Source organism: Silene latifolia, chromosome 2 (assembly GCF_048544455.1).
Source record: "Silene latifolia isolate original U9 population chromosome 2, ASM4854445v1, whole genome shotgun sequence".
In the NCBI taxonomy this organism is placed as follows: domain Eukaryota; kingdom Viridiplantae; phylum Streptophyta; class Magnoliopsida; order Caryophyllales; family Caryophyllaceae; genus Silene; species Silene latifolia.
The window spans coordinates 40111817-40255995 of NC_133527.1; the positions used below are offsets into that span (position 1 = coordinate 40111817).

The 144179-nt window shown below is 39.3% G+C and overlaps 1 long non-coding RNA gene and 2 other non-coding genes across 3 annotated transcripts; all 3 read right to left on the reverse strand.

Moving 5' to 3' along the window:
* Positions 1 to 14290: 14290 nt before the first annotated feature.
* On the reverse strand, positions 14291 to 113017 carry LOC141642635 (uncharacterized). The gene is made up of 4 exons (XR_012543371.1): positions 112863 to 113017; positions 112510 to 112570; positions 14963 to 15082; positions 14291 to 14591 (listed from the first exon to the last, which is right to left on the reverse strand). It is a non-coding gene; the product is annotated as an uncharacterized LOC141642635 (long non-coding RNA).
* Positions 80877 to 80983, reverse strand: LOC141644942 (small nucleolar RNA R71). The gene has a single exon (XR_012544541.1). It is a non-coding gene; the product is annotated as a small nucleolar RNA R71 (small nucleolar RNA).
* LOC141644981 (small nucleolar RNA R71) lies at positions 87783 to 87889 on the reverse strand. Its single transcript, XR_012544579.1, has one exon. It is a non-coding gene; the product is annotated as a small nucleolar RNA R71 (small nucleolar RNA).
* Positions 113018 to 144179: the final 31162 nt, after the last annotated feature.

The window sequence follows — 144179 nt, forward strand, 5'->3', positions numbered from 1 at the left end:
TAGTTTGCTTGCATTAAATTGGCTTAAGTGGGCATTTGTAGCTAGCTCTGAGTTATCTTTTTCCGTTCCTTTAGTTGCATTTTAGTTTACTCGGGGACGAGTAAAGGTTTGGTTTGGGGAGATTTGATACGTGCATTTTATATAGTCTTATTGGTCTATTTTATGCACGTATTTATATGCTTTTATCGTGGTTTTATGCTACGAAATGCCCCGAATATGCTACTTTGGGTTGTTTTGTCTTATTTGCAGGAATGAACCCAAAAGTAGTGAAATCAAGCCTTTTACCATCCTTTTAGCATGCATTTGGAGGAAGAGTGAATTTGGAGCGGGAATGAAGCTATCTTGAGATGCGCATTGGAGTAAGGAAGTTAGGCGAGCCAAGAGAGTGCTTCAATTTGCTAGTTCCTGCTTGTAAGAGCCATATCTCGAGTTCTACAACAGATATTCAGGTGATTCTAATTGGAGATGAAAGTTTGTCTTTTTAGCTTTCCAACGCCACCAACCACGCCCTGTTTGCCTAAGTAACGAAGAAATGGTAGCCGTTTGAAGTTTGGTGCGCGAAGCAGGAATTACGCGCTGAGAAGTGCTCGATCGAGGACTACTACATTCGATCGAGAGCCCATTTGCTCGATCGAGAGCTACTTCTACTCGATCGAGTGATTAAAGGGAAAGAAGTTCTGGATCGAGAGGAATTGTTCTCGATCGAGAGGAATGCTAAGGAATATCACTCGATCGAGAGCCTTAAGTGCTCGATCGAGTGGATTTCGCTTCGGGCTGGGTTTTTTAGGTTTAATTCCGTCATTAGGTTTAATAAACCTTATTTTCTTATAAATAAGGAGTCGGTATGTCGATGTAAACTCTCTCACACACTTTTTATTTCGTTCCTTTTCTCTCTGGTTCGGCTATTGCTACTGTTACTTTTCTTCATTTCCGGATCCATCAATTTAGTAATTCTTTCTTCCCTTCTCTCTTTAATTTAATGTTTGTTGTTTTTATTTCTTTTATTCCTGTTTCCCTTATTTCCATGTCTAGCTAAATTCCCTAGTATGTTAGGATTAGGGAAGCCGTGGTAGCATGCTTTAACTGTATTAAATAGATTAGCCCTGCGATAGGAATTGTATTAGGCAATTTAACCGTTATCCGGTCGAATGAATGCATGCAGGAGACCATAAATTTAGTTAACCCCGACCTAGATCGAAAGATTGGAAGGGAAGGCTTGCTTAATTACAATAGGGTATTGCAGTGAGGGCGAAAGTTAAGCTGTTTACGCTCTAGGGCGGTTTAAGGACCGAAAGGTGACGACCATAGCTCTTCTTATCAATAGTCTAATCGCCTTAATATTCCCGATAGTATAAGATCTGATAGCTGCCACGGTGGACCGACTCCTAGCATACTCCCTTCTCTCTTGCTGTTAATTTCTCTTAATTATTTCCCTCGCTTTAGTCTTTAGTTTAGAATATCACTTTCAAAACCCCCACACTGTGACATCCGGCAGACTGAGTTAAACAGATAGATAGCAACTTAGCCTCCCTGTGGAGATCGACCCTACTTGCCGCTGACTTCTGTTAGCAGTAATCTAGGTATTTTATTTTTGGTGTAGAAACGACCGCATCAGACTGTTTGTAGGCAGCCAGACGGATTTGTGCACTTGCTCGCAGCTCGTCAATGGTGTCCAGGCTTCTGACCATCTCTGCATTGTTCAGTTCCCCTGTCATACGTTCATACCTGTGAGTGGGAAATAGAACCTCTGATGGAATGACTGCTTCCGCGCCAAACACCAGGCTGAAGGGTGTTTGACCTGTTGCTACTTTTGGTGTCGTTCTGTCTGACCATAATACCAATGGCAATTCATCTGCCCACTTTCCTCCTAACTCCTGTAACCTCCTTCTCAGATTGTCCATGATGATTTTGTTGCTGGACTTAGCTTGCCCATTGGATTTTGGAGTCCTGGGTGCTGACTTTTTTAGGGTGATGTTCCACCTGGCACAGTATCCCTCGGTATCGTTGGAGATGAATTGTGAGCCATTGTCACATATGATTTCTGATGGGATACCAAACCTGCAAATGATGTTTCGTTTTATAAACGAAATGACTTGTTTGTCCTTTACTTCCGTGAATGCTTCTGCCTCTATCCATTTGGAGAAGTAATCTGTCATTGCTAGCATCCACGTCCTGTTTCTTGTGGGTCTTGGCAGAGGTCCTACTATGTCCATGCCCTATGCCATGAATGGTCAGGGAGAAATGATAGGTTGCAAGGGTTCTGCTGGCTGATGGATCATTGGTGCTGAGCGCTGGCAGGCGTCACATTTGCATGCATATTCTCACATTCGCCTTCATTGTAGGCCGAGTATCCCCGCCTGAGGGCTTTATTTTCCAGACTCCTGCCCCCTGCATGGTTTCCACATTCGTCACTGTGGAGAGCATGTAACACAGTCTGTGCTTCTTCCTTGTCCAGGCATCGTAAGTAAGGGCCTGCCAGTGATTTTCTGAATAGTATATCGTCAATAAGTATGAACCTGGAGGCCTTCACTCTGAAAGCCCTTACTTCCTTCTTGTCATCTGGTAGCTTGCTATGACGCAACCAATCTAGATAAGGTGTACGCCAATCTCTACCATCTGCCTGTTCGGCTGTTTGGTCAGGCGGCTGACCGGTTGGCTGAGAGTTCTCACCTTCCTCTGTAACTGCTTGGACTCCTTCCCTGTTCTGTGAATCCTCCTATTCCCCTTTATCTATTTCATCAGCCTTCTAGACGGAAGGCTCTAGCATGTGTGCTATTGGAATGCTGGATAGTTCTGTTGGTTTGAATGTTGCCCCCAGAGTTGCTAAGTCATCTGCTTCTACGTTCTGATCTCTAGGGATCTGTTTAAGCTTGCAAGTTTCGAATTTCTGTTTTAACTCCTTTGCTACTTTTAGGTATGCAATCATTTTCGAATCTCTAGCCATAAACTTATCATTCACGTGATTGACTATTAGTAGAGAGTCACTAGATCTGCGCAGGTACCTGACCCCTAACTCCAGAGCTAGCTTCATTCCTAATATCAAGGCCTCGTATTCTGTTTCATTGTTTGTTGCCTTGAATTCACATCTTACCGCTTGTGCTATCAGGTCTCCCTATGGTAACCGTAGGACTAACCCTACTCATGCCCCCCTCTGGTTGGAGGCTCCGTCAATATGCATCTGCCAGACCTCTGCCTCCTTGCTCCCCTCTAAGGTGAGGATTTCCTCATCTGCCAGACTTTGGATGGCTGGGCTGAAGTCTGACACAAAGTCGGCCAATGCTTGCGATTTGATTACTATTCTCGGGTCATACTGGATATCGTATCCACTGAGGTGTACAGACCACTTTGACATTCTGCCTGATAATTCAGGCTTCCTCATGATTGATTTCAGTGGGTAGTTGGTCACAAGATGTATAGTGTGGGACTCAAAATAGGGGCGCAATTTACGAGATGCTACTACCAAGGCTAATACTAACTTTTCAAGAGATGTGTACCTAGTCTCTGCCGGCAGCAGAGACTTACTTACGTAGTACACTGGCTTCTGCTCCTTTTCCTGCTCTCTAACCAGAACAGCGCTCACTGCCACCTCTGTGACGGCCAGGTATATGAATAGTGGTTCTCCTGGTCCCGACTTCGACAATAATGGTGGGCTACTGAGGTAGTGTTTCAGCTCTATGAAAGCTTGCTCGTGATCCGCGGTCCACTCAAACTTCTGGCTCTTTCTCAGTATGTCATAAAACAGCATGCACTTATCTGACGATCTTGAGATGAACCTGCTTAAGGCTGCTACCTTTCCAGCTAGTCTTTGAACATCCTTAGGCTTTTCAGGTGACTCCAGTTGTAAGACGGCTTTGATCTGCTCGATGCTAGCTTTTATCCCTCTTTGAGTTACAATGTAGCCTAAGAATTTGCCAGAGGATACTCCGAAGGTGCTTTTAGATGGATTTAGCTTCATTTTGTATTCCCTTAGGGTGCTGAATGTTTCTGCCAGGTGTCGCATGTCGTCCTTGGCTTTTTTCTGATTTTACCACCATGTCATCAATATATACCTCCATAGTTCTTCCTATCTTCTCTTTGACATGCGGTTAACCAGCCTTTGATATGTGGAGCCTGCGTTCTTTAGGCGAATGGCATGACGTTGTAGCAATATATTCCTCTTTCAGACATAAATGCCGTCTTCTCTTGATCTGCAGGATCCATCTTGATCTGATTGTATCCACTCCATGCGTTCAGGAATGTCAACATCTCATGTCCAGCTGTCGCATGTACCATTGCGTCAATATGAGGCAGTGGGAAGGGATCTTTAGGGCATGCCTTGTTGAGGTCGGTGAAGTCCATACATACTCTCCATTTTCCATTCTTCTTGGGCACCACCACCACGTTAGACAGCCATTCTGGATATTTTACTTCTCTTATTTTCTTTTCTGCCAGCAGACTATCTACCTCTTGGTTGATCACCTTGTTTCATTCTGCTACGAACTTTCTTCTTCTTAGCTGATACCCGTCGTTGTGAGTACCAAAAATAAGATTTATAATTTCCTATTAAGACTAACCTAGGCTAGTGGTAACAGGGTCGAACCACAAGGAGCCTTTCATGTGTCCTTCTTTCCGCTTATTACATGGTTGGTTTCCTTTTATCCCCGACCGGACCATCTGCTCTATCCGTTTGAGAAAACTAGAGAAGATGAAAGACTAAAAAAGAAAAGTGTTTAATTCATATTAAGGGAAAGAGCAGGTGGCTTTGGGGTCGACATCTTCATCAGAGTCAGAGAAAGGCAGACGTAATTTCTAGCTGTCTTATTCTAGTCTAAGATAACGAGTGTAGGGGTTGAGTTGAATTGGTCTATAGCTAAGAATAAATAAAGACAATAAACTTAAAAAGACGGATTAAACAGATAAAGAGGGGGTACTAGGATGGTCGGTTCATTATAGCTTCGGCGACAGCATACTAAGTCGGTCTGAATCAAACACATGTGAGGCGGGAAAACAAGAGGTCCTCTCGGTCCACTCTTAACAGATAGCATCTTTCGATCTCGCTATAAGTCCCTAATATCACTAATACTGACTCTCGTCCTGAAAAGTGACGAACGGTCTAAACTATACCTATCTTTCGATCTCAGCACAGTTTAGTCATTTTAATTGGTGGTCTAACAACTGTCCCTATCTTTCGATCTAATGGGTCAGTTATAAATTAAGCATCTAACTGGTCCCATGCATTCGATTCGTTAAATACAACATTAAAATCAATTAAAACGAAAGGTAACCTCACGTGGTCAGTCGATCGACCAGGTATGGCGGTCGATTGACTGACACGCGAATTCAGTCCAAAACAATACTACGCCGCCTATGCTATAATTCGCCTACATCCTAGCATAATTAATCTAGCTACTCATGGTACTGATAAAAAAAACAATAACAATACGAACTAATGAATTCATGCTTGAAGTATTCAAATAACAAATAGCGATAAACGATAATTGGCTTTGGATACTAACTAGCAATTCTATACTAACAGTGAAATAAGGATAAATCGAAATAAGGCAGAAGAATAACGAGATTTGCAGAGGAACGATAGAGAGTAAGAACGAAAACTCCAATGCTAATCAATATTCCAAACCCTAATTATAAAACTAAATATTACTATGTAGAAACTTAGGTAAAATCGGGATCAAAACTCAATACTTATTCTGATGTTCTAGGTTACGTTATATAGCCAACATACGTAACAACTTATTATCAAAACCTAAACATAATGGGCTTGCGCTTCCTCGGTCTTTTAATTCTCGTCTGGGATAGCAGATTGGTCGATCGACTGATGGTAGTGGTCGATCGACTGATCCTCAGTGTACAGTAGCTTCTGGAACCCGCATATTGGTCGATCGACTGCAGGTAGTGGTCGATCGACTGCTTGAGCTGCTACTTAACTTCTAAAAACTCGTGGATTTATCTTTTGGGCCTCGAAACGCGCACCAAGCTCGTTCCTTAAGTGGATACTTCACGTCAAATGCAATGCTGGATACTCGGGGGTGGATTTAGCTCAATTTCCGTTGAATTCTTCACATTTCTGCAGTAAAGCACAAAAAACACGAAAGTAGACGGAAATAGGGGAAATGGTAGCTTAAACTACACGAATGAGCTCTGAAATGCGTGTAAAATGAGGTGTAAAACATCATATAAAAGACACGCATCATCTGATGGACGGGTTTACACTTTGGGTCCACACTAAGCTTATGCGTTATGATGGACGGATCTATTCCTATCATGTCATCGTGTGACCATGCGAAACAATCCATGTTATCCTGCAGGAATTTGATTAGTTGCTGCCTCAAGTTTCCTGTGCATCCTGCTCCGATTAGCACAGTTCTTTCTGGGTGCAGCTTGTCCAGGTTGATTTGGTCTAGTTCTTCTGCCGGGGGCTCGATGTATTTGTCCTGGAGAGACTGCTTCTGTAATTGCTATGCGGGAGAGCTGACAGTGCACTTGAGCGCCTTCTTATAGCAGCCTCTAGCTTCCTCCTGATCTCCTCTTATTGTCTCTACTCCCCATGGTGTGGGGAACTTTATGCATTGGTGATATGTTGAAGGGACTGCTTTCATCTGGTGTAACCACGGCCTTCCCAAAATGACATTGTAGGTGGATGGTCCGTCTATAACAAGATACCTGACTTGCTTGTTGACTCCTCCCACATAGGTTGGTATAACTATCTTGAGTTGGTTGTCTCCCCACTGAAGCCTACTAGCGGAATAGTCTTCTTCTGCAGATCCATCTCACTGAATCCCATGTTTTCTATGGTCTTTAGCATGATCAGGTTGACCGAGCTGCCTGTATCTACCAGGACCTTTCTAACTGTGCAATTGGCCATTGATAGTGTGATAATAAGTGCGTCATGATGCTCTCATTCGTCGTACGTATCTTCTTCATCAAAGCTGACAGCTGGTAAGTCGCTGTGAGAAATTCTGCAAGAATTTGCTGGCCTATCTCCTTTGGTCTCGGTAGCGCATCTCTTAGCTGCTGAGTATGTCAGCCCACTTAGGTCTGAGCCGCCTGTTATCACGTGTATGATTTTGGTGCACGTAGGTGGATTTTCAGGCTTCACGGAGCCTACCTTATCCTGCTACTTGCCCAAACGTGGTAATAGGTGGCTTAGTTCTCCTTGTTCGTACAGGCGCTTAATCTCTCTTCGTAGTGTGTAACAGTCTTCAGTGATATGCCCCCACATCACGATAGAATTCACACTTCTTCTTGCTATCCTTTCGTCATGCATGCTCTTCTACCGGTGGCTTGGGCCACCTTACCCTATCTCCCATCTCCCTCAGTTCTTTCAGGATTCCTCCGATGCCCGTGGTGAATCCATATTCTGCCAGAGTAGGGAGTTGCTAATTTTCCTCGATTCTGTTGACTCCTCTTCCATATGGTCTGTATCTCTCGTCCTTCTTGCTGGTGGTTTGCTTTCTTCCTGATTTCTCCACGGCTGAGGTACTAGAAACACTTGGTGTATTAGGTAGGCTGGCTCTAGCTAGGATATCTTCTTCTAGTATGATTGCGGCAACTGCTTTTTCTTTAACTGCCTCAAAGCTATGGCTGGGGTGCATAGTCAGTTGCTTGTATAGGTCAGAGTCATGATGGAGGCCTCTTCTGAAGGCTTCTACTGCTACCGAGACGTCGCACTCTCGTACTACTACATTATCATTGTTGAACCTAGTATTGTATTCTCCAATGGTCTCTCCTGCCCCCTAGATGATTCTGTACAGGTCTCATGCATGCTTCTGCGGCTTCCTGCTGCCTGCAAATTGTTGAGTGAATGCGTTCACTAGTTCAGCAAATGTGGATATCGACCTGTTGGGCAGGCTCACAAACCATCGAAGTGCCGGTCCTATTAAGGTGGATCCAAATCCCTTGCACATGCAAGCCTCTTTGACTTGCCCTACGGCTGTTACTGTCATCATTTTCTACTTGTACTGGCTTATATGGTCAAAGGGATCTGCTGCGCCGTCAAAGAGAGGCATAATTGGATTGGTGAATCCCTTTGGCATGGCCGTGATGGATATGGTGTCCACGAATGGTGAGTCGGCATAACTGTCTAGTGTCGCTTTCTCGATTGGGGGTGGCAGCCTTGGGACCCTGCTCAGTATTTCTTTTAGCTCCAAGTACTGTTGATTTGTTATGCTTCCCGAATATGGGATCCGCACGCCAGCTGCCTGCTGGTTCAATATACTGCTTCCTGACCCGAGCTCTTGAAGGTTCTGTTGTGTTCCAACAGCTAAGGGGGTTGAAGTAACGACTGTCCCCTGCTCCTAGTTCACTTGCTGGTTCCACTCGGACCCTACCCCAGGTGTCTGATCAGCTGCGGCGAAACTGATGACAGAGATGCCACCCGTTCGTGTCTCCGTACGGCTGGCTGATGGCCAGGTGTCTGGTGTGAGGTATCCCAGCCCTTGTGGGGTTATTCTTCCATCCGTTGGTACCGTAGTTAGATCCAACCTTGTTACCAGTTCGGCTGGTATCAGTCGAAGTGGATTCCTGCTGCCTGATGCCCCCTGTGTCAGATCTACTAGTGGAGACCTTCCTTCCTCTGCCCTGCTCATCGGGGTGGCAGACTGCTGTTTCAGGAAGTCTATTTGTGCCCAGAGCTCTCTGTCCCTCTTCCTTGCTTCAGCTTCTGCTTTCTTCTGGTCTTCTCTCATGTTTTCCATGGCTTTCTGGAGGTTCTCCACGCCAGTGAGCAAGATTTGTGTGGGACTAGGTGGCGGGGTGAGGCCTGAGCTTGTTGCCCCCTTATCTGATCTGGCTTGGGTTGTGACAGCAGGAGTCTTAGGAGGTAGAGAGATTTTTGTTGTTGTTGATGTTCTCTAGGTATGTCCGGGAGCCTGTGTTGCCACTGTTGACGCTGGATTTTGAGTAGAAGTGTGTGGTGGCGACAGTTGTCTTCTCCCTGACACGGCGTCCGATGCTTGCTTATCCATTGTGTATTTAGGGTATAAACGATTGACGACCACAATGCCCCCACGGTGGGCGCCAAACTGTTTAGGTATTTTTTACCGAATTAGTTGATTCGGGTCAATGTGGTCTTACTCGTTGGTTGATTGAATGATTGTTCGTATGTTGATGTGCATATAGGGAAATAAAGTACGAAATATAAATTGACACGTAAGATTTGGTGACGCGGAAAACCCAATGTGGGAACAACCGCGAGAGGGACGGTACCCTGCCAAATATTACACTATTCTCGAATGGGAGGATGATTACAATTGTATAGTAATGCTAGTCTTGCTGACGCGAGGTATCATGTCGACGAGATCTCAGATGTATGCGTGTGGATGTGTGTATGAATGAATGTATATCCTTCTTCAATTGCTTCCTTGGCTATTTATAGGGTAAGAACCCTAGGCATGTCCTACCTTGATTATGGAAAGGGAATATAACTTCCATAATAACTCTTTCCATGTTTGGTCGTCTCCCTCAATTCTCTCTGATCTCCCTGACATCTCCCTGACTCCCCCTTTCCTAATCCCAGATGCCTCCTCTGCTGGGCTTCAGTCTTCTCCTGCGTGCGTGCCGGCCCATTCCCTTTCTCCACGCTTTATTTAATCACGGGCTCTCTTCCTCCTTATCACTCCTTTCACAATCCATTATTTTACCAAGTGGGCCTTCTCTTTATTGTGCTATTTTTAGCCCAAACACAATGTAAGAAACTTTTGTCTTAAGATGGTTTAATACCATCTTTTATACTTTTATTTGCCTGCATGTAGATTTATACCATTTTTAACTAATTTGTAATTTTAATATCATAAGATGAGTATTAATATGGTCTAAATAACTAACAAGTGTGTAGATACCCGTATCCGTCGATATTGGAATTTATAGAGAACCCGACAAACACCCGATGATGATAGGACACATGTATTCTTTAGTTGTCATTGTCATTATTTGGAGCTCGTTTTACGAGGTAGAATGGGCGTCGTCGATGAAGTATTTTATTAATTTAAATGATATTTAAATTAAAGTCTTTTAGTGAGTTCATTTTATTAATTTAAATGATTTTTAAATTAAAGCTTTTTTAAAGTGATTTCAATTTAATTTATTTTGAATTTATTTTCCCAAGTTTATTTTATTGAAAATAAAATAAATAATTGATTTGAAAAATCATTTTATGAATATATTTGATTTGAAAGGTCATTTATTTTAATGGGTTAATTGATTTGAAAAATCGATTTTTTAAAGCGAAGAAAACTCGTTTTACCATGTGTTTTTGAGCTCGATTTTAGCTCGTTTTTTGAGCCCGTTTCTTTTACGAATTGGCACGAATCTCGAGTACACTAACCCACCTAAGCTAATACCCATCCACCCTTGTTCGAACCCCCCATACCACAGCCCAAATCCTCGTCCCAAACCCCTCACAAGCAGCCCGCAACCAATGCAGCCCCCCCTGTTTTGGCAGCCAATTCGCGAGCCCAAACCCGCTCCAAACACTACCAAAACCCGTACCCATTAACCCTAACCCATACCCTAGTATCCTACCCATATTATCCTAGCTTAATCACCAAGAAAACCCCCCTCAAACCCTCACAAAAACCGATGGACAGCAGCCATACGGGATTGAGCCCGACTGCCTCCTCCTCTCTTTTAACCTATTTTAAACCCTTATAAATACCACCCCTTCACCATACATTCATCCCTCTAAGTTCTCCATACATCCAACCATCACCCACAAGCTTTAAACCTCAGAAACAAACCGTAATTGCCTCCCAAAAACCCTAAACAAAACCGACACACAAACTGAAACTGTTTGTGTGTCCTCCTCGAAAAGCAACTCGTTCCTCTATCAAACCTCCATCAAAACTCGATTTTCTTGTTCCTAATTAACCACATAACATCCATCTACACATTAGACAAAGATTTACGAGCCAAATTGCCCTTGAGAGTACACGAAATCCCTCGAAAAACAGAGTGTTATACACTCTGTTTTCGTGGTTTATTCTTGTCTGTCCAGTTCTGTTTGTGCTCGTTTTTCGTGCCCAATAACCGAAAACGAGCAGGGGTTGCTTTAAGATCCCTGTTCTACTCTCTTTCTAGTTTTCAAAACATCTTTTAAATCGAATTTTCGTCGTGAAACGAGGGAGATATCATCGTTTGAAAATCGCTGTCCAGAAAGTTTCCAAAACGCGTGTTTGCTTTGCTCTTCGTCGACGACGGCCTCTCGAGATAAAATCTACCATCGATTACGACCCAAGACGGTGTCAACGATACATGTAGGTTGAGGGTGCATCAAATCCTCTTCTTTTCCCTTTTATTTCGTTTGTTTTATGCTTTTTTTTATTGTCTTGTTTTTGTTTGTTTCTTTTCGTTTTGTTTATCGATTGTTTAATTAATTATGAAACTAGTTAGTCCGAGTATGAGTTAAAGTACCACCATGAACACCCGCGTTGACTTGAGATGGGAAAATAAACCGCTACTTCTGTCGGTCGTACACCCCCGTCTCATTTACATATCCTCGTGTTCAAGGTAGGGCATAAATAAAACAAGTTTCTAACTTCGTTCTTCGCTTTTGACCCCTTTGTTATTTCGGCCAATTCGACATACCCTAGGACCCGTTGTATTTTAGTTTAACCTCTGATTGTTAACATATGACGTATTTAGATGACATTAAATTAATTTAATAACCTAATTAGACACATTAGGGCACGTCGACATAGCTTTAAAAATCAACTAGCAACTCTGTAAATAATTGAACGCATCTTTCTTATCACTTGATTTCTCGCTAGCATAGGAGTGCGTGATTAGCACCTCCCTATTAACACTCGACGAGTAAGCATTAATCTTATGATATCTGACCTAATTGGACCCATTAGGCCGTGTAGAATAACACACCCGCGCGTTTCTTCTCAATCGATCAACTTGTTTTCTAACTCGTTTTCTAATCCGTTTCGCAATCATTCGATCTAACTAATGAACCTAACTTAGGGACTAGGTTGGCCTTGTCTTGGCCGTGAGGGTGGCCGTTTTCTTTACCTTTCTCGTTTTGTTTTTATACCGTTTGTTTTCTCGTTGTTTCATTGTTTGTAATTTATCGTTTGTTTATCGAGTTGTAATTTTCGAGTTGGTTTTCTTTTATTGAGTCAAAACCTTTTCAAAAAACCTTTGTCTTGTTTGGTTAGACGGTTGTTCCCCAATGCTTGTAGGAGCGTAGTAAACCGCATGTTGTCTAAAGCAACATGGCCCGGTTTATGCTAATGCATGCTTTGGTGCATAGCCCTATGTCTAATTCGATGAGATTAAGTGAAAGCACGTATTACGAGGAGTGACCCAAGGCCGTGTGTCATGTAGGCCGTGAGTCACCCCCCTTGTGCACGGTTTTCTAGGCCAAACGGCCGTGTTTTGTGTCGTTTATGGTTACGTATGTAGCAATTGTATTTAGATCGAGTTGTATCTTTAATTCGTTGTTGTGTCGGCATGAAATGCCTGGTTTGTAATAGGTAGATCCCAACGGCTCCCCCATTCCCCTTTAAGCCTTGTTTGTTTCGTTTGAATGTTGCTAGATCAATCAACCCACATGCTAAATTACAACTTTGACAAAGTGAGTTTAGTTGCATCTAAAACGACATAGAAATTGTTGTCACATGTTAGGGTTAAAACAACGTTTGCATATCATACATCGCAGTAGCTATGACCTTGTTTGAAATCCGACACTTGACTTAGTAGAGGCCGTTATTGACGGGCGGGGTTGGGTGTCCTTATGGGCTTCCCAACACGTACCCTCACCCCTTACTCAAGATCTATGGTTTGTGGATCCGTCAAAATACCATTGGATTACGAGAGTCATTCAAATCGAGTGATATAGGGTACAAGTCTTTATCTTTAATCACTCGTAGTCGATTGGCTTTATGCTTTTCGATGAAAGGTGTAAAGTTGACTTGAACGGTTCCAAGTTCCCAAAAAACTTGGTGGCGACTCTAATTTGTCTTAATTCGATTCGAAAGAACCTCGAGTCGATTATGCCGGGTGTGGATCCCGCGGACGCAGTTCCCGAGGGCCTTGTCCACAAAGTGGTATCAAGCATTGTTAAATACATGCATGTTGTCTTAAGACGATTTTAGTAATTTATGAGATAAATTAGTAAAATTGATATTATGTCATTAAAATTAGTTTTTATCACATAATATGGTCTTGCATGTAAATAATCTGGTCTTAGGATAATATGGGACAAAAATTTGATTTTTTTTAAATTTTTCCACTTTTTATAACTTAAAATGGCATAAAATTGAGTAAAAATGCATTAAAATTATTTAAAAGTTAATTAAATTTGGTTGCATATTAATTTTATGCATATTTATTTAGAAATAACCACATGCATGTTTTATTTATGAGAAAAACAGAAACTTTAAATTAATGTGATTAATTTAGGTAGTTTATTGATTTTTATTTGATAAAAATTGGTAAATAATGGTTATTTTGCAAATAAATATCGATTCAATTTTTGGGCTCGAAATTTTTGAATTTTTAGCTCCTGGAAATTGTTCCAAAATTTATAAAATTTTATTTTAAAGTTATTTCAATTTTTATGGTTTGATTTAGAATTAAATCGTAAATTTTTGGTTTTACCGAGTAAATTATGAAATTGTTTTAAATAAATTTTAAAATCAAAAATTTTCACATGCATGTCATTTTGGTGAAGAATGTACAAAATTTTAAAATTTATTTTTCCATAAAGTTTATAGTTAAATGGAATTTGTTTCATAATAATTGTGAATTATTATGTCCTTTTGTAATAATTTATGCTTTATATCGCATATAACTTCAAGATAATTGTTGAGAATAATTATTTTGATATTAGACCAGATTAGTGTGATGAGTAAGTCTTAAAATTGTTTTAAGAATTGATTATGAATTTTTATTGATAACAATTCCGTCAAGGCAAGCTCAATGATCATTGTTGGTAAGTAAGACTATTTGGCATGTCATTTTTTACATAATGCATTTTATTATTCATTTAGATGAATGGTTTTTATCATTACTAGTTGTTGCACCGCGCCCTATCGGGCGCGGTGCCCCAATTTGGTGCAACTCTAACCGAAACTAAGTTGGTGTAAACCAATTGCCTTGATCGATAAAAAACACATCATTCAAAACACCGAAGTAGATAAATATTCAAAATTGCATTCCTAATCTAAAAATATCGAGACAATGGTTCTTCACAACACATGATCGTTATTGAATTCTGAACAAAAGAACAAGTATACTACAAAGGATTGTATGAAACACTTAAGTACAACCAAGAGTTCAAATCCTGGAATCGAACAAATGTCATGAACTTACGACTCGGACTAAACTTTATGTTTTAGAAATTCGAGAAAATTGGATTGAACCACTATCATGCATCAGTAAGAGCACCTTCATGAATTGACTATAACACAACCTAATTGCAAAAAAATGCTAGTTGAAGACATGGTCAGCATTCGTACATCACTAATGTCCATCCAATGACAACCTTTAGGAGGTTCACACTTTGGTCCATAATCTATATTCAGTGCTAATGAAAACATGTATCATCTCTTACTTTGCTTGCAATTCCTCTACAATCAACCAGTCACCTCCTACACAGTACATTTAAAATAGGAGCAAACATATTCAGTTCACCCTAAATCAAAACCATGAACATAAACTAATAATTCAAGTAAAGCCTTATTGTAACACCTCAAGTTATTGAGAATAAGTTGTCCCACATCGGGAAATTGAGGAGTGTGTGATATCTTTATAAGAGATTTTACCCACAGTAAAAAGGCCTTGTGCTTTTGGGCTTAGGTGAGGACAAAATAACGGCCCAAAGGTACACATCCCATCTTATTGGGGTTGTGTTACGACGGTAGTGGGCCGGGTTGTTATACTTATCGCTACCGGGTCAATACGAAAGTATTATTAATGAAAAAACTATTTTTAAACTTAAAGTTCATCAAATTATAATTACCAATATGTTTCTTGCATCATCACAATTGCCACCCATGTCTTGATGATGTCGTTTCCATCCAAATATTGATGCAACCGGTTGATTAACCCTTTATCCTGGATTATCGGTCCCACCATATTTCTGTTCCAGTGAACACAAGCGAAACCAAATGAATAAAATAATAATCGCATATCAGGGAAATGTGAATGAACTCACAATGGCAGTAACAATATGCACAAATAGCTCTTAAATTTTGTAAATCAATGATACAGTTTTTTAATTTAGATCTAAAATAGTTGCGAAATTATAAAGTTCTAAACTTCAAGATAGTGTCTAGATTTAGACAACTAACTTCGACATACTAAAGTTTTGACACTTGCAAATCTGGAGTAAGTTATATTTTACAGGCAAAGACAACCAAAGCCATACATAAACCCAAGGTACGTGGGATAATACCAGAATTCCAATGCACATAAACCTCTAACTCTCATAAAAAGGGAAGAAGACATAATGGAGAAAATATACACATAGTGACCTAAATTATAGATGTAACATGTAAATTTGCATTAAAGTTGATACCGTCGTTTTGTATCAAAATTAAATTTATATTCCGAACTAAAACTATAGATAGTGATAGTAGAGGTCGAACCACAGAGAGACAAGGTTAATTCTATCTGCAATTTTTTTGGTCTATCGGAGTAACAGATAAAAGGGGGGTTTTTGAATGTTTGTTTCTAACTGCTAATCAACAAAAAAAAAAAAAGGTCTAAAACAAGATTAAAAGGGATTAGGAACTTCGGTTCACCATGGCTAAGGTCAGGTCAAAAGAAAATAAAGTTCATCTAACACAGTCTCAGGAAATATGAATAAGCCTCTCGGTCTCTATTCGTACTAAGCCTTACGGTCTCTTAGCATCCTAGAATTGTACTAATAGCTTCCGCTCATAGAAAATTCTAAACTGAAGTGAAATCTACCTTGCTAATAATCTTTCAATCTAACAGAGATGATTTTAACAACAGAAATTAAGACCGGTACAACAAATCATCCTAATGAAATTGACCTAAAACGCCATGGCTCCCCTAATTCCTAATCAAAGAAATTAGCTACGCATAATTAAAAGAATAACATTAACAAATCTAGAGAATCCAACAAAAGACAACATGCTTTAATAATAAATTGGAACAATGAAATAATTCAAACTAGAATAAGCAAGAATGAATAAAAGTTGAATAAAAACGAAAGAAAGATTAGATTGAATTAAAAGCTTACTAAAAGAATTCAATGAACAACGTAATTGATTGTAATCTCCTGCTACCGTCTCTAAAATTACCAAGAACTAGATCTAAAAACTTGAGTTGTCGAATAATGAAAAGCATAACCTAAAATGTTTGTTACGTACAACTAATAATAGTTCTCTCAAAAGATAAATTACAAGTGGGCTTTTACAAAAGACAATCATGTAAAAGAAACCGCAGCTTCGAAATAGGGTCGATCGACCAGCTGACGCGGTCGATCGACTGCCCAGTACAGTGCTGGCAACAATGTTTCCTTCTTCTGCTGAACTCCTGGGTCGATCGACTGGGGTCACTAGTCGATCGACCAGTTGCACTGTACTAACTTCTCTCTGCTCTATCAAACAACCCTTCCACTTCATGCACTCATTCCGAGACGATCAAATTCCGAGCTTCTAAATTCATAGTTTCCATAAAATGCTTCCGGGAACGGATAAAAGCTTGATTTAGCTTACTTCCGATCATTCCTACAATAATGACATAGGAAATCCAATGTAAACCGTTTCGGGAGAAATAATAGCTTAAAGCTAACAATTACGCATAGAAATACGTTCCAAAATCTCTAATAAAGTGTATAGAATATGCACGTATCAAATCTCCCCAAACCAAACCTTGCTTGTCCCCAAGCAAGCACTAAGACTCGACTAAAGACTTCTAATGGAACGGATTTCATTCTCAGAGCTATACACACTATCATGCCCAACCAATTTAATGCAACTAATAACATCCAAGCATTTTGTCAAGTGCAAACGAATTGAACATGTTAAAGAATTCACTAAACCTTTGACTTTGCAAGACTCGTATATATCGGACTCTCACGGGTCACTCATTCGCTCATTTTATGTGCAAGGTGAGATTAATGTGCAAGACAGAAGAATGATCAAAATAAGTCTCTCACCTATCTACGACCCATAGGAACATGCCTGCAATCTAACATGAGTAAAGTCTCTACAACCGTACATATGCATTCCCCCACTATAATGACCATGACACATGCCGAGATTAATATGGGATTGTGAGGTTATAGGTAAGAAGGGCTAAAATTAATTTGGATAAGAGGAGTTAATAAGCCAAGTTAGTAACCACCAAAACAAACTATAAGCAAATCCAACTTCTTATTCCAATTACAAAAAAATAAGACCAATGCTTGAATTTTCTAAGCATACAACTGACAACCTTCAACAAAATTGTAAACTCCCCGGAATAATAACAAATAGAAAATGGGAGTATAATCACCAAAACCATATACAATATACAACAAGTGACTTGTTTCTTCTTTTTTTCTCTTCTTTTTTTTTTCGAAATTCAATAACCTTTTTTTCCTTTTTCTTTCACCTTCAGCTTTCTTTTTCACTTTTATTTTCGAACCTCCCAATCATTTCACCAAAACTCTCATCAAGAGATAATAAAACCAAACTGCAATGACTCAAATTCCCTAACAACTACCACTACTAGCTCGGCGAGGGTAGGCTAAATATGGTATGTAGCTCATGGGACAAAAAGACAAATTTGGCTATGTGAGGCTTATGGGCAAAATGAGAAAAGGGAAACCTCTACCACATGTGTCAACAAACCACGAACCCGAATGCATACAGGTATTAAGTAGACTAGACTCATGCTTATGCATTTTGATGTAACATGCCTTATGAGGAGAAACTACTCTCATTCCTACATGAAACCGGTCATGGACGTCACCGGTTTATTAAGCTCTAACCTTAGAAATTTTAAGTAGTTTGCCAATTTTGAGTCAAGTCTATATGTTTAGCAAATTCCAACAAAAACTCGTACACTATGCAAGCGACATACTTGAATAAGTTAAAGAGCAAGGAAAGGGCAATGAGACAGTATGTAACGCAATTTCATCATTGAAATTCTTCCGTTCCGACTCGACCTAAATGCAAAAGTAAACGTGATTTTTTTGAATTTTTGAGATTTTTTGATTTTTTTTTTTTTTGAATTTTGTATTTATAAAATAAAGAACAAATGCAAGTAGAAATGCAATAAACCTGTAACTGAAATGCAATAAAAAACAAATGCAAATGCGATAGACATATGCATATACCCTCCCCAAACCAAAACGCGCAATGCCCTCATTGCGCTCAATGCAATAAACGTGTAACTGAAATGCAATAAAAAACAAATGCAAATGCGATGCATATACCCTCCCCGAACCAAAACGCGCAATGCCCTCATTGCGCTCAACAACTAATACAACAACAGCATCCAAAATACAGGGAGGAATATAAACATCTACAGAGGAAATGGAAACTAATGAAAAAGAAACGGAAACTCACTAAATACGACCTCCCCAAACCAGCCATAAAAAAGGGGAGGCATGTAGCTGCTACTAATCCTCCTCTAGCTCATACTTGGAACCGCTCGCCTCATCCTTTGACCCTGAAACACTTTATAGATACCTCATCTCTGCACCTCCCGCAAACCACCCGGTGATGATTGGGCCGCATGTTTGGTACGCGGAATGATTTCTGACAGTTCGTAAGTTTATCGTCAAGTGATCGCTCAAACATTTATGTCTACCTCTGAATTGTCATCTACGAGCCGATACGGTCGTTTTGACAGTAATTAGAATACATTTGGAGTCCGGGCCTAAAACCGTCTTCATTTTCTGACAGTCATTAAAATGCCGAGTCGGAATGTTCTGTAATGTTCTGGATATTTCTATTCCATATTTTATAAATATTTTAGTCTTTGGTAAACAATTTTCCGTAATATTCACACAAAATATTAAGGAAAACCAAATTATTCCGTTATTCCATAAACGAAACACGGAAATATTTCTTCCGCAAGAGGAAACCACTTGGGAATAGACGCAGCAGGTGCTGCGCCTCTTCCAAGAGACGCAGTGCCTGTTGCGCCTCTTCCCAAGTCCTTTTCTGCGTATTTTTTCGTATCTTTTCATATCTTTTCGAGATTCACTTCCAAAGTCTCTCCGAAAACCCTACTTCCTCCTCGTGATTAGTATAAATAGAGACCTTCAGTCTCACATATTTCTCACGCGAGTGTCCGCCCTTCTCTTCTCCCTTTGCATTCTAGACCACGTTCTTACTTTTTGGCGTCTACGTGCTTGAACTTTCGACCACGTAAGCTAGGATCCTTCTGAGTACCAGCCTCGTTTTGCATGACCGACCAATTTGACCAACTCCACCATAATCAACTTTAATCAATCTTAATTGTTTTCCTCTTACGAGGGCACTTTCGTTACATTCGAGTCGAGCATCACTAAACGTTAACTTAGTTCATCTCGTTTCGTCAAACATGTAAGTCTGAGCGTGTAAATCTCTCTTTTACTTATTGTTATTTATTTATTGTAATCATATTGTAATGTTTATGTCGAAAATACAATTAAAACCGATTTATAAAACCCTTTGTTTAAAACCCTTTTTACGGATTATCAGAGGACAACCGTCGAGAAAGGACGCAGCAACTGCTGCGCCTCTTCGAAGGGACGCAGTACCTGCTGCGCCTCTTCGTGAGGCTTCCGCAGTTCCTGCTTCCTTTCTTCTTCCTTCGTCTTTCGTTAATTCGTTCGTTCTTTTTCTTTTGCTTTCGTTTGTTCCTTATTTTAATGTAACAATCTTAACATAATAATTTGACATGCATATTGTTCATCGTCATTAACATATAATTCATCTTTTAAATTCCCACTTCAATCCCAAGTAATTAATATTTGCGGGTTTTCATCATTAAAGTCAAATCCGGGTTGTAGAAATTCGATTCATTCATATTGGGTTTCTGGAATTCGATCTCTGATATATTCTCACCTGTTTATTATCATATTCATCATTAGTCCATCATATTTAATCTAATTAACCTAATTAATTAGTTAGTTTGTTTAATCCATTAGTTAATCCTTATAAATGATGTATAATTCATCCTAATTCCGTTTCATCCATGTTTATCGTTTTCATGACCATTAATCATGTAAATAATCTGTTAATCACTTTCATCCGAGTAAATAATACTAATCAATCATTAAAATCACCAATGAGTATTAACAATTCGCAATTCCGGCTTCACAGCTAGAACTGAGCCAAGGAACAGACGCAGTGACTGCTGCGCCTCTTCCAGAGGGCGCAGCTCTGCTGCGCCTGTTCCTTGCTGACTTCTGTCTCTGAACTCCCGTTTTGCCTCGATCTAGTTTATTTAATTACGTAATTAATTAACTATTATTCGTATTATCGCCTTAATTCCTATTCGTTATTTCATTCATTTTGTTCTTTTCCAAATTATCCGTTTTAGATGTATCTTCGACATAAATCATTAAACCCGATGTAATTATTATAATTTTCTTTATTGTAATTTTCGTTTATTGTATTTTTTGTTGTATTTCTTTATTATCACTTGTATGCCTTCACATGTAATTGAACTTAAATCCCGACTTTGACATCAATTGTATGATTAAATTACGTGTTCACCGACTTAGTATTAATTCTCACATGCTAGGATTAATTCTATGGATGTTGCATTGCATGCATATAACCGTCAATATATCGAGTATAGACAATTTACCTAATCATTAGTAGAGGCCGCTATCGAGGCGGGCGGGATTAGGTGTTCGATCAAAAGAGCTTCCTAAAACGTACCCTCACCCCTTACTCCAGATCTCTGTGAACATCCGTGTTCATTGGCATCCACGAGAGTCATTCTAGATATAGAATGCTAAGGGTAATGAGTTCTTGGTGTTCATGTCACTACTTTGTGTCTTGACATGACACAAGGTATTCGAACGGTTTCCAATTTTTCACAATAAATTGGTGGCGACTCCACAAATGCAAACTCTTGTTCTCCCAAGTGCCCCCGTGGGCCCATTGTCCACAGTTTGGCGACTCCGCTGGGGGTAATACACTTACCTGTAGCCAAAAGGGTGAAACTTGAACAAGGTTAGGGAATAGTTTGTACAAGACAATTGTCGGTTTTCATAACTCGGTCTTCCTAGATCGTTTATTCGGCCTTCCTAGGCCCAACCCAACCCACTCGACCAATCGTCCCGTCTAAACGGTCCTAATTCCTATTTGGGCCTAAGGATGGATAGCGATTGAACTCATCTATACCATGGTGCTTACTCTTGTTTGTATCAAGGACTTTCACTACTTGAGGAAATGGGCTAGGAATCGGCCTTACTCTTGTTTGGTACGAGCCTCTACACAGACTTCGGGTTTGATAGTTCGGTATGGCAACCCACCCTTTAAACCAAAACCATTTAAAATGCACTCAGCATCCCGTTATAATGCTTGTATATTGTTTGTACCAAACGTGATCACCCTTTTCTAAACAAAACCATGACGATTTTTGTAAAATTCAAAATCCTTCTTTAACATGTAAAATGTCGAACTTGGGCCTAATATTAGCGCAAAACAAGCCGAAACTCTGTCCAATTATCGAGTCAAAATTCGGGCCTCAAAACCCATTTAAAAACCTCACCTCGAGTCCACTCCTACAACTACACTAAAGTTGACTAGGACCAACATTCTTCAAATTTTGTCATTTCCTCAAAGCTCACTGACACAAGTGGCACACTCCCACTTCACGAGTCAAAACATTTCTTTTCAAGTAAGTGTGCTAGAGTGGTCGATCGTGTTTTGATTCATCGTCGATCTCTTATTCAGTTTCCAAGATGCTTGGAACAAGCGACGTGAACTTCAATCAACTCCAGGATAGTAATGATCAAATCCTAACCGCGCTAGCTCGTCTCCAAGTTACTCAAGACCAAGTGTATGATCGCCTTGACACCATTGAGGGCCGAATATATGCCGTAGAAACGAGGATGCCTCCTCGAGAAAGTGAAATCGTTGATGACTTTGTGAATGACTTCGGGGACGAAAACCCTCCCATGGGTATGACTGCAGCTGAGAAACGACTCTAATACTTAGAGGAGCAATTGATGTATCTTAAAGGGGATGACATTTATAGGGAGAATAATCGCAAGTATAAAGCCATGAGTTCCAAGTTGCCAATCAACTTCAACATGACGGATATCCCTAAATTTAAGGGGTATGAAAACCCTTTGAACCATATCCGTGCCTTCAAGGATTACATGTCTATCAAGGGCATTAAACCCGAGATGTTTTTAAGGATATTTCCTTCATCTCTGGACACCATCCCAAAATAATGGTTCTATTCGCTAGATCACAAGAAAATCGCTACTTGGGACGATGCCACAATCGAGTTTGCTAAATAATATGCGGAAAATGCTGAAATCCAAGTCAACATGCGCACTTTAGAGGTTCTTACCCAAAATGACTAGTACTCAACTTGTTGAACGTCCAGATGAGGCTACCCTTGTGGAGAAATTCGTGGAAAACCTAAAGCCCGTCTATGCAAATAATTTGAGGTATCAAAACATCAAGAGTTTCAAATATTTGACTGTACTAGGGACAAGGATCGAAGATGACATTCGTAAAGGGCTCTTGTCCAAAACGATAGGTCGTGGATATCAAGGCTCAACGAGTCGTTCTTACGGCTCTACTAGCAAGACTGATGAAGTTAACCTCCTTGAGCCATCTAAGAAGAGTACCCCTCCAAGGAAATTCACAAATCTAGGGGACACATATTCCAACGCTCTTAAAAGATTGATAAAACTCGGGAAACTTCAACCCATAGGCCCTACGCCTGAACCAGAAACGAAATCCAAGTTCTAGGATGAGAATTCGTACTGCGAATACCATAGAGGTAAGGGACATGATACTGAGAAATGCTACAAATTGAAAAATGTACTTCAGGACATGATTGAAGACGGTCGCCTACCAATACCACCTAGAGGTAAGCCTAACAACACTAAGAATCCTCTTGGAGTTCTAGTGATTACAAATGAAGAATCTACCGTAGATTGTTCACATCTCATTTCCCCAGTCGAAGATGAAGTTCATGCAATAGAAAATGAAGGGAACTACTCCACCATTTCCCCAACCATCACTGATTTCATCGCATGGGCAAAAAGTGTGGATAGACAAGTCTTGGAACTAGAGAGTGTAGTGGCAACCTTATGTGGCCCCAACGCCACACCTAGAAAATGTGCACCACTAGTTTTCTCTCAAAACACTATAATGCAAGAAGTAGTAGCCATGGTTGATGAACTAGTCGACCAGATTATCCAATTAGAAGCTAAAATCATAAGAATGAGGGAACTTGCTACTATTAATAGAATATGGGCCGACGATGACGAAGATCTGTATCTCACTGAACACTACTTAGTCAAAATCAGTGAGGAAATAGTCCAGAATTGTGAAGATCAAGATGTAGATCACCTTACTCGTTCGGGGCGCCCATACCAAAATACTTCTCAAAACGGTAAACGGTCCAACCAATGTAGTCGCACCAAATGACAATGAAGAAGGCTCTACCGACCATCTACTAAAGCAACTACAAAAGACAAAGGCTGATCTTTCAGTCTGGCAACTAGTGTCAAGCTCATTCCCACATCGCCAAGTTTTGCTGCAAGCTTTGGCCAAACTAAATGTGGCAGATAACTCCACACCCGACGACATGGTCAACTTGGTCTTCCAAGAATCACCAAAGCTAAGTAATCCTATTACTTTCTCAGATGAGGATTTGCCACCCTTCGGTGCTAGTCATAACTTGGCTCTTTATATCACCGTCATTTGCTTAAAGAAGAATGTGCCAATGACCTTAGTAGATGATGGCTCCGCGGTCAACGTCATACCCTTGAAAACGGCATATAAATTGGGCATGAAAGAATCAGATTGGACTCCTACCAATCAAGGTGTTCGCGCATAGGATGGTACACGACGAAAGGTGGTGGGACTTGTTGACCTAACCATAACCACAGGGCCAATTGAACGAAAGGTCAATTTTCAAATAGTGGACATCGAGGCATCCTTCAACATACTTCTGGGAAGACCCTGGATTCACGCTTCCAAAGCGATAACATCCACACTGCACCAGAAAATCAAAATCCCACTAAATGGTAAGGTGGTGATGATCACTTCGTCGCCCATCAAGGCAATCATCGAAAAGAAGTCAAGCAATCAAATCCTTACAGATCCAGTACATGAACTTGGGGGCTTTCACATCATAAACGTCATAGAAAGCGAGTTGGCACCATTATACTTCAATCCCTACTCTAACCTAGTGGTCAACCACATACTCAAAACCCAGGGATACTTCCCGGGAATGCCTTTGAATCCTATCCGAAGGAGCACCATTGCCCCCTACAAGGAGGGTAATTCACAAAGAATACCCCTTGGATTAGGATACAAACCCACCAAAGAGGAAGTTCTCGAAATGCTCACTCAAATTCAAAACTGTAAGAATGTGGGAATTCAAATGCGACCCTATCTCCCTACCCTAAATGGATACTTCGTTAGGGAGGGAAGTTAAGAATTCTTTCATGGATTTCCCGAACCATGGCATTACCTCGAAAGGAAGCTAGCCGGAATCAAGATCTTTCACGATTGCTACTTCATTCCTCCAGAAACGGTTCGTACCGTCAAGACTCGTCAAGCACCTTGCCTAGACGAATAAGCTGTGAGTCTACTATTTGGAGAAGATCGATTTGTTAGAGCCGCGCAGGATAAGATCATTACTATGATACTTCAAGATGATCACTTTAACCCTACCGCGTTAATCACAAAAATCAACACCAATCAGCAGAAAGGATGAAGAAAATCGATCAAGTGGACAAACAACCAAGGAAGACTCTTCAAGCTCACTACTGGAGAAGGAGAGATGTTCAAAGGAGAACCAGAAGACGATGAATTCGAGTCAGAGTCAGAGTCGGAGTCTAGAGAAGTTCCTAGAGAGTCTCCTCCTGTCGTCATTCCCACTCCCCTCGTTTATCCTAGCCTAGTGTCGAATAGCAACAGTAGTTCGGGAAACGTCCCAACCGATGTCCCTTTAACGCCACTGACCACATATCAGGTGGCTTCTTTGTTTCAACTTTTCTCAAATCTTAATATGAATAAATAAGGTTCTGCTTACTCTTCGTGTTATCTTGAATGCAATTCTGTTTACGATAATGATGAGCATGACCCAGACCCTGACTCATTCAAGATACCTCCCTACATAGCCAAAGAAATACTACAAGAGGAGGAAGGGGGACCCGTGATAGAAGATACTGAACCCATCAACGTAGGAACTGAACTACAACCCCAAGAACTTAGGATAGGGACAACCCTGAGTCCCCACCGAAAGGGCCAATTTCATCGACCTCCTACACGAGTTCAAAGACGTTTTTGCTTGGTCCTACAAAGATATGCCAGGGATCGACAGGGAGATTGCAGAGCATAGAATCCCAATCAAACCAGGGTTCAAACCCGTGAAACAGAAGCTTCGAAGAATGAGGACAGAATGGGCTCTTAAAATCAAAGAAGAAGTCGATAAACAATTCAAAGCCGGGTTCATCAAAGTTTCTGAGTACTCAGACTGGGTGGCTAACATAGTACCCGTACCCAAAAAGGATGGGAGAATCCGTGTTTGTGTTGACTTTAGAGATTTAAACAAAGCAAGCCCTAAGGATGACTTTCCTCTACCACATATCGACATATTAGTGGATAATACAGCGGATCACGCGTTGCTATCCTTCATGGATGGATACGCGGGATATAAACAGATCAAGATGGCCTTAGAGGACATGCATAAGACCGCCTTCGTCACTCAATGGGGAACCTACTGTTACACGGTCATGCCGTTTGGGTTAATCAAAGCCGGAGCTACATACCAACGCACCGCAACTACGCTCTTACATGACATGATGCATAAAGAAGTTGAGGTATACGTAGATGACATGATTGTCAAGTCCAAGGAAAGAGAGGGACATATTGCGAACCTTCGCAAATTCTTCTCGAGGCTACGGAAGTACAACATGAGGCTCAATCCACAGAAATGCGCATTCGGAGTGACATCTGGCAAACTCCTGGGATACGCGGTTAGCCAACGAGGTATAGAAATAGACCCTTCAAAGATCAAAGCTTTAATCGAAATGCTGCAACCTCAAACAGAGAAAGAAGTTAGGGGATTCCTAGGCAAGGTAAAATACATCAGTCGATTCATATCGAAACTCACCATGATCTGCGAACCCATATTCAAGAAGTTAAAGAAAACAGATCACACCATGTGGGATGATGACTGTCAGAAGGATTTCGACCGAATCAAGGAAATACTAGCCAAACCACCAGTGCTCATGCCACCTTAACGGGATCAACCTCTTGGTTTATATCTCACGGTAACTGAAACGGCCATGGGCGCCATGCTAGCTCAAACCGTAGGAAAAGAAGAAAGAGCCATCTACTACCTTAGTAAGAAGTTCTTGGAGTACGAGTGCAAATACACACCACTCGAGAAGACATGCCTCGCTCTTGTGTGGGCAACGAAGAAGCTATACCACTACATGCTTAGCTACTTCGTCAAAATATTCTCCAAAATGGATCCTGTCAAATACCTCTCCGATAAACCCGTTCTCAATGGACGTCTAGCGAGATGGACTTTGATGCTCTCTGAGATCGATCTTAAATATGTACCTTTGAAAGTCATAAAGGGGCGCGCCGTTGCCGAATTCTTCGCAGAAAATCCTATCAATGATGCACAAACGATAGACACTTGGTCATTCCCGGATGAGGATATACTTCAAACAGATGTAGACTCCTGGGACCTCTATTTTGATGGAGCATCGAAATTGAGAGGATTTGGAATAGGGGTGTTGCTCATTTCTCCTGAAGGCGAGCATACATCAATCTCTGTCAAACTCGACTTCGAGGTGACAAATAACGCTGCAGAATACGAAGCCTGTCTCATTGGATTGCAAGCGGCAGTAAGTTTAGGCATCAAGAATCTTCGAGTACATGGGGATTCCTCTTTGATCATCAATCAAGTTACGGGATCTTGGAAAATCTGAAGCGAAAGCTTGGTGCCTTATCAAGCCAGAATAGACCAAGTAGCCCAATTCTTCGATCAAGTAACCTACTTACATCTACCTCGAGAAGAAAATCAATTTGCGGATGCTCTTGCAAAACTCGCATCTTTGATTAACATGCCGGATAGTATGGTAGAAATGCCTTTATGCATCGAACGACGATCAGAGCCAGCTTATGTGCACCAAATCACCGATGAAGAGGAAATTGCGGAGGAACCCTAGTTCCAAGCAATCCTAAACTTCAAACTCAACGACACCTATCCACCAGAAATGGACAAAAGGGGACAACGCGCTATCCGCTTACTAGCTTCCCAATACATCCTCATGAAAGAAGAGCTATACAAAAGAACACCTCTTGGTGTAATCCTACATTGTCTTGATCATCCACAGGCACGAAAAGTGATGGAAGAAGTCCATGACGGATAATGTGGCCCTCACATGAGTGGACCCATGATGGCAAAGAAAATCACACGTTTAGGATACTATTGGACCATGATGGAATCTGATTGTATCAAATATGTGAGACATTGCCATAATTGCCAAATCTTCGGGAAGGTGCAACATGTTCCTCCCTCAATGCTTTACACCATGACATCTCCCTTGCCATTTTCTGGTTGGGGAATAGACATCATCGGCAAGATCACTCCAGCCGAAATAGGAGGTCACTGTTTCATCTTAGTAGCAATTGATTATTTCACCAAGTGGGTAGAAGCGGCTTCCTACACCAGTCTTACAGCCAAGAACGTGGCAAAGTTCATACAAACCAATATCATCTGTCGGTATGGTTGCCCACATGAGATCATCATGGACAATGGATCACATTTCCAAGCTGAGACTGGACAATTGCTAGCCAAGTACAAAATCAAGCACCACCACTCCTCGCCATATAGACCACAAACCAATGGCGCGGTAGAGGTAGCAAACAAAAACGTTGTCATAATTCTCAATAAAATGATTGACTACTATAGAGATTGGCCAAGCAAGATACCCTTTGCTTTATGGGGATACCGTACATCCGTTAGGATGCCCACTAGGGCTACTCCTTTCTATTTGACCTACGGCATGGAAGCCGTACAACCAGTCGAGCTAGAAATACCATCCTTGCGTATTTTACTCGAAAGTCAAATACCCGAAGCCGAATGGAAGAGGGGCAGATACGAAGAACTCATCCTCCTGGATGAACGAAGGTTACGTGCATTACATAATGTGCAGACATATAAAGCACGTATCAAACGAGCCTTCAACAAAAGGGTTAAGCCAAGGAACATCAAAGAAGGAGATTTGGTCCTCAAATCCATTAGGGCTCTTTTACCTGTCGATCCACGAGGAAAATTCAAACCCAATTGGGCCGGGCCATTCCTAGTCAAGTCCATACTTCTAGGGGGTGCGGTTAGGATCACAGACTTGGACGGGAACGAATTTACCAACCTAACAAACCTTGACCAATTAAAACGTTATTATGCCTAGAATAGGAGCAAAAAACAAACGCGCCTCGCGTAACCTCACGTGTCGCTCTTGTGGCACGAAATAAACGGCCCCTGGCCAAGCTGAATCAAGCTAATGTCATCTTGCTCTTGCATTTTGACGATTTGTCATTCTCATATCATCAAATAAATTAAATTGCATTTTCAGAGTAAGTAAAGCACACGCTTATTTTCTAAAGTTCATTACAAGCTCTTGCTTAGAACAATTATTCTTTTACATTTACTCGAACTACGCGCAAGGGTTTGATTTCATTTTCAAAATGAATACGTAGGCAATCCTTCACGGGATACAACCCATTTAATTATTTTAAATGCAAATAGAAGGACATTTGCGAATGCACTTGAAATTCGACAAGAATAATGAAAAGAAAATCACAACGGTTTCATAACCATTTAACCTTTTTTATTTCATTCCTAATAATAATACGTTACATAATAAAATCATAATAAAAATAATAGGCTAGGATTCTAAAAACCTCACCTTCTTATTACAATAATAATAATAATAATAATAATAATAATAAATAATAATAATAAGAGACATAGGCTACTCTTCCATTTTCCTTTTGCCTTTGTCATTTTTATCATACTTCTTATCGCGCGACCTCGAGCCGGACGCTCCTGCGCCACTTTCGACCTAATCACCAATGGTCTCTCTCGTGGTCTCGCCTTGCCACTCTTGCCAACCACCATCTCGACGGCAGGAGAAGTCTTCGGTTTCTTCGAAGGATGAACAACTCGAAACCCGGCTTCTTCCTCTCCCTCGGTCAAGTGCTTCTCCTTCTCCTTTTCCACCTCGCGAACCTTGAAGTCAACTGGTTCACGCTTCCTCAGTCTCTCGCGCTCCTCCGGAGTAGCAGCCTTCATCCACCGCATATAGGAATCTGACACCCATAGAGCACTGACAGAAGAATTCAAGAACCAAATGTTCCTCTGAGCCCATTTGATGGCCCACTCTCTTCGACTCTCCGTAGTAAGCGCCACGGCAGTCTGCGGGACAGTGTCAAGCTTCGGGATCATCTGCTTCAATCCAACCTGCCTCATCAACCTCTTCGGGAAGATGCATATCATAAACTCCAAGCCGGGATTGCGAACAACTCGAATAGGATCCAGGGAAGATACTCCAGTAACAGATTTGAAGTGCCACCATGGTACGATCCATCTAATTAAGGGGCCATCTTCACTTTTCAACTTGTTTTCCCAGTAGTTGCACACTCGAGTGAAGTCCACCATGTAAAGCCTGGTCCTCATTGCAATCGAACGAGCATGGTAAGATGGAACATTAACTGGGGGCTCGATCAATCGAAGACGCTCTATAAGCCAGACCTACCAAAAGCGGGTGTTAGCAAAAAACGAAAAAAAAAACGAAAAAAAAACGAAAAAAAGAAACGAAAAAAAGAAAACGAAAAAAAAAAACGAAAAAAAAAAAAAAAAAAAAAAAAAAAAAAAAAAAAAAAAAAAAAAAAAAAAAAAACAAAAAAAAAAAAAAAAAAAAAAAAAAAAAAAAAAAAAGAAAAGTACTCTTTTACCTGCAAAAAAATGGGACTTCCCAAATACGGTAGGTCGCGGTTGGCTTTCCTGTTATCCAAGCCCAATAGGACCTCTCCTAAACACAGACAAGCCGGGCTCCTGCGCAACTCCATTTGCTCAATCAGGCTCAAAAGACGAGGGTCGCCCCTCATGTCCTCATCAACATGCCCTTGAAGGACATATACATGCAGTAGGCAAAACCCGAATGCCCTTCGCCTTGCAACATAAGAAACAGTAGGATCAGCCGTATTGATGAAGCGATCGATGAAATCCAACATTCGCACTCCTTTAGAGGTCACAAGACGGTCAACATCAACTCTGGCCAATCCAAGCAAGTCTCTAAACTTATTCTTATACCCTTGAGAAGTGGAGGGAATAGCAGGCAAATGTTCCGGATCCCAACCACCAATCGCAGCAATCTCCTCAGGAAATGGGCAAATGTCTCCTCCACGAAAGGCAAATACGTGATGATTAGGGTCCCAATAGTCAAGACAAGCATCAAGAAACGGTTTGACTACCTTGATCAATTTCAGGCTCAAAAGTGCTCCAAAATTATAAGCACCCATGTCATACTTCTCCACACTAGAGAACTCAATTGTCCACTCTTTTAGACGAATTTCAAGAGTATTCATGATGTAGGCTTATTTTGGGAGTTTTTTGTGTAATAAGACGAAGAAAGACGGAAGAATTATGTGAATAAAACCTCCTTCGACGTCTCTATTTATACTAAAAGTTGTTTCCTAAAATCCGTCAGAACGGACGCACTGGGGAACAGGCGCAGCAGGTGCTGCGCCTCATCGAAGGGACGCAGCTCTTGCTGCGCCTCTTCCTCAGCTGTTTTTTCTGTGATTTTCCGCGTTGGATCTTTCCTAAGTTCCTCAACGAATAATTTGATATTCATACGGGTTATTATTTTGTTCAATGCGTCAAGTTACCATATTTCGTGTTTCCTAAATCTGCGGGCACGCATCTCGAGACGATATCGACATTTTCGTCATTTTAGCACACTTATACATTTTTTTTAGTTTTCTTTTTTCTGGGAATCATTTCACCAACTTAATTTCATTTATTCTTTTTTACATTTTGATATGTAATTATATCATTTTTCGAACTTTACATTTCTCTTTTGCTTTTTTCCTTTTGGGGGGAATCATTTCACTCTCCATTTCAAACATATATGTTTTTATTTTTATTTTTGTTTTTTTAGGGGGTAACCCTCCCTACCGTCCGGTCATTTTCGACCAAATTTTTGCCATTTCCGACCAAATTTTTGCCATTTCCGACCAAATTTTTGCATTTTCATTTCTGCTCATACCTTTTGCATTTTCGAGTCATTGTTTTGCGCTAATTTAGGCCATATGTACAAATATATGTTCTGTGTGATTTCTGTGTAAATTTCGGCAGCATGACGGCGTAAACCGTCATCTACCAAACCTGTTCAAAGCTAACCTGCAGGTACAAACAAAGCAACTCAGCAGCAAAGGCACTCAGGCCGTCATATATACAATCAAAAAGGGATATATACACCGAACTGGGGGCATGAGCCCCGAAACAAAACCCAAATGTCCAGAAAATGTATAAATGTACAAAAATACAGCCAAAAACAAGAAGCAACACGGAAGCTACTACTGGTCGCCGTCTAGCTCAGCAACTCTCGCCTCGAGAGCAGCAACCTCGGCGTCGCGAACCTCGAGCTCCCTCAGCAAGCGAGCCGTCTCCTCTCGGGACAGGGCAAGCTCTCGCTCCAGCTCGCGCTCCCTCTGTAAATGACAAAACTGGCTCATGTCAAATCATTCCAAGCATAAAAGAAAATTAGAAAACTTAAAAATAAAGTAAACGGAAGGTTCATACCTGACGTCCTCGGCCACCAGCAAGTGCCTCAACGGCAGTAGCCCGCAGCCGGTTGGCTACCCTCCACAAAGCCACGAACCGGGATGGCGCGACCTACATTTCAAAAAAAAAATGTTTAGCAATTGAGCAAATGTGAGCAAATGTGTTCTTGTTGGAGCTTGTGTCCTCCACAAATTAGTGTGATAACATTTATAAATCTCTTATAGGTTCACAAGGGTATACTTCGTATTTTATCAGTTGATTAACGATTACCTAATAACGGTTGGCTTGCTAGAAAGTTTGACGTTATTATCATACAGATGGCGGTGATCAACTGGTCCCTAAAAGTCACAACTAAAGGATGTGTTTGAGAGATGTGGTTATGGAAATGTAATCACATTGATGCCTTATATGACTAAACAGTTAGTCAACGTGTTGATGAGTAGATTATTTAATGCCGATTAAATAATATTAGCTGAGACGAATTAACTGTCAATTCGTAAATTGAATATAATAAGTTATATTTAATTAATTAATGTATATAATGTTAGCTTGGACGAATTAATTTGTTAATTCGTAATTAAATGTAATCGGTTATATTTAATTAGCTAATTATAAATGTGCGATATTTATAATTAAAGTAAATATTATACAATATTGTCATAATAAATTATTATTGACCCGTATTAATAAATCGACTACAAGCTGTTGTATGTAGACTTATCAATACGGAATAAAATAAATGAATGACAATTTATGAATAATACACTTTATATACATTTTGCAAAAAAACCGAAAATAAGAAGAAATATCCTCTTATTGTTTCGGTGGTATTGGGCCGAAATTAGGAGAGTAAAAAATCTCCCCATTCACTTCTCTTTTTCGGTTAGAATAAGAGTAGTAGGGAGCTCATTTTTCTACCCTAATTATTCTAACCTAATTCTTGCCTCTCATCTCAACACAAAACGAAAAACCCTAAATAATTTACAGAAAATTTGGGGATCGATTCTAGCAAGAAGCAAAGGGCATATCTCATATCATCTTGGGTGCAACTGATAGGTGAAAATCATTGCGATATTGTTCTTAGGCCGATTTTGCTAGGACCGAAGGTTGTTTCTTCATTCTCTACTTTTGTTTATGCAATTTATTTTATAACTCGTAATCATCTTATAAATTCGTTATAATCCTTAATAATAAGGGAAGTATACAGATTATTTCCCACAAGTGGTATCGGAGCCAAGGCCACGAATTTTATTTTGATGATTTTCATAATTTGAATTAACCAAAATTGTTTGAATCGAAAAAAAAAACGAACGGTTGGAAAAAATTTTTTTTGCCGAATTGAATTTTTTTTCTCCAACCGGGTTTTTGTTCTTGCTTTTGATGATTTATTTCCATTTTGATTTTTCATATTGTTATTTTAATCAGTTAGAATGATTATATGAAGAATTGGTAGATGTTTGATTTAATGCAGATTAAGTTAAAATGTAAATGGGAATCGTCATAATGATAATATAAAAATTTGTTTTTGCTATATAATTTTTGGCATATACGGTTAATCATGTTTCATTAATTCATATGCTAATCGTGTTCTAATAGCAACTATAAACGATTTTCTTCATCTAAATTATTTTTGCCGCAAGAACACATTAGGGGGGTTGTTGTTTTTTTTCAACCGAGAGCATAAAAAAAAAAGTTTCTGTTTTATTTTTGTTTCGTTTTTTTTTTCTGTTTTGCCGAGAAAAAAAAAACGCTGTTTTGATTCGGTTTTGCTGAAATACCGAAAAGAAAAAAAAAAAAAGAAGCGGTTGTTTCTTCATGCCGAGAGCAATTTTTGAAGAAATATTTTTCCTTTTTTTTTCTTTGTTGTTTTTGGGCCTTTGGCCAATATTGATTAATTATTGTGAAGAAGTTCACAAATTTTAAGATACCTAATTATTTTAAAGCGGTTTAAAATATTGATGGATTAAATTCATATTACAAGTTTAATATGAATTAAGATTAAATTTATAGTGAGTAATTGAGGAATTGTCACTTAATTTGATCAATTAAATAGGTGGTTTGGATAAAATTAATCTATATAATTAAAGAATTATGTCTTGCATGTTTAATTTATTTTAGTTGATGCATTTTATTTTAGTTGAATGAATCGTTGAATGGTTTTATTTACGTATTTTTGCAATCGGTTGTAATTTGTAATACCTAGTGTGGCCTTAGTCAAATTATGTTTTCGTAATGATGGGAACATAATTTTTAATGTAATTTGAGATCTCGTATCTCCGTTTGGTTTTCTTTTATTACGGTTTTGAAATTAGAATGTAAATAGGTTTATTATGTAATTTTAAATTGTAATTTTTGAGAGGACTAAAGATGGAGATTGGAGCTCACTCCCGCTACATGGATCAAGATGGAACATCAAGACAAGCTTCTCGGGTTCAAGGATGGATTCCAAAGTTGTATTTATGTTCATTTTGATAGGATAGGCCACACTAGGACTTTATTTTGTTTTACGTTTTACCGTTCTTATTGCTTTTCATTCACATGCTAATTAGTGCATCATTTTCCTCCTAAAACCAAACCACCTACTAAAATGCATGAAAATTGACTCATATAGATTGTATGTTAGTTTTCATAGACATACAGATGTCACTCAGTTTAAGCCATCACCTTAGTTTATTCATTCACGCATGCTAGATATTTGTTCACTTAAAATGAATTAAAACAAAGTTGATGGGATCTTCCTCTAAAACGGAAATTGAGACTAGTCTTTATAAGGGCAAACAACTATGAATCCCTTCTTCGTCGGTAGGCATAATATGACCCTTTCTACGTTGGGTAAGTAGTTTGTGTTGACTTAGTTTATCTCAACATTATAGTTCGAAGAGTTTCTCGTGATTATGATGGACTAAAGATAGAATTTAAAGAAATTTATCGACCAAGAATTCTAACAGTAGAATTAGCCAAAAGGTTGGCTTATCAATTTACAGATAATTGAGTCTTGGGATCATTTATATAATTCTTGAGGAAGGTCAATTGTATAAATGCATGAGTCTTCACGTTATAACAGTATTGCATTAGACTTAATTTAAAATCGATGCATATGCTTATTATTTATTCTTCTTTTCGCAGTGTAGAACACGTTTATATTACTGTTACAACAAATGGCTGGAAATAACGAAATCCCAATGCCAAGTGCCACACTTGGACGCGAGTCCTGGCTGAAAGTTTTTATGGACAACATGAATCAGTACACACGACTGAAGAATGACGGGTCCAACTTTGCGGACTGGGAGGCAGCACTACGGAATGCTGCCATTGCTGACGGTAAGCTCAAGTACTTAACTGAGCCAATACCGGTCAAACCAGCCCCCAATGCAGGAGTTAACGAGTCACTTGCTTATAGTGATTTCGTAATGGAAGCGGGTGCGATAAAGAACGTACTCATCTTTGCAATGGAAACCAATTTGCAGAGACGCTTCATTGCCCAGGGTGCAAACAAGATTTTCACCACGGTCACTAACGAGTTCTCAAAAACACCGAGAATCGTTACTTATGAGCATACATGTCGCTTCTTTGATGCGAAACTCCAAAAGGGCCAACCGGTTAGCCCACACATTCTTAACATGATTGAGAATGTCGAGAAATTGGAGGCACTTGATTGCAAAATCAGTGAGAGCATTGTCATTGACTGAATGCTTCATTCTCTTCATGATGGTTTTGCCCTTTTTAGGGCAAACTACTACATGAATGACTTAAAGAAAAGTCCTCATGAGCTACACTCACTTCTCGTACAAACCGAGAAGGATATGAAATTGAGTGGGAGCATGAAGCAGGATGTTCTCATGATTTCCAACAAGAATAAAGGTAAAGGTAAAGCTCCAGGTGACCTAACTATAGGTAAGCCAAAGTTCAAGAAGCCAGGAAACGGTAAGAGTGGGCCTAGTGAGACTAGTGTCTCACAGGGCAAGGCAAAGAGCAAGGGTGGTGACATTGAGTGCCACCATTGTCACAAGACTGGATATTGGAGGAGGAACTGTCCCGTGCACCGTGAGGACATAAAAGCAGGCTGCGTCACTCCTGTTGGTATGTCATCTTATATTCATATGATTGAGATTAACCATGCAAGTTTCGGAACTTGGGTACTTGATACTGGTTGTGGTTCTCATCTGTGTAATCATTTGCAGGGCCTAAGAAAAATCACACCTCTCGGAAAGGGTGATGTGGACATGCGAGGGAATGGAGCTAGAGTTGCTGCCGTCTCGAAGGGAACATATGTAATCCAACTCCCTAGTGGTTTTGAGTTATTTTTAAATAACTGTTACTATGTACCCAGTTTGTCTAAGAACATTATTTCAGTTTCCGTACTTGATAAGGACGGTTTTTCATTTTTAATAAAGGATAATAGCTGTATTTTCTATTTCTATGAAATGATTTATGGCAAAGCAGTTTCCATGAATGGAATTTACATCTTAGATCAAACCACGGAAGTATTACACGTGAATAATAAGAAATTAAAGGTTGGCGACAAAGACCAAACCTATCTATGGCATTGTCGAATGGGACACATAAATGAGAAACGTGTAAAGAAACTCGTCGATAATGGGACTATTCCCGCATTCGAATTTTCGACATATGGCACATGTGAATCATGCCTCATTGGCAAAATGACTCGAATTTCCTTCAAAGGTGTTGGAATGCGCGCTAGTGACCTATTAGGACTCATACATACTGATGTTTGTGGACCTATGTCAATTACCGCTAAAGATGGATATAGATATTTTATCACTTTCACGGACGATTTGAGTAGATACGGATATGTCTACTTAATGAAGCATAAAGGTGAGTCCTTTGAGAAATTCAAGGAATACCAGAACAGGGTTGAGAACCAACTGGGTAGAAAGGTTAAAGCACTCCGTTCAGATCGGGGTGGCGAATATCTTTCAAATGAGTTTGATCAACACCTTAAAGACTGTGGAATCGTTTTACAGTTAACTCCACCTGGAACACCTCAATTAAATGGTGTGTCCGAATGGAGAAATCGAACCTTACTTGATATGGTTCGATCCATGACGAGTCACACGGTAGTGCCTGATTCATTATGGGGTTTTGCTCTTTTGTCAGCTGCTCTTATACTTTACCGAAGTCCGACTAAAGCTGTCGACAAGATTCCATATGGAATGTGGAAGGGAACGGTCCCTAACTTGTCCTTTATTCAGGTTTGGGGCTGCGAGGCTTATGTCAAGTGGAGACACGAGGATAAGCTCGGCCCGCGATCAGTCAAGACATACTTTATTGGTTATCCAAAAAGAACGTTTGGTCATTACTTCTATTCGCCTACCGAACATCGAGTTTTTGTTGCGGCTAGTGCGACTGATAGGACAAGAGTTGGTCGTCACACATCCAATCAAACACATTTATAATACTCAACATACAACTAGTTAGCGGTAAGTCGAGGTCGATCCATGGGATGGTGTGCTTTGGGTTTTAAGTCTATCTGTCTCAATTTATGCTAGTGTCACAATTTGTTTGGGGTTGTAGTTGTGTCCTAGGCTAATACAAGCAATAAAAGGACAGATGTAAATAAATGATTAAAAGTGCAAGGATATCATGGGGTCATAGGGGATTCATGGTGTTGATCATACAAACATGTTTACAAAGTTGCAAGCAATTAATGTTATGGAGGAACCGAGTTGGTTTATGTCTTACGGTTCATAGGAAGGGTTAGGTCCCGGAGCCGCATCGATTAGATTGTACAACACCTACAAGTCGACTTACTTTCCCCCTATTCAACTTCTATGCATGGTCTAACAAGACTCGAGTTGGTTTATATCTTACAAGTCTCATTGAAAAGATAAGAGATGGTTGTAAATGCAAGGATTCATAGGCTTGACATTTCATCAAACATAACATGTGCATAAAGTTGACATCACAACAAGCAAGTAATTTAATTGTGAAAACATATTAGATTAAGCATTAATCAATCCCATGTTTGTTTCCCCTAGTTACCCACTAATCCTAGCTAAAAGATTACTCACTCATGATCAAGTTTAACATGTTAATAAGGTTGTCAATCATACTAACAAAGCCAAACATGATGAACAAGTAAGAAAGATTAACAATAATTAAAACAAGGATTAAGAGAATTATACCTATGGAGATTCCAAAATAATAATGCAAAAAATAATAGAAGAACTTGATGATTGATGGAAGGTTGTCAATCTCCCAATAATAACCCAATAATCTTCAATTACCCAATGATAAACTTGAATAATAAACTTGAACAATGATTAAGGAAAGATTAATGTGTAATTTGTGGAAAGATTAAATGATAATCTATTCTAATCTACTCCTAATCTAATCTAAGAGAACTTGATTTAATCTAAGAAAACATGATGGTTTGATTATTACAAATGGGGTATTTATAGTGGGGATTAGGTGTAGGAATTAGGGTTAACTAAGGGCTTAAATGACGATTAAGTCCTTACTTAAGGAAACGCCGGTATTTTTGGAAGGATGGGCATCTTTCTTGAAGCTTGAAGAAACGAAATTGTCTGCCTGGGAATCCGGGCGTCTTTAGCACGGGACGGGCGGATTCTGGGGTCTGTGCCCGGGCATCTTGGGGTGAAGACGGGCGTCTTCTGGAGCTGCTGCCCGGGCGTCTTCAGGGGAAGACGGGCGTCTTGTGGTTCACGTAGCAAGGGGAAGACTTTCTGTCATGGGAAACGCTCATCCCGAGCGAAATATGGGCATCCTGGGCTTCAACCCGAGTGGGTTAAATTTGACCCGAGCGGGTTGAGCTGTATCCTGCTTCACTTGAGCTCGGATTGTAAAACGGACGTCATTTTCTCTTCCGCACTCCTATTGGAGTGATTCAAAAGCCTAGATCACTTGATTTTTCGACGCCGTTTCATCTAGTATACTTTCAGAGCCAAAGGAGCAACTCTTGATTTGGGTTCCGAGCAATTTGTTCATGTAATGCCTTCCCTCTCGTCATTCTTACTTTTATTCCTTTGATCCTTCTATGTACACTTTATTCCTACATACTTGGCAATCATTCTTGCCTCCTCTTCATACTAGTCCATCTAATATCATCAATAAGCTTCCAAATATGCACGAAAGACGGGAATTTCCGCCTTATTATCTCCTTTTCTACAAAACATATGAAATGCGATAGAAAAGCAAATAGGAAGGTTTTGACGGATATAATGGCCGTGAAATGCTATAATAGTATGCAAAATAGGCTCTATTAGGGGACTAAATGTGCGCAAATAATGTTCACATCAAATATCCCCAAACCGAACCTTTACTCGTCCCGAGTAAAGAGGTGACAAAAACTAGACCTTTATTTAAACTAACCTAATAATATAACCGATATGAGACAATTAGCGGGTCTCACTCCGCCCCTTCAACTCACAACAAGACAACCATGAGGTAGGATGCCTTCTTGCAAGGCAAGGTGGGTCTTGCCAAAATGGCGACACATCCAAACATTAAAGCACACAAAACAAGTAATGGATGCATCTACAAAAGAATAGCCACTTTCCTCATCTAAGTGGCAGAAATTATCTACAAGGGAAGCAATTCAAGGGTACACACTCCTTCATAGATGCAATTTCTTCAAACTATTAAGCCTAAAAGGATACTAATAAATCACCTCCAAGTTGTGTCAAACTAGGGTACCTTTGTCCTCAATCGTTAAATGCTTTTGTCAAGAATAGACTCCCTATGGTGTTAGAAACACTGGAGGATCGCGGAATTCCCCCTCTTGCCTAGACAAGAAGAAGGGTCGTCCCCTCTCTACCATGCACAAAAATAGATACGATGGATAAAGGGATCAATAGATATTTGAGTTTCACTTTGGGATTTTGGTTTTGTTGTTGTTTTCCCCCAATTTCTTGTGGCATATAACATTTGAGAACACTTTCTTGCCATTTCTTTGATGTTTGGCATTTCAATACTTGACAACTTTCAACTTTTTGCATTTTCTTTTGAACATTTTCAAAGTCACCCCATATGTAGTGAGGGTGGCTTATATTTGAAGCATTAGGAGTCTATTTTTGCTCCTTTTTTCATTTGATGCATTTTGCAAACTTTTTCTTTTCTTTTCTTTTCATTTCTTGAACTCAAATTTGAAAATTTCTTTTTGTGCCCATTCCCTTTGATGACATAATGTATGGTAGAACATGGATAATGATGGTTGCATGGTTTCAAGGGTCACCTTGGAATAAACGGTAGCCAAGGAGTTATCACACCACAAGGTACTCTTGACTAGGCCTTAATCCATGGGTCAAAGGATACTAGCATGACACATCCTAGGGTGTTATACAAGTATTCTAACAAGTAAAGTCTTAAGAAGAAAAAACATCTACTAGGGCCTATATACACTTGTCAAGCTTCCCAGGTAGACTGTTTCACAAAATTTTTCTAACATGCAAACTACATGCCATGATGCAACTAACATTTATACATCCTAATGCATATGCTTCTACCAACTAGTATGACATATAATCTAAATGCAAGTCCTAAATTCACATTGTTATACCGCAACAATCAAAATAAAGCCACATAGTCATTAACATAAAGAGGAAAAAGGAGATTGGAAAGATCATACCATGCGGTCTTCAATATCCTCATGTCTCGGATGTGGCTTAGTCAATCAATGTGAACAAGGATATAACAAACACAATATATACAACAATATATACATGACTACACTACAAAGGAAATGAACATGTTTTTGGATTTTTCAATTTTTCAAATTTTTATGGGTTTTGTTTTTATGAAATTAAAAGACATATTTTTGTGATTTTTCGAAATTTTACAATTTTTATGCATTTTGGAGTATAAATTCCCATCCCCCACTTTATTTTGGACATTGTTCTCAATGTACATGTAGGAGTAGGAACGAAAAAGAAAAACATATTTTTGGATTTTTGATTTTTTTAAATAAAGTACAAATGCAATGATATGATATGAATTAATGCATGCTCCAACTAAATGCAATTCTATATGACATATATAACAAATGAATGCAATCTACACTAGATGATGGATGTTTTCTAGTAAACTATGGTCACCTATGATCAAACCTCCCCAAACCGATTTAAACACTATTTCTAGTGTAGAAAAGAATAGGATTGGTCATTAGTGTCAATGCATGAATTCTAGTTTATATGCAACTATCTACATGAATCATGTGAGATATATTACAATGCAACTATACTATATGAACTAACTAATGTAAATGCAATAAATATAATACAAATGCAAGCTAAATGTATATGTATATAATTAAATGCAAGTGTAAATGTAATGCAAAGTGAAAGGAAAGGATATCTTACAAATTGTGGTTTGAGGGAGGACTCCACCAAACTCATTCCTTGTTGCCATGATTATTGATGTTGTCCATGTTGCTTAATGCTCTCAACAACCGGTCAAAAGCTTTTGAATGGGCTTCATGTAAGCATAAATAGGAGATTGGTGATGTCAAAACGTAGTTTACCCATCTTGGCTTGGAATAGAACCTTCCAAACACTCTCCCATTTGTTTAGCCCTTGGCACTTGGCTTCTTACAATGCTTCAAACTAACAAGCACATGATTCTTGTCAATACAATGTATGAAGTATTGCCCATATTCATCCGGAGGATTCCACTTTTTACCATCTCTTTCAAATTCTATGATGATAGAGCATTGATTCATTAATCCTTCAATAGTAGAAGGAGAGTTCTCATTTCTTTGATGAGGGGATAGTTGAAGGATAAGATGTGGAGGAGTCAACTTCTCACCATTGAGGTCATACATGCTTTCATTGTCTTCACTTTCTTCTTGACCCTCCTTAGAACTTAAACCATTTCCAAAGAAAAGAGCTTCAATTTCTTCCAAACTATGATCAAAGATGCCAACATCATAGTTTTCCTCTTGGCCTCTCAATTCTCCAAAGATAGCAAGTTCAAATTCATCAACCTCTTCTTTCCAAGTTTTACCTCCACTCCCATAAGTGTCAAGGGAACACACTTCCTCTACATGGGTCATAGAGGGAAATTGTGGTGGGAGGTCTTCCTCATCATCATCATAGGTGTCCCAAATTGGAGAAGCAAGGCTAGTGTGGGAGCTAGATACATGAGGCAATTTAGACAAAGTGCTTGTCTCATAATTGGCCTCTAATTCATATTCACCATTGCTCTCCTCTCCAACTTCATCATGCTTTAATTCATCATCCACTCTTGGTCCATAATCAATCAAGCACTCCCCTTCCTCAAAAGTAACATCTTCATATTCACATCCATCATGAATGTTTGTAAAGTTGGGTACAAGTTGGAATATGGGATGTTCAATACTTATGAATTTTGGAGGTGGTGGGGGATTCACAAGAGTAGCTTCATAATGCCATCCAAATTCTTCTTCACCCTCATTATTTTCCCCTTCTTCTTCTTTTAGCATTTGGGTGGCTTTTATTTGGGCAATTTGATTTGCCAACTTCTGACCATTAGTAACAATGTTTTTGAGAACATTGTCCTTAGCTTGGCTCTCTTCTAGCATTTGCCTGAATAGATTTTGTTGGTCCCTTAGCATTTGGAGAACCACACTTTGCATGTCAAAATTATGCTCATTCTCTTGTTGAGAGTACATGGGAATTTGGTGGTATGGGTGTTCATTGTAGGATGACATTTGGGATTGATTATAAAGTGGGTTTTGGGAGGGTGGTTGTTGTGGATGTTGGATGTGGGGGCTTTGGTAAGAAAAGTTGGGGTAGTGGTTAGGACTTTCATTGTATGAATAGTAAGGTATGTTTGTGTTGACTTGCTCCTCAAACCCCCCATACCCATAGTCATACTCAAAAGATCCACCACATACTCCATGTGCCAAGCCTTCGGTCATTATCATAGCTAGGACAAAGATATAACTACAAACAAGGAAACTACAAGAAAACGGTAAAAACAATCCTTTAGGAACAAGTTCCTCAAGGTTAAAGCAAAATCAAAATAGACAAACAAGCAAGAACTTAATCACATAGCACCATCCCCGGCAACGGTGCCATTTTGATAGGACAAGAGTTGGTCGTCACACATCCAATCAAACACATTTATAATACTCAACATACAACTAGTTAGCGGTAAGTCGAGGTCGATCCTTGGGATGGTGTGCTTTGGGTTCTAAGTCTATCTATCTCAATTTATGCTAGTGTCACAATTTGTTTGGGTTTGTAGTTATGTCCTAGGCTAATATAAGCAATAAAAGGAAAGATGTAAATAAATGATTAAAATTGTTAGGATATCATGGGGTCATAGGGGATTCATGGTGTTGATCATACAAACATGTTTACAAAGTTGCAAACAATTAATGTTATGGAGTAACCGATTTGGTTTATGTCTTACGGTTCATAGGAAGGGTTGGGTCCCGGAGCCGAATCGATTAGATTGTACAACACCTACAAGTCGACTTACTTTCCCCCTATTCAACTTCTATGCATGGTCTAACAAGACTCGAGTTGGTTTATATCTTACAAGTCTCATTGAAAAGATAAGAGATGGTTGTAAATGCAAGGATTCATAGGCTTGGCATTTCATCAAACATAACATGTGCATAAAGTTGACATCACAACAAGCAAGCAATTTAATTGTGAAAACATATTAGATTAAGCATTAATCAATCCCATGTTTGTTTCCCCTAGTTACCCACTAATCCTAGCTAAAAGACTACTCACTCATGATCAAGTTTAACATGTTAATAAGGTTGTCAATCATACTAACAAAGCCAAACATGATGAACAAGTAAGAAAGATTAACAATAATTAAAACAAGGATTAAGAGAATTATACCTATGGAGATTCCAAAATAATAATGCAAAGAATAATAGAAGAACTTGATGATTGATGGAAGGTTGTCAATCTCCCAATAATAACCCAATAATCTTCAATAACCCAATAATAAACTTGAATAATAAACTTGAACAATGATTAAGGAAAGATTAATGTGTAATTTGTGGAAAGATTAAATGATAATCTATTCTAATCTACTCCTAATCTAATCTAAGAGAACTTGATTTAATCTAAGAAAACTTGATGGTTTGATTATTACAAATAGGGTATTTATAGTGGGGATTAGGTGTAGGAATTAGGGTTAACTAAGGGCTTAAATGACGATTAAGTCCCTACTTAAGGAAACGCCGGTATTTTTGGAAGGATGGGCATCTTTCTTGAAGCTTGAGGAAACGAAATTGTCTGCCTGGGAATCCGGGCGTCTTTAGCACGGGACGGGCGGATTCTGGGGTCTGTAACCGGGCGTCTTGGGGTGAAGACGGGCGTCTTCTGGAGCTGCTGCCCGGGCGTCTTCAGGGGAAGACGGGCGTTTTGTGGTTCACGTAGCAAGGGAAGACTTTATGTCCAGGAATACGCTCGTCCCGAGCGAAATATGGGCGTCCTGGGCTTCAACCCGAGCGGGTTGAATTTGACCCGAGCGGGTTGAGCTGTATCCTGCTTCACTTGAGCTCGGATTGTAAAACGAACGTCATTTTCTCATCCGGACTCCTATTGGAGTGATTCAAAAGCCTAGATCACTTGATTTTTCGACGCCGTTCCATCTAGCATACTTTCAGAGCCAAAGGTGGAACTCTTGATTTGGGTTCCGAGCAATTTCTTCATGTAATGCCTTCCCTCTCGTCATTCTTACTTTTAACCCTTTGATCCTTCTATATACACTTTATTCCTACATACTTGGCCATTATTCTTGCCTCCTCTTCATACTAGTCCATCGAATATCATCAATAAGCTTCCAAATATACACGAAAGATAGGAATTTCCGCCTTATTATCTCCTTTTCTACAAAACATATGAAATGCGATAGAAAAGCAAATAGGAAGGTTTTGACGGATAAAATGGCCGTGAAATGCTATAATAGTATCCAAAATAGGCTCAATTAGGGGACTAAATGTGCGCAAATAATTTTCACATCAGCGACGTTCTTAGAGAAATAATTTCTCGAGAACAAGACAAGTAATAGAACCTTCGAGCTGTCGGAGATTCCAGAACCAACAACCGAGGAACAGATGGAGGAAGTTGTTCCTCCAACTGATGATACGGTTAATATTCCTGAGGAACCTAGGAGGTCGGGTAGAGTCTCTAATCCTCCGGACAGATACATTGGTATGGTCGAGGAGAGTGACGTTTTACTCCTAGAGAGTAATGAACCCGCTACCTATAAAGGTGCAATGACCTGTTCCGACTCAAAGCTATGGCTCGAAGCCATGCAATCCGAGATGGACTACATGTATGAGAATGATGTATGGGATCTAGTTGATTTACCTAATAAGGTAAAACCTCTACAGTGCAAATGGCTTTACAAAATAAAGCGTTCTGTAGACAGGCAACCAGATACCTATAAGGCACGACTAGTGGCAAAAGGTTTCACTCAAGTGCACGGTTTACATTATGATGAAATCTTTGCACCCGTAGTTATGCTGCATTCCATCCGGATTATCTTAGCGATTGTCGCTTTTCATGACTATGAAATTTTGCAAATGGATTTGAAAACCGCCTTCTTAAACGGTTATTTGGAGGAAGAGTTGTACATGGTGCAACCCGAAGGTTTCACAGATACTGAGAATCCTAAGAAAGTATGCAAGCTTAAGCGTTCCATTTGTGGACTTAAGCAAGCTTCTCGGAGTTGGAATCATCGTTTCGACCAGGTGATAGAAGAGTATGGTTTCACTCGATCGCTCGAGGAACCATGCTTATATATCAAGTCGAGTGGGAGCAAGATTGTGTTCTTGATATTGTATGTCGATGACATACTCTTGATTGAGAATGACATTCCTCTCCTATCTTCGGTTAAAGGATGGTTGAAGAACCATTTCCATATGAAAGATCTGGGTGAGGCACAACGCATATTGGGAATCCGTATCTACCGAGATAGATCACGACGGACGTTATCACTTAGTCAGGAGTCTTATTTGGATAAGATTCTTGAGAAGTTCAGCATGACCAACTCCAAGAAGGGGAACCTTCCAATAACGTCTGGGATGCAGTTGAGCAAGTCTCGGTCTCCCACGACGCCTGAAGGGATTGAACGCATGAGTCGTGTTCCTTATGCATCTGCAATAGGATCAATCATGTATTCGATGATATGCACACGTCCAGACGTGGCATATGCATTGAGTATGACGAGTCGGTACCAAAATAATCCAGGTGAAACACACTGGATAGCTGTTAAAAATATCCTCAAGTACCTACGGAGGACTAAGGATAGGGTATTGACTTATGGAGGCGATACTAAGCTATGCGCAATCGGTTACGCAGATGCTAGCTTCCAAACGGATCGAGATGATTCAAAATCTCAGTCTGGGTTCGTCTTCACTCTTAATGGTGCTGCGGTCAGCTGGAAGAGCTCCAATCAGAGTGTTGTAGCAGATTCTACTACTGAATCCGAGTACTATGCCGCATCGGAAGCAACTAAGGAAGCTATATGGATGCGTCAATTCTTACAAGGACTTACGATAGTTCCTAGTTCGAATGACCCGATCACCATCTATTGTGACAATAGAGGTGCCATCTTCCAGGCTAAGGAGCCAAAGTCTAGCAACAAATCTAGACATGTACATCGGAAAGCTCACCAAATCCGTGATTACGTGGAGCAAGAAGAGATAGTGATTGACAAGATAGCTTCGGATGATAACATCGCGGACCCTCTCACTAAACCGTTGAATTTTGATAAGCATGAAGGGCACGTTATTTCCATGGGAATTAAACGTGTTCCTGAGTTGTAGTAGTTGATTATGGATTTGATACATTATCTTTTTCATATACTATTTATAACTTCATCGTTTTTATAATATTTTATTTTTCATGTGGATTGTACCGACAACATTGAACGCCACAAATTGAACTGAATTACATTATATTTGTTTTGGTCCGTAATCGCCTTAATGAGCTGATAACTCTGGCTATTATATTGTGCAGTCGATTGATGGTGGGTTCAACGAGCCATAAGTCAAATGGTTGACTGATCGATCACAGATGCGAGATTATAACGATACCTCGTAGGACAAATTTTTGTGACAACGTAATGGAGTCCTAAATGTTTAAAAACATTCGGTGCCAGGTCGTGGATAGGACATCCATTGTGTTCCTAGAGTCGATTCTTTTGACTATCGACTGTCTCTTGAGATTAAGGCAGTTTTTGGGTGACTTTGGTTTCTTTCTCATGGTCTGCCGTAACTGGAGACTAAGTAGATTTTTTCTGGGTCATTTCATAGTGTGCTTACATCTGCAGGATTCAAGTTGAGGAAAATATCCAACCCTTATCAGGTTTAGTTATTTCTCAGGGCCACTCGAGGAGTTGTAACTGAAATGCATGGCCATGCTCGAATGATGATTCGTTTATCAGTTAAGTTATTCTCTAGTCGGGGAAACCACTCTTGATAATGATCGCTTGTAAAATACGACCTTTGTGAATACGGATTTTGCAAATTGTTTTACATTGAGTGGGAGAAATTTTAGGATATGAGAATCGGTTATCGCACATACACTTATGAGGACAAGTGGGAGTTTGTTGGAGCTTGTGTCCTCCACAAATTAGTGTGATAACATTTATAAATCTCTTATAGGTTCACAAGGGTATACTTCGTATTTTATCAGTTGATTAACGATTACCTAATAACGGTTGGCTTGCTAGAAAGTTTGACGTTATTATCATACAGATGGCGGTGATCAACTAGTCCCTAAAAGTCACACCTAAAGGATGTGTTTGAGAGATGTGGTTATGGAAATGTTATCACATTGATGCCTTATATGACTAAACAGTTAGTCAACGTGTTGATGAGACGATTATTTAATGCCGATTAAATAATATTAGCTGAGACGAATTAACTGTCAATTCGTAAATTAAATATAATAAGTTATATTTAATTAATTAATGTATATAATGTTAGCTTGGACGAATTAATTTGTTAATTCGTAATTAAATGTAATCGGTTATATTTAATTAGCTAATTATAAATGTGCGATATTTATAATTAAAGTATATATTATACAATATTGTCATAATAAATTATTATTGACCCGTATTAATAAATCGACTACAAGCTGTTGTATGTAGACTTATCAATACGGAATAAAATAAATGAATGACAATTTATGAATAATACACTTTATATACATTTTGCAAAAAAACCGAAAATAAGAAGAAATATCCTCTTATTGTTTCGGTGGTATTGGGCCGAAATTAGGAGAGTAAAAAATCTCCCCATTCACTTCTCTTTTTCGGTTAGAATAAGAGTAGTAGGGAGCTCATTTTTCTACCCTAATTATTCTAACCTAATTCTTGCCTCTCATCTCAACACAAAACGAAAAACCCTAAATAATTTACAGAAAATTTGGGGATCGATTCTAACAAGAAGCAAAGGACATATCTCATATCATCTTGGGTGCAACTGATAGGTGAATATCATTGCGATATTGTTCTTAGGCCGATTTTGCTAGGACCGAAGGATGTTTCTTCATTCTCTACTTTTTTTAATGCAATTTATTTTATGACTCGTAATCATCTTATAAATTCGTTATAATCCTTAATAATAAGGGAAGTATACATATTATTTCCCACAGTTCTTACACGAAAACTATACAGGCTAGAAGACTCACCCTCCAGATCAGATGCTGCCAATCGTCCAGACCAGCATCTCTCACCGCCACGTCAAAGTCACGTAGCTCGAAGATCGTCGTCATCCCCGTCGTGTCGGTGTACTCAAGGGTCTCGGAGTACTCTGGGGGCTCGATGCCCGCCGCCTCGACCTCCTACAAAGTCAGATGATTTCCGTTAACCGATGATCTTTCATCGTATGCTCAAACAATAAAGAATGAAAGAGGGCAAAGCACTTACCACGACCAGCCAGTACGCCAACCTCCTGTAGAGTAACGCCGAGTAGTCCTCACCAGGAAGGAGGAGGGCGTCGCCACCAACGCCAGCCAAGTCAGTCTCCCACTCAGCCTCAGAAGGCTCCGTAAACATCGTCTGAGGGGGATCGATGGGAACCGTCAAGACATCCCGGGAGCACTGCCGAGCCAAGCACTCGCCCAAGTACCACACATGACCCATCGACGTCCTCAGCAGCAACCGGCTCGAGCTCCTAGGTCGAAGGACCTCAGCCACGAAAGGAGGAGCGCCAGCGTACTCCTCCCAAGGCCTAGGCACCCACTAGAAAAGCAAACGAAGGGTCATTCTTATGATCAGTTCTAAAAAAGAAAGAGAAAACACAGACAAATGTAAGGTAAAATACTCACGCCGTCCAGCTGAAGAGCGTTCACCTCCCGCCGACAGACGTCGTGGAAGGAACGCCGACTCCTCGTGCGACACATCACCCAATCCCTTACAACGGGATAGGCCTTCTCCACCGGCTCCGTCCTCTTGGGCGCGAGGCCCGGAAAGTAGGAGTACACCCACGCCTGTAAATCAAGATAATCAGCAACGATCTTTCATGATTTGATAAGAACAAGAGATGATCTTTCATGAGAAGAAGGGAAGGTTCATACCTCCAACAACAGTCCAGGGCCGACAGCAGCAGGAGAAGTCCCCTTCTCCATCAACTCCGGACGAACCATGGCCCTCATGAAGCGGATGAGGACCGCAAAACCAGCAGTGACCCAGTCCCAACGGCCTAGGGAGCTCAGGTCACAAAGGAAGGGAAGAAGCTTCGTCGAAAGCCTCTCTCCCTTGTCTCCGAGGTAAATCGAAGACAGAAACCACCAGAGCCACAAGCGGACTCTCTGCTCTGCAGTGCAGGGAGGAGGAGCCATCTCTCTCCCCTTGATCACCACCAACGCCGGGGTCTTCCCAGCGAAGTAGTCCCGCACGTAAGAACTAGGCACCAAGCCAGGTACCGCAGCCGCCTTCGGCGCCATGTTCCAGCCGATCAACCTCCTGGCCTTCGTCGAGTCAACCCTCATGGCCGTCTCTGGCCACTCCACCACCTCATTCCCACACGGCAGACCAGAAATCATGCCGTAGTCCTCCAACGTGACCCCCACCTCACCAAAAGGCATGTGAAACGTGGAGGTCGTGTCCCAAAACCGATCCAAGAACGCTCGGACGAGACTGAGGTTAGCCCGAAGCTTCCTCCTCGCAATATCCCTCCAGGCCTGCACCAAGGCGCCGAACGCTCCCCGCTCGATCATGGCCCGCTCCTCAACCGAGAGCCTCTCGTAGCACCCCATCGCCTCAGCTGGCGACCACCCCTTCCAATGTTGGCCCGTCTCGGGGCCTCCTCCTCCTCAGCAGCCTCCTCCTCCTGGACCTCGTCCTCAGCAGCCATCACCGCAGCGGTGAAAGCCTCCTCCAACGCCTCCTCAAGCACCTAAGAAGGGTCAACAGCAGTGTCTATGTTTATGGGAGCCCTCCCAGACGTAGAAGCCTTGTCACCTGCAAAATTAAGGTAAATTTAGGCCGCGTCAAGTGACGACAAGCCTTGATTAGGGGATTTTCGAGTTTTCGGAGCTCCGAAATCGCTCTTTTCTTGCCATCTTTAGCAATTTTCCCACAAACCCGTCCGCTCATGTGGTAATTTGGGTCAAGTCAAGCCTAAGTTGAAGCCTAGTCATGGGTTCGAGTCGGAATTTCAGCTGCATTTCGTTATAACGGGGATTATGCCCTAGAAAGTGTTCTGAAAAAGCCGTCACAAACCAAAATTCCGAGATGGTAGGAAGTTTACCCATAACACAAGGATTCCAAATATCAAGTTTCGTCACAAATGGGCAATCCTAAGGCTATTTTTGAAGCGATTTACGGTTTAGTTTTGAAACTGTCTCAATTTCACTCAAATGCTCAAAAACTCAACGAAAATTCGAAAAAAATACATGGTTATGATCCTTATATTACCAATTGGCCGTTTACAAAGTCAATTTAGCAAGGCAAAATCATTTGGGGGAAAAGCCCCAAATTTTCGACTAATTAGGGTCGAAAACCCTAATTTTGTCGATCCCATTTGAGCAAATACGGAAGATAAATGCAAGATTGATACACAAACCTCGATTAGTCATGGCAAATGCAAGCTTTTGGATCAAATTTCGACGGAAATGGTTGGAATTTGAGAGAGTAATTGAGATTTTGTGTTTCGAATAAATGAAATGAAACCCCTGTTTCATCGGGTTTTTACGCAGAAAAGACACGCCCAGAAATAGATGCAGCAGGTGTTGCGCCTCTTCCTCAGCTTCCCTTCATACGAATTTTCAAAAAATTCGTTATGAGTTCGTTATTTTTGTGGGCCCATACTTGGTGCGCCTCTTCCTTGATGCTACATCAAGCATTTGGTCCGTTTAACGTATGTTCTTTGCCCGGATCCGCATCCTCCAAGCCAACAACAAATTATCGCCTTATTTTCTTACCCAAGACCTAGCTTGTCACAACGACCATTCCTTCTTCGACAGGTGTTTCGACACGCCTTTATTCTGTTCCCCCAGCGAGAGTACACGGATAGACTTTCCCTCTCGAGACATGGAGATCAGTTCCCGATTAAGTTCCCCAGCGAGAATTCACGACCGACAGTCACTTCCTCTCGAGACATGGAGATTAACATTGACCCCAAAATCTTCCGAAGTTTGTTTGAAGCTGAACACAAGCATATTTCTCCCAGCAGTTCCAGATTGTGTCCTACTGTCTTCCCCAGAATCATCGTTTTATATCCCAGGCGATCCTTCATCCCGTTAGGTAACCCTTTTCAGAATACGCACTTCAGATCTTTCAGAAACTTACCCTAATCTTTCATGCAACCCTTTAGATAACCTTTGGGATAATCCTCCCTTCAGATAATCCTTTATTTCTTCAGACTCTTCAGGATAATCCTTTCAGATAACCCCTTTTCAGTTAAGTCCCCTTTCAGTCCTTTAGAGAGAGTTGTCCTTCAGCCTTTCCTTTAGTGAGAGATAGCCTTTAGAGTTAGCCTTCGGAAGTGTTAAGTAAGTTTCTTCAGAATCCCTGTGACCCCTAATGCCTTCAGACACCAAGTAATCTTCAGACCAAAGAGTTTTGCCGAAGCGTCTTCAGTACCGTTTCACCCAGGGGTATTGATACCCGTCGTTGTGAGTACCAAAAATAAGACTTATAATTTCCTATTAAGACTAACCTAGGCTAGTGGTAACAGGGTCGAACCATAGAGAGGCAGACGTAATTTCTAGTTGTTTAAATTCGGTCTAAGGTAACAATAAGGTGGGGGTTTGATTGGATTTGGTCTACAACTAATAAGCAATAAAATAAAGTGAACTAAGCAAACGGATGAAATCAAGTATAAAAAGAGGTACTAGGATGGTCGGTTCGTTATAGTTTTGGCGGCAGCATATTAAACAGGTCAAAATCAAACACATGAGGCGGGAAATAAAGAGGACCTCTCGGTCCACTCTTAACAAATAGCATCTTTTGATCTCACTATAAGTCCCTAATATCACTAATACTGACTCTCGTCCTGAAAAGTGACTAACGGTCTAAACTTTACCTATCTTTCGATCTCAGCATAGTTTAGTCATTTTAATTGGTGATCTAACAACTGTCCCTATCTTTCGATCTAATGGGTCAGTCATAAAATAAGCATCTAACTGGTCGCATGCATTCGATTCGTTAAATACAACATTAAAATCAATTAAAACGAAAGGTAACCTCACGTGGTCAGTCGATCGACCAGGTATGGCAGTCGATCGACTGACACGCGATTTCAGTCCAAATTAATACTACGTCGCCTACGCTATAATTACCCTACATCATAGCACAATTGATTTAGCTACTCATGGCTATGGCTAAAGTAATAATAATATTGACGATAAAGATTACTGAATTCATGCTAAATATAGTAGAACAAACAATTAACAATAAGTGATAAAACGGTTTCGGGAAACTAACTAACAATTCTATATCTAACAACGCAATAAAGATGAACTGAAAGTAGAACAGAAGGAATACCGAAAATTGCAGAAGAATAGTAACGGAATGATTAGAAGTATGAATGAAAATCCGATGCAACCAATATTCCAAACCCTAACTATGATATTTTAAAACTGAATGTGAAACTTAGATAAAAATGGGCTTCAAGTTCCTCGATCTTTTAATTCTCGTCTGGGATAGCAGCTTGGTCGATCGACTAAGCATGGCAGTCGATCGACTGCTCTTCAGTGTACAGTAGCTTCTGGAACCCGCAGGTTGGTCGATCGACTGATGGTAGTGGTCGATCGACTGCTCGAGCTGCTACTTGACTTCTATAATCTCGTGGATTTGTCTTTTGGGCTTTGAAATGCACACCAAGCTCGTTCCTTAAGTGAATACTTCACGTCAATTGCAATGCAGGATAGTCGGGGACGGATTTAGCTCAATTTATGTTGAATTCTTCACATTTCTGCAATAAAGTACAAAAACACGAAAGTAGACGGAAATAGGGGAAATGGTAGCTTAAACTACACAAATGAGCTCTGAAATGCGTGTAAAATGAGGTGCAAAACATCATATAAAAGACACGCATCAAACTTCCTCAAACCAAACCCTTGCTTGTCCCCAAGCAAGAACAGGACTCGATCTAATGACCTAATGGAACGAGTTCAATCTCAGAGCGAAATGCAGCATGTAAACCCTAAACCAATTTAATGCAATAACTAACAATCAATTAGTAATGCGAATCATGCAAACGAGTTATAAAGTCGTTTAAAAACTGCTGAACCGTCAACTGTAGAGACTTATCAAATTAGACTCTCGCGGGTCGCTCAAATCACTCATAAGCACAGGTGAATATATGTAAGATAAAAAGAATTCATTTTGTAGTGATTCTCACCTAACTACGACCTATAAGAACATGCCTGCAATCTAATATGAAAGTAATCTCTACAACCGTACATATGTATTCCAACCAACAAATGACCATGACACATGCCGAGGTATATATGGATATGTGAGGTATGGGTAAGAAGAGGCAAATCATTTATGGAAAAGTGGAGGTACAGGTGATCAAGCTAGTCCCAAAATGGAACCATAGGGCAGCATCCAACTTCTTGCTCAAAAACAAATGAAACGGTGCTATAGAAGGCACAAATCTCACAGTCTCCAGGTATAAAAGTAATCAACTAACTCCCCATAAGATAAGAATAATACATGGGAGCAAAAATCGCCAAAAGATAAGGATTTGAATTATGCGAATTTGATTTCTTTTCTTTCTCTCGAACCTCAGTCGATTGAACTATAATGCCAGTCGATCGACCGCTTAAACAGTACAGAACCTTTTTTTTCTCTTTCTTTTTGAATCATTTTTTCACTTCTTTTGTTTTCTTTTCTATTTTTTTCTTTCCTTCCTTTCTTTTCATTCTCCCAACTAAATCTCAATAAGAGCATTTACCACCAAAAACGAAGTAACAATCCCAACAACTAAAACTACTAGCTTGAGAAGGGACAGGCTAAATGTAGGATGTAGTAAATGGGACAAAAAGGATATTTTTGGCAGTGTGGAGCTTATGGGTAAAACGAATAAAGGGAAACCTCTACCACATGTGTCAACAAACCACAAACCGAATGCATACAGGTATTAAGCAGATTAAGTTCATATTTATGCAAATTGATTGGACATGTCTCATAAGGAGTACTACTCACATTCCTAAATGAACTGGTCATAGATGTCACCAGTTATAGGCTCTAAATCTCAGAAATATGATGTAGTTTGCCAATTTTCAAAGTCAAGTCTCAAGTTCAGCAAGAAATTTAACGAAAATTCGTAGATATGCACTTATACGATTCTACTAATAACATGTTAATCAAGCAAGGCTTAGGCAAAACAGATGCAAATGCAATGTCATCCTTGAAATACTACCGTTCCGACTCGACCTATATGCTTAAAATAAACGTGCATTTTATTTGAATTTTTTGAAATTTTTCAATTTTTTGGATTTTTGAATATAAGAATGAAATAACCAATGCAAAACAAAATGTAAACGTGAATGCAAGCAAATGATATGCGGCGCAAAACCCTTCCCCAAACCAAATCGCACAATGTCCCCATTGTGCAAAATCATGTAATGAAGAAAAGAGAAATGGGAATTTGCGAGAAAGTAAACAAATAAAAATGACATGAAGTGGAAATCGGGAACTTACAAGACTTTAAGCGCAGCAAAGGAAACCTCCCCAAACCAGCGGAAGCTAGGAGGTTTCAGTAGCCAGCAGTGCTACTAATAAGTACCTAAAAAGACAAACAAAGTACCACGCATAAAATCGAGAAAGACAATAATGAAGCGGTATTATGTGCATAATTGAGAAAAGAAGAAATTAATAAAATGACGGAAGATAAAGTGGAGTAGGAAAACTCCCACAATTCCGCAAATCGACCAAACATAGCAGGAGAGAGGTCGTAAACAGGTACAGCAGTGCAGGTCGGTCGATCGACCACATTACTCAGTCGATCGACCGAGGTGAAAGGAACAGTAGCTCCTGGAACCTGCAGATCAGTCGATCGACCACTCAGGCCGGTCGATCGACTGAAAATACTCCTGTTACTTCTTATTTCTTCGTGTTTGCTCAATTACTTGAGCTAAAGAGGTCTAAAAACCTGCAAATGCACAATAATACGCGCCCAAAATTGCGCAAAACCCAAAATAAAGTCTAAAGTGTATTAAATCCTTAGCAAGCAAAATAGAATGCGAAGTTCCGCGCACACAAAAGCAATAAAAAGTGTCTAACAAGAGCAAATAGAATGTTTGGAAAACATGTGATCAACTAGTAGTTGATCAAGAACGGCCACGGAATGGCCCACTTCGTCGGCTTCTGGCTACTAGAGGTAGCCTCAATGGTGCTTATCTTATCAGCTGCACCCTTCTTAGCTTCCACGTCCGTATGGCTCAACAGATCAACACTTTCATCATCTCCCCAGTCAATGACTTCTTCCGACTCGTCAAAGTCCAAGTCGGACTCCCTTGCCTTAACCGGTTCGTCATCAACTTCCTCATCAGTGGCATAGCTAAGGCAACCAAGACCTCCTCGTGAAACGATTGGCTTCTTTGCGGCTGGAGTGACTTGCAGCTCTTCCTTCCCCAAACCAGCTCCTGCAATATCAGAAATAGACAAATCTTCCTCCAATTTGCTCCCAATCTGAGGCGGAGGGGTTACAACAGGAATAGAGATAGGTAAATCAGGAAGCACAAAGTACGATTTCTTGTCAGAAACCGTATTACAAGTCACAGGCCACATGGGGTCCTTTTTCTTAGTAGGTTGGGCAAAGATAATAGAATGCTTGCCTACTTTAAAAGTCAAGGTACCTAGACCAACATCTATGACTGCACCAGCAGTGTGCAGAAATGGCCTACCCAAAATAATGGGAATGTGGGCATCCTCAGGCATGTCAAGTACAACGAAGTCGACGGGGAAGAAAAACTTCCCTATTTGGACAGGGATGTCCTCTAGGACTCCTATTGGCTGGACTGCAGATCGGTCAGCCATCTGTACTGTCATATCTGTCACTGCGAACCTAGTCAATTTGAGCTTCCTAGCTAGACTCGAAGGCATGACGCTTATACTAGCTCCTAAGTCACATAATGCCTTCTCAATAGAGAAGGTACCTATATTACAGGGAACAAAAAAGATACCTGGGTCAGCTAGTTTATGGGGCGCAGTGTGAGACAAATAAGAGCATGACTCTTTGGTTAATGCGACGGTACGCACATTTTCAAGCGACTTTTTCTTAGACAAGAGTTGTTTCATGAATTATTGTAGGCAGGCACTTGATTGACCAACTCAAGGAAAGGAACTTGTACATTCAAACTACGAATAACCTTTTCAAATTTATTGAAAGATACCTGTTCCTTCGTCGGCACTAGTCTCTCTGGATATGGGGCTGAGAGAAGCACCTTAGCCCTCTCCTCTAAGTCTCGCATGCCGGCATCCGTGGACTTAGGCTGAAAGTCCACCACCTTCTCCTTATTGAAGCTTGAACCCTCCTCAGACCGTCTCAAATGTGAGCCATTGACCGACATTGGGTCGAACTTCGGAATCGGGACGGACCCATCAGCACTCGGGTCTTGCCCCAATACTTTCGGAGTTGTCGAACCCCGGAACAAATGGTCTCTCAAATTATCGGGTATTGAAGGACGAAATTTCTCAATATCAGCAGGGGCCTCAGTCGATCGACCACCTTGCTCAGTCGATCGACTGAGGTTCTGATTCCGAAGCTCAGTAACCCGCATATCGTCGATCGGCCAAGGTGTATCGTCGATCGACTGATATACCTGGTAGACGCCTTGTTCTTGTTATTTTTCGTTAAAGCTTTCTTTTGATTCGGTTCCGCCTCATTCTTTTCAGGGGCATCCTCGACCATAGCAGGCCCCTCCAGGGTAGACCCACTCCTCAAAGTAATGGCATTCAGGGTCTGGTCAGTTTGAGTCGGTAAGTGTCCGGGAGCTCGAGTGGTACTCTTACTAGCCAATTGAGCAATTTGGCTCTCTAGTAGCTTCATCCCGGCCTCTCTAGCTTGGGACTCCTTCAACAGCAAGTTCTTAAACTCAGCAAAATCGGAATTCTGGGATTGTTGTTGCTGCGGCACATAGGGAGGTTTTTGGTATTATTGTTGCTTATGATGAGGGGGCACATAAGCTTGCTGTTGCTGCTGTTGTGGAGATTGAGTCGGATTCAACACATTCTGGCTACTCCACCTCAAGTTGGGGTGGACATTCGGCTCATAATACGTGTTTATCTGCCTATAGTGTTGAAAGGCAACACAAGACTCAAAGGGGACAGAACAATTTAAGGAACGTCTGTCGGTAATACCCTTTGTGATCGTCTCAACTCGCGCAAGGATTTCTCGATCTCAGAATTTAATGGTACTAGTTCACCACCCTGTGACCTGCGCATAAGAAGAAACTACAAAAAGAATATAAGAAAAGTTTAAGGAACGGAAGTCCCTTAAACTAAAGAAAGACTAAATAAAAACAACTAAAAATTAGAACAATTGCCTCCCCGGCAACGGCGCCAAAATTTGATACCCGTCGTTGTGAGTACCAAAAATAAGATTTATAATTTCCTATTAAGACTAACCTAGGCTAGTGGTAACAGGGTCGAACCACAGAGAGGCAGACGTAATTTCAAGTTGTTTAAATTCGGTCTAAGGTAACAATAAGGTGGGGGTTTGATTGGATTTGGTCTACAACTAATGAGCAATAAAATAAAGTGAACTAAGCAAACGGATGAAATCAAGTATAAAAAAAGGTGCTAGGATGGTCGATTCGTTATAGTTTCGGCGGCAGCATATTAAACAGGTCTAAATCAAACACATGAGGCGGGAAATAAAGAGGTCCTCTCGGTCCACTCTTAACAAATAGCATCTTTCGATCTCACTATAAGTCCCTAATATCACTAATACTGGCTCTCGTCCTGAAAAGTGACTAACGGTCTAAACTTTACCTATCTTTCGATCTCAGCATAGTTTATTCATTTTAATTGGTGATCTAACAACTGTCCCTATCTTTCGATCTAATGGGTCAGTCATAAAATAAGCATCTAACTGGTCGCATGCATTCGATTCGTTAAATACAACATTAAAATCAATTAAAATGAAAGGTAACCTCACGTGGTCAATCGATCGACCAGGTATGGCAGTCGATCGACTGACACGCGATTTCAGTCCAAATTAATACTACGCCGCCTACGCTATAATTCTCATACATCCTAGCACAATTGATTTAGCTACTCATGGCTATGGCTAAAATAACAATAATATTGACGATAAAGATTACTGAATTCATGCTAAAAATAGTAGAACAAACAATTAACTGTAGGGTTAGATCCGTATAAAACCCTTTCTTTATAGGATTATAACGCAAAATTTATATGTAGTTTATAGTCATAAAACGAAAATCATAAAGAAACGATTAAGCAATAGAAATCAACCTCGGGTCCTTTGATGCACGGCGTAAAGAACAGAAATCAACAGCGATTCCCTCCTAATTGTTGCACCCAAGATGTCCGAGTAATGCCCTTGTGCTAGAGAGAATCCCCTAATTGCCTTGCAATATCGAGGGGATTGTTTTGTGAGTTTGTGTTGGATGTGAGATCCGAGTTTCGAGAGGCACAATTCCCAAAACCCTAGTTTTCATACAAATGAAAATGATTAGGTTAGAAGGGAGGAGAAATCCTCCCTTTTGTGCTCTCTCACTCTAAGCAAAAACGAAGCCCACAAGAGGAAGTGGGCTTCCACTTCCTCTTGGTTTTAACTCGTGGTCCGGTTCGTTAAATTCTAAATGTATATGACGCGGTTTTATTATAAACTGTTATCGGTTATCGGAAATTAAGGCATCAACTAATAATACGGGTTAGTTGAATCATTAATACATGTCCGACAAAACAGTATTGTATAATTATATTCAATATACATTTAATTAAATATAAAACGCTTATATTCAATTTTACAAATTAATTTCTTAATTTGCCTTAGCCATTTTTATTTAATCCGTATTAAATAAAATATCTCAACATCACATATTAGACTAATTACTAGTCAAATAACTCAGACTAACTGGTTAGTCAAATTTGGCATCTACATGACTGTATTTTCATACCGTCACATCACTCAAAACGTATCCTATAGGTGTGACTTTTAGGGACCAGTTGATCACCGCCATCTGTATGACAATAACGTCAAACTTATCTAGCAAGCCAACCGTTATTGATAAACGTGGATCAACTGATAATAATACCAAAAGTATGCCCTTTGATCCTTTTAGAGATTTATAAGTCCTTGCACTAACTGTTAAGGACACCAACCCCAACAAGCTCCCACTTGTCCGTACAAGTGTATGTGCAATGACGTTATCCGCACTAACTGGAGGACACAGCTCCAACAAACTCCCACTTGTCCGTACAAGTGTATGTGCGATAACCGATTCTCATATTCATTTAAAATTTCTCCCACTCAATGTAAAACAATTTGCAGATCCGGATCCACAAAGGTCGTATTTTACAATCGATCTGGATCAAGAGTGGTTTCCCTGACTAGAGAGTAACTTAACCGATAAAACGAATCCGTATCCGAGCATGGCCATGCATTTCGATTCTGACTCCTCGAGTGGCCCCGAGAAATATCGAGTACCGATAAAGGCTGAATATTTCCTTCAACTCGAACTCCTTCCGATCTAAGCACAGCATGAAATGACCCAGAAACAATCTACTTGGCCCCCTGTTACGGATGACCGTGAGAAAGAAACCAAAGTCACCCAAAATCTGCCTTAGTCTCTAGAGACAGTCGATAGTCAAAAGAATTGACTCTTAGGATCACCATGGAGGTCCTATCCACGACCGGGCATCGAATGTTATAAAACATTTAGGACTCCACGTCGATGTCACAATTGTGTCCTACGAAATATCCGTATAAAACGCCTCTGTGATTGGTCAGTCAACCTGTTGACTTATGGCTAGTTGAACCCACCATCAACCAACGTCACAAAATAATTGCGAGTTATCACTCATGTGGGCAATTAAGGACTAAAAAATATAATGTTCTTGCAGTTCACTTTGTGGTGTTCAAAATTTGTCGTACAAATCCACATGAAAAACAAAATATATATATAAAATATCAAAACGATGATGTTGTATAGAGTACAAAAGCGAATGAATCTAATCCATAAAAGAGTACTACAACTTAGGAACACGTTTAATTCCCATGGAATTAACGTGCCCTTCATGCTTATCTTGTCGTAATGCTTTAGTGAGAGGATCTGCTATGTTGTCATCTGTAGCAATCTTTTCTATCACTACTGTCTTTTGCTCCACGTAATCCCGGATTAGATGAGCTTTCCGTTGTACATGTCTAGACTTGTTGCTAGACTTTGGCTCCTTAGCTTGGAAGATGGCACCACTATTGTCGCAATAGATGGTGATCGGGTCATTCGAACTAGGCACTACGAGATAGCCCATGTAATAATTGACGCATCCATATCGCTTCCTTTGTAGCTTCAGACGCGGCATAGTACTCGGACTCGTCGTAGAATCTCTTTACAGTTTGTTTCGAACTCTTCCGGTGATCGAGCGCCATTAAGAGTAAAAACGAATCGACCGAGATTTCGAGTCATCACGATCCGTTTGGAAGCTAGCATCTGCATAACCGGTTGCGCATAGCTTTTGTTCGCCTCCATAAGTCAATGCCCAATCTTTAGTCCTCCGTAGGTACTTAAGAATGTTCTTGACAGCCAACCAATGTGATTCACCCGGATCTTTGTTGGAATCGACTTGTCATACTCAATGCATATGCCACGTCGGGACGTGTGCATATCATGGCATACATGATAGATCCTATTGCCGAGGCATAAGGTATCCGTGCCATGCGCTCTTTCTCTTCCGGTGTCTCTGGTGCCTGAGACTTGCTCAAATGCACCCCTGGAGACATAGGAAGGAACTCCTGACTGAGAGATAGCATCCGTCGTGATCTATCTCGATAGATACGGATGCCTAGAATTCTTTGTGCCTCTCCCAGATCTTTCATCTGGAAATGGTTTTTCAACCATACTTTCACCGAAGTTAAGAGAGGTATGTCATTCCCAATCAGGAGTATGTCGTCAACATACAATATTAGGAAGACAATCTTGCTCCCACTCGACTTGATATATAAACATGGTTCCTCGACTGATCGAGTGAATCCATTTTCTTTTATCACTTGGTCGAAGCGATGATTCCAACTCCTTGATGCTTGCTTAAGTCCATAAATGGAACGCTTAAGCTTGCACACTTTCTTAGGATGTCTTTGGATCAATGAAACCTTCGGGTTGTACCATGTACAACTCTTCCTCCAAAAAGCCGTTTAAGAAGGCGGTTTTTACGTCCATTTGCCAAATTTCATAGTCATGAAAAGCGGCAATCGCTAAGATAATCCGAATGGAACGCAGCATGACTACGGGTGCAAAAATCTCATCGTAGTGCAAACCTGGCACTTGGGTGAAACCTTTAGCAACTAGTCGTGCTTTGTAGATATCTTGTTGACCTTCCAAAGAATGCTTTATCTTGTAAAGCCATTTGCATTGAAGGGGACGAACCTTAGCGGGTAAGTCAACAAGATCCCATACGTTGTTCTCATACATAGAGTCCATCTCGGATTGCATGGCCTCAAGCCATAGCTTTGAGTCGAACTAGTCATAGCACCTTTATAGGTTGCGGGTTCACTACTCGTTAAGAGTAGAACGTCGTCTATATCATGTTCCTCGACCATACCAATGTATCCATGCGGAGGAATAGAGACTCTTCCCGACCTCCTAGGTTCCTCGGGAATATTCACCGCAGCCGGGATTGAAGGAATAGGTTCCTCCAATGGTTGCTCGGTGTTTGGTTCTGGAATCTCCGACAGGTCGAAGGTTCTATCACTCTTAGCATTCTCGAGAAATTCCTTCTCTAAGAATGTCGCACTAGCCGCAACAAAAACACGTTGTTCGGTTGGCGAATAGAAGTAATGACCACGTGTTCCTTTAGGATAACCTATAAAGTATGTCTTGACCGATCGCTTGGTGAGCTTATCTTCAGTCTCCACTTGACATAAGCCTCGCAGCCCCAAACCCGTATAAAGGACAAGTTAGGGACCGTTCCCTTCCATAGTTCATATGGAGTCTTGTCATGAGCTTTAGACGGACTTCGGTTAAGTATTAGAGCGTGACAAAAGAGCATAACCCCATAATGAATCGAGGTAAAACCGTGTGACTCATCATGGATCGAACCATATCAAGTAGTGTTCGATTTCTCCGTTCGGACACACCATTCGGTGAGGTGTTCCGGTGGAGTTAAGCGTAGGGCGATCCACGGTCTTTAAGGTGTTGATCAAACTCGTGAGAAAGATACTCGCCACCACGATCTGAACGTAGTGTTTTTATCTTTCTACCAAGTAGGTTCTGTACCCTATTTTGGTATTCTTTGAATTTCTCAAAGGATTCACTTTTGTGCTTCATTAAGTAGACATAACCATATCTACTTAAATCATCCGTGAAAGTGATGAAATACCTATAGCCTTCTCGTGCGGTGATTGACATAGGACCACATACATCTGTGTGTATGAGCCCTAATAGGTCATCAGCGCGCATTCCAACACCTTTGAAGGAAATACGAGTCATTTTACCGATGAGACATGATTCACACGTGCCAAATGATTGAAAATCAAAGGCCGAGATAGCTCCATTTTTAATGAGTTTGTTTTACGCGTGTTCTCATTAATGTGTCCCATGCGGCGATTGCCATAGATATGTTTGATCTTTATCACCTACCTTTAACTTTTTATTCATTACGTGTAATATTTCGGTCGTCTGATCTAAAACATAAATTCCGTTCAAGGAGACTGCCTTGCCATAAATCATATTGTGTAAAGAGAAAATGCAAGCATTATTTTCTATTACAAATGAAAAACCAAGTTTGTCAAGTGCAGAAACTGAAATAATGTTCTTCGAAAGACTAGGAACATAATAGCAATCATATAATGATAACTCAAATCCGCTAGGAAGCTGGATCACATATGTCCCCTTTGAGATGGCAGCCACTCTTGCTCCATTCCCGACACGCAGGTCAACCTCACCCTTTACGAGAGGCTTGAGATTTCGGAGGCCCTGCACATGATTACACAGATGAGAACCACAACCAGTATCAAGTACCCAAGTTCCGTAACTTGCGTGGTTAATCTCAATCATATGAATAAAAGTAGAAGGAGAAGACATACCAACAGGTTTAACGCGACCTGCTTTTATGTCCTCATGATAAACAGGACATGTACGCCTCCAATGCCCAGTCTTGTGGCAATGATGGCATTCCATGTTTTCGGTCTTGCTCTTTGTCGCGCCTGATGAGTTACTTGCCTCACCAGGCCCACTCTTACCTGATCCCGACTTCTTAAACTTCGGTTTGCCTCTTTGCTAGGCCTGGCTGAACTTTGCCCTTACCCTTGCCCTTGTTTGACACAACGAGAACATCTTGTTTCATGCTCCCACCGAACTTCATGTCCTTCTCGGTGCGTACGAGGAGGGAGTGCGATTCATGGGGAGTTTTCTTCAAATCATTCATATAGTAATTCGCTCTAAATTGCGAATAACCATCGTGGAGTGAGTGAAGTATGCGGTCAATAACAATGTTCTCGCTGATCTTACAATCAAAGGTCTCGACTTCTCGACATTCTCAATCATGCTTTGAGAATGTGTGGGCTAACTGGTTGGCCCTTCTGGAGTCTCGCATCAAAGAAGCGAGTGGTAAGCTCATAGGTCACGATTCTCGGTGCTTTTGAGAATTCCCTAGTGAGTGTAGTGAAAATCTTGTTTGCACTTTGAGCTATGAAGCGTTTCTGCAAATTGGATTCCATTGCAAAAATAAGTACGTTCTTTACCGCACCCGCTTCCATGGCGAAATCGTTATACTTGTCGATTTCGTTAATTTCAGCCGTGGGGCCTGGGTTTGGTGGGATGGGCTCAATCAGATATTTGAGCTTCCCATCAGCAATGGCAGCATTCCGTAATGCCGCCTCCCAGTCCGTGAAGTTTGATCCATCATTCTTGATCGAGTAGACTCGATTCATCCGATCCATGAAGATCCGAAGCCAGGACTCACGGTCCAATGTGACACTTGGCATTGGGTCGTCCTCACGGCCACCAATTATGTTATTAGCAGTTTAAATGTTCGTGTTCTACACTGAAAAAGGAAGAAAAACAAAACGAAATAAGCAACTCATCGAGGTGATTTAAGTCTATTTAAAATTCATTTTAAACATGTAGACTCTCGCACTTGCATAATTGATCTCCCTCAAGAATGATACAAGTGATCCCAAGACTCAATTTCTGTAAATTGATAAGCCAACTGTTTAGCTAATTCTTCCGGAAGAACTCTTGGTCGATAGATTTCCGTAAATCCTATCTATAGTCCACCATAGTCACAGGATCGTACGAGTGACCATAGTGTTGAGATAAAATAGGTCAATCGGTTCCAACTTACCCGACGTAGAAGGGGTCATATTATGCCTACCGACGAAGAAGGGAGTCATTGGAGTTTGACCTATAAAGACCGTACTCAATTTTTGTTTATACGAGGAAGATCCCATCAACTAAATTATAATTCATATTAAGTGAACGAATAACTAGCGTTTGCGTGAATGAATTAATTTGGGTGATGGCTTATAATCGTGTGACATGCGAATGTCAAAGAAAACTAACTCGTGACCTCTATATGTGTCAGTTTTCATGCAATTATTAGGTGGTTTGGTTTTTAGGCGGAATATGATGCATACTATCGTTACAATAAAATAAATAAACGAATGCAATACGTAAATAAAAATTTCCTAGTGTGGCCTATCCTAGTAAAAAGAACAAAATACAACTTTGGAATCCACCGTTGGACCCGAAAAGCTTGTCTTGATGTTCCATCTTTATCCAAGTAGCGGGAGTGAGCATCCGGTCTCCATCTTTAGTCTTCTCAAGAATTACAATTTAAAATTTACAAATATAAACCTATTTACATTCTAAATAAAAAACTGTAATTAAAAGAAATAAAAGGGAGATACGAGATCTCAAAATACAACCAAGACCGTGTTCCATCATTACGGTAACACGTTCTACTAAGGCCACACTAAGTTACAACTGTTTGCAAAATAATTAAATACGTAATTAAAAGGCATTCAAAACATTCAAAATATAAACAAGAACGATAAATTAAAATGCATCAACTAAAAATTAAATTTATTCGTGACATAATTCCGTAATTATGTTAAATTTTTATCCAAACCACCAAAAATAATTAAAATTATGTGACAAAACCGCTTCATCAACTTAATTTTAATTCGATATAATCCGTTACTTTAAATCGTTTTAAAGTAACTTTAGTTTACGTGGGTGAACCGTTTCACTAACAAGCGAGAGCATAAAAACGTTTTATGCATAAAATGGCCGAAAAAAAACAGAAATTTTTTTTTTTTTTTTCTTCTTCTGTACTGCTGTACGTGAACAGTACCAGTGGCCAAAAAAATTTTTTTTTTTTTTTTTTTATAAATGCTGTAAAAAAAACGAGAGCATTAAAAGTCCAAAAAAAAAAAAAAACATTTACACGGCTCATTCATGAGCAACTAAAGATCAAAACAAAACGGTTTGATAAAACACAATTGTAATTTTAATCTAATCCGTATAGAAAACAAAATACAATTGTTATATCTTCAACATATTGCAATCATTATCGTTAAAATTACAACATGCGAAGAACGAATAAAAACAAGAGATCAAACGATCTAACAAAAACTTGTGGCACGCAAATCAAAGCAATAAAAACAGAAAACAGGCCGTGAACAGTGAAGGCCACTCGGTTTTCATAAAAAAAAACAGGTTTGCCGAAACAAAATTTGCCACACGAAAATTTTATGCAATTATTTTGACCGATTTTTAACATATAGCGATGAATATCGATTACATAGACAATATGCAAAGATCAAAAAGCAAACAATCATCACCGTGTAAACTAGACACGGATCCCAACACAAAAAAACGCAGCAAAAAAAAAAAATTCTGCCGAGTAAAAAAAAATTGAGCCGTGACAATTTTTTAACCAAAATTCATCGTTTCAACAATCGTTTGATGAAAAACACATATAAAAAATTACGTGGCCTCGCTCTGATACCACTTGTAGGGTTAGATCCGTATAAAACCCTTTCTTTATAGGATTATAACGCAAAATTTATATGTAGTTTATAGTCATAAAACGAAAATCATAAAGAAACGATTAAGCAATAGAAATCAACCTCGGGTCCTTTGATGCACGGCGTAAAGAACAGAAATCAACAGCGATTCCCTCCTAATTGTTGCACCCAAGATGTCCGAGTAATGCCCTTGTGCTAGAGAGAATCCCCTAATTGCCTTGCAATATCGAGGGGATTGTTTTGTGAGTTTGTGTTGGATGTGAGATCCGAGTTTCGAGAGGCACAATTCCCAAAACCCTAGTTTTCATACAAATGAAAATGATTAGGTTAGAAGGGAGGAGAAATCCTCCCTTTTGTGCTCTCTCACTCGGCAAAACCGAAGCCCACAAGAGGAAGTGGGCTTCCACTTCCTCTTGGTTTTAACTCGTGGTCCGGTTCGTTAAATTCTAAATGTATATGACGCGGTTTTATTATAAACTGTTATCGGTTATCGGAAATTAAGGCATCAACTAATAATACGGGTTAGTTGAATCATTAATACATGTCCGACAAAACAGTATTGTATAATTATATTCAATATACATTTAATTAAATATAAAACGCTTATATTCAATTTTACAAATTAATTTCTTAATTTGCCTTAGCCATTTTTATTTAATCCGTATTAAATAAAATATCTCAACATCACATATTAGACTAATTACTAGTCAAATAACTCAGACTAACTGGTTAGTCAAATTTGGCATCTACATGACTGTATTTTCATACCGTCACATCACTCAAAACGTATCCTATAGGTGTGACTTTTAGGGACCAGTTGATCACCGCCATCTGTATGACAATAACGTCAAACTTATCTAGCAAGCCAACCGTTATTGATAAACGTGGATCAACTGATAATAATACCAAAAGTATGCCCTTTGATCCTTTTAGAGATTTATAAGTCCTTGCACTAACTGTTAAGGACACCAACCCCAACAAGCTCCCACTTGTCCGTACAAGTGTATGTGCAATGACGTTATCCGCACTAACTGGAGGACACAGCTCCAACATTAACAATAAGTGATAAAATGGTTTTGGGAAACTAACTAACAATTCTATATCTAACAACGCAATAAAGATGAACTGAAAGTAGAACAGAAGGAATACCGAAAATTGCAGAAGAATAGTAACGGAATGATTAGAAGTATGAATGAAAATCCGATGCAACCAATATTCCAAACCCTAACTATGATATTCTAAAACTGAATGTGAAACTTAGATAAAAATTGGATTAAAACTGGATGCCTGTATCTGATGTTCTAGGTTACGTTATATAGCAAACATACGTAACACTTATTATCAAAACCTAAACATAATGGGCTTCAAGTTCCTCGATCTTTTAATTCTCATCTGGGATAGCAGCTTGGTCGATCGACTAAGCATGGTAGTCGATCGACTGCTCTTCAGTGTACAATAGCTTCTGGAACCCGCAGGTTGGTCGATCGACTGATGGTAGTGGTCGATCGACTGCTCGAGCTGCTACTTGACTTCTATAATCTCGTGGATTTGTCTTTTGGGCTTTGAAATGCGCACCAAGCTCATTCCTTAAGTGAATACTTCACGTCAATTGCAATGCAAGATAGTCGGGGACGGATTTCGCTCAATTTCCGTTGAATTCTTCACATTTCTGCAATAAAGTACAAAAACACGAAAGTAGACGGAAATGGGGGAAATGGTAGCTTAAACTACACAAACGAGCTCTGAAATGCATGTAAAATAAGGTGCAAAACATCATATAAAAGACACGCATCAGGTATCTCAGGTATGGTCTCTTCTTATGGCTGGCGAGCCTCCTTACGTAGTCTAATGGACTTTAAATGGCCCTCCCCGATAGTCGACAGACTCTAAAATGTTCCTGACGACAGGTCCTTGGTTCAGACCCCTTGAGCCGCCTCGCGTAGCCATAGTCGTCAGGTTGTAATCTTCGATTGACCTGATGGCTATACTTTGACTTTCGCCTTGTCCAAGCCTCAGTCAAAGTGGGGGCTCTGTAGATACCTCATCTCTGCACCTCCCGCAAACCACCCGGTGATGATTGGGCCGCATGTTTGGTACGCGGAACGATTTGTGACAGTTCGTAAGTTTATCATCAAGTGATCGCTCAAACATTTATGTCTACCTCTTAATTGTCATCTACACGCCGATACGGTCGTTTTGACAGTAATTAGAGTACATTTGGAGTCCGGGCCTAAAACCGTCTTCATTTTCCGACAGCCATTAAAATGCCGAGTCGGAATGTTCTGGAATGTTCTGGATATTTCTATTCCATATTTTATAAATCTTTTAGTCTTTGGTAAACAATTTCCCGTAATATTCACAAAAAATATTAAGGAAAATCAAATTATTCCGTTATTCCATAAACTAAACACGAAAATCTTTCTTCCGCAGGAGGAAACCTGTAATACCCGTCCATTTAGGGACCCTTTGACCAGCGTTGACTGACCTTGGGAGCGGGAATAATCTTAGAAGTAAGTGCTGAAGTCATCTTGGGTTGTGTGTTAAGAGTGGTACTCGATAGAGTAGAGGCTACTCGATCGAGTAGCTAGGTTACTCGATCGAGTAAGGGGCTACTCGATCGAGTATGTTGGGTACTCGATCGAGTACCCAGTTTTTAGCGAGGGTTTTATATCGCGTTTTGTTAAATCCGCATATCACTTCCGCCACTTTCCTCCTATCTTTCAGTCGCCTCTTTCCCTTCCCTTCACCTCAAAACCTCCATGGAAGCCTTTGTGAAGATCCTTGTGCCTTAGGAGAGCGTCTCTTGAGTCGGGTAGCGGTCTTTTGCTGAGTTTCTCCCTATAGGTATGTCATAATCATCATCCGTGTTCTTGTTCTTCATAGTTAGGGTTTGCTTGTTAGTAATCTAGAATTGTATCCTGGTTATAGGCGTTTCTTGGTCGCTGGACATGTTATCTGTCGGCATGGATGGGTTGCGGTGGCTTAAAGGTAGGTTCGCCTACTCAGTTTCTGTAGATGGTCTAGTATGTCGGATGTTGTGGCTGTATTGTGTTTGCTTGTTTGATATAGTAATTGTATTGTCTTTGTGGTTGTGATCGTTGTTGATGGTTCGCGAGGCGTGGCCTCGGCTGAGTGGGGTCACTTGCGGGAGTGGCTTCACGCCCTAGTTTCGCCTACTGTGGAACCCGCCACAGAAGGGATGTGCACATTAATGGACAGGGTTATCGCTCAGTATGGTGAGCGGGGATTTGGTGGGTACGGCTGCGGTCCCCCACTGGCAGGACTGGTCCAGTGGACAGTCAGTGACAGAGGATGTTGGATTATCGTGATTGTGTGTAAGACTGTTAGTGTTGTAGTGTGTTGATGGCTGTAGTCGTTAATGCTGCGTTGTATCTCAGTACTGACCTTATGTGGTTGTTTGTTTGTTATGTGTCTGCCGTGATCCCCTATGGTGAGCAGTCAGTCTTAGCAGGTGTTGATGTTGTTGATAGCTGGAGTCCGGGCAGGGATGAGTCCTCACGAGATATGCCGGTCATAGTGAATTGTCTTGAGTTGTACCTTTATATCGTATTTTGGTTTAAACCGCTTGTAATATAACTTAATAGTTCTTTTATCGACGTTGGTTATTGCTATCCTCGGGCAACCGAGATGGTAACGCCCTTATATCCTAAGGAAGGCCTAGTTAAGGCTCCTCTGAATATGGGGGTGTTACAAAGTGGTATCAGAGTGACGATTTTGGAACCTGTAACAAATGAACATAATGAACGTAGGGAGTCTAATGAAATGAACCTGGTGTATGTGTAATGGGAGCCCCAGCTGATGCTAGATTTTGGGTGAGTAGGCGCCCTCATTTTAAAATCTTGGCCTCATGACACTTAAGCCAGTCACGTGGTATGTGAATGGGGAGTCCGAGTGTCTATGTGTGATATGCATGTTAATTGTGTCGGAGCTACCTCCGGTTAAGTCTTTGCTAGAAGTTAATAGGGGTGTGTTAGTGATATATTGGGCCGTGTATGGTAATTGTTGAGGAGATTATTGAAGTTCTTTGAATGATTAGTGAGCTTATATGATGGCTATGAGATATGTGACGAAAGTATACGTAATGGAGATGCGTGGAAATGTGGAATCGAATGTTGTGACAAGAATAGTGAACACGTAGGTGTTTGCCATAAGTTAATGATGACGGGAGTCATCTACGAGTTTATAAATCCACAGTAATCACTATGATTATAGTTATAGTATAGTAGGGTTATAATTCGAGACATAGCATATAGTAATGCGTTTATGCCTACTTGTTGGTTGAAATTTTTCCGCTGCGTAATGTTTGATTCGTGCAAGATGAATTGGTTATGATAGAATATGAATCATGGTAGATTAATTTGTTTTGAAAAGTATGCATTTATGTGATACGTGAAAGAAAGAATTAATGTTAATCATACGCTTCAAATTGAAGTAAACACGAGTGTAGTAGCAACGTGTAAAGTAAGTTTAAGTGTATTATGATGGTGGGATTATGCTTAGAAATGATTCGAGTTGGGCAATTTGTATGGTGTAAAGTAATGTATGCTTTAGTAGTTGAGATGGTGCGTAGTAATGGTAATACGTGATCGAAGTGATAATTAGTGCCGAATTCCGAACTTAGTTTGGAATCGACACGCGGTGTTATTTTGCAGGTATTTTTGATTTAGTCGTACTTCTGACTGAGTACTTAACTATACTTTACCGAGTGCGGGTGTTTACTAGACCGAGTAGACCTCACTCGATCTAGTTAGGAAGCTATGACGGCGGGATGTGGGAAAATTCCTGCAGATACTCGATGATTTAGCTCCTACTCGATCGAGTAGGGTGGTACTCGATCGAGTACCCCAGGCGCTCGATCGAGTAGGTTACTGTACAGCGAATCCTGCGGGTTTTCATAAAACCCCTATTCTTCCTATTTCTTTCCCATTCTCCTCATCCTTCCTCTATATTTCGAAATAGCTAAACCTAATTCCTCTCAAAATCTCTCTTTCTCTTGGGTTAGTGGTGATTCTTGGGGTTGATTTTCTTGCTTAATTTCGTTTCTTTACTTTGTTAATCAATCAAGGTATGCTTTCCTTCCTAATTTATGCAATTTATTGCTTTGAGTGTGTTAGAATGGTGAAATAATCTGAAATTTTCGGTTTACATGGGTAGGTTGTTGTTTTTGATGGTTGAAATATGATTCACATGCCTCCTTTTCATGCTTGTTGGTGACTAATTGCTGTAAATTAGATTAGAAATTGCAAAATTTGAAATCGAAATTTCTAGGGTGTCCAAAATTGAAATTGATTTTTGGTTATTTTACAATGGTTAGATGGTAGAATTGAGCCATAAGTATTGTTTATATCATGTTGGAGGATAGATTTTTGATGATTTTACCCTTAGAAAGTTGCCTTAAAACTCCGTCTTAAAAGTGCCTCAAATGGAAATTCGTGATTTATAATTGAAAATTGATGTTGTAATTGACATTATAAGTATGAGTTGAACTTCAATATGAAAAAAGAAACAATAATTGATGAAAATATGCCAAGATTATCACAACTGTAAAGACCGTCTGAAAATTTTAATTGAGTTGTTGTTCATGATAGTGAAGGGTGATAATGATATGTTCTAAGCTATTCTTGTCCATGAACTAGTAAGGATGACTCACATGTGATTAGAAGTGTGTTTGGAACAACATTTAGAAGCATGCTAGGATATTCGAATTTGTTGAACATATGTAATCACCATGATAATTTCTTTCACAACTATGGCTTATGAGTAGTAATAACCTGCGCTTACATGTCAAATTTTGGAAACTGCTGGTGAATGTGTGTACTTAGCTTAATGTTCGAAGCTAACAGGCATAGATTATGTGCTTCACATGTTGAAAGTTGTTGATAAATTGGTATGCCTAGCTGAGTATATCAAATTCGAATTACATGAAATAAATGCTTGAATGTTTATGCAAGTTGTTAAACTTATGCCTAAAGCAGATGCCGAGACCGAACCTTGGAATCGCCAAAGTAAGCGGGGAGGTGTAACCCACCCGAGATGGGGGAGGGGAGTGGACTGTGGTACCCGCATGATCCCGAATACCCTACAATTGTTTTTGTTGATTTCAAGCAGAGGGAGCGTTTTGTAGCCTTACAAAAACGCAAAATGAGACCTACGAAGTGTATAAACACTACTGTGTTAGAGGACTTGGAGATAGAGACGGATGTCCGTCACATATTCGAGACCTTAGGTTTTACGGGTTTGTATAGGCTGAGGAAGCATACTTACCCTTTTCTTACCTTGGAGTTCATGAGCTCTTTTAACTATGACCCACGGGTCGATTTGTTGAGTTTAGATTGATGAATACCAGTTTTACGTTGACTATGGATCTGTTTGCCTCTCACCTTGGGTTGGCTAAGCCTCCCAAGGACTCCATCACCAATATCCCGGTGAGTGCGGCGTCGCGCCTAATGCCTTGCTTGATCGGGAAGCAAGCTCCCACCTCGAGCAACATGCCGATTAATGACGTTTCAAACATATTACCTTGAGGGTCTTTCTCCGTTCTCTTTCGAACCTCCTCTATGACAGAAAGGATATCAGTAAATTGAATAATCATGAGGTCTTACTTCTGATGTCTTACCTCAACCCGGAGCGGGCCAAGAAAGTGGTCTTTAATGCTCCTTCTATGGTTTGTGCTGCCCTTGCCTTGATGGCTTCTTCCTCTTCCCGGTACCTGAGTTGTGGCGCTATTGCCACTCGGTTAGCTGAAAAGCTAACCTCTTTTGAAGCTTCTTCGGAGTACGTGCCTCTAGCTACCCCAGTGCCTACCATGGATCGTGACTACTATCTCGACCTGAAATGGTTGAGGACCTTGGCTGACGGTAGCCTAGCGTGGAGGGTGTGGGGCATGAGTTGGATGAAGATTCCAGCTCCTGAGCACCTCCCACCCACGGAGCCCTTGGAGCCGACAGTAGTGACGGTGGACTCCGATGATGAGGAGGAGGAGGATGATGACAGACCCCGCCATCTACAGACCTATCTCATCGACGGCACCATCCTCGAGGAGATGCCGGAGCCGACGAAAGGCGAGAATGCGGGAGTTGCGGTGGTGGAGAGACCCAGATTGGGGAGGGGACCCCGTCGAGTGAGGGAGAGGGCCTCGGAGACTAGGCCACAGCCAGTAGCACCGCAGCAGCAGCAGCCTTTCCCGTGCTACCCTTATCTCGACACCCCGGAGACGCGGTCTAGCTACTTGGCGGAGAGAGTGTCATCTACCTTGACACTCCGGAACATGCACGAGATGGCGTACGCTCAGGGGATAGGGACGGAGGGACCGCATCCAGTTTGGTGGAGTGGAGTTGGGGACTACTCAGGGGTTTTCCATTCCTACGGGGTGGATCAGTCGACGTGGGGGGCACCTCAGTCCTTCCCTTACGGTGGCTTGACTCCATGGTACGTGGGCCCAGGAGTAGGAGGAGGAGTGGATACGGGGATTGGGACATCGGGAGCAGGTACTTCTGGCGGTGGTGGTGATGATGAGGTGATGTTTGAGCAGCAGCAGCAGCAGCAGCAGGAGTGATACTCCTTGTAGTTGTCTTTGTTAGTGGTAGTTGGTTTTAGGTGTTGGTATCGTTGCTAGACTTTAGTAGTTGTTTTATTGAGACTTTGTTAGACTTGTATTGTTGGCCATAAGGCCGGATTTGATACTTCGACTTGTTGCAGGAAGTTAGAAGTCGGGGGAGTCGTCCCGACTCGATCTTTATGTGACAAAGATGTGCATGTACGTGATTTATGACAGGTTTTATAAGGCTTTGGCCTGTAGGTACTCGATAGAGTACCCCATACTCTATCGAGTAGCTGCAGGAAGACGGGATGAAAAGTTTCTGATCTTTGGGCTACTCGATCGAGTAGCCAAGACACTCGATCGAGTAGCACTGTTACAGGAGGTTTTCGAAAATTTAAAATGTTCAATTGTTTTATAATTGCAAGTTTCATATTTAACGTGGTTGTTAGTGCTTAGTAACATCGTTGAACCATTAATTCTCTATGTTGGAAGTCGTGCTTGAGTTTTCTATGCATATTGTTACCAATTAATAAACCGGTGATAGATTCTTTTGCTTAAATGCGGCATTCGCCTTGTCCTCATCCCATTACCGGAATTAAATCTTCTCACATCTTTGTGCATACCATTTCAACGTGCCCGCTAGACGGCGGCTAATTATTCCGGTGGCTTGTGTATGAATTCTAATTTAACGAGTTTGTGCTTAACGAGTAATGTCCACGATAGATAATATATTTTAGCCCATGTCATGAATCAAATAATAGGTAAAATGCGTGGAAATTTGGGTGGTGAACTTCGGGGACGAAGTTCCTTTTTAGAGGGGAAGAGTAATGTCGCGAAATAAAAAGGTTGTTTTTGAATAATGTTTTGCTTGTTTATAATGTGGTTGGTATTATGTTTAGCTTTAGTTACAAGATTCCTGAAGTATAACAAATTACTTTAGTTCTTTAAAGTGAGTGTAGTCGTATGTTTCAAGAGACGGTCATGAAGAAATAGTTATAGTGCGATGAATCCTATTTGAATCACGTTGCCGAGTAACATGGTGGCATTAGTTGTACCACATGAAAGTGGATATGAGACATGTTCTAGATTGATAGTTTGATAATTTTTACTGTACGTTGGGTGATCGTGAGTGGCGATTCGCATTGCGAGTTAGATGCTTTATATATATATATATATATATATATATATATATATATATATATATATATATATATATATATATATATATATATATATATATATAGAATAACGGTTGACGGTGATAACGCTTGCATGATAGTGGTAAGAATCGATAGGAATAATTGTCGACGGTGATGATGATGACATGGGGGGGGATGGTATTTCCAAGAGGTAATGGTTTGACCGGGAAGATTGGTGAGATCGTGTTGGTTCCGTGTCGTGAGCGGGAGAGGTGAGTTGAACTTCGGGGACGAAGTTCTTTTTAAGGGGAGAAGACTGTAATACCCGTCCTTTTAGGGACCCTTTGACCAGCGTTGACTGACCTTGGGAGCGGGAATAATCTTAGAAGTAAGTGCTGAAGTCATCTTGGGTTGTGTGTTAAGAGTGGTACTCGATAGAGTAGAGGCTACTCGATCGAGTAGCTAGGTTACTCGATCGAGTAGGGGGCTACTCGATCGAGTATGTTGGGTACTCGATCGAGTACCCAGTTTTCAGCGAGGGTTTTATATCGCATTTTGTTAAATCCGCATATCACTTCCGCCACTTTCCTCCTATCTTTCAGTCGCCTCTTTCCCTTCCCTTCACCTCAAAACCTCCATGGAAGCCTTTGTGAAGATCCTTGTGCCTTAGGAGAGCGTCTCTTGAGTCGGGTAGCGGTCTTTTCTTTGAGTTTCTCCCTATAGGTATGTCATAATCATCATCCGTGTTCTTGTTCTTCATAGTTAGGGTTTGCTTGTTAGTAATCTAGAATTGTATCCTGGTTATAGGTGTTGCTTGGTCATTTGGACATGTTATCGTCGGCATGGATGGGTTGCGGTGGCTTAAAGGTAGGTTCGCCTACTCAGTTTCTGTAGATGGTCTAGTGTGTCGGATGTTGTGGCTGTATTGTGTTTGGTTGTTTGATATAGTAATTGTATTGTCTTTGTGGTTGTGATCGTTGTTGATGGTTCGCGAGGCGTGGCCTACCGAGTGGGGTCACTTGCGGGAGTGGCTTCACGCCCTAGTTTCGCCTTCGTGGAACCCGCCACAGAAGGGATGTGCACATTAATGGACAGGGTTATCGCTCAGTATGGTGAGCGGGGATTTGGTGGGTACGGCTGCGGTCCCCCACTGGCAGGACTGGTCCAGTGGACAGTCACTGACAGAGGATGTTGGATTATCGTGATTGTGTGTAAGACTGTTAGTGTTGTAGTGTGTTGATGGATGTAGTCGTTAATGCTGCGTTGTATCTCAGTACTGACCTTGTGTGGTTGTTTGTTTGTTATGTGTCTGCCATGATCCCCTATGGTGAGCAGTCAGTCTTAGCAGGTGTTGATGTTGTTGATAGCTGGAGTCCGGGCAGGGATGAGTCCTCACGAGATATGGCGGTCATAGTGAATAGTCTTGAGTTGTACCTTTATATCGTATTTTGGTTTAAACCGCTTGTAATATAACTTAATAGTTCTTTTATCGACGTTGGTTATTGCTATCCTCGGGCAACCGAGATGGTAACGCCCTTATATCCTAAGGAAGGCCTAGTTAAGGCTCCTCTGAATATGGGGGTGTTACAAAACCACTTGGGAATAGACGCAGCAGGTGCTGCGCCTCTTCCAAGAGACGCAGTGCCTGTTGCGCCTCTTCCAAAGTCCTTTTCTGCGTATTTTTTCATATTTTTTCATATCTTTTCGAGATTCACTTCCAAAGTCTCTCCGACAACCCTACTTCCTCCACGTGATTAGTATAAATAGAGACCTTCGGTCTGACATATTTCTCACGCGAGTGTCCGCCCTTCTCTTCTCCCTTTGCATTCTAGACCACGTTCTTACTTTTTGGCGTCTACGTGCTTGAACTTTCGACCATGCAAGCTCGGATCCTTCTGAGTACCAGCCTCGTTTTGCATGACCGACCAATTTGACCAACTCCACCATAATCAACTTTAATCAATCTTAATCGTTTTCCTCTTACGAGGGCACTTTCGTTACATTCGAGTCGAGCATCACTAAACGTTAACTTAGTTCATCTCGTTTCGTCAAACATGTAAGTCTGAGGGTGTAAATCTCTCTTTTACTTATTGTTATTTATTTATTGTAATCATATTGTAAGGTTTATGTCGAAAATACAATTAAAACCGATTTATAAAACCCTTTGTTTAAAACCCTTTTTTACGGATTATCAGAGGACAACCGTCGAGAAAGGATGCAGCAACTGCTGTGCCTCTTCAAAGGGACGCAGTACCTGTTGCGCCTCTTCGTGAGGCTGCCGCAGTTCCTGCTTCCTTTTTTCTTCTTTCGTTAATTCGTTCGTTCTTTTTTTTTTGCTTTTGTTTGTTCCTTGTTTTAATATAACAATCTGAACATAATAATTTGACATGCATACTGTTCATCGTCACTAACATATAATTCATCTTTTAAATTCCCGACTTCAATCCCAAGTAATTAATATTTGCGGGTTTTCGTCATTAAAGTCAAATTCGGGTTGTAGAAATTCGATTCATTCATATTGGGTTTCTGGAATTCGATCTCTGATATATTCTCACTTGTTTATTATCATATTCATCATTAGTCCATCATATTTAATCTAATTAACCTAATTAATTAGTTAGTTTGTTTAATCCATTAGTTAATCCTTATTAATCATGTATAATTCATCCTAATTCCGTTTCATCCATGTTTATCGTTTTCATGACCATTAATCATGTAAATAATCTGTTAATCACTTTCATCCGAGTAAATAATACTAATCAATCATTAAAATCACCAATGAGTATTAACAATTCGCAATTCCGGCTTCACAGCCAGAACTGAGCCAAGGAACAGACGCAGTGACTGTTGCGCCTCTTCCAGAGGGCGCAGCTCTGCTGCGCCTGTTCCTGGCTGACTTCTGTCTCTGAACTCCCGTTTTGCCTCGATCTAGTTTATTTAATTACGTAATTAATTAACTATTATTCGTATTATCGCCTTAATTCCTGTTCGTTATTTCATTCATTTTGTTCTTTTCCAAATTATCCGTTTTAGATGTATCTTCGACATAAATCATTAAACCCGATGTAATTATTATAATTTTCTTTACTGTAATTTTCCTTTATTGTATTTTTTGTTGTATTTCTTTATTATCACTTGTATTCCTTCACATGTAATTGAACTTAAATCCCGACTTTGGCATCAATTGTATGATTAAATTACGTGTTCACCGACTTAGTATTAATTCTCATCACATACTAGGATTAATTCTATGGATGTTGCATTGCAGGCATATAACCGTCAATATATCGAGTATAGACAATTTCCCTAATCATTAGTAGAGGCCGCTATCGAGGCGGGCGGTGATGCGTGTCATTTATATGATGTTTTACACCTCATTTTACACGCATTTCAGAGCTCAATTGTGTAGTTTTATGCTACTATTTGCCCCATTTCGTCTACTTTCGTATTTTTATGTAATATTGCAGATTTATGCAGAAATGAGTAGATATTGAGCTAAATCCGTCCCCGAGTGCATTGCATTGCATTTGATATGGAGTAGAGACTCGAGAAATGAACTTGGTGCGCGTTTCGAAGCCTAAAAGACAACTTTATGGAGAATTAGAAGCGAACTACCAGCTATGTTGGTCGATCGACTGCCTCCTATGGTCGATCGACCAATGCACGATCCCCAGAAGCTTCTGTTCAGCAATGACCAGTCGATCGACCAGCCCCAATGGTCGATCGTCCAAGCCGCTACTCTGACGCAAACAAAAAGATCGAGGAATAGAAAGCCTATTGTGTATTAGGTTTTGCGAATAATGTTACGTTATATTGCTATATAACGTAACCTGACATTGAGCTTTAATCATCTAGTATTCCATCTAGTTTTTATTCAAGTTTCAGCATACAGTTCTTTAGGAAATAATGAGGGTTCCGAATATTGTTTCGTATTCAATACAAGTTACTCTTTGCATTCGTTTTCTGGATTCTATTCCTGCAATTCTTCCATTCGGTATTCTCCTGTTCTTGTTCAGTTTTATTGCTTATATTTCATTCCTAGTATAGAATTTCTAGTTAGTTTCCCGAAGCCGATTATCGTTTATTGCTATTTGTTATTTAACTATTTCAAGCATGAATTCAGTAGATTATTTCGTTTATATTGTTGTTGTTTTCATCAATATTATGAGTAGCTAAATTCATCGTGCTAGGATGTAGCGGATCTGTAGGATAGGCGGCATTAGAATAGGTAACCCTGAATCGCGCCACGGTCGATCGACTGCCTACCTTGGTCGATCGACTGGCCTCGTGAGATATGCTTCGTTTTAATTAATTTAATTTCTATATTTGACGAATCGAGTGCACGCGACTAGTTGAATGTTTAGGATTTGACCGACCTAATAAAGATCGAAAGATAGGGAAGGGAGATAGCCTACCTAATTAAGACGACGAGATTAGCGAGATCGAAAGATATGCTAGTTTAGCCTTTTGAGTCACTTTTCAGGACGAAAGTTAGTATTAGTGATATTAGGGACCTGTAGCGAGATCGAAAGATGGTACTTGTGAGAGTGGACCGAGAGGACCTCTTATTTTCCCGTCTCACGTGTTTGATTAAGACCTACCTAGTATGCTGCCGCCGAAACTATAGTGAACCGACCATCTTAGCACCCCTTTTTATTCTTGATTTCATCTACTGTTTAGTTTATTTTACTTTTATTGCCTTAGCTATAGACCAAATCAACTCAACCCCCACATTCGTTACCTTAGACTGAAATTAGACAACTAATAATTACATCTGCCTCTCTGTGGTTCGACCCTGTTACCAATAGATTCTGTTAGTTTTAATAGGTATTATAAATATTATTTTTGGTACACACAACGACGGGTATCAAATTTTGGCGCCGTTGCCGGGGAGGCAATTGTTGTAATTTTTAGTTGTTTTATTTTAGTCTGTTTCTTAGTTTAAGGGACATTCGTTCCTTAAGCTATTCTCATATTCTTTTTGTAGTTTTCTCTTATGCGCAGGTCACAGGGTGGTGAATTAGTACCGTTCAATCCTGAGATTGAGAAGACTTTGCGCGAGTTGAGACTATCATCTAGGATATTGCCGACAGAAGAAGAGCTGAGTACTCTGTCTAGTTACTACGGGAACGAGCTGTTCGAGGAGGATCCACCTTCATCTCCCATTTCCACTTCATCAGCTGAGACCGTCACTTCTCCAGATTTTCTAGAAATGGCTGAAGAAGCGACTATAGCGAGTCACTCTGAGCCGACAGCTGCAAATTTATACAAGGGGTTCGAATTACCGGGAGCTGATAGGAAATTCGAACCGAAGCCTTCTTATATCAACTTAGTTGAGAGAAACCAATTCGGGGGAGCTGCAAATGAAGATGCAGCCAAGCATATGGAAATATTTATTGATTATTGCTGCTCTATAACCCCACCGACCGGTGTGACCCAGGACCAGGTGAAGGAGACAATGTTTATATTCTCACTCCGCGATGTTGCAAGGGAGTGGTACCGAGACCTGGACCGAGCTGCTAATGGGATCACCGACTAGAATTCTTTGGCCTTGGCATTCTACAAGAAATATTTCTCTGCTTCGAAGACAAATACCATTAGAGCTCAGATCACGAGCTTTAAACAGGGTCCTGATGAGAACTTTCATGAGGCATGGGTTCGTTTCAAGAAGCTGGTGCGAACCATTCCGCATCATGGGTTTGAGAAATGGAGCTTATGCAATCAGTTCTACAATGGGCTCTATGACGACCAGAGAGCTATCCTGGATGCGGCAGCTAGTGGCAGATTCCAGGAGAATATGGGAGAAACTAAGGGGTGGAAGATCATTGATGACTTGGCCACCCATAAAGCTGAGTCTGGGAATTCCCGGGGAAATGAAAGGAGAGCTGCTGAATCTCCTTCTGTAGCTGCATTAGAAGCTCTCACGGCGAGATTTGACAAGTACGAGTTGGGAGGAGCTTCAAAAGAAGGGATTTACCATGTAAATCTTTGTTTGAGACGGTCCTTTAAATGCCCGTAAAAGATGTGGGACTGAGGGACATGTTTCAGACAATTGTCCTAGTCCCTTTGAGTCTTGTGCTGCCTTTCAACATTATAGGCAGACAAATACTTACTATGAGCCGAATGTCCATCCAAACCTGAGGTGGAGCAGCCAAAATGTCTTGAATCCGACTCAACCTCCACAACAGCAGCAACAAGCCTAAGGTTCTGATTTCAATGAGTTGAAGAATTTTTTGCTGAAGGAATCCTAGGCTAGAGAGGCCGGGATGAAGATGTTGGAGAGCCAAATTGCCCAATTGGCTAGCAAGAATACAACTCGAGCTCCGGGACATTTACCGACTCAAACGGACCAAAAGGAGACCCTTAATGCCATTACTTTGAGGAGTGGGTCTACCCTTAATGGGCCCATTATGGTTGAGGACGTCACTGAAAAGGATGAGGCAGAACCAAGCAAGGAGAAGGCTGTGACGAACAAAAACAAGAAAAAGACGATCAGCAGGTATGTTAGTCGATCGACTGACATACCCAGTCGATCGATTGGTCCGCGACAACCAGAAGCTACTGTTCTTGCAGAAGTCAGTCGATCGACAGACCAACCTGGTCGATCGACTGACAGTGCTGCTGATAGTAATTCTTTTCGTCCTCCGATGCCCGATAACTTGAGGGACCACTTGTTTCGGGGTACTACTGCCCCGAAAATATTGAGGCAAGACCCGAATGCTGATGGGTCCGTTCCGGTTCCGAAGTACGACCCTTTGTCGATTAATGGTTCACATTTGAGACGGTCTGAAGAAGAGTCAAGCTACAACAAGGAGAAGGTTGTGGACTTTCAGCCCAAGTCCACCGATGACGGCATGAGAGATTTAGAAGAGAGGGCTAAGTTACTTCGTACAGCCCCTTATCCAGAGAGATTAGTGCCGACGAAGAAACAGGTATCATTTAATAAATTTGAAAATTTTATCCGTAGATTAAATGTGCAAGTTCCTTTTCTTGAGTTAGTAAATCAAGTGCCTGCTTATATGAAATTCATGAAGCAACTCCTGTCTAAAAAGAAGTCACGTGAAACTGTGCACACTGTCGCACTCACTGAGAAGTCATGCTCTTATTTGACCCATAATACACCCCTTAAGCTAGAAGACCCAGGTAGTTTCTCAGTCCCATGTAATATTGGCACCTTTCCTATTGAGAAAGCCTTATGTGACCTAGGAGCCAGTATTAGTGTAATGCCTTTGAGTCTTGCTAGGAAGTTAAAGTTGAATAGGTTTGCAGTCACGAACATGACAAAGTCTGATGGTGATCGATCTGCGGTCCGGCCCAATAGGAGTCTTAAAGGACATTCCCGTGCAAATAGGGAAGTTCTTCTTCCCTGTTGACTTCGTGGTACTAGATATGCCCGAAGATGCCCACATTCCTATTATTCTAGGTAGACCATTCCTGCACACTGTTGGTGCAGTTATTGATGTTGGTTCGGGTACTTTGACCTTTAAGGTAAGCAAGCATTCCATTGTCTTTGCCCAGACAGCTAGGAAGAAAAACCCCATGTGGCCCGTCACTTGCAATACGGTTTCTGAAAAGAAATCTTATTTTATACTTCCTGATATGCCTATCTCTACCCCTACTCCTGTTGTGACACCTCCGCCCCAGACTGGGAGCAAAGTGGAGGAAGATTCTTCTGTTTTAGACATTGCAGGAGCTGGTTTGCGGAAGGAAGAGCCACATGTTGCTCCAGCTGCAAAGGAGCTAATCGTTCAAAGAGGCGGTCTAGGATGCCTTAGCTATGGCACGGATGAGGAGCCCGAAGATGAGCCAGTCAAAGCAACGGAGTTTGATCTGGATTCCGACGAGTCCGAAGAGGTCATTGAATGGGAAGATGTCCGACATGTTGATCCGTTGAGTTCTGCGGATGTTGGAGCTGAGAAGAGTGCAGCTGAGAAGATGAGCACTATTGAGGCTACCTCTTGTAGCCAGAAGCCGACCAAGTGGGCCATTCCGTGGCCATTCTTGATCAATTATTAGTTGATTAAGGCTTTTTCAAAAACTATACACTTTATTGCTTTCGTTGAACTTTTTATTGTTTTGTGTGCGCGAGACTTCGCATTTTAAGTTTGCTTAGGATTTTTAGTACTTTATACTATTGCTTTGGGTTTTGCGCAATTTTTGGCGCGGTATTATGTGCGTTTGCAGGTTTATAGACCATATTAGCTCAAGTTCTCGAGCTAATTCGAAGAAATCAGAAAATTACATAAGTATCTCCAGTCGATCGACCGCATACCCTAGTCGATCGACTGAGGTGTGACTTCCAGGAGCTTCTGTTCCTGTTTATTCCAGTCGATCGACTGCCTGCTATGGTCGATCGACCGCCTTACGTTGCTGTACCTGTTTTCGATCATTCCCATGCTGTGTTTGGTCGATTTTCGGAGTTGAGGGAGTCTTTTCTCCACTTTATTCTCCGACTCATTTCTGTTTCTTCTATTTTCCTTATTTTGCACATAATTTTACATTTCATAAATTGCTTTCTCGGTTTTATGCGTGGTATTGTTGTCTTTTCAGGTACCTTTTAGTAGCACTGCTGGCTACTGAAACCTCCTAGCTCACGCTAGTTTGGGGAGGTTTCCTTTTGCTGCGCTTAAAGTCTTGTGAGTTTCCAAGTCTTTACTTCATGTCTTATTTAATTAATTTATCGCAAAATCCCATTTCCTTTTGCTTGTTTATACATGATTTTGCACAATAGGGACATTGTGCGATTTGGTTTGGGGAAGGGTTTTGCATTACATTCATATGTTTTATTGCATTTCAGTTGCACGTTTACATTTTTGCCTTGCATTGTTTTTTTTCATTTCATATATATATATACAAAAATTAAAAAACTTGAAAAAATTCACAAAAATTCAAAAAAATTTCATGTTTATTTTAGCATATAGGTCGAGTCGGAATGGTAGTATTTCAATGATAACATTGCATTTGCATCTGTTTTTGCCTAAGCCTTGCTAATTGACATGTTATTAGTAGAATCACACATGCATAGTCTACGAGTTTTTGTTAAATTATTTGCTGGACTCGAAACTTGACTTTGATTTTTGGCAAACTACATCATATTCTGAGATTTAGAGCCTTATAAGTGGTGTCATCTATGACCAGTTTATCTAGGATTGTGAGTAGTACTCCTTATGAGACATGTTACATAAATATGCATAAATATGAAATTGATCTGCTTAATACCTGTATGCATTCAGTTTGTGGTTAGTTGACACATGTGGTAGAGGTTTTCCTTTATTCATTTTGCCCATAAGCTCCACACTGCCAAAAACAGCCTTTTTGTCTTGTTACTACATCCTACATTTAGCCTGCCCTTGTCAAGCTAGTAGTTTAGTTTTTGGGATTGTTACTACGTTTTTGGTGGCATATATATGCTCATTTTGAGATGAAGTTGGGAAGTTGGAAAAAGGAAAGAAAGAAAGGAACAAAGAAAAAAAAAAGAAGAAAAATGATTCGAAAAAGAAAAAGAGAGTGATGTACTGTTTAATGCAGTCGATCGACTGCTCCACTTGGTCGATCGACCGATGCCCGAGAAGAAAAAAAAAGAAATCAATTCGCATGATTAAAGTCTTTATTCAAATGGCGATTTTTGCTCCCATGTTTCATTTGTATCTTATGGGGAGTTGATTATTTCGGAAATTATGAGTTTTGTGCTTGCTATAGCACCGTGTAGATTAAAGTTTGAGCAAGAAGTGGATATTGTCATATGGTTTTGTTACGGTACTAGCTTGATCACCTGTACCCCCACATTCCCATAAATGTTTTGCCTTTCCTGCCCATTACCTCACATATCCCTTATTTACCTCGACATGTGTCATGGTCATTTTTTCGGTTGGAATGCATATGTATGGTTGTAGAGATTACCTTCATATTATTTTGCAGGCATGTTCTTATAGGTCGTAGTTAGGTGAGTGTCACTAACAAAATGAATTCTTTCTATCTTTCACATATATTCACCTGTATTTCTTGAGTGATTTGAGCGACCCGTGAGAGTCCAATTTGATAAGTCTCTATAGTTGACGGTTCAGCAGTTTTTGACGACTACATAACTCGTTTGCATGATTTACATTTCTAATTGATTGTTGGTTTTTGCATTAAATTGGTTTAGGCTTTACTTGTGCATTTCGCTCTGAGATTGAACTCGTTCCAGTAGGTTTTTAGGATCGAGTCTAGTTCTTGCTTGGGGACAAGCAAGGGTTTGGTTTGGGGAAGTTTGATGCGTGTCATTTATATGATGTTTTACATCTCATTTTACACGCATTTCAGAGCTCAATTGTGTAGTTTTATGCTACTATTTGCCCCATTTCGTCTACCTTCGTATTTTTATGTAATATTGCAGATTTATGCGGAAATGAATAGATATTGAGCTAAATCCGTCCCCGAGTGCATTGCATTGCATTTGATATGGAGTAGAGACTCGAGAAATGAACTTGGTGCGCGTTTCGAAGCCTAAAAGACAACTTTATGGAGAATTAGAAGCGGACTACCAGCTATGGTGGTCGATCGACTGCCTCATATGGTCGATCGACCAATGCACGATCCCCAGAAGCTTCTGTTCAGCAATGACCAGTCGATCGACCAGCCCCAATGGTCGATCGACCAATCCGCTACTCTGACGCAAACAAAAAGATCGAGGAATAGAAAGCCCATTGTGTATTAGGTTTTGCGAATATTGTTACGTTATATTGCTATATAACGTAACCTGGCATTGAGCTTTAATCATCTAGTATTCCATCTAGTTTTTATTCAAGTTTTAGCATACAGTTCTTTAGGAAATAATTAGGGTTACGAATATTGTTTTGTATTCAATACAAGTTACTCTTTGCATTCGTTTTCTGGATTCTATTCCTGCAATTCTTCCATTCGGTATTCTCCTATTCCTGTTCAGTTTTATTGCTTATATTTCGTTCCTAGTATAGAATTGCTAGTTAGTTTCCCGAAGCCGATTATCGTTTATTGCTATTTGTTATTTAACTATTTCAAGCATGAATTCAGTAGATTATTTCGTTTATATTGTTGTTGTTTTCATCAATATTATGAGTAGCTAAATTCATCGTGCTAGGATGTAGGGGATCTGTAGGATAGGCGGCATTAGAATAGGGAACCCTGAATCGCGCCACGGTCGATCGACTGCCTACCTTGGTCGATCGACTGGCCTCGTGAGATATGCTTCGTTTTAATTAATTTAATTTCTATATTTGACGAATCGAGTGCACGCGACTAGTTGAATGTTTAGGATTTGACCGACCTAATAAAGATCGAAAGATAGGGAAGGGAGATAGCCTACCTAATTAAGACGACTAGATTAGCGAGATCGAAAGATATGCTAGTTTAGCCTTTTGAGTCACTTTTCAGGACGAAAGTTAGTATTAGTGATATTAGGGACCTGTAGCGAGATCGAAAGATGCTACTTGTGAGAGTGGACCGAGAGGACCTCTTATTTTCCCGTCTCACGTGTTTGATTAAGACCTACCTAGTATGCTGCCGCCGAAACTATAGTGAAACGACCATCTTAGCACCCCTTTTTATTCTTGATTTCATCTACTGTTTATTTTATTTTACTTTTATTGCCTTAGCTATAAACCAAATCAACTCAACCCCCACATTCGTTACCTTAGACTGAAATTAGACAACTAATAATTACATCTGCCTCTCTGTGGTTCGCCCCTGTTACCACTAGATTCTGTTAGTTTTAATAAGTATTATAAATATTATTTTTGGTACTCACAACGACGGGTATCAAATTTTGGCGCCGTTGCCGGGGAGGCAATTGTTCTAATTTTTAGTTGTTTTATTTTAGTCTGTTTCTTAGTTTAAGAAACATTCGTTCCTTAAGCTATTCTCATATTCTTTTTGTAGTTTCCTCTTATGCGCAGGTCACAGGGTGGTGAATTAGTACCGTTTAATCCTGAGATTGAGAAGACTTTGCGCGAGTTGAGACGATCATCTAGGATATTGCGCAAAGGAAGAGCTGAGTACTCTGTCTAGTTACTACGAGAACGAGCTGTTCGAGGAGGATCCACCTTCATCTCCCATTTCCACTTCATCAGCTGAGACCGTCACTTCTCCAGATTTTCTAGAGATGGCTGAAGAAGCGACTATAGCGAGTCACTCTGAGCCAACAGCTGCAAATCTATACTAGGGGTTCGAATTACCGGGAGCTGAAAGGAAATTCGAACTGAAGCCTTCTTATATCAACTTAGTTGAGAGAAACCAATTCGGGGGAGCTGCAAATGAAGATGCAGCCAAGCATATGGAAATATTTATTGATTATTGCTGCTCTATAACCCCACCGACCGGTGTGACCCAGGACCAGGTGAAGGAGACAATGTTTATATTCTCACTCCGCGATGCTGCAAGGGAGTGGTACCGAGACCTGGACCGAGCTGCTAATGGGATCACCGACTGGAATTCTTTGGCCTTGGCATTCTACAAGAAATATTTCTCTGCTTCGAAGACAAATACCATTAGAGCTCAGATCACGAGCTTTAAACAGGGTCATGATGAGAACTTTCATGAGGCATGGGTCCGTTTCAAGAAGCTGGTGCGAACCATTCCGCATCATGGGTTTGAGAAATGGAGCTTATGCAATCAGTTCTACAATAGGCTCTATGACGACCAGAGAGCTATCCTGGATGCGGCAGCTAGTGGCAGATTCCAGGAGAATATGGGATAAACTAAGGGGTGGAAGATCATTGATGACTTGGCCATCCATAAAGCTGAGTATGGGAATTCCCTGGGAAATCAAAGGAGAGTCTTGAATCTCCTTCTCAGTTTGCATTAGAAGCTCTCACGGTGAGATTTGACAAGTACGAGTTGGGAGGAGCTTCAAAAGGAGGGATTTACCATGTAAATGCTTTGTTTAAGACGGTCCTTTTTCGTCGTAAAAGATGTGGAGCTGAGGGACATGTTTCAGACAATTGTCCTAGTCTCTTTGAGTCTTGTGCTGCCTTTCAACATTATAGGCAGACAACCACTTACTATGAGCCGAATGTCCATCCAAACCTGAGGTAGAGCAGCCAAAATGTCTTGAATCCGACTCAACCTCCACAACAGCAACAGCAGTAGAATTATGTGCCCCCTCATAAGCAATAACAGTACCAAAAGCCTCCGTATGTCCCACAGCAGCAGCAACAAGCCCAAGGTTCTGATTTCAATGAGTTGAAGAATTTGTTGCTGAAGGAATCCCAGGCCAGAGAGGCCGGGATGAAGATGTTGGAGAGCCAAATTGCCCAATTGGCTAGCAAGAATACAACTCGAGCTCCGGGACATTTACCGACTCAAACGGACCAAAAGGAGACCCTTAATGCAATTACTTTGAGGAGTGGGTCTACCCTTAATGGGCCCATTATGGTTGAGGACGTCACTGAAAAGGATGAGGCGGAACCAAGCAAGAAGAAGGCTGTGACGAACAAAAACAAGAAAAAGACGATCAGCAGGTATGTTAGTCGATCGACTGACTTACCCAGTCGATCGACTGGTCCGCGACAACCAGAAGCTACTGTTCCTGCAGAAGTCAGTCGATCGACTGACCAACCTGGTCGATCGACTGACAGTGCTGCTGATAGTAATTCTTTTCGACCTCCGATGCCCGATAACTTGAGGGACCACTTGTTTCGGGGTACTACTGCCTCGAAAATATTGAGACAAGACCTGAATGCTGATGGGTCCGTTCCGGTTCCGAAGTACGACCCTTTGTCGATTAATGGTTCACATTTGAGACGGTCTGAAGAAGGGTCAAGCTACAACAAGGAGAAGGTTGTGGACTTCCAGCCCAAGTCCACCGATGCCGGCATGAGATATTTAGAGGAGAGGGCTAAGTTACTTCTTACAGCCCCTTATCCAGAGAGATTTGTGCCGACGAAGGAACAGGTATCATTTAATAAATTTGAAAATGTTATCCGTAGCTTAAATGTGCAAGTTCCTTTTCTTGAGTTAGTAAATCAAGTGCCTGCTTATATGAAATTCATGAAGCAACTCCTGTCTAAAAAGAAGTCACTTGAAACTGTGCACACTGTCGCACTCACTGAGGAGTCATGCTCTTATTTGACCCATACTGCACCCCTTGAGCTAGAAGACCCAGGTAGTTTCTCAGTCCCATGTAATATTGGCACCTTTCCTATTGAGAAAGCCTTATGTGACCTAGGAGCCATTATTAGTGTAATGCCTTTGAGTCTTGCTAGGAAGTTAAAGTTGAATAGGTTTGCAGTCATGAACATGACAGTACAGATGGCTAATCGATCTGCGGTCCAGCCAATAGGAGTCTTAGAGGACATTCCCATGCAAATAGGGAAGTTCTTCTTCCCTTTTGACTTCGTGGTACTAGATATGCCCGAAGATGCCCACATTCCTATTATTCTAGGTAGACCATTCCTGCACACTGCTAGTGCAGTTATTGATGTTGGTTCGGATACTTTGACCTTTAAGGTAGGCAACCATTCCATTGTCTTTGCCCAGACAGCTAGGAAGAAAGACCCCATGTGGCCCGTCACTTGCAATACGGTTTCTGAAAAGAAATCATATTTTATACTTCCTGATATGCCTATCTCTACCCCTACTCCTGTTGTGACAACTCCGCCTGCATCGGGAGCAAAGTGGAGGAAGATTCTTCTGTTTTAGACATTGCAGAGCTGGTTTGGGAAGGAAGAGCCACATGTTGCTCCGGTGTAAAGGAGCCAATCGTTCAAAGAGGCGGTCTAGGATGCCTTAGCTATGGCACGGATGAGGAGCCCGAAGATGAGCCAGTTAAAGCAACGGAGTCTGATCTGGATTCCGACGAGTCCGAAGAGGTCATTGAATGGGAAGATGTCCGACATGTTGATCCGTTGAGTTCTGCGGATGTTGGAGCTGAGAAGAGTGCAGCTGAGAAGATGAGCACTATTGAGGCTACCTCTTGTAGCCAGAAGCCGACCAAGTGGGCCATTCCGTGGCCATTCTTGATCAACTATTAGTTGATTAAGGCTTTTTCAAAAACTATACACTTTATTACTTTCGTTGAACTTTTTATTGTTTTGTGTGCGCGAGACTTCGCATTTTAAGTTTGCTTAGGATTTTTAGTATTTTATACTATTGCTTTGGGTTTTGCGCAATTTTTGGCGCGGTATTATGTGCGTTTGCAGGTTTATAGACCATATTAGCTCAAGTTCTCGAGCTAATTCGAAGAAATCAGAAAATTACAGCAGTATCTCCAGTCGATCGACCGCCTACCCTAGTCGATCGACTGAGGTGCGACTTCCATGAGCTTCTTTTCCTGTTCATTCCAGTCGATCGACTGCCTGCTATGGTCGATCGACCGCCTTACGTTGCTGTACCTGTTTTCGATCATTCCCCTACTGTGTTTCGTCGATTTTCGGAGTTGAGGGAGTCTTTTCTCCACTTTATTCTCCAACTCATTTCTGTTTCTTCTATTTTCCTTATATTGCACATAATTTTGCATTTCATAAATTGCTTTCTCGGTTTTATGCGTGGTATTATTGTCTTTTCAAATACCTTTTAGTAGCACTGCTGGCTACTGAAACATCCTAGCTCACGCTGGTTTGGGAAGGTTTCCTTTTGCTGCGCTTAAAGTCTTGTGAGTTTCCAAGTCTTTACTTCATGTCTTATTTAATTAATTTATCGCAAAATCCCATTTCCTTTTGCTTCTTTATACATGATTTTGCACAATAGGGACATTGTGCGATTTGGTTTGGGGAAGGGTTTTGCATTGCATTCATATGTTTTATTGCATTTCAGTTGCACGTTTACATTTTTGCCTTGCATTGTTTTATTTCATTTCATATATATATACAAAAATTCAAAAAACTTGAAAAAATTCACAAAAATTCAAAAAACTTTCATGTTTATTTTAGCATATAGGTCGAGTCGGAATGGTAGTATTTCAATGATGACATTGCATTTGCATCTGTTTTTGCCTAAGCCTTGCTAATTAACATGTTATTAGTAGAATCACACATGCATAGTCTACGAGTTTTTGTTAAATTATTTGCGGGACTCGAAACTTGACTTTGATTTTTGGCAAACTACATTATATTCTGAGATTTAGAGCCTTATAAGTGGTGTCATCTATAACCAGTTTATCTAGGATTGTGAGTAGTACTCCTTATGAGACATGTTACATAAATATGCATAAATATGAAATTGATCTGCTTAATACCTGTATGCATTCGGTTTATGGTTAGTTGACACATGTGGTAGAGGTTTTCCTTTATTCATTTTGCCCATAAGCTCCACACTGCCAAAAACAGCCTTTTTGTCCCGTTACTACATTCTACATTTAGCCTGCCCTTGTCAAGCTAGTAGTTTAGTTTTTGGGATTGTTACTACGTTTTTGGTGGCATATGCTCATTTTGAGATGAAGTTGGGAAGTTCGAAAAAGAAAAGAAAGAAAGGAACAAAGAAAAAAAAGAAGAAAAATGATTCGAAAAAGAAAAAGAGAGTGATGTACTGTTTAATGCAGTCGATCGACTGCTCCACTTGGTCGATCGACCGATGCCCGAGAAGAAAAAAAAAAAGAAATCAATTCGCATGATTCAAGTCTTTATTCAAATGGCGATTTTTGCTCCCATGTTTCATTTGTATCTTATGGGGAGTTGATTATTTCGGAAATTGTGAGTTTTGTGCTTGCTATAGCACCGTGTAGATTGAAGTTTGAGCAAGAAGTGGATATTGTCATATGGTTTTGTTACGGTACTAGCTTGATCACCTGTACCCCCACATTCCCATAAATTTTTTGCCTTTCCTGCCCATTACCTCACATATCCCTTATTTACCTCGACATGTGTCATGGTCATTTGTTCGGTTGGAATGCATATGTTCGGTTGCAGAGATTACTTTCATATTATTTTGCAGGCATGTTCTTATAGGTCGTAGTTAGGTGAGTGTCACTAACACAATGAATTCTTTCTATCTTTCACATATATTCACCTGTATTTATTGAGTGATTTGAGCGACCCGTGAGAGTCCAATTTGATAAGTCTCTATAGTTGACGGTTCAGCAGTTTTTGACAACTACATAACTCGTTTGCATGATTCACATTTCTAATTGATTGTTGGTTTTTGCATTAAATTGGTTTAGGCTTTACTTGTGCATTTCGCTCTGAGATTGAACTCGTTCCATTAGGTTTTTAGGATCGAGTCTAGTTCTTGCTTGGGGACAAGCAAGGGTTTGGTTTGGGGAAGTTTGATGCGTGTCATTTATATGATGTTTTACACCTCATTTTACACGCATTTCAGAGCTCAATTGTGTAGTTTTATGCTACTATTTGCCCCATTTCGTCTACTTTTGTATTTTTATGTAATATTGCAGATTTATGTGGAAATGAGTAGATATTGAGCTAAATCCGTCCCCGAGTGCATTGCATTGCATTTGATATGGAGTAGAGACTCGAGAAATGAACTTGGTGCGCGTTTCGAAGCCTAAAAGACAACTTTATGGAGAATTAGAAGCGAACTACCAGCTATGGTGGTCGATCGACTGCCTCATATGGTCGATCGACCAATGCACGATCCCCAGAAGCTTCTGTTCAGCAATGACCAGTCGATCGACCAGCCGCAATGGTCGATCAACCAAGCCGCTACTCTGACGCAAACAAAAAGATCGAGAAATAGAAAGCCCATTGTGTATTAGGTTTTGCGAATAATGTTACGTTATATTTCTATATAACGTAACCTGACATTGAGCTTTAATCATCTAGTATTCCATCTAGTATTCCATCTAGTTTTTATTCAAGTTTTAGCATACAGTTCTTTAGGAAATAATTAGGGTTCCGAATATTGTTTCGTATTCAATACAAGTTACTCTTTGCATTCGTTTTTTGGATTCTATTCCTGCAATTCTTCCATTCGGTATTCTCATGTTCTTGTTCAGTTTTATTGCTTATATTTCGTTCCTAGTATAGAATTGCTAGTTAGTTTCCCGAAGCCGATTATCGTTTATTGCTATTTGTTATTTAACTATTTCAAGCATGAATTCAGTAGATTATTTCGTTTATATTGTTGTTGTTTTCATCAATATTATGAGTAGCTAAATTCATCGTGCTAGGATGTAGGGGATCTGTAGGATAGGCGGCATTAGAATAGGGAACCCTGAATCGCGCCACAGTCGATTGACTGCCTACCTTGGTCGATCGACTGGCCTCGTGAGATATGCTTCGTTTTAATTAATTTAATTTCTATATTTGACGAATCGAGTGCACGCGACTAGTTGAATTTTTAGGATTTGACCGACCCAATAAAGATCGAAAGATAGGGAAGGGAGATAGCCTACCTAATTAAGACGACTAGATTAGCGAGATCGAAAGATATGCTAGTTTAGGCTTTTGAGTCACTTTTCAGGACGAAAGTTAGTATTAGTGATATTAGGGACCTGTAGCGAGATCGAAAGATGCTACTTGTGAGAGTGGACCGAGAGGACCTCTTATTTTCCCGTCTCACGTGTTTGATTAAGACCTACCTAGTATGCTGCCGCCGAAACTATAGTGAACCAACCATCTTAGCACCCCTTTTTATTCTTGATTTCATCTACGGTTTAGTTTATTTTACTTTTATTGCCTTAGCTATAGACCAAATCAACTCAACCCCCACATTCGTTACCTTAGACTGAAGTTAGACAACTAATAATTACATCTGCCTCTCTGTGGTTCGACCCTGTTACCACTAGCTTCTGTTAGTTTTAATAGGTATTATAAATATTATTTTTGGTACTCACAACGACGGGTATCAGGCGTGATTAGGTGTTCGATCAAAAGATCTTCCTAATACGTACCCTCACTCCTTACTCCAGATCTCTGTGAACATTCGTGTTCATTGGCATCCACGAGAGTCATTCTAGACATAGAATGCTAAGGGTAACGAGTTCTTGGTGTTCATGTCACTAATTTGTATCTTGACATGACACGAGTTATTCGAACGGTTTCCAATTTTCCACAATAAATTGGTGGCGACTCCACAAATGCAAACGCTTGTTCTCCCAAGCGCCCCCGTGGGCCCATTGTCCACACACTCTGCTCCTCCTTAAACAGTTCCTGATTGTTGGCGACTTTTTACTCTTCAGTCGATCGACTGATACACCTGGTCGATCGACTTCAGGTACTGGCAATTAAGCTCAATTACGTCAAAACTTGCTTTTTCAACTGCAATTTCCCGTCTTTCTCTCATAGAAATCCAACAAATCACCCTACGCGCTTTGCATAAAATAATTTAGCCTGCAAAAAAACTCACAAAAGCGCACGTCTACCAAAACAGTCATTACTAATACGGATTATACAAAGTAGCAAACCAAGACTAAGGAAATCTAAAGCAACCTAATGCAAATTAACTAAATAAACTGTAAAGTTCCTAATTACACAAAAATTACAAACCGGGTTGCCTCCCGGTTAGCGCTGGTTTAAGAGATCTCGCACGACCTTCTTACCTCAATTTGCAGCTTCTAATAGTGGGTCGAAGTACAATACCTCGACTTGACCAACGAACTCATCTGCACCGTGCTAGTGTTTCACATATTGGCCATTCACTTTGAATCTTTCTCCCGAAGAGGTCTCCAATTCAACTGATCCGAATTTTGTCACTGCGGTGACCGTGTAAGGGCCACTCCACCTGGATTTCAGCTTACCAAGAAATAAACGGATTCGACCGTTGAAAAGAAGTACCTTATCACCAATATTGAACTCACGCTTTATGATCCTCTTGAAATGACAGCGCTTTATCTTCTCCTTGTAGATCCTAGCATTATCATAGGCCAGCAGCCTAAATTCCTCTAGCTCATTCAACTGCGTCATACGTTTCTCACGAGAGAGGTTAGGATCTAAATTCAAATCACAAATTGCCCACCAAGATTTACGTTCTAATTCAACAGGCAAATGACACGTTTTACCATAAATCAATCGGAATGGTGACATCCCAATTGGCGTTTTAAACGCGGTCCTATAAGCCCACAAGACATCATCCAACTTAAGACTCCAATCTTTCCGTGATTTAGAAACAACTTTAGCTAACATTTCTTTCAATTCTCGGTTAGAAATCTCAACTTGACCACTAGTCTGGGGATGATACCTCAAACCTCTATGATGTTGGACACCGAATTTAGTCAACATAGCACAAAGTTGTTTTTCTTTAAAATACATACCTCCGTCGCTAATGACAACCCTAGGGACACCAAAACAGGGGAAGATTATCTTTTTAAACAGCTTAATCACGGCTTTTGCATCGCAATGGGGAGTAGCAACAACTTCTACCCATTTGGACACATAATCTATGGCCACGAGGATATATTTATTACCTTGACTGCTCGGAAAGGGTCCTTCATAATCAATGCCCCAAACATCAAAAATCTCAACCTCTAGAATACCTACCTGCGACATCTCATGTCTCTTTGAAATATTCCCCGATCTTTGACAAGCATCACACTCAGCAACAAAATTCCGACTATCTGCATGCAAAGTTGGCCAATAGAAACTAGATTGGAGTACCTTAGCCACAGTCCGGGACGGACCATGGTGACCACCATAGGCAGAAAAGTGGCAAGGTTCTAGGATATCCTTGACCTCCCATTAAGGCACACATCTCCGGATAATACCGTATGCGCATTCTTTGAAAACATAAGGGTCATCCCAATAGTATTGTCTAGCATTATAAGCGAACCGCTTCTTCTGCTGCCATGAAAGCTCGGGTGGTATTTTACCATCCTTTGCAAAATTAGCATAATCAAGCAAACCACGGAGGTGGATAAGACCCTGAATTGGTAATAACTAATGAGACTCTCATCGGAAAAGAATCATCAATGGGTAACGAATCTTCCCTTTCGTCACCATTTGTAGACGCGATAGATGATCAGCTACCACATTCTCTGCACCTTTCTTATCTTTAATCTCCAGATCAAACTCCTGCAAAAGGAGTATCCACCTCAAAAGCCTCGGCTTCGCATCCTTCTTAAGAAAGAGAGTCTTCAGCGCTGCATGGTCAGTATAAACAATAACATTAGTACCAAATAAATACGAACGAAATTTATCTAAGGCAAAAACTACAGCTAGAAGCTCCTTCTCAGTTGTGTAATAATTAACTTGAGTCTCATCCAGAGTTCGACTCGCATAATATATGGCATTCAAAACTTTATTTTCCCACTGTCCTAATACTGCACCAATCGCATAATCGCTAGCATCACACATAATCTCGAATGGGAGGTCCCAATCAGGCGGCTGAATGATTGGCACCGAAACTAAAGCCTCCTTTAACCTGTTAAAAGCTAAAAGGCACTCATCAGTAAACTCAAAAACAACATCTTTAAGAAGCAATTGTGTAAGTGGTTTAGCAATTTTCGAAAAATCCTTAATGAACCGCCGATAAAAACCAGCATGGCTAAGAAAACTCCTCACTCCTTTAACATTCACAGGAGGAGGCAGTTGCTCAATCACTTGCACTTTTGCATTATCAACATGTATGCCCTTATCAGAAATCAAATGTCCCAACACAACTCTCTCATTGACCATGAACAGACATTTTTCCCAGTTTAAAACAAGATTAACATCAATACAACGCTGCATGACTTTATCAAGGTTAGCTAAACAACGATCAAAGTCACTACCATAAACTGAGAAGTCATCCATAACTACTTCCATAATATTCTCTATATAATCAGAAAAAATCCCCATCATGCACCTCTAGAAGGTAGTTGGGGCGTTACACAATCCGAAAGGCATTCTGCGGTACGCAAAAACACCCTGTGGACAGGTAAATGTGGTCTTACTCTGATCATCCGGATGAATAGAGATCTGAATGAACCCTGAATATCCGTCTAAGAAACAGAAAAATTTATTAGAGGCTAGTCTTTCGGTCATCTGGTCAACAAAAGGGAGGGGGAAATGGTCTTTTTTTGTGATGGCATTTAACTGTCTGTAGTCAATGCACATCCGCCAACCTGTCACAACTCGAGTTGGTATTAATTCATTTTTCTCATTTTGAACCACAGTGGTCCCTCCTTTCTTCGGGACTACCTGAACTGGGCTAACCCACTTGTAGTTGCCAACTGTATAAATAATACCTGCATCGAGTAGTTTCATCACCTCAGCCATGACAACCTCTTGCATCTTCGGATTCAACTTGCGCTGACTCTGTCTGTAAGGCTTGTGACCCTCCTCCAGCTCAATTATGTGCATGCAAATGTCAGGGCTGATGCCCTTAATATCATCCAAAGAATAACCTAAAGCTTTCCTGTTTTTCTTAAGTACACACATCAAAGCAGAAAGCTGGTTATCGTCAAGCTTAGCACTAACAATAGCTAGGTATTGCTCCGTATCATCTAAAAAGACATACTTAAGATTAGGAGGAAGTGGCTTACACTCTGGCACCTTACCTCAACAGCATAGGCAGAATCAGCTTCAATGGCATAGCAAGTGTTTACCAAATAAGCGTTGGCCAGGCTTGCGATCATCTCATCTTCTTCCTCTGTGAGCTCGCGGCCTTCCATTACTGCTTCCAAAACATCCAGCTCATCAGCATTCTTCGCTGGATTAACTGCAGACTCATCTAAAAAGGTTAAATCAACTAGAGGATCCTTGGCTAAGGATTCCCTCTAGTTACAATTAACAGTCATGTCAACAATATCAATGGAATAACACGTATCATCATCAGCAGGTTCAGTCGCAGTGCGAGCAAGACTAAACTCAATTTTATCATCCCCTACCTCCAAGGTCAAGACTCCCCGTTTGACATCAATCACAGCCCCAGTCGTATGTAAAAATGGTCTACCTAAGATAATAGGTATCTGACTATCCTTAGCAATGTCTAAAACGACGAAATCGATAGGAATAAAGAACTTACCCACTCGAACGGGTACATCTTCTAAAATACCTAAGGGTCTCTGAATCGATCTATCTGCCATCTGAAGGGTCATATTAGTCACCTTAAGGTTACCTATATTTAAATTTTCACACACAGAATATGGCATGACACTGACACTGGCCCCTAGATCACAAAGAGCCTTCCCAAATTCATGGTTACCTATAGTACATGGAATCAAAAAACTACCCGGGTCCTTTAATTTAGGTGGTATGTTGCTTCGTGAAAGAACATTACACTTCTCAGCAAAAGCAATAGTACCAACATCATTAAAAAATTTCTTACGAGTTAAAATATCCTTCATAAACATAGTGTAAGAAGGTACCTGGGTAATCAAGTCGGTGAAAGGAACGGTTACCTCAAGATTCTTGACAATCTCAAAAAATACTTGCGCTCCAAATTTGTGTTCTTTAGACGCTCCGGATACGGGACCGCAACACTGATCGTAAGATCAACAACTTTCGGCTTCCGAATGTTCAAAACCTCCGTCACATCATCATTAGCTGTGGTATCTTGCAAATCAAATGACGGGTTTTCATTCTGTACAGGTACACCAGTCGACCGACTAGATGGTTCGGTCGATCGACTAATAGTGTTGGTCGGTCGACCAGATGGGGTGGTCGACCAATTGTGGGAGCTGGGTTCCAAAAGCTTCTGATTGTCAGAAAGAAAAGTGTTGTCATAGGTGTTGGTCGATCGACTGGGGTGTTTGGTCGATCGACCACTTGTACTGGGAATGTCGTCTTTTTCCGCATCAGAAAATAAAGTCGACGCTTCAGCATTTTCAAAGTCCTTCCCTGGCTTTTCAGGTCCATCATATGAAAGACCGTTGCGGAGGTGAATCGCATTAATAGTCTCAATAGGAACTTCAAATTTGCTTGAAGAATTAGCAACTTGATTAGCCGCTAAAATAGCGAATTGGTTTTCAAAATTCCATGCAGATTCAATTCGTGCTTCTTCAATTTTCAACACTTGATCTAAAAGAGTTTGGACTACCGTTCTCAATTCCGCAGTTTCATTTGTGTCATGTACAGGAGCATTCTGCTCTGAATTTCCTTGCTTCAACTGTCGAAAAGCAAGAACTGAAAGATCATAGATCCATATTAGACTCTGTAATAAAAATTAAATTATCTCATAATTTGTCATTTAGGTGATCTATGTAACATGCATGCTAATATGAAATCATAAAAATGAAAGTATAAGGAAAAACTATTTCCTTACATTGATTTTGTGGTAATAAGGGCACAAACTAGTTCACCTTACTAGTTTGTTCTTGAGCTATATGAATATGGAAGATCCTCCAAAAACCAACCTCCAAAGTAGAAGGTCTTCTTCCTTAATCCACCCAAGAACGTACTCAACAACCTTACTAATATTAATTAGATATAAGTAAGACTACCCTTGATAATATGTAAATATTACTAACATCTTAGTAATAAAATTTTGATACTAACTTCTTAGTAAAATGTTGCTTATGATTTTTTTAGAGAGAAAGACCAATTATTTTTCACATGCAAACACACCAAAAGAAGTAGTGTGAAAATGAACAACAATTGGAGTGTTTTATGGGTGAAAGTGGCGGGTGGAACTAGTGGAGTGAGGGAGTGCTCTTCTTTTTATTTTTGTCCAATCTTATATCACAAGCAAGTGATCATAAAATGACTTATGGAAGAACCAACAAGTAAAGTGAAATGATTATGTCTATAATCATCCATTAAACTCCATTTACACGGTCCAATGTCCCATTTACGGGTCCATTTTGGTTCTTATATTTATCGCACAAATACGTGTAAATTTTATTCAAACATCGTATCATGTTTAAATGCTTCCAATTAATTTCGTCTAAATCACTCCGTAAATATATGTGTACCGCTACACATATAGTGTACGTACCAATACTAATTACATTAGTCAACTAGTACCAATTTAATAATTAACTGCTTAATCATTAATTCTCGTCTCAAATAATTTATTATTCAATTATCGCATAATTAAATAATAATTTCCGTACCTCGAGTTCACAACTCGATATCTCTCTAAATCAATTTAATCGACTAACTCTTAGTCAATTTAATCAAGGGACTAATTTAAATTGTATCTCATACAATTAATTAGCTTTCGTGTTGGGGCTCGTTCCTTTAGGTGTGACCGAAAGGGATCAGCAGAACACCGCCGTCTCACGACAGTAACGTCAAACCCTAGTTGGCCAACCGTTACCGATATACGTTGATCAGCTGACTAGGATCAAATAAAAAAGTATCTGATGATATTCCTTTAATGAGATTTATTATGTAAACGCACTATTGTTGAGGACACTAACTCCAATAATCTCCCACTTGTCCGACACAAGGTGTGCGTGCGCTACCAATTCTCTTGTCCGTTTTAATCTCCCACTCAATGCAAGGTGTCTTTCGGGTCGCACTTGCACACGAACATATCGCGAGTGGTTTTCTCGATCGGGAGTGTGACTACCTGACCGGAAAAATCTCTCACATATTACTTCCGAGCGTGGCCACGCATTTGTAGTCATTAACTCCTCGAGTGGCCTTGAGATATAGTTACCCAACGTGGGTGGACAATTCCTGTATGCCCTATCTATCCTAGTGCCCAATACAGATCACCATGACCTAGTAAATGCCCTTTTGGCCTCCTTTCACGGCACAACCTAGGACAAAAACGAAAGTCACTCGAAAACTGCACTTGCTCAGATAATAGTCTCCAGTCAAAAGAATCGACTCATTAGAACATCTTAGAGATCCCCGCCACGACCAGGCGTCTATAATAGAACTTAGGGACTCTCTAAATGGTCACTGTCCGGCAAAATGTCACACACTCTGCCTATGTAATCGACTAGTCATCACGCATGACCTTATGGTGTTGAACAACCATCAATCGACTTACAATCTAGTCACTCCGAGACGTCACCTCATTAAGTGACTAGGGACAAAATACAATGTTCATCTTATCCACTTGAATATTGTTCAACATTGTCTCCACAACTTATTCAGATAAACAAGGTATTCAATGTTTTCAGTCAAACTGAATAGTTGAGTTCTTAAAGAAACTCTAACAATGAATGCGATCATCACTTATGTAAATATCAATACTCTATCCAATATTTACATAACGATCTTCAGCAATGAAGGTATACTGCTCAATCACATTGAGATGACATAACCATCATGTCTACCTTATGCCAACGGCTTTGGTTAAAGGATTAGCAACAGTTGCATCCCTCTAATTTCCATTGCAATTTTCCTTTGTTCTATGCAATCTTTTATCACATAGAGCCTTTCTAAGTACATATCTAAACAAGTTTTTAGACTCTGGTTCTAAAGCCAGTCAAACACTCCCACTGTTTTCACAGTCTCTCGGGAGACGATATTCGGCTAACGGAACTACTCTAGTTCCATTAAATTCCGGTTATCAACTATCTCTTTTACAACATCGAATGCTGTAATGTACTTAGCTTTTCGTTCATGATTTGTACGTATAACACTTATACATACACATTCTTCATATGACATCTTTTATGTATGACTCCTCATACATATCTTCTTTATACATGTATAACTTCTTATACATATATGTATAACTTCTTATACATATTATTCTTTAACGAGGCCCATAACATCTTATAAGCATAGGAATGTTTCCGTGTAATCCTTTTACACAAAATTCATAAATTTCTCCAAACTATAAGAGTAAATTCTCAGTGCTTCTCAAGTACTCAAGGATGCTCTTGATAATCATCTAGTGACACTCACTAGAAAATGATTGGTAATGACTTCTCATATTCTCAACATGATAAGTCCCGACGAGAGAAGCTTTTAGCATATTTAATAGATCCTGCAGCGGAAGCACAAGAGATCATATTAATTGTTCAACAACTTGAACGAGTCAAGAATCTTATCACATAAGTCTCTTGACTTTAATGCTAATATCCATAGAGATCTATCTCATTATATCCGGATATTTTAATATGCGCCATGCTACTCTCAATTATTCACCCGAGAATATTTCTAGTCACTAATATGTCAAACACATATTTTAGACTAAGAAATATCACCTTAGCTACATTTCTAGTCACTAATATGTCAAGCACATATTTAGACTAAGAAACTCACTTTAGCTCCCACTAAACTCCATGTATCATCATGTTATCTTGACACTCGAGTAATACCGTTTTGATAGAATACATGATTGAACCCAAAGTTCCAACTCTTTGACGTATATAGATCACAAAAGGGATCTTTCAAGCATGCTAGGCTTCTTAGCATTGACAACATCAACAAAACTTCTCCCAAGGAGAAAGTTTCATTATTCATTTGGCGAATCTCATCCTCATGAGAAGCTATATTGCTAAGAACATACGAATTGATAAAGGCATTTGGGTTGTCACAAAACTCTCTATAAAACCCAAATTTTAAACATCTTATGTAACCTCTACGACAAGATCAAGGTAACCAACCAAAGTATTCACCTTAAATCAAATCTCGAAAACATCTCGTGTTTCCTTCTTTATCGCATCGTGTGCAAGGAGATCAATTCGGATTGCATGGTGACACGCCATCACATAGAGTTCATACTATAGAAAAGCCTTTGATGAGAGTTTATGATTCGTCACTTTTAAAAAAGTAACGCAATATTATCTCAAAATTATCTCCTTATAACCACTGAGCCACAATAAAGAACGTCTTCTTGCATTGTACTCACCACTGAGTCTCAATAAATAACGTCTTCTTGCATTGTACTCAGTTTGTGGGTCTTGGACTTCCGCAAGTTCAAAATTTCTCCCACTCCGTCTTCCAGAAAATGAAAATCTTTCTGGAAAGACAGTATTATAAGCCACAAACTCTTTGTTCTCGTTTTGGAGGAGTAAAAACCATGTGGTTTAATTTTGGATAACCCTCACAGATGCACAAATTGGTTCTGAACATAAACATTTATGATCCCAAATGTATAAAAAGACAAGTTAGGGACTCTCCCTATCCATATCTCATATGGAGTCATTAAGGCTATCATAGTCGGGTTTTAAACTTTTAGTGAGAAAATAGCTTACAAAATTGCGAAAAACCTCAAACTATATCTCATAAAGTTCGGTTTATATACTTGACTACACCATACTCTATGGTGTCCCAAGGAGAAGGTATTATGTGAACTGGTTCACAACCTTCTTAGTGATTATCAAGATCATTACTTGATATTACCCATTTGATCTTCAAAGTCATTACCTTGAAACTTCCGATCAACATCTTGATCTTGTCGTGTTTTTGGTTTACTACTTCATTTTGAAAATATTTCACGTTTCAAAAATCACTTTTATGTCTTATTAAATAGATACGAGGTTTTCATATCTACTTAACAATACGGTAAAAGTAACCAAGTATGTATATTACCAACTATCGGCCTTATACATCCGTATGTATATGGTCAATCACCTCACTATTGTGTTTCTTTTCTACAAAAGAAAACATAATACATGCACACATACCATAAGACTCACAATCAAATGGTTGTTCAATGTGCTTTTCGTTTACTCGTTTGAAACGAATTTACTTGAGGTTTGATCAATTAGGTTCACCGGAATAGAGACTTTAAAATCTACAAGATAGTATAACATTTAGTTTTCGTGAAGAATGTAAAATTCCTCTAACTTAAGTGGTCTAAACCAACCACCAAGTTATCATAGGAGTACGTACAACATTTTGTTTTAAATCACATAAGTGATGCCTTCTATGTATAAACATAGATGATTACATTCTTTTAAAACCAAATTTAGGTACATTTGTCCCCATCGAAATCATTGCTAATCTAGCACCATTTCGATACAAAAATGTCCTATGCTAGACGCCTTACGTTTTATCAATTCATGTAAACTTCTTTACAAAGAAATGATCCATACTTGATATCTCATACCAAGATAGTGGAACTAGCCTATCCATTGAGTAGATGTCTCCTTCAACTTTGTCCTATCGCATACATCTAGGGTTGATTCTTCTTAACTCCCACTCACTTTCACATTCCTCTTTGCTTCAATCAAGCAAAAATGAATCTCATAAAAACCTCTCTTCACGTCATTCGTGATATTTTATACACTTAGTAAGAGTGAATTACTATAAAGTGAGTGCAATATGTGGCAAAATCTCAACTTCTTGCGAAATTGGACTACCTAACCGTTCAATTGTCATCATATGCCTAAACTCTTTAGTGCATAAACAATCGATTTGGCCTTTCTCGAAGTGAGCCATTTGACGGTATCATATTGGAGTATTTTTGTGTTTTTAAAAACTCTTTTCTTAAACTTTTGAATTACTCTTGAGTAATTAAAACTAATACGTCATCTTCATGACGGAGGTGTCTCTTCCGAAATCAAGACTCTCTTGATAAAATGTGACTTCCTTTTAAACTCGTAATATGAGTTTGCAACATAAAACCCCTTTTTAATATGTATGGACGTTAAGTTGTATAATAATCGCAAAAATCGTTGTAAGCTTATGTAGGTGAATTGGTAAATCATGTTACCAATCATTAATTCCTTCAAAGAAACCGCTTCCTATGAAAGAACGAAACGAGTATAATAATAAATAGAGGTTGAAAGGAGGATGAAGTGCGCGATGTCATAGTAAATTCATTAATGAAAAAGAACGAAAAATAGGAAAAATTAACATTCAATGTTTTTAAAAATACTTGTGAAAAACATGTTCAACAAGTTTTAGCATTTATATAATGATCTCTCACTAAATTATATATATGATTCCGAGACCCAAATATTAAACAAAAATGAGCATCGCTTGGGCGAAACATCCCATAATTGTGTACATTCGGTAAGTCACGTTGACTAATTCTACCTCTAGAACTCTTGGTCGACGAATTTCCTTAAATCCATCTACTAGCCCCGGAACAAAAGACCGTCTTATATCCCGTTGAGTCCAACCAATTTTGGCGTGTGATAACCGTTTACCACCCTACTTACCCAAGGTAAAAAGAGAACACCCCGCTTGGGCGAGCGTGGCTCTAATGAACAAGAGATTCATAGGTGTTACTAATTGGTAAGGCTAATCTCAATTTTAGTTATGTGAGAGATCTTGTCAATTTAGTCATAAATTCCTTATAAGTGAATTAATTCGGTGAATGTAAATGACGTGAATTGACAACCGCGAAAATAAAATGCATGTGAATGGCGATTTTGGCATGCGCGAAAATAAAACAAGCAAACATGTAAGCATATGAATAAATCCTAGTATGACCACCTAGTTAATAAAAAATAGTTTATTACATTTCGGAAACCAACTCCTTGGTCCCTTGCCTCTTCATTCCAAAAGTTGCTCTTCCTTGTGAGATTTGGAACACCTTCCAAAAATAGACTCCGTCTCGATGTAATCCGTCTTTTGGAAACGCCGGTAAAAATAACTATTACAAATGAATTACATAGCTATTCTTATTATACATTAATTAATAAAATAAATAAAACTATAAATTAATTACAAACCGATGATACGAGATCGTATTTAATTACAAACAAATCGATATTGCCATTCATTTCTGGTAATAACAATTAAAATAAACTAGGCCATACTAGGTACAACAAAATAAATACTTTAAATAAATGATAATCATTCATTCAACTTAAATAAATATGCTTAAAATGCTGTAAAATGATGCCAAAATCGCCCTATCTATCATTCGTTGGTATCTATCTCGGTTTTTATGGATTTAATCGATTTTTAACATCTAAAAATCAATAATCAACTCTTAAATCTCATTTAAGTCCAAACTAATTGTCCAAACTATTTTGAACCTCAAAATTAGTCCTCCCTAATTTTATGATAAATAATTAGTTTGATTTGGTGATATTTTCCTAATGTAATCGATAAAATCATAATATTTAAGTAAAAATCCAAAATAATTGAAAATTTACCCAAACAATTGAAACAAAAATTTTTCGTTTTCTGGAGCACTCCTAAGAACACCAAAATGTCAGAAAAATTGCCCAAAAATTCCGGATAAATTTTATAAAAAAAAATCTATATTTATCGGTTTTTAACCACTAAAACCAATAAACATCAAAACAAAGTGAAAACATACATGCAAAATCACTTTTAACATTTAAAAAATATGTTTAAATGTACATAAATTTATCATGGGCAGAATCTGTGGGATTTATCTATATGCATCCCTTTATTTTTAAGGATTATAACGAATTATAAAGTGATGATTACGAGTCATAAAACTAAATTGCATAAACAAAACGTAAAGGATTAAGAAATAACCTTCGGTCCTAGCTTTTATGGCCTATGAACAATATCGCAATGATATTCTCCTATCAGTTGCACCCAAGACGATATGAGATATGCCCTTGTTCTTTTGCTAGAATCGATCCCTCAAATTTTCTGTAAAATTAGGGTTTTTTTATGTTTTGTTGAGATGAGAGGCAAGAATGAGTGGAAAAAAATTAGGTTAGAAAATCAACTCCCTCTAACCTACTTAAACCGTGAATTAGGTTAGTAATAGGGTAGATGTTTTCTTCCATATTTTCGGCCCATATAACCAAAACTAGGAGAGTTAATTTCTCTTTTTTTCGGTTATTCCAAAAATGTATAAAATGTGTAAATTGTTATCTAGTGAGGATCGAACCCATGACCTCTTGGTTTGAGTACCCTCACTATTACCACTATGACACATTCATCTTGTTGATATTAAATATAACCGATTACATTTAATTACGAATTAACAGATTAATTCGTCCAAGCTAACATTACATACATTTAATTAAATATAACTTATTATATTCAATTTACGAATTGACAGTTAATTCGTCTCAACTAATATTATTTAATCTTCATTAAATAATTGTCTCATCAACACATTGACTAACTGTTTAGTCATATAAGGCATCAATGTGATTATATTTCTATAACCACATCTCTCAAACACATCCTATAGGTGTGACCTTTAGGGCCAGTTGATCACCGCCATCTGTATGATAATAACGTCAAACTTTCTAGCAAGCAAACCGTTATTAGGTAATCGTTAATCAACTGATTAAAATACGAGGTATACCCTTGTGAACTTGTAAGAGATTTACAAATGTTATCACACTAATTTGTGGAGGACACAAGCTCCAACAAACTCCCACTTGTCCTCACAAGTGTATGTGCGATAACCGATTCTCATATCCTAACATTTCTCCCACTCAATGTAAAACAATTTGCAAATCCGTATTCACAAAGGTCGTATTTTACAAGCGATCATCATCAAGAGTGGTTTCCCCGACTAGAGAGTTACTTAACTGATAAACGAATCATCATTCGAGCATGGCCATGCATTTCAGTTACAACTCCTCGAGTGGCCCTGAGAAATAACTATACCTGATAAGGATTGAATATTTTCCTCAACTCGAATCCTGCAGATGTAAGCACAGTATGAAATGACCCAGAAAAAATCTTCTTAGCCTCCAGTTACGGCAGACCGTGAGAAAGAAACCAAAGTCACCCAAAAACTGCCTTAATCTCAAGAGACAGTCGATAGTCAAAAGAATCGACTCTAGGAACACAATGGATGTCCTATCCACGACTTGGCATCGAATGTTTATAAACATTTAGGACTCCATTACATTGGCACAAAAAGTTGTCCTACGAGGTATCGTTATAATCTCGCATCTGTGATCGATCAGTCAACCGTTTGACTTATGGCTCGTTGAACCCACCATCAATCGACTGCACAATATAATAGCCGGAGTTATCAGCTCACATTGGCGATTACGGACCAAAACAAATATAATGTAATTCAGTTCACTTTGTGGCGTTCAATGTTGTCAGTACAATCCACATGAAAAACAAAATATTATAAAAACGATGAAGTTATAAATAGTTTATGAAAAAGATAACGTATCGAATTCATAATCAACTACTATAACTCAGGTACACGTTTAATTCTCATGGAAATAACGTGCCGTTCATGCTTATCATATTTCAATGGCTCAGTAGTAGAATCTGCTACAACTTCCTGTTTGGAACTATTCCAGCTGACCGCAGCACCATTAAGAGTAACAACGAATCTAGATTGAGATTTCTAATCATCTTGATCCGTTTGGAAGGACTCTCTAAAAAAAAAAATTATCTCATAATTTGTCATTTAGGTGATCTATGTAACATGCATGCTAATATGAAAGCATAAAAATGAAAGTATAAGGAAAAACTATTTCCTTACATTGATTTTGTGGTAATAAGGGTACAAACTAGTTCACCTTACTAGTTTGTTCTTGAGCTATATGAATATGGAAGATCCTCCAAAAACCAACCTCCAAAGTAGAAGGTCTCCTTCCTTAATCCACCCAATAGCTTACTCAACAACCTTACTAATATTAACTAGATATAAGTAAGACTACCCTTGATAATATGTAAATATTACTAACATCTTAGTAATAAAATTTTGATACTAACTTCTTAGTAAAATGTTGCTTATGATTTTTTTAGAGAGAAAGACCAATTATTTTTCACATGCAAACACACCAAAAGAAGTAGTGTGCAAATGAACAACAATTGGAGTGTTTTATGGGTGAAAGTGGCGGGTGGAACTAGTGGAGTGAGGGAGTGCTCTTGTTTTTATTTTTGTCCAATCTTATATCACAAGCAAGTGATCATAAGATGACTTATGGGAGAACTAACAAGTAAAGTGAAATGATTATATCTATAATCATCCACTACACTCCATTTACATGGTCCAATGTCCCATTTACGGTCCACTTTGGTTCATATATTTGTCGCACAAATACGTGTAAATTTTATTCAAACATCGTATCATGTTTAAATGCTTCCAATTAATTTCGTCTAAATCACTCCGTAAATATATGTGTACCGCTACACATATAGTTTACGTACCAATACTAATCACATTAGTCAACTACTACCAATTTAATAATTAACTGCTTAATCATTAATTCCCGTCTCAAATAATTTATTATTCAATTATCGCATAATTAAATAATAATTTCCGTACCTCGAGTTCACAACTCGATATCTCTCTAAATCAATTTTATCGACTAACTCTTAATTAATTTAATCAAGGGACTAATTTAAATTGTATCTCATACAATTAATTAGCTTTCGTGTTGGGGCTCGTTCCTTTAGGTGTGACCGAAAGAGATCAGCTGAACACCGCCGTCTCACGATAGTAACGTCAAACCCTAGTTGGCCAACCGTTACCGATATACGTTGATCAGCTGACTAGGATCAAATAAATAAATATCTGATTATATTCCTTTAATGAGATTTATTATGTAAACGCACTATTGTGGAGGACACTAACTCCAACAAGAACTACCTCCTTATCACTAAGACAATCTTCGGCACAATGACCTTCAACTCCACATCTTTTACACATAGTATCTGGAATCTCAGTAGGAGTTTCAGTTTCCTTCTCCTCGGAACCCTTAGCTGTCTCAAGCTTTTCAAAACGAGCATTCATAGAAGCTTCAAGTGCCGCAACAGTACTCATTTCTACACTTGGTTTTCGCGAATTCCCACGCGAATTCCCAGATTCAGCTCTATGGATCGCCATCTCCTCAATAGTGTTCCTACCCTTATTATGATCTGTATTATTCTGGAACCTACCATTTGCAGCCGCATCAAGGATAACTATATAGTCATCATACAAGGCATTATAAAATTGGTTGCAAAGATACCACTGCAGAAAACCGTGGTGAGGGACAGATCGAACCAACTTCTTGAAACGGACCCATGCTTCATGAAATTCTTCATCGGGTCCTTGCTGGAAATTTGTAATTTGACCTCTCAAAGCATTAGTCTTTGCAGAAGGATAATATCTTTTATAAAAAGCCAATGCTAGAGAAGTCCAGTCTGTAACTCCAGCTGCTGCCTTATCAAGGTAGCGGTACCACTCACGCGCAGAATCTTTCAAAGAGAATAGAAACATCATCTCCTTTACTTCATCTTGAGTCACTCCAGCCGGTACAGGTATGGAACAGCAATAATCCGTGAAAATTTCCATATGCTTCCCTGGATCCTCATCTGGTAGACCAGCAAACTAGTTCCGCTCCACTAAAGTGATGTAAGAGGGGCGGAGTTCGAAATTCCCATGTGTAGGAGTGGGGAGATCGAATCCTTTAGGAAGATCATGCACCTTCGGTTGAGAATAATCGTATATTGTTGGCATGATTTGTAGTAGAATCGGGAGTACTCAAGCCTTCCTCTCGAAAATCTGTCTTCTAACTGTGCACAAGCAAAACTAGAAGCAAAGATAAGCAACGGCCTCAAGAAGCCAAAGTTCCTTGAGACAAGAAAAATAGACTAAAAATAACACAAACAGAATTACACCGTCTCCCCGGCAACGGCGCCAAAATTTGATACCGTCGTTTTGTATCAAAATTAAATTTATATTCCGAACTAAAACTATAGATAGTGATAGTAGGGGTCGAATCTCAGAGAGACAAGGTTAATTCTATTTGCAATTTTTTTGGTCTATCGGAGTAACAGATAAAAGGGGGTTTTTTGAATGTTTGTTTCTAACTACTAATCAACAAAATAAAAAAAAAGGTCTAAAACAAGATTAAAAGGGATTAGGAACTTCGGTTCACCATGGCTAAGGTCAGGTCAAAAGAAAATAAAGTTCATCTAACACAGTCTCAGGAAATATGAATAAGCCTCTCGGTCTCTATTCGTACTAAGCCTTACGGTCTTTTAGCATCCTAGAATTGTACTAATAGCTTCCGCTCATAGAAAATTCTAAACTGAAGTGAAATATACCTTGCTAATCTTTCAATCTAACAGAGATGATTTTAACAACATAAATTAAGACCGGTACAATAAATCATCCTAATGAAATTGACCTAAAACGCCATGGCTCCCCTAATTCCTAATCAAAGAAATTAGCTACGAATAATTAAAAGAATAACAACAACAAATCTAGAGAATCCAACAAAAGACAACATGCTTTAATAATAAATTGGAACAATGAAATAATTCAACCTAGAATAAGCAAGAATGAATAAAAGTTGAATAAAAACTAAAGAAAGATTAGATTGAATTAAAAGCTTACTAAAGGAATTCAATGAACAACGTAATTGATTGTAATCTCCTGCTACCGTCTCTAAAATTCCCAAGAACTAGATCTAAAAACTTGAGTTGTCGAATAATGAAAAGCATAACCTAAAATGCTTGTTACGTACAGCTAATAATAGTTCTCTCAAAAGATAAATTACAAGTAGGCTTTTACAAAAGACAATCATGTAAAAGAAACCGCAGCTTCGAAATAGGGTCGATCGACCAGTTGACGCGGTCGATCGAGTGCCCAGTACAGTGCTGGCAACACTGTTTCCTTCTTCTGCTGAACTCCTGGGTCGATCGACTGGAGTCACTGGTCGATCGACCAGTTGCTCTGTAGTAACTTCTCTCTACTCTATCAAACAGCCCTTCCACTTCATGCACGCATTCCGAGATGATCAAATTCCGAGCTTCTAACTTCATAGTTTCCATAAAATGCCTCCGGGAACGGATAAAAGCTTGATTTAGCTTACTTCCGATCATTCCTACAATAATGACATAGGAAATCCAAAGTAAGCCATTTCGGGAGAAATAATAGCTTAAAGCTAACAATTATGCATAGAAATACGTACCAAAATCGCTAATAAAGTGTATAGAATATGCACGTATCAAAAGCTACAAAATAGGATGAAGGAAAGTGAACTTTGCAGCAGCTCAACCATTCTGGCTTTCCTATAAAGGGAAAAAGGCAGAATGGAGAATGGGACAAGGGCTGTCAACAATAGAAAAATACACCGTTAAATTCCACGCATAATGCCCAAAAAGTCGCTGCAAGAACTGCGACATTTTCCGACCTTCAATCATACCTATGTGAAGAGTTTAGACTTAAATAAATATGACAATGGATTTCGTTTTCTCATTTTTCTAAACAAATAGCTTAGCCTTCTTCCCTCCATCCTTCATAAAAATGGATGATGATTTTTCATTTTCCTCTACAAAACAGCTTTCCTTCCCTCTAGTCAATATATTTCGTTTCTGATTTTCCTACAAAAAATAGCCCTCATTCCCCCCTTCCTATCATATGGAAAACGGATTTTGTGAACTCGTTTTTATGTATAATCTATATCTTAGAGTGATAAAATCCGCACGTCGTAACCTAAAAGTAAATGTTGGAAAAATATTGGTATCATACATTCCTATGTCTAATATCAGAATAGACTTAAGACTGCGCAAATATGACTGAACTCACAATGGCAGGCCGGGAACGGGGTATGGTGAAACGGAATGGTACATGTGATTCATGGGCGAGTGATTGTGGTCAATGAAGATAATGACATTGGTAAGTGAAGATAATACCTCTGTTACAAAGACCACCTGTCAACTTGAATCCGCAGCAGCAGGTCCCTCGGCAAACCGACTGCAGACAAGTATTTCCAATTTTAGAGTTGAGTTTTACATTGTTTATTTGAGGGTTTATTTCACTCTTTAAGCAATATGTAGGTAAATTTAATTCAACAAAAAAGGAACCTCGATAGTCATAATTTCTCCACGACCGTGATTTGCGAGTACTAATGTCTGAGTAGAGTTAAGACTGAGCAAATATGACAATATTTTACCCTTTCCTCTCCAGTCTCCATCATTCATGTTAATTTCTTAACTCGAAAAGAACAATTACAAAAAAGAAACAAAGATAGAGAAAGTCAGCAAACCTTGAAATCTCCGAAATACGACTTGTGTATCCCAAGCTTCCTGGCCGACAGTTTCTGTTAACTCCGTCAAAGCCACCATCGTCTTTAGAAACACTCCTAAACCATGCTAGGTTATAATGCCATAAGTATCCCAGGTTATTGTGAGTCCCTCACCACCGTACGTCTTGAAAATCCAACGGCCAAAAAATGCAATTACACACAAAAAATGCCATTAGTTATAAAAAAAATGCAATTACAAATTAGTTCGAAAATTGCAATTAGTTCAATTCAGAAACCTACCTAGATTATAAATCAAAATGGTAACAGTTAAATATTCACAGTAAAATCGATTTGAAGTAATGAAAGATGAGCTAATCAATTTTAGGGGATTACCAATTCCAGTTCTAGATGGTCTTTTCAAAAAGAATCAGGTTTTGGGAATTTGAAGTAATGAATAATGAACAACAAAATCATCTTTTTAACCTACTTCCTTGAATCATCCTTCCTCATCACGGTCATTTCCTCCTCTTCGTCATTTCCATTGCCAATTCCTCAAATGATCTGTCCAATTCCCAAACAAATATCAAACGAGGAGCACACTAAGGTGAAAGGTGTCAAGCATTAAAAGATCAATTAGTTTGCAGTTAAGTCCGTCTGTTTATCATTATTATAGGCAGTGAAGTCCCTCTATTTACCATTGATATAGGTAGTGAACTCTAAGTTTTAACTGATAACCCTTCCCATAGACTGCTAAACACATATTTTAGTCTGATAGGAGGTACTTTTATCATCAAAATACAAGCCTACTCAGTTTTATGCCCTAAGCAGTTTACAAGATAACAGAAATGAGGCACTCTTAATAGGATAGACAGTGCTTGACTAAAGATTATGGTAAATGTTAGGTGTGATAACATCTAAATTGTGTAGAAGACTTGCCACTGCTATATTCCCACAAATGAGCCAGACATGATAGAGATCGGGAGCAAACTGAAGCACTTTTGTCGCCTTCTCGATCACCAATTTTTTCAGGCCGCTTCGATATCAAGCAGGGTTTAAAAACTCACCCGATACGTCTCGTATTGGCCGAGAAGTATCGGTCTCGATGGTTGCCGAGTCACGATACACCGAGATTTATCGGCCATTTATAAAAAGGGGCAAAATCGCCCGAGTTGAGCGAGTTGACTCGGGTATCGCCCAACTCGTTCCGATATGATCAACAGAGTTTTTCTATTACTCCCCTTAAAAATTGATTTTGAGTACTGTACAAGCTAGGAGATGGTGCTGGTGGTAACCCCAATCATGGGGATAAAGGAGATGAAAGGGATGAAGTCGTGGAGACTTGGAATCATAGATGAAGGAGATGAAAGATGGGGATGAAGGACCTGAATCAACGGCTCTTGTTTTTTCTTTTGATTAATAATTAATGTGATGAATGATGATTGATGGAAGAGTTGGAATTGTATAAAAAAAGGTAAGAGTAAATTTTTTTAGTAGATATACGGTGACGGGTGAAAATAAATGGAGACGTGGAAGTTGTAAGTTTTGTTGGGTGGGTGTCAGTGTGCCACTTGTCAGTTTATGGATGGAGTGATTAATGGGTGGGTGGGTAAAGTAACTTTTTTTCAGTCTATTGTTTGGTTTTAGTCACTCCCATATTCATATGGACCCATTTAAGCACCTAAATACGGATACACCTTCAAAAAAAAACTATTTTAATCACTATTTCTTAATTACAGTATTTTAAAATGTTTGTTTGTGAGTTATTTAGCCATAATATAACATTAGAAATATAATGGATATTAAATATAGCCAAAAAAACTTGTAAAACAACTATCGACCGCGACGAGCGATTCATGGTCCGCGACAAGCGGTTCAGACCGATTCCGCGACACCGTGACCGCAACCGCGATCGCGACTGAGATTTAAAACCCTGATATCAAGGCAACAAAAAGGCATGTCAGAGAACGATGTGCAAATGAATAGTTAGAAATAATCACTCTTAACCAAATTAACTAAATATACTATCGAAAATAGCAACAAATCTTGTATTCAATTAACTAATTATTACCGTATTTGACACTCAGAACTCTCATATAAGGTACTTCTCACAATAATTAGACACTTTAATTTATCCATTTAGAATACTCATAGATGAGACTATATAATATAGATTGTGGGATAAAACCTCACAGTCGGTGGTCTAAAAACAAAGTGAAGATGATACTATAAGTGGTATAACCATATAAATTACCCAGATTTCACACGGTCGAGTGAAATTGATGTAAAACCGGGTACCAAATCGGTGTGAATTTTTTTGACACGAAAAGACCTGATTTGGTGAAGTATTGTGAGTGATATTTTTGGTGTTTTATGAGTTTAAATTGCAGCGGAAAATGTAAAGTAAAATGGATATGGATTAGCTAAGAAACCTCGCAAGATAACTCAACTAAAACTGAAATCTCCAACCAAGACCACACATGAACAAGGAGGGAAACAAAGGATATTTCAACCAAGAACACACAGTAAACAAGGTTGAAATATGGCGCCGACCTCGCAAGGAAGACAAGAACACTCGCAAGCATTCAAAGTTTGAGAGAAAATCTCTACACTTGGGTTTATATTTCTGAAAATTGGATGATTACAAATGTGGGAGGCTTGGTCCTTATATAGTAAAAGATGTTCTTGGGCTCCAAGGCAACATTAAATGCTAGGGGCAATTTCCTAAGCATGCTTGGGCTCCAAGGCATTATTTAAGACTATGTAGAAAAAAAATGCTAGATTTTTGTAAAAACTAGGTGAGGAAAACTAGGTGAGGAAGACTAAAATCATCCTCTAACTTGGGCGGCACTCTCCTTGGGCGGCACTTCTTGGACGGCACTTCTCGGATCAGCTAGAGCTCGATGTCCAACTTATCATTGTGACATAACTCTCATTTCTTTTAGCGCCAAAATAAGGACTCGGGTCAGCGTTAAGTAAGAGTGCGCTAGAGCTCGACATTGCTCCCGCATCATTCTCTCCTTCTTCAGAAGAATTTGTCCTCAAATTTTCATCATCCAAGTATGGAGATAGATCACCAATATTGAAAGTAGCACTTACACCACCATATTCATCAGGGAGTTCAATTTTGTAAGCACTTTCACCGTAGCGTTCAAGCACTCGAAATGGACCATCGACCCTTGGCATTAACTTGTTCTTTCGTTTAGAAGGAAACCTCTCCTTGCGAAGATGTAACCAAACAAGATCTCCCACCTTGAATGTAGGCTGTTTACGATGCTTATTAGCTTTCTCCTTGTATCTTGCATTAGCCTTCTCAATTTGAGCTTTGATTTGCTCACAAGTACGCAAGAATGCAGCTTGTCTTTCCTTAGCTTCAAAACTTACCGTCTCCTTCTTTGGAATAGGAATAAGATCAATAGGGAGATAAGGATTTATCCCATAAACGATCTCGAATGGTGCACGGCCAGTAGTCATAGACGGTGTACGATTATAGGCAAACTCAGCATGTGCCAACTTCACATCCCAATCCTTTGTGCTCTTACTCACTAAACCTCGTAACAAACTTCCAAGAGTTCGATTTGTCACCTCCGTTTGACCATCAGTTTGGGGATGGTGAGAAGTACTAAATAACAGCTTAGTATCAACCAAACGCCACAACGTCTTCCAAAAGTAGCTTAAAAACTTAGTGTCTCGATCGGAAACAATAGTTTTAGGAATGCCATGTAGACGAACAACTTCCTTGTAATACAACTCAGCAACCTTAGAAGCATCATCAGTTTTGTGACATGGTATGAAATGAGCCATTTTTTAGAATCGATCAACCACCACCATGATTGAATCTTTACCTCTTTGAGTTCGCGGCAACCCAACAATAAAATCCATGCTTACCTCGTTCCATGGTTGTGTAGGGACGGGTAAGGGAGTGTAAAGCCCTTTAGTGAATGAACTTTTCGATATTTGGCATGTAGCACACCTTGCTATCACATCTTGCACATCCTTGAGCATCTTAGGCCAATAGAAGTGCTCTCCAAGGATATCATAAGTCTTATTGATGCCAAAGTGTCCAGCCAATGCTCCTCCATGCGCTTCTCTAACCAATAGCTCTCGAATTGAGCTCTTAGGAATACAAAGCTTGTTTCCTTTGAACAAATATCCTTCTTGCACCGAGAACAAATTAGTAGGACTAATAAGTTCATTTGAAAAATTAAGATCATCTTTGTATAATTCTTTCAATTGCTCAAATCCAAGTAACCTCGCATCAAGTGCAACAAGCAAACAATGCCTCCTTGAAAGCGCATCAGCCACAACATTAGAGTTTCCCATTTTATACTTTGAAGAAAAGGTAAAGGATTGTAGGAACTCTACCCATCTGGTATGTCTTGCATTCAACTTTTGTTGCCCATGAATGTGCTTTAGAGCCTCGTGATCAGAATGCAGAACAAATGGTTTTGGGCGAAGATAATGAGCCCAATGATCCAGTGCTCGCACAATCGCATAGAACTCTTTGTCATAGGTGGAATACTTCAGCCTTGCTCCACCCAATTTCTCACTAAAGAATGCAATAGGTCGTTTCTCTTGGATTAGAACAGCTCCAACTCCAACTCCGCTAGCGTCGCATTCAACTTCGAACAATTTGTCAAAGTTGGGCAAAGCTAGAATAGGTGCTGAACACAACTTATCTTTGATCTCATCAAATGCCTTTTGTGCACTTGGATTCCACACAAACTCTCCTTTCTTTGTTAGCTCGGTGATAGGTGCAACAATAGAGCTAAAATTCTGAATGAACCTTCGATAAAACAAAGCCAATCCATGAAAACTTCTAACTTCAGTAGTTGTTTTAGGGATAGGCCACGATTGAATTGCTTCCACTTTTGAAGGATCAACGCTCACCCCTTCTTCTCCAACGATGTAACCAAGAAAGGTCACACTAGGCACCATGAACATGCATTTCTCGAGCTTTCCATAAAGTTTCTGTTCTCTTAACTTCTCAAATACCTTTCTCAAATGTTCCAAGTGTTGCTCCTTATTTTTGCTGTAAATAAGAATGTCATCAAGATAAACAACAACAAACTTATTAAGAAATGGTCTTAGGACCTCATTCATCTGCCGCATGAAAGAACTAGGAGCATTGCATAACCCAAATGGCATAACAAGCCACTCATACAACCCTTGCTTTGTTTTGAAGGCTGTTTTCCATTCGTCACCTTCTCGGATCCTCATTTGATGATAACCACTTCGAAGATCAATTTTCGAGAACACACGAGCTCCATTCAACTCATCAAGCATATCATCTAGTCTCGGCATAGGAAAGCGATACTTGATTGTAATATTGTTCACTGCTCGGCTATCAATACACATACACCATGTCCCATCCTTCTTGGGTACCAAAAGAGCAGGTACGGCACAAGGACTAAGACTCTCTTGCACATAGCCTCGATCAATCAACTCTTGCACTTGTCTTTGCAACTCTTTAGCCTCTTCTGGATTGCATCGATAGGCTGGTTTGTTTGGAAGTGTAGCTCCTGGAATAAGATCAATTTGGTGCTCTATGCCACGCTTAGGAGGTAATCCAAGTGGCAACTCTTCCGAGAACACATCACCAAACTCATTCAACAACATTTGGACAGTCTCGTCATGAATTCCAATTCCTTCTTTCACATCTCGAACCATAAGAACATAAGCTTGTTCCCCTTGTTCTAATGCTTCAACAAATTCTTTAGCATTCATAAACAAATTCTCATTTTTCTTCTTTACTTTGTTAGGTGACAAGGGTTTCAAGTGGAATCTGTTTTTACCCTTGCTAACAATGTAAATGTTATCCCTTCTTTGATGAACAACTTCTCTATCAAACTGCCATGGTCGTCCCAATAGAATATGACACGCACTCATGGGTAACACGTCACACCATACTTCATCTTCATAGGGACCCATAACAAATGAAAGTAAAGCTTGTTTCTTGACTTTAATCCCACTGTTTTCATTCAACCAATGCAGCATATATGGTTTATGGTGATTACGAGTCTCAAGCTTAAAGGAATCCACCAATTCAGTAGCAACCGCATTTGTGCAAGACCCACTATCAATAATCAAATTGCAAGTCTTACCATGCACCTTACAACGAGCATGGAAAATCTGCTCACGTTGCTCCATTTCAATCGGTGTGGATTGAATATGCAAGTTTCTCACCACAAACATCTCCTTATCAGTATCATATGATGGTTCGACAATATGAGTGTGAACCTCATCATGTTCTTCATCTTCATCGTTCTGGACAGAATTGACCTCCGTCTCATTTGTCACCACGAAACATGGAGTAATCTCACCTAACTCTTGAAGAGTAAGCGCTCTCTTTTGGGGACATTCGTTAGCGATGTGTCCATAACCTTGGCACTTAAAGCATCTCCTAGCACCCATATTTTTAAAATCAGTAGCAACTCCTTTGCCCTTGTCTTTGGGTTCTTCCTTTTTGGCTTCCTTACTAGACGATGATGTAGCGCTTGACTTATAAAAAGGATTAACACCCTTAGCACCATCACGAGCAACCAAGGGTTTCTTTCCTTTGTCCTGCTTTTCAAACTTAAGAGCAAGCTTACACACATCATTAAAATCAAGGAAATTCTGAACTTCAACTCGTTGGGCCAATGAAGGACTCAAACCCTTAATGAATCGAGCAATTTGCATCTCCTCCCGTTCCTCAAGGTCACACACCATAATTAGTCTTTCAAACTCCTTAATGTAATCGGTCACACTTAAATTACATTGAGAAAGAGATGTAAGCATCAAGTACTGCTCTTGTTCATAGTCTCTTGGCATGAAGCGTTTTTGCAAGTGCTTTTTCAACTTATTCCAAGTCTCAATCTTACTCTTTCTTTCACGCCTTCTTTGTTTCTTAAGGTTCTCATACCACAAGGATGCATACTTGGTCATTTTCAAGGTAGCAACCTTGAATTGCTTGTGTTCATCATAGCCTTTATATTCAAAGACTCTCTCCGCTTGTCTCACCCAATCTAGGAATTTTTCAGCATCAAGTTCCCCTTCAAACTCCGGGATATCAAGTTTTAATCCATGATCATCATCATTATTCCTCCTTGGTTCAGGAATGGAATGATGGCTCTCATCGAAATCTGAACTTTCAACGTGCCTCCTCCCCTTCTTTCTAAGAGTATGATTACAAATCTGATCAATCTTGTAATTCATTTGTGCCATTCGTTTTGTTAGTCATCCATACGTTCCTCCCATGGTTCTTGATATGAACCATCATGAGACATCTTTTTTTTTTTTTCTCACGGGTGAACAGTACCAGACGTGAACAGTAAGTTTTTTTTTTTTCACGGGTGAACAGTACCAGACGTGAACAGTAAGATTTTTTTTTTTTTTACACTAGCAATGGATCGTCTTGTTTATGTAAAATCAAGAGGCGAAGCTCTGATAACCAATTTGATGTAAAACCGGGTACCAAATCGGTGTGAATTTTTTTGACACGAAAAGGCCTGATTTGGTGAAGTATTGTGAGTGATATTTTTGGTGTTTTATGAGTTTAAATTGCAGCGGAAAATGTAAAGTAAAATGGATATGGATTAGCTAAGAAACCTCGCAAGATAACTCAACTAAAACTGAAATCTCCAACCAAGACCACACAGGAACAAGGAGGGAAACAAAGGATATTTCAACCAAGAACACACAGTAAACAAGGTTGAAATATGGCGCCGACCTCGCAAGGAAGACAAGAACACTCGCAAGCATTCAAAGTTTGAGAGAAAATCTCTACACTTGGGTTTATATTTCTGAAAATTGGATGATTACAAATGTGGGAGGCTTGGTCCTTATATAGTAAAAGATGTGCTTGGGCTCCAAGGCAACATTAAATGCTAGGGGCAATTTCCTAAGCATGCTTGGGCTCCAAGGCATTATTTAAGACTATGTAGAAAAAAAAATGCTAGATTTTTGTAAAAACTAGGTGAGGAAAACTAGGTGAGGAAGACTAAAATCATCCTCTAACTTGGGCGGCACTCTCCTTGGGCGGCACTCCTTGGACGGCACTTCTCGGATCAGCTAGAGCTCGATGTCCAACTTATCATTGTGACATAACTCGCATTTCTTTTAGCGCCAAAATAAGGACTCGGGTCAGCGTTAAGTAAGAGTGCGCTAGAGCTCGACATTGCTCCCGCATCAGAAATAAGATTGCTTTTGATAATAAAATTAGATTTTCTGTCAAGTTCCGTCCTGACCATCTCCAGCTGCTTATTCACAACAGTCAAAGATATCCAAGCTTGATAAGCTTGGTAGCAATCATCTGTCTTGCCCTGACATTACTGGCTCAACCCGCCTATTTTCTTTTCATATTTGGCTGTCAGTTTCAAACGCATGCCTTTCTCCTGATACCAAGAATCAACTCAGACAGAACCACTTATTAAGTAAATTTTTCACCTTCAAAAAGTGCACCACATTCCGTCTTGACCTGAGCGACAGGAAGTTCGGTCTAACCAGCACAACGATTACATAAGTGATACTCATGTGCCAACTGAGAATCTATGAAAAATTCGGGATTAAGAGTCTACATTTTGGGAACTACTTACTTTTACTGAAAATGCAAATAGCAATAAAAAAAAGCTTATGATAAAAAAGGTATGTTGCATTATAAGTTTTGTTACTTGACCAAGATAGGAAGAGTAAAAACGACAAAAAAAAAAAAAAAGCAAAGATCATGTGACGTAACTTGATTCGCAGTTTTCACTATACCTAAACTACATTACTCTCTACTTGACTTGATAAATAACGCCAAATACTTTTAAGTACCAATAAAAAGTACAAACCATGCATCACGAGATTCAGGAGCAGAGGCAGAATTTTGTGTAGGGAGCAAAATGATAATTTTGAATTTTTTTATTTAGGATAAATTTCAAGAGATAGTTTCCCTATATAGCGAGTAAACTATTACCGTGAAAACCATTTCAGAAAGCAAGCACAACGATTCAAAAATTATCATTTATGATATTTTCCTACCAAAGTTAATTATATACTGTCCCCATCATAATTTTCTTAAATGAAGTATGCACATTTCAACTCTACACCAGATTTCACCATCAACTTTTTTCACAAAACACATCTCAATTCCCACACCGCCAAAAATCCTCTACCTTCTCTCTACCTTTCCTAACCCCTAGGTTTCTGGTAAACTACCGCCGCCTCATCCCCTCCTTTCACCGCTGCTCCACCTCCGATTCCGCCGGAGATTTGGCCCTTGTGGCTGATCTCCGGCGGTTTCCCTTACCTTGATCATGGGTAGAGTTGGTTCTGTCCTTTAATCTCACATGTTTCCTTCAATCTCCGACTTGTCTTAGTATCCGAGGTGCGTTTTTGTCCAAATCTGCCTTCCATCATATCTTATGCCTCTGTCTTTGTTTTGATTAATTTGCTTTTGATCTTACTCAAGCTCTTACCTTCCCCAATTTGGTTCGATTTTTTTTTTCCTTTTAATACCATGGAGTTTTTCTTTAATCTGAGACTTCTATCTCTTTTCTATGTTTGTGCTGAGCATCATGTTTAAGTAGTTTTTACAAAATGACGAGGAGGAAGTTCAAGAAATAGTGCTCTTAATTGGGGGTTTTTTTTAGTCATCGAAAAAGAAAAGACTTTTAGGAGTCGGTTCTGTATTTATGGGTTTGGCCGTTTGGATAAGCAAACAACTGTCCCTTTGTTGTTCTTTTTTCTTTACACTGCATTTTCTTGCTTCCAAGCCGGTCTCTGGTTCTATGTGCGAGGCTCTTTTCGCGGCCTTTGGTCGGAGATTGATAGGTTCCTGTGTTTGGTGGTTCCCTTTTCTTTTGGGTTCCTTCTCCCATGGTCAATTTCTTTCGAAGGTGGTTGCTGGTCGGTTGTTGAGGCGGGTGGGGTTGGTTGTAGTTTAGTTTCTTTCTCATTTCTTCGTTGTTAATCACCCTGTTTTTCTCTTGTTTCTTCGTCTTTAAGGTTTCTAATAATGGATTATCAATTTTTCCTTCTCAATCTTTGCGATTTAGTTGTTTTTACTAATCATGCTTTTGAGGATGATGCTCTTGCCAAGTGGATTTTAGAGATGGGAAATCCGTCAATCTCAAACATTAGCTTGTTAAAGGATAGGGGTAATACTCTTGTTAAGGAAGCTAATTTCCCTTTAGCTGTCCTTCATTACAATTTAGGCCTTCAGTTTTTGTGTTTCCTTGGTCTACCACCCTTATCCGATCAACCCTTGGCATCCTCTCTTGCATTTTCTCTTATCCTAAACTTAGCCTTTTGTGAATTACGGCTTTCTAATTTCTCTAAGGCTCGTCTTCTCTGCAATTTTGTTTTACATTTTGAACCCTGCAATGTTAAAGCGTTGTATCGTAGAGGCTTAGCTTTCAAGCAGATGAATTTACTCACCGAGGCTCTACATGATTTTGAGTCTGCTACAAAAATTGACCCAAGCAACAAAGATATCACTCGTGAGCTCTTTTCAGTTGTTGACGATTTAGCGTTAAATATTAACGGAAAGCGTGTTGCTTATCCCTTTGACCCTCTGGCTTCAACCAAAAAAGGTAAGAAACCAGCTCAGAGTGTTGCTGGTGTTGCTGATAAAGGTATATCTCCTTCTGAAGCACAAATAGTTTCTAGCTCTGCCGAAGCGTCTTTGACCACTGATGTTCCTTGTGTTCAAGACGAGATTGGTACTAGCTCAGACGTGATGGACTTTCTTATTGAATCATCTATGTCAGTTCAGAGTGATGAGCATTCTGACCTTGCTTCATCCACAATCACTAACTCAGAACCTACCCAAGTCCTCTTTGAGTCCATGGAGGCTGCTACTCCGTCCTCTGCCTGTACCCCGAAACAAGCCAAATTTGGTTTCACCAACAAAAAGCAAGCCCATAAGAAATTACATCTTTCTGCTGAAGCCTACAATAACTTGTTACTTGGAAAGAATTTCGAGTTTTTTCACCCCAGATCTGGGGCAGTTTTGAGGGTTCGCCCCCTCACTCCAAAAACTATCCAGCCGGGAACTCTCCATGGCGATAAGTCATGGGATGCAGCAGTTCCTATGTCTGATCCTTTGCCGGATATATGTCCGCCAACGGATGCACCTTTGCAAACTGATTGTGGTTCAACGGATGCAGCATCGGTTCAAGATGAATGCCTCGTCCAAACGAATAAAAAGAAACGCCTTTCTTGTGACACTTCTTGTGCTAGTAAGGTCTCCATAATCCAATTTAAATTTGAAGCAGCTAGAACGCATTCAAATGAGCAAGTCTGGCACAAAAGGCTCCGTTCCTCTCCTCGTGGACAACTAGCCCGTGCCAATGATGGTTTGAAAAAGAGAGTTTTGGTTTCTGTCACGTGTTTATCTTCTTGTTGCAGGTACATCACTACTAGTGTTGCAGATAAGAAGACAAAGAGGCGAGATGACTACCCGATTCAGTTCGATGATTACTACCCACCATTCAAGAAAAGTCGTCTTGGTGTTTCACTTTGTTCTACCTTAGAGTTTAGTTCGGTTAATTGGATGTCGAGTCGTCTAGCAGTTTTCGGTACCCGCCCATTTGACAATGGGTAATATGTAACTGATTGTTATGTACACTTTTCTTTTATTTATATCAGTTTACTATTGTCGAAAAAAAAAAAAAAGATTTCACCATCAAATGATGAAAAAGAAACATTGTCGAAACTCGAAAGCGTTATAAACCCATGGCACAAGAACCAAGACGCTGAGCACATAAGCACAACAAGAAATCCAAAGAGAATGGGTAACTAACCTTCGGAACTGTGTGCAGTGGAGTTGACTCAAAACCATTATGCGCAAAGCCTTAAACTCCCGAACTTCTTTTGACCGAAGCGAGCATTTCATGAAGAAGAAAGCAGTTGGTGGGACATTCAACCAATAAAAGCTGATTCACATTGTAGAAAGTCGAACCACCATAAACAGCATAATAGCAAATACCAGTTTGCCCACCTTCTAGAACCTTCTTTGTGTTTTCACAAACAAACAACTACTTGGAGCACCAGTAGAAAATGGAACAATAAAATATACAATAATGAACCAAGTAACAAATAACTTGAATATATTAACCAAAATTTCCCTAGATTTTAAAACCAATAATAAAAGGCAGTCAGTTTTCAACCTTGACCCAATACAGCACTTCGTAACTGAAAATTCTCACTCACCAAAGATTCGGTTGGTGCTCCAGTTTCCTCTACTACTTTACGGATGATACTATCGAACATCTCGAAAGCAACTTTGTATAGAAGTGCTGGTTCCAAATTATCATGAAAGATAATTCAATTCTCTTCTGGCTGTGGAAAAATATGAATAAAGAACATTATTAACATCAGTTTGAAGTATTTGCAATTCCAAACAGTCAGTTATTTTGTTGATTGTCAGACACTTTTCGAAGCCGCGTGATCTATTTCACAATTTGAGTATGAAAACGGTGGAGTTCAAAGTACCATTTTCGAATTCATTAAACATGACATGGTTTATAGCCTTAAGGACGCTATATAACATTAACTCTTACAGCTACTTTCAAGTAAAAATGCTTCTATAATTTCAAAAATACTAAGAATGATCAAATTCAATAATGGACCAAATCAACTCAAAAGAAACAGAATAATGATTTGATATCATGCACGACTCATTTATTTCTTTTTGAATATGTTAGTACTTTAACCTTTGATTAAAATATCTGTCACAAGGAATATAAAAGGTAAATAAATGATTAAGATGGGAGAGTTGTAGGAAATATCGGTATACTTCCCTTAAAAATAATAGGATTATAACGAAATTATGATTAGGAATACGAGTCATAAATGAAATAGCATAAACAAAATAGAGAGATTAAGAAATAACCTTTGGTCCTAGCAAATATGGCCTAAGAACAATATCAAAATGATATTCGCCTAATCGTTGCACCAAAGATGCTCCGAGAAATGCCTCTCAAATTGCTAGAATGAGATCCCCAAATTCACTAATTAATTTAGGGATTTTTTGTGTTTTGTTGATGAGAGAAAATTAGGTCAAAAAGAATAAGAGAATAGGTCTCTCTTTTTGCCTCTTGTAACCGTGCAAATGGAGTAATTAGGGAAGATTTTATTCTTCTCTTTTTATCTCTTATTTCGGTTTTGCCCACCAACCACCAAAAATAAGGAGAAAAATATCTTCTTATTTTAGGTTGGTTTTCTAAATGTATAAATGTGTATTAATTATAAATTGTCATTTATTTTATTCCGTATTAATAAGTCTACACACAACAGCTTGTAGTCGATTTATTAATACTGGTCTGTAATAATTTATTATGACAATCTCGTATAATATATACTTTAACTATAAATATCGCATATTTATAATTAGCTAATTAAATATAACCGATTACGTTTAATTACGAATTAACATCTTAATTCGTTTAAGCTGACATTATATACATTAATTAAATATAACTGTTTATATTCAATTTACGAATTGACAGTTAATTCGTCTGAACTAATATTATTTAATTAGATTAAATAATCGTCTCATCATCACATTGACTAACTATTTAGTCAAATACATGGACTAACCTTTTAGTCATATAAGGCATCAATGTGATTACATTTCCATAATCACATCTCTCAAACACATCCTTTAGGTGTGACTTTTAGGGACCAGTTGATCACCGCCATCAGTATGATAATAACGTCAAACTTTCCAGCAGGCCAACCGTTATTAGGTAATCGTTAATCAACTGATAAAATACTAAGTATACCCTTGTGAACCTATAAGAGATTTATAAATGTTATCACACTAATTGTGGAGGACACAAGCTCCAACAATCTCCCACTTGTCCTCACAAGTGTATGTGCGATAACCGATTCTCATATCCTAAAATTTCTCCCACTCAATGTAAAACAATTTGCAAAATCCGTATTCACAAAGGTCGTATTTTACAAGTGATCAATATCAAGAGTGGTTTTCCCGACTAGAGAGTAACTTAACTGATAAACGAATCATCATTCGAGCATGGCCATGCATTTCAGTTACAACTCCTCGAGTGGCTCTGAGAAATAACTAAACCTGATAAAGGTTGGATATTTTCTTCAACTCGAATCCTGCAGATATAAGTACAGTATGAAATGACCCAGAAAAAATCTGCTTAGCCTCCTGTTACGGCAAATCATGAGAAAGAAACCAAAGTCACCCAAAAACTGCCTTAATCTCAAGAGACAGTCGATAGTCAAAATAATCGACTCTAAGAACACAATGGACGTCCAATCCACGACCTGGCACCGAATGTTTTTAAACAATTAGGACTCCATTACGTTGTCACATATTTTGTCCTACGAGATATCGTTATAACTCGTATCTGTGATCGATCAGCCAACTGTTTGACTTATGGCTCGTTGAACCCACCATCAATCGACTGCACAATATAATAGCCAGAGTTATCAGCTCATGTAGGCGATTACGGACCAAAACAAATATAATGTAATTCAGTTCACTTTGTGGTGTTCAATGTTGTCAGTACAATCCACATGAAAAACAAAATATGAAATAAAACGATGAAGTTATAAATAGTATATGAAAAAGATAATGTATCGAATCCATAATCAACTACCACAATTCAGGAACACGTTTAATTCCCATGGAAATAACGTGCCCTTCATGCTAATCATAATTCAACGGTTTAGCGAGAGGATCCGCGATGTTATCATTCGAAGCTATCTTGTCAATCACTATCTCCTCTTGCTCCACGTAATCACGGATCATGTGAGCCTTCAGATGTACATGTCTAGACTTGTTGCTAGACTTTGGCTCCTTAGCCTGGAAGATGGCACCTCTATTGTCACAATAGATGGTGATCGGGTCATTCGAACTAGGAACTATCGTAAGTCCTTGTAAGAATTGACGCATCCATATAGCTTCCTTTGCTGCTTTTGAAGCGGCATAGTACTCGGATTCAGTAGTAGAATCTTCTACAACATCCTGTTTGGAACTCTTCCAACTGACCGCAGCACCATTAAGAGTGAAGACGAACCTGGACTGAGATTTTGAATCATCTCGATCCGTTTGGAAGCTAGCATCTGCGTAACCGATTGCGCATAGCTTAGTATCTCCTCCATAAGTCAATACCCTATCTTTAGTCCTCCGTAGGTACTTAAGGATGTTTTTAACAGTTATCCAGTGTGTTTCACCTGCATTCTTTTGGTACCGACTCGTCATACTTAATGCATATACTACGCCTGGACGTGTGCATATCATGGCATACATGATTGATCCTATTGCAGATGCATAAGGAACACGACTCATGCGCTCAATCCCTTCAGGCATCGTGGGTGACTGAGACTTGCTCAACTGCATCCCAGACGTCATTGGAAGGTTCCCCTTCTTGGAGTTGGTCATGCTGAACCTCTCAAGAATCTTATCCAAATAAGACTCCTGACTTAGTGATAACGTCCGTCGTGATCTATCTCGATAGATACGGATTCCCAATATGCGTTGTGCCTCACCCAGATCTTTCATTTGGAAATGGTTCTTCAACCATCCTTTAACCGAAGATAAGAGAGGAATGTCATTCCCAATCAAGAGTATGTCATCGACATACAATATCAAGAAAACAATCTTGCTCCCACTCGACTTGATATATAAGCATGGTTCCTCGACCGATCGAGTGAAACCATACTCTTTTATCACCTGGTCGAAACGATGATTCCAACTCCGAGAAGCTTGCTTAAGTCCATAAATGGAACGCTTAAGCTTGCACACTTTCTTAGGATTTTCAGGATCTATGAAACCTTCGGGTTGCACCATGTACAACTCCTCCTCCAAATAACCGTTTAAGAAGGCGGTTTTCACATCTATTTGCCAAATTTCATAGTCATGAAAAGCGGAAATCACTAAGATTATCCGAATGGAACGCAGCATAACTACGGGTGCAAAAATTTCATCATAATGCAATCCGTGCACTTGAGTGAAACCTTTTGCCGCTAGTCGTGCCTTATAGGTATCTGGTTGCCCGTCTACAGAACGCTTTATTTTGTAAAGCCATTTGCACTGTAGAGGTTTTACTTTATTAGGTAAATCAACAAGATCCCATACGTTATTCTCATACATGGAGTCCATCTCGGATTGCATGGCTTCAAGCCATAACTTTGAGTCGGAACAGGTCATGGCACCTTTATAGGTAGCGGGTTCATTACTCTCTAGGAGCAAAACGTCATTCTCCTCGACCATACCAATGTATCTGTCTGGAGGATTAGAGACTCTACCCGACCTCCTAGGTTCCTGAGGAATATTAACCGTATCACCAGCTGAAGGAACAACTTCCTCCATCTGTTCCTCGGTTGTTGGTTCTTGAATCTCCGACAGCTTGAAGGTTCTATTACTTGACTTGTTCTCGAGAAATTCTTTATCTAAGAACGTCGCACTAGCCGCAACAAAAACTCGATGTTCGGTAGGCGAATAGAAGTAATGACCAAACGTTCCTTTTGGATAACCAATAAAGTATATCTTGACCGATCGCGGGCCGAGCTTATCCTCGTGTCTCCACTTGACATAAGACTTGCAGCCCCAAACCCGAATAAAGGACAAGTTAGGGACCGTCCCCTTCCACATTTCATATGGAGTCTTGTCGACAGCTTTAGTCGGACTTCGGTTAAGTATAAGAGCAGCTGACAAAAGAGCAAAACCCCATAATGAATCAGGTACTACCGTGTGACTCACCATGGATCGAACCATATCAAGTAGTGTTCGATTTATCCGTTCGGACACACCATTTAATTGAGGTGTTCCAGGTGGAGTTAACTGTAAAACGATTCCACAGTCTTTAAGGTGTTGATCAAACGCATTTGAAAGATATTCGCCACCCCGATCTGAATGGAGTGCCTTAACCTTTCTACCCAGTTGGTTCTCAACCTTATTCTAGTATTCCTTGAATTTCTCAAAAGACTCACTTTTATACGTCATTAAGTAGACATATCCGTATCTACTCAAATCGCCCGTGAAAGTGATAAAATATCTATAGCCATCTCTAGCGGTAATTGACATAGGTCCACATACATCAGTATGTATGAGTCCTAATAGGTCACTATCACGCATTCCAACACCTTTGAAGGAAATTCGAGTCATTTTGCCGATAAGACATGATTCACACGTGCCAAATGTAGAAAAATCGAATGCGGGAATAGTCCCATTCTCGACGAGTTTCTTTACACGTTTTTCATTTATGTGTCCCATTCGACAATGCCATAGATAAGTTTGATCTTTGTCACCAACCTTTAATTCTTATTATTCACGTGTAATATATCCGTGGTTTGATCTAAGATGTAAATTCCATTTACGGAAACTGCTTTGCCATAAACCATTTCATTAAAAGAGAAAATACAGCTATTATCCTTTATTGAAAATGAAAAACCGTCTTTATCAAGTACGGAAACAGAAATAATGTTCTTAGACAAACGGGGTACATAGTAACAGTTATATAAATATAACTCAAAACCACTTGGGAGTTGGATTACGTATGTTCCCTTTGAGACTGCAGCAACTCTAGCTTCATTCCCGACTCGCAGGTCCACATCACCCTTTCCGAGAGGTGTGATGTTTTTTAGGCCCTGCAAATGATTACACAGATGAGAACCACAACCAGTATCAAGTACCCAAGTTCCGAAACTTACATGGTTAATCTCAATCATATGAATATAAGATGACATACCAACAGGAGTGACGCGGCCTGCTTTTATGTCCTCAAGGTACACGGGACAGTTCCTCCTCCAATGTCCAGTCTTGTGACAATGGTGGCACTCAATGTCACCGCCCTTGCTCTTTGCCTTGCCTTGTGAGCCACTAGTCTCACCAGGCCCACTCTTACCGTTTCCTGGCCTTTTAAACTTTGGCTTACCTACAGTTAGGTCGCCGGGAGCTTTGCCCTTACCCTTATTCTTGTTGGAAATCATGAGAACATCTTGCTTCATGCTCCCACTCAATTTCATATCCTTCTCGGTCTGTACGAGAAGTGAGTGTAGCTCATGAGGACTTTTCTTCATGTCATTCATGTAGTAATTTGCCTTGAAAAGGGCAAAACCATCATGAAGTGAATGAAGCATACGGTCAATAACTATGCTCTCACTGATTTTGCAATCAAGTGCCTCCAATTTCTCGACATTCTCAATCATGTTAAGAATGTGTGGGCTAACCGGTTGGCCCTTCTGGAGTTTCGCATCAAAGAAGCGACAGGTATGCTCATAAGTAACGATTCTCGGTGCTTTTGAGAACTCATTAGTGAGCGTGGTGAAAATCTTGTTTGCACCTTGGGCAATGAAGCGTCTTTGCAAATTGGTTTCCATTGCAATGATGAGTACGTTCTTTATCGCACCCGCTTCCATGACGAAGTCACTATAAGCAAGTGACTCGTTAACTCCTGCATTGGGGCCTGGGTTTATCGGTATTGGCTCAGTTAAGTACCTGAGCTTACCGTCAGCAATGGCAGCATTCCGTAATGATGCCTCCCAGTCCGCAAAGTTGGACCCGTCATTTTTCAGACGTGTGAACTGATTCATGTTGTCCATGAAAGCTTTTAGCCAGGACTCGCGTCCAAGTGTGGCACTTGACATTGAGATTTCGTTATTTTCAGCCATTTGTTGTAACAGTGATATCAAAATAAAACGTATTCTACACTGCGAAAAGAAGAAAAATATAATAAGCATTCTCATCGTTATGATTTAAGTCTAATGCAATACTGTTATAACGCGAAGACTCAAGCATTTATACAATTGACCTCCCTCAAGAATTATATAAATGATCCCAAGACTCAATTATCTATAAATTGATAAGCCAACCTTTTGGCTAATTCTACTGTTAGAATTCTTGATCGATAAATTTCTGTAAATTCTATCTTTAGTCCATCATAATCACGAGAAACTCTTCGGATTATAATGTTGAGGTAAACTAAGTCAACACAAACTACTTACCCAACGTAGAAGGGGTCATATGGAGAGTAAGGTCCTATATGCCTACCGACGAAGAAGGGATTCATAGCTGTTTGGCCTATAAAAACTAGTCTCAATTTCTGTTTTAGAGGAAGATCCCATCAACTTTATTTTAATTCATTTTAAGTGAACTAATATTTAGCATGCGAGAATGAATAAACTAAGGTGATGGCTTAAAATGTGTGACATCTGTATGTATATGAAAACTAACATTCAATCTATATGAGTCAATTTTCATGCATATTAGGTGGTTTGGTTTAGGCGGAATATGATGCACTAACTATCATGTGAGTGAAAAGCAATAAGAATGGTAAAACGTAAAACAAAAATAAAGTCCTAGTGTGGCCTATCTACCAAAATGAACATAAATACAACTTTGGAATCCATCCTTGGACCCGAGAAGCTTGTCTTGATGTTCCATCTTGGTCTATGTAGCGGGAGTGAGCAATCCAATCTCCATCTTTAGTCTTCTCAAAATTACAATTTAAAAAAATTACATAATAAACCTATTTACATTCTAATTTCAAAACCATAATATAAAAGAAAACCAAATGGAGATACGAGATCTCAAATTACATTAAAAATTATGTTTCCATCATTACGAAAACATAATTTAACTAAGGCCACACTAGGTATTATAAATTACAACCGATTGCAAAAATACGTAAATTAAACCATTCAACAAAACATTCAACTAAATAACAATGCATCAACTAATAAATTAAACATTCAAGACATAATTCCTTAATTATGTAGAGTAATTTATCCAAACCACCTATTTAAATGATCAAATTATGTGATAATTCCTCAATTACTCACAATAATTTTAATCTTAATACATATTAATCTTGTAATATGAATTAGTCCAATATTATTTTAAACCTCTTTAAAATAATTAGGTATCTTTAATTTTGTGAACCTTTTCACAACAAACATCATACATTATAAATTTAATGTATAATTATTATTGGCCAAAAACTAACAAAAAAAATTTTTTATTAAAGCTCTCGGCAAATAAAAAAAACAGAAACTTTTTTTTCTTCGGCATTTCTACAAAAACCGAAACAAAAAAAACAGAATTTTTTTTTGTTTTATTTCTGCTCATGGCAAAATAGCACAAAAACAAAAAAAAAAAAAATTTCTCGGCAAAAGCTCAAAACCGAATAGAAAAAAAAAAGAAACCCTCCATTTTTTTTTTACTCGGCATAAAGCCCTAAAACCGAAAAAAAACAAATTTTTTTTTTTAAAGACTCACGGCATTTCAGCCGTTTTATGCTTACTTTTCTCGGAAAAATTATGTGGACAAAAAGTTTAATGTTGCTAATATAACATGATTGACATAAACATCATCTATTAATTTAAACATAGATTCAAACTTCATAATTCAATTTAACCTCTTAAAATGAATATCCAAATTATGACAAAATCGATTATCCGTATATTTGATTCATCACAATTGATTTGAACATGATTAAATTAACTTCTATGCCAAAACTATATAGCAAAAACAATTTATCAACAATGAAACAATTTCCATTTACATTTTAATTTAATCCTCATTAAATCAAACAAATACAAATTCATCATATAATCATTTTAACTTATTAAAACAACAATATGAATAAATCAAAGTGGAAACAAAACAACAAAAGGCAAAAAAACTTTCGACAAAAATAAACCTCACGGCAAAAAAAAATTCTCGGCCGAAACCCTTTTTTTTTCGATTCTTCCAAAATTGTTTAAATCCATTTATGAAAATCATCAAAAATAATTTCGTGGCCTTAGATCTGATACCACTTGTAGGAATATCGGTATACTTCCTTTAAAAATAATAGGATTATAACGAAATTATGATTATGAATACGAGTCATAAATGAAATAGCATAAACAAAATAGAGAGATTAAGAAATAACCTTTTGTCCTAGCAAATATGGCCTTAGAACAATATCAAAATGATATTCGCCTAATCGTTGCACCCAAGATGTTCCGAGAAATGCCCCTCAAATTGCTAGAATGAGATCCCCAAATTCACTAATTAATTTAGGGTTTTTTTTGTGTTTTGTTGATGAGAGAAAATTAGGTAAAAAAGAATAAGAGAATAGGTCTCTCTTTTTGCCTCTTGTAACCGTGCAAATGGAGTAATTAGGGAAGATTTTATTCTTCCCTTTTTATCTCTTATTTCGGTTTTGTCCACCAACCACCAAAAATAAGGAGAACAATATCTTCTTATTTTAGGTTGGTTTTCTAAATGTATAAATGTGTATTAATTATAAATTGTCATTTATTTTATTCCGTATTAATAAGTCTACACACAACAGCTTGCAGTCGATTTATTAATACTGGTCTGTAATAATTTATTATGACAATCTCGTATAATATATACTTTAACTATAAATATCGCATATTTATAATTAGGTCATTAAATATAACCGATTACGTTTAATTACGAATTAACATCTTAATTCGTTTAAGCTAACATTATATACATTAATTAAATATAACTGTTTATATTCAATTTACGAATTGACAGTTAATTCGTCTCAGCTAATATTATTTAATTAGATTACATAATCGTCTCATCATCACATTGACTAACTGTTTAGTCAAATACATGGACTAACCTTTTAGTCATATAAGGCATCAATGTGATTACATTTCCATAATCACATCTCTCAAACACATCCTTTAGGTGTGACTTTTAGGGACCAGTTGTTCACCGCCATCAGTATGATAATAACGTCAAACTTTCCAGCAAGCCAACCGTTATTAGGTAATCGTTAATCAACTGATAAAATACTAAGTATACCCTTGTGAACCTATAAGAGATTTATAAATGTTATCACACTAATTGTGGAGGACACAAGCTCCAACAAGAGTAAGCGTGCAGTGCAATGTACTAAGAGACTGAGTTGTCGTCTAATAACCTCGCAATCATTACGTACCATTTGTATTAATAATATTGTACCACGATTCCGAATTCTACATTCAAATAATTTTTGCCTCAATAACCAAAATCACTGTCTCACAAACATTTATTTTTATATCACAAAAAATTCGAAATAAAACATTCAAATTAATAAATACGAGTAATTGACATTGTAGGGTTGATTTCTTTTAGGATCAATCGGGTAACATGAAAATAATGTTGAAACTAAATAATCAAAAATAAAAATGGTAAAATAGATAACCCTAATCACTTACAAGAAGCCCTAAAACCCCATTTACAGGAAAGATCAAATATAAACGCAAACAAAAAAAACTTACAAATGAAGAGGAAAACATCGCATGTATAAGTTCCTTCTTCTTCATGTCAGCTATTTGGAATCAGGAATCGCAGAATAAAACCAAGAATTCACAAGTAAATGATCACCCGATTAGATTAAGGGTTATGCACTTGACATTACCAGATGATTATAACCCAATTAAGATCAAAGTGCAAATTATAAATTAGGAAGAAATAGGGATTTGATATAGTGTTTTGGCTTTGAAAGGGAAATAGTCGAATAAATAGAATGATCTGAGTGTTTGATAAAGTGAAATTGAAGAATGGAGAGGAAAACCAGGGGAATGGGGAATGAATGGGTGAGAGTTGGGTAAAAATGGAAAAGGAAGTGCACGTGAAAAAAGCGTGTGACACTGTTCTAGCAATAGTATCTGGACTTGGGATTTTTTAAAGAGTATAGATAATTATGTAATTATCCTAATATGGTCATAGGTAGAAGTTGGTATTTTACGTAATGTAAGGGAATATCGACTTGTTTTGTAATTAATTGCGATTTCGTATCGCCTAATTTGTAATTAATTAATAGTTTTTATTTTAATTTTATTACAAATTGTATAATAGGATATTGCTATGTAATTTAATTATTAGTAATTAGATGAAGCATCTAAAGACGGAGTTTTCATGAAGACGGTGTTTTCGGAAAGGCGCTCCGAAATCCTAAAGAAGGAGGCCAATTTATGAAGACTCAAGGGACCAAGGAGTTGGTTTCCGATATGTAATTATTTTAGTTAATTAGATTAACTAGGTGGCCATGTTAGAACTTACTTCTTTACATTTATGCATTCATGCGAAATCGTCACTACATTTTTTTTGTTATCGATTTAGTCGTCTAGCATTCACTAATTTGGTTCACTTAAAGGTGATAGACAATTAAATTGATAAGATCTCTCACATTTGTTTAAAATTGAGATTAAGCCTTACCAAATAATAGCACCTATGAATCCCTTCTTCATTAGAGATAGGTTCGGATCATCGAGGTACACTCTTTTTACGTTGGGTAAGTAGCGTAATAAAAGTTATTACGCGTGAAAATTGGTTGGACTCAACGGGATAAATATGGGTTGAATCGGTCCACCGTGCCCATATTTATTCTGGGCAAAAAGATAGATTATAAGAAAATCGGTCAACCAAGAGTTGTAGTAGTAGAATCAGTCAAAATGTTGCCTCACCAAATTTATTTAAATGTGGGTTAAATCGATCCACCATGCCCATGTTTATACAAAATTGGATCTTGGAATCATTTATATAATTCAGTGGGAGATCATTATATAAATGGGAACTTGTTAAAATAGTTTCACAAGTTAAAAAAAAAATTTAGACGATAAATGTTAATCTTTCCTTTATTTCCTTTGTAGTAATCACGATGACTTCTACTAGTGAAATCTTCACCATAGCTAAAGATTCATGGCTACGTTCTTTTATGGACAAATATGTATTATAAGTCGATGGTATTAATTTTAAAGATTGGGAGGAACAACTTCGATTAGCTACCGCAGGTGATGGCAAATTATGCTACCTTGTCGATCCCTCTCCCCCTTCGCCTAGTACTAGGGCTACTGCCGATGTAAGGGAGACTTTTTCAAATTATCAAAAGGAATCCGCTGCAATTAAAAATGTTTTGATTTTTTCAATGGATCCTGTTTTACAAAGGCAATGTGTCAAGTTTCGTGATCCACATGAAGTATTCTCGAGGCTTTCAACTATGTTTTCTCAAGCCCCGAGAATAATTCAATATGACACCGCAGTTCGTTTCTTTGAGGCTAACCTCAAAGATGGTCAACCTGTAAGTTCACACGTACTTAAAATGAATGAGTACGTGGAAAATTTAGAGGGGTTGGGATGCAAGATCCCCGGCGAACTTGTGGTGGACCGAGTGCTCCACTCTCTCTCGCACGTCAAAGGATTTACCCAATTTAGGGTAAATTATAATATGACAAACATGAGAAAGAGTTTACATGATCTCCATTCTCTGCTTGTGCAAGTAGAGAAGGACATGGGATTGAGTGGGAGTACAAGGAAAGATGTGCTTGCAATAAACGTGAAGGGGAAGAAGCAGTTTAAGAGGAACGCAGGTAAAAAGCCCGTTCAGGTGGAGGGCAAAGGTAAAGCAATTGCGAATTGCTCTACCCAGCCTAAACCTATAAAAGGTAATCGTCTTAAAGATACTTGTAATTATTGTAATAACAAGGGACATTGGAGACGTAATTGTACAAAGTACCTGGATGACATAAAAGCTGGCATTGTGAAGCCGACATGTAATTTCTCAACCGAATCTTTTATGATAGACATAAATTATGCTTCAAATACAACTTGTGTATTAGATACTGGTTGTAATTCTCACTTGTGTAATCATTTGCATGGCCTAAAAAGCATAAGAAAGCTAAATAAGGGTGATGTTGATCTCCGAATGAGAAACGGGTCTAAAGTAGCTGCCGTCTAAGTAGGAACTTGTGTACTTAGTTTAGCTTCGGGGTTGGAGTTGCATCTTAATAATTGTTATTTTGTACCAACGCTATCTAGAAATATAATATCTGTATCTGTGTTAGACACAGAAGGGTTTTCCTTTGTAATTAAAGACAAGTGTTGTATTTTTCCCTTAATGGGATTGTATATAGTCAAGCTATTTTAATCATTGGTATTTATATTCTAGACACTTGCAATGATGTTTATCATTAGATAATAAAAGACTTAAAACAGGTGATCCCGATCAATCTTATTTATGGCATTGTCGATTAGGACACATTAACGAGAAACGTATTAAAAGACAAGTGTCGACTGGTATAATTAAACCTTTTGATTTCGAATCATTTGGTACATGCGAATCTTGTCTTCTTGGTAAGATGACTCGTTCACCTTTTCTAGGAAAAGGATCTCGATTTGGTTTAATACATACCGTTGTATGTGGTCCAATGACAGTCACTGCTAGAGGTAATTATGACTATTTCATTACTTTTACCGATGACATGAGTAGATATGGGTATATCTACTTAATGAGGTATAAAAGTGAAGCCTTTGACAAGTTCAAAGAGTTTCAGAATGAAGTAGAAAACCAATTAAATAAGAAGATTAAAACATTACGATCAGATCGTGGTGGGGAGTATTTAAGCAATGACTTCAAAGATCACCTTAAAAACTGCGGTATTGTATCTCAGTTAACTCCTCCTGGCACTCCACAATTAAATGGTGTGGCTGAAAGGAGGAATCGAACTTTATTAGATATGGTTCGATCGATGATGAGTCAAATAGAGTTACCTAAGTCATTCTGGGTTTTGCCATTTTATCTACTGTACAATCACTTAATAAAAGTCCCACTAAAGCAACTGACAAAACTCCATATGAGATATGGAAAGGGAAAGTCCCGAATCTACGATACATGAAAGTACGGGGTTGTGATGCTTATGTCAAGAGCAAGTCTGACGATAAGCTTGCACCTCATTCTAAAAAATGTATTTTTGTAGGCTACCCTAAAGAATCTTGTGGATATTACTTCTACAATAGTAACAAGAAAAAAGTGTTTGTTTCTCGTGAAGTTGTCTTTCTAGAAAAGGAGTTTATTTCTAGAAGATAGAGTGGGAGAAAATTTGAACTTGATGAAGTTCAAGGGCCACAAACTGATGTGACAGTGCAGGAAGATGTTACTTCTACGTCTAAATCAGTTATTGTTCCTGCTGAACCTAGGAGGTCAGAAAGGGTTAGTCGCCAGCCTAATAGATACCTTGGTATTATCGAGGAAGATGGTGACTATGAGGTTTTACTTTTGGAAAGCGATGAACCTAAGACTTACAAAGCAGCTATTACGAGTTCTGACTCTAACCTATGGTTTGAAGCCATGCAATCCGAAATGGATTCCATGCACGATAATCAGGTATGGGACCTGGTTGACTTACCTAAAGATGTTCGACCTCTTCAGTGTAAGTGGATATTCAAGATTAAAATCGGCATGGATGGACATAAGGATGTCTACAAAGCTAGACTGGTTGCAAAAGGTTTCACTCAGGTTCATGGTTTACACTATGATGAAACTTTTTCACCAGTTGTTATGCTTAGATCTGTTCGGATAATGTTAGCGATTGCTGCATTTCATGATTATGAGGTATGGCAAATGGATGTCAAAACCGCTTTCCTGAACGGGTTTCTGGAAGAGGAAGTGTTCATGACACAACCTGAGGGATTTGTGGATCCTAAAAATCCTAACAAAGTATGCAAACTTAAGAGATCCATTTATGGTCTTAAGCAAGCGTCAAGGAGTTGGAATCATCGTTTTGATCGTGTTATTAAACATAATGGTTTTTCTCGAAGTGTTGAGGAACCATGTTTATACATGAAGTTTAGTGGGAGTAGAGTTGTTTTCTTACTTCTTTATGTGGATGACATATTACTCATTGGGAATGATGTTGATATGCTTGCTTCTGTTAAGAAGTGGTTGTGAAATCACTTCCAAATGAAAGATTTGGGAGAAGCTCAGCGCATCTTGGGTATCCGGATCTATAGGGATAGATTCAAAAGGATAATAGCATTGAGTCAAGAAGCCTATATCGATAAGATTCTTGACCGATTCAATATGAAAAACTCCAAGAGAGGTTTTCTACCTATGGGCAGTGGGATCATTTTGAGTAAGTCACAGTGTCCTACTGAGTCTAAGGATATTGAACGCATGAAATTGATTCCCTATGCTTCCGCTGTTGGATCGATCATGTATGCTATGATGTGTTCTCGTCCTGACGTCTCGTATGCTTTAAGTATGACGAGTCGTTTTCAGAAAACTCCAGGTGAGAGTCACTGGATAGCCGTCAAGAATATTCTGAAGTACTTGAGAAGGACTAAAGATTCATTCTTAGTGTTTGGAGGAGAATCTGAATTACGTATAAGAGGTTATACGGATGCCGGTTTCCAAACCGATAGGGATGATTTGAAATCCCAGGCTCGTTTTGCCTTTTTGTTGAACGGAGGGGCGGTTTGCTGGAGAAGTTTCAAGGAGTCTGTGACTGCTGATTCTACAACGGAAGCTGAGTACATTGCAGCCTCAGAAGCTGCAAAGGAAGCTGTTTGGATTAGGCAATTTTTTGATGGACTGAAGGTAGTTTCTACCGCCGAGGATTCTATCACTTTATGTTGTGATAACAGTGGAGAAGTTTTTCAAGCAAAAGAGCCCAAGTCTAGTAATAAATCTAGACATGTATTTAGGAAATTTCATGTAATTAGAGATTTAATCGAAAGGAAAGAAATTACAGTTTGTAAGGTTGGGACAGCTGATAACATCGCTGATACTTTAACCAAACCTTTGTCTCAAGCTAAACATGATAGTCATGTAGTTTCGATGGGGTTGAGACGAATGCCAGAACTGTTGTAAATTATATGATATGTAATAATAAAAATATTGTATTTATTATTTCATATATGATAAGTTGCATTTATCGTTATATTCAGTTTTATGTCTGAATTTATATACTTTGTTTTCTCCAAATAGGTTGTAAAGACAATGTCGAACCCTATTAAGTGAACTGGATTAACATTGTATTTTGTTCCTAGTTACTTAATGAGGTGACGTCTCGGAGTGACTAGATTGTAAGGCGATACATGACAGGTTCGACTGTCATATGGTCATAGTGATGACTGGTCGATTACATAGGCATATTGTGAGACAATTTGTCGGACAGTGACCGTTTATAGAGTCCTTTTGTTGCTAGGTCGTGGCAAGGATTTCTATTTATTCCTTTGAGTCAATTCTTTAGACTGGTGACTATTTGTCTGAGTTGGTATGGTTTTCCGGTGGTTTTGGTTTTTGTTCTAGATCGCACTGTAAAAGGAGGCCGTTGAGCATTTAATGGGTCATTGTGATCTGTATCGAATGAAGAAAATAGGTCAACGGGATTGTCCTTTAAGTCATATTTTATCTCAAGGCCACTCGAGGAGAGATGACTGTGAATGCGTGGCCACGCTCGGATGCAATCTATAGTAGATTATCCGGTCAGACAGTCATTCTCCTGATCGAGGAAACCACTTTATGATATGATCACGTGCAAGAACTACTCGAAAGACATCTTGCATTGAGTGGGAGATATTATTGGACAAGAGAATTGGTAACGCACACTTACACTACTACACAACCCTTGCATTTATGACGCTTTTTTGAGCATTTTTTGACGCTTTAAAGCATCAATATTTTGTTTATTGACGCTTTTAAAAAGCGTCAATTTTTGGGGCGTCGTTATTTTTTGATGCTTTTTTGGGTCAACAAATATAACGCTTTTAAGCGTCTTTATGGGCTATTGACGCTTTTAATTGTCAACAAAGTTGACGCTTTTAACCATCTTCAGTGACTATTGACTTTTTTTTTGTCAATAAATTTGACGCTTTTAAACGTCTTCATGGACTATTGACGCTTTTAATTGTCAACAATTTTGACGCTTGTAAGCGTTTTCATTGATTATTGACTCTTTTATTTGTCGACAAATTTGACGCTTTTAAGCGTCTTCAGCGACTATTGATGCTTTTATATGTCACTCGATGAGACAAAATTAGGCGTCAACTATTTATATATTGACACTTCTTAAATCACGGTATAATTTTGGCTTTTTGACTACCTGATAAAATCATAGAGTAATTAAATAGACCTATCTATAAGTAGTATAGTACTACTAGCTATTACAAAATCATGAAAAAACATAATGCAATATATTAAATGAAGTAAGTACCCACGTACTTTTATAAATAAGCATACGTTTGATACATATATCGTCTCCATCACAAATACTAGCAATACTAGCACTGACAATTTAACTAATACAAACTAGTACTGACTTTATAGTACGACAGAATCAATAATATCTAGCAGGTTCACCAGACTCCTTTTGGACACCACATTCTTCTCGTTCTGAGTTCCTGTCTCTCGGAAGATTCATGTGTGCGCCTGCTGACCGCATTGCCCTTGGTAACCTCAATGGAATATTATTATTATTTTCTGGCCATGTTGTTGTTTCTTGTGCATCCTCAGCTGCTGGTTTAGTAGGTGGGACTGCAGGAACAAGCTGAATCACAGATTTCCTCCATTTTTTCCGAATGGTGGCATTTTATTTCACCTGCAGCAAAAATGGATATTAGAGGGGGTTCCATATCATAAAACAATTAGTTTAAAACGGATACTTCCGTCTAAAACAAGAATTTGTGGTCATAAAATTAATAGTGGCATTCGGCAAAAAGACGTACATGTGTATTCCCAATGAAGGCGCATCTTCAATCAACACATGAAGGCGCATCGTCACCATCTGATAAATCTGAAACCTATAATGGGCAAAAAAAAATAATTCACATAAATATATTTAATTAGTACATATACACTTCACAAAAATGTGTCAAAATTGTGGTGAATAAAATTACCCGTCAAGGGGTAAGAGGAGAGAAAATTAGCTAGAGTATGAGACTACTTCACATTATTCAGGTTCAGATCAGTACAACACAAAAACAATCACAATCTTGGAAAATTATAGCGCAAGAAAAAGTTGATTAGAGGAAAATTTACTAAATACAGTTAGAACTGCCAATAATAGAAATAAGTTAGAGTGGTGGCACAAAGTGCAGCCAACTACAACGCAAACACGCACCCACCAGGCACAAGCAAACCGCGTAGCCGAGAGCGAAATCAACAAGCTCAGACTCAGAATCCGACTTAGTAAATTTCATCACTACATTCATAAATAACAACACACAATTTTCTTAGGCCTTTAGCCACACATTTAGAGCATAATATAAGAAAATATATAAAATCGTAGAAATGGCCAAAAGCAAGCAATTACAGAGAGGCAAACGCAAATCAGACAAAGCATAAAAGTACAAACGTAAAGCAAAAAATGATACCAAAAAAACCGAGAAGTAAAGAGGGAATTGAAATATGGCGAAAACCGATAGCTCAACAAACAAAGACACCGGCAGTGGGAATGTTAGCTTGAAATGCCATCAAATTGAGATATCCAATTCATCAATAAAGTTAACAAGTCCAACAATAGTCCAGCAATGTATTTTTCATGAAAAAAGATTATCGACAACTACAATCATCAGGAATTCATCAATAAAGTTAACAACTCCAGCAATGTTTCAGCAATGTATTTTTCATGAAAAAAGATTATCCATAACTACAATCATCAGACCAAAACTTGACCAAATTATACTGATGTGCTGGTGTCTTGTTGAGGACAGAGCCTAAGCATGCGCATGGTTTTTGCCATTGCAGTCACAGAATCATCTCCATTTAACACCACAGAAACAAAATTTTACAAAAAGAGATTGGATTAATCAAGAGAGAAAAAAACTCAATAGAGAAGAAACATGACCTACTAGCAGCAATTATTTGGGTAAAAAATGAGTAACACAGACAAAAAAAAGGAACGCAATAGACGCAGCGGAGTTCAAATGATGTTTGAGTTAATAGCATAAGGGATGAGTTAGGTGTATTATTGTGGCATTTGCAAACTAGACAGTCGCATAGATCATATATCAATATGTATGGTGTTTGGGATGGTGATAAGTAGTAAAGGTGGAGCGATACCAGAGAATTGGTAGTACCGTGTAATTGTGAATTTTTAAGTAATAAAAATGTTCTAATTGTGCAACTAATTATTAATTCATTTATAATTTTTTTTTTTTGAAAAATATAGGAAGAATAGAGAACTGTTGGCTATGCCAGCATCTATCTTTTCCCCTATGAAAAGAGAATGCCCATCAGGCCTAATGGTTCTCTTTTCTCAAGGAATAGAGAACGATCCTCTGGTACAATTGTTCTCTATGATTGTGAATAGAAAACGCATCCTTCAACCATTCGCTAAGATTTAGAAAACGTTGACCTAACGAACGCCTCTAACCCGTTCTCTAAAGCCCATTTCAACAGTTTTCTAAACCTATTTTTCTAGTAGTGCTAACATCCAGTAGAGTGAATACGACAATAATAGCAATTAATATCCACTTTGAGTTCGAGCAATAATACAACCAGCACTAAAATCCATAATTATACACATAAGTACATTACCAAACAAATTAAAGTCCGAATGAATACGACAAATTACACCAATTAATTCTCAAATGAATTATACAAATTATAC